A 144,179-nucleotide genomic window follows, 5' to 3' on the forward strand; every position below is an offset into this window, starting at 1 on the left:
GAGGAGCCAACCTTCTAAAAAGGTAATTAAATTAATTTTAAAATTCATGACTTTCTGCTTCAGACAGTTCCAGAATTATTATCCAGCTTTCAGCTGACAATTTGAACTATCAGTGAAAGTTAACATTCTCCCTCTTTTTCCTGCTTCTATTAAGAATGAAGGCCTCCTGCTGTTACACCATGTTGTTGCTGTTAAATCACTTTGTTACATGACCTGCTATAATGACCCCTGATGTCAGTCCTGTAACTACTCACTTCCCATCTATTCGTTCCCACCTTGGAGGAAAATGCAGGGAAATCATTTGTGTGAACCACTAAGAGGTCAACATTTTCTTTTATCTTGTAGTTCTAACTCTGGGTATAGGTTCTTGGAAATCAAAATAGCATTTGGTTGAAGTAAATCTGGTGTGAAGGGAGGTATGTTTACTGTGCTTATAAGAGACATAACATGCCATAAATCTTCTATTTCCCTCTATGAATGGAAAAGAAAGCTTCATGCCATTTGATATAACACTGCCATTTTTAGGTGTGATAAATAGTAAGACAATCATTGTTGAAACACATTCCTGGTACAATGCCATTTGGGTTTAGTTTGTCATGAAGTTTTTGAAGAAAAAGATTAGATAGATACGATAGATAGATAGATAGATAGATAGATAGATAGATAGATAGATAGATAGATTGTCATGAGTAAGGATGGCGAGCAGGGGGCTCCCATCCAGACTGTCAAGCGCATGCGTAGCACTGAGGAATTGGTCAGCCATTCAAAGAAACACAGATCGGGACCGCCTTAACCTTTGGGGGTTATATGTCTGGGTTTTTCCCACGCTTCTTCAGTTTGTTAGGATTCCTGTTAAGTACTAGCAATAAATATTAGAGACCAGTTCATTGTCTCAGTGTGTTTCCTGGTTGTTAGGACATAGATAGATAGATAATTAGATATTAGATTAACTAGTGGAGTGAGTATGAATTAAGCTGTTCAAAACCTTTGGAAGCAATTGCAAATCCAGTACAGAGCAGTTATTAAAACTCATCTGTTTTGGAAAGCATGTCCAGAGGAAGAGAAGAAGGGGAAGGAACAGGAGGAGGAGGAGGAAAAGCTTTAGAAATAAGGTTTTCAAGGAGCTTGCTGAATTGTTACTTGAGCCCTATTCAGGGATTAAAATATAGTATTGAATTTGCCATGTGAGTATTATTATTACCAGTAGTAGTAGCAGTATCCTACCTTTTCTCTAGGAACTCAATGTGGTTTTTGTTTTATCCCCACAATGACAAGTCTGTGAGGTAGGCTCAGTTAAGCGAGAATAACTGGCCCCAAATCACCTGCTAAGTTCCATGTTTGAGGTTGCACATGAACCCAGGCTTTCCTAGATCTAGTCTAATACCTTGAGCACCGTAGTGCTTTGCTTTCTAGATATTGGTATGTGTCACCATTTTTGAAAGTTGCAGTTGTACTGTCACATCAGAAGATGCTTCTGTTTGTATGGAGAGAATGTGCAAACTAAAAATTCTGTCTCTGTGTGTGTGTATAGGTGGGGCGGGGGAAGAGATGGGCAGACAGACTTTCCCGGAAGCTTAAATACTTTGCAAGAAAAGCATCAGGCATATAGGAGTGCACATTAAAGTCTCCTCAGTACATTTGTCTTTGTTCAGATCTCATGGGATACCTTTTCCAGCAAGATCTCAGGAGAGAGATTCACTCTGAGAGGAATTCATTCTGGCAACAAGTTCTAAAACTTTTTTTAGAATCATCTTCAATATTGATATATCAGTGTTTCACTGGAAGCCTGTTCTGATGCCAAAGGTGTGACTTTAGGAGGGAAGTGGCTTGAATATTCTTTAGTGGGTCCAGTACTCTTTTGTTACTCTTGGTTATGGTTTTAGTTACTGCAATACGAGGTTTTCCTTCAAAATGTCTGATTATTAATTACAATATTGGACTGTCTTTGTTCAATGCATAATAGGATAGTCTGTGTGTGTATACGTACACACACAGATACACACACACACACACAGCTACATTAGTGTACACTGTTAGGAATTACTCATGCTGCCAGGAGACCTACCATAAACTTCAGTTAGTAATTTAATTCTGTGCTCTTAGCTTCTGGTTGTGTAGGCAGAAACTCCAAAATCCAGTGACAGTATAATGAGGATGAAGCAAGGAAACAGCAACGTATACACTAATACATGGAAAAGTGAGACAATGAAAGGCAGGACGAGGTGTAATAGTGGAGGTAGAGCACCTCACTGAATATGGGTGAGACGGTCCTAACACAGCAGTTGCTATGTCAGCTGTTTAAGCATGATTCATGCCTGATTTCATTAGTGGTAGGCTATTGCAATAGGCTGTCAGTTTATGGAGACATCAAGATCTTCCCAAGCCCACCACATTAGCTCTAAGATTGGATGACATTTTGAATGCAAAACTCCCTAAATCTAATCATCTGTATATGTTTGTGGATTAAAATAGTGTTTGAATGTGCTCCTTCTCTAGTTTTACTTCTATTTACTTTCAGGTTTTATTTAAGAGAGACTTGGGAAAGGAGCAACCCTGAATATGGAACTCCATCAAAGCTCCTCTCCTTTGATTCCAGTATTGAGTAAACAAATAAACCCCCTCCCAAATCTCCATAATTTCTACCCAGTTATAAACCAATGGCCTGTAACACCCTCTGAATAGCTGCTGGTCAGCCAGCTGTTTCTCATTGTCTCTCTGGGGTTTTCTAAGTGTCGCTTCCTGGCTGACTGCCTTTCCTCTGTCAGATATAACTGGAAGATAGCTGGCTTCTCTGAAGTACAAATTACAATCCAGAACATTTCTTCTGAGATAAATGCTCACCTGACTTTCCATCAGTGTAGCAGCTGGTTGCCAAACTACTAGCTTCCACCTTGGTCACTGAGCAGTGTGCAAAGATGAAATATAGACTTTTGGTTCCTTATTTCGTTTTATCCCTTCCAGCTTCTGTTTTTCCATTTTATTTTACAATGGCTATAAAAATAATGGTGTCTTTGTATCATCCTTAAATTACTGATGCTTGATTTGAGACACCCGTGACAAACAACAATATTATCTGTAAATGTGCCTTAGTACCAAAGCATATTTTCTATCAAGAGCTGTTTAATTGTTAGTGAAATTTGAAGATGTGCATCCTAGGATGTTGGGCGAGGGAGGCACTGTAAAATATATAATTATAACCTATATTAAAAATTAAAATTTCATGCTAAATATATATATTTTTAAACTGTTTTCAATCTATGTTCTATTTTAAAAAATAAAAAGAATAGAAGCTACTATAAGTGTGCCAAATATGTTAGGCGTGTTCTTTTTTTTTTTTTTCCTTGTACACAAGCAGGAAAGTAAATTAGATTTGTTTGGGGTAATTGATTTTGTTTTTCCCCGCCCTTTCTGAACATGAGAACAGAAGGATAAAAGAATAAATTGCAATCTGTACATTGCTATGATTTATGCTTCATCTTATAAATCTTGCCTATTTCTTCATTTTCTTAACGTAATTAATGCTGGACCTTAAGTTTATTTCTGTGACTTTCTCTGCACCATTTCCAGATTTTACTCTCTGGGACTGTATTCAGTCTGCAAAAGAAGAAGATTGTAAGGCATCTTTCAATCTGTTTGGACTTCGTGTTTACAGAAGAAAGATGGAGATGCCATTAGGAACAAAAAGGATCTCTGTGTGCCTGCTTTTCTTTGTATTAAATTTGACAGCAGCTATTGAAATTCCGCTTACTGGTAAGTTATAGCTATTTACTGAATGTTCCTCCACTGGTGATCAGATAAAATCCTACCAATGTGTTGTTTCCATTTTGAGTTCTATTTTTTTTTCCCTAGTGTGGCCTCTTGAGAATTCGTATGTGATAGAACAGCAAGTTTGCTTTCCTTCCCTTACAATTCATGTACAGCTATAAAAACATACATATAGCACATAGACAGGTGGATTAAGATCCAAATTGCTCTCATTTCTCCTATATTATGAATCAGTCATTACTGCTGTGATTTAGACAGGAGGATCACTAGAATTTTGTTTGGTATCCAGTTCTGAGAAAGAAACTCACTGTGAATATTTAAAAATGGTGACAATAAAGAATAATATACTCCAATACTTCTTTGAATATTTATTCCATTAAAAAAAATCAGTCAAAAACATTTAATGAAACCATTGTTTTGCTACTTTGCATATTTATTTATTATATATTTTAGCTGCCATTTAAGACTTCAGTGCCTTGCAATATATAAAACTATACATTTCTATAAAGACAGCTTATACATCAGTTATCTGTGAAGAAAAAAAGAACTGCAAGACAATGAAAAACATGGGTATTGTTTTCAAAGATTGATATGGGACTGGCTTTTCCTAAAAAAAGTAGTGTTTTGTTCACATTTTGGATAAAATATTTCCTTTTCCTTTTCAATTATTCATCTTGCTTTATCAATTCTATCTTATTAATAAGAGATTGTGTAGAAGTTCTAGAGACCTGTTCCATTCCCGTCTAGTGTTAAGTGAAAACTTGCTGTTGCTTGTCATGTAAATTTCGTAAGTTTCCCTAATGAGAAGTTTTAAGATATTTTTTTCTGTAGACAGATGATAAAAATAAGACTTAATACTTCCTCAGCTTACCAGGACTGACTGCCTTCCTTCCTTCCTTGTATTGTTCTTGATTGCAGTGTCAACCAGAATACAATATACTTAGATCTGTTCTTATACACAGTCAATAGTTATTATGATTATGCTTATTATGAAATGGACCCAATTAAAGTATCCCAGGTTGAGCAATCAGCAATGAAGAATAGAAGATAAAAGTATTGCAGTTAAAAAAGGTGCCAGAATAATTCTTGTGGGATTCTCAAGGCTCCTATCAGTGAGCTGGCTGCACCTTTCTCAATTTCTGCTAAGGGAGAGGCACCCATGTTTTCACTAAACACATTAATATACCTTTATAAGTAGGATGCTGTTGTCATTTTCAACTTCATATCAACCAATTTTCTGACTTAGCAGTGAGGCATCCAATGGTGGCCGGAAACTATTTTGTCTAATTTGAATGTATACAGCCATCATTAGGTACAGAGGGCAAAAAATTGTACAAAGAACAATTATTTGATAGAGAACAGTATTATCAGAAAACTTGAATGTGACTATTATAGGTAGACAACTCTTTTGCTTTGCAATGTGGGGGAGCACGTATGAAACCCCTTTTCTTGAATAATTAAAGCAGCCATGTCTTTTCCAGGTTTGTGTGCCTCCTTCATCAGCTGCTCCCAGCTGATATGGCTACTTTAATCATTCACAGAGATGTAGTTTTTCAGGATTTGCCTTGCTCTGGCTGTGGAAAAATAATTAAATTTCTTGGTGTTGAGTTCAAAGTAAATGAATTACCTTTTCAGAATTGGTAGTTGAATTCTCTTCTAAATTGCAAATTTGGATTCTAGATTACCCATTAGTTAGAATCATCTCCTCAAATTATATGGCCTTGCTTTGACCCTATTTTTCCATCTGAATTCTTAATTTCTGTTAATGAAGGTTTTTAATGGCTTTAATAAACATGAATTATATTTGGCTATAAACAAGATAGGCAAAGCCTGCTTTCACTGAAGGTGTAGACGAAGAGGTACCATATGGTGCAGCAAGATACCACATTCTCTTTGAGCAGTGAGTTTTCCAGTTCACTAGGTTTAAGGACTTTCTAGCCAGTTCTCTAATATCCATTCTTGTAATTTATAACGAAGTGGTAATTCTATTATGGTCAATTACTCTTCAGGGTACAATTTCCATTTTTATAGTTTGGTTATTTGAAGATTCACAACACTTTAATTTCTTCAGCATAATAAAAGAATGTAAATCTATGAAATAGATGATTCGCATAGTTGTGAGTCCATCTATCCTGCTACTGAGGCTGTATGGTTTTGAATAAAGATGCCAATATTTGGCAACAGTAGATTCTACAGAGCAACACCAAGCCTTAGATCAGGTAACAACATCTCCTGTTTCAAAAGCCTACAACTGTATGATGTATATTTGTAATTTCTAAGCAGTTTAACTCCAGTGACAGGTTTATACTCAGTGTCTCTGAGTTATATTACAAATCCAGAGAAAAAACATATTGTGTGGCTCATAGGGAGGCTGGAAAAATTCTGAAACAAATTAGTCTGTTTTATATTCATTGTCCAGCAGCTTTCATATTTCTGGAAGTATGATCTTTCTCCCTATATCTTGATAAAATCCTTGGGGTTTTTTTTAAATGTATTAGTTTAGTTTAAAATGTATTTTGGGAGGTAGTCTGTTTTAAAATATGTACTTAAATAGCATTTAAATAAATTATTTGTTTCTGGATTTTAAAAAGAAATATTCACAAATTAAAGCAGAGACATGATGGAACAGTTGTTGTTGTTTTTTGGCTATACTCAAATACATTCAACATGGACTTGTCCTAACAGCGAGACACACACTGAGACGAGGAGTAGTTCTCTAGTGTTTATCACTGCTACATAAACAGAATCCTAACAAACTGAATAAGCGTGGGAAAAACCCAGACATATAAACCCCAAAAGCTAAGGTGGGCCTGATCTGTGTCTCTTTGAATGGCTGCTTAATTCCTCAGTACTATGCATGCGTTTTCCACCCTGGATGGGAGCCCCTTCCTGCTCGCCATCATTACTCATGACAGGACTTGTGTTAAAGGGAGTGCAAGTTTAATAATGAATCACAATGTTCTGTATTCAAAAATATACTTCCAGGATTGACCTGAGACACTAGAAGAGTGACTGTATTTTCTCCTCCGGAATTTCCATATTCATAAAGTTGATAAGACATAACAGTGGCATATTTAAAAATAGTGCTGCTAGAAATTTCTGTGCATGTGTGTGCAGGACTCTTCTTTTTTTTTCCTGGGGGGGGCACTGGGGGCGTTCAGGAAGCCATAAAAATTCCCTTCTCACCCCTGTGGGTGGTATGTATCTACTTCAACCTCGGGCCCTCTACCAGAGGCCTGGGACTTTGAGGGTTCTGTGCAGTATCTTGGCTGTTCCTAGCACTGCACTCTTCTGGACAGAGAGCTCTGATGTTGCTCCTGGGATCTGTTGGAGCCACAATCCCAGCTTGGGGGTCACAGCTCTGAATGCCCCTACCACCACTGGGACCACTTTGGCCTTCATTTCCATATTCTCTCTAGTTCCTCCTCCAGGCCCTGGTACTTCTCCAGCTTCTCATACTCCTTCTTCCTGATGTTTCTGTCACTTGGCACCGTGCCTTCTATCACCAGTGCTGTCTTCTGGTATGGTGGCATTTGAAACTATGATATGTATTATATGGCCATTGCCATATGGGTCCTATGAAATCATGCAATTGAAAACCAAACAGGTCACTGGGTTATTAAATCTCATGGTCCTCACTGTCTATACACTGTCTAATCACTAACAGTATAGATACTCAGAGTATGAGAAATGAACATGTTGAACTTGAACTCTGAGCACATCAAGACAAATGTTCCACAGCAACTGGATACAGCAACTAGGCGATATAATTTGCTTAAAAATTGACAGGAGTATTAGAAAGGGAGGGGGAATTGCATTATATGATAAGATTATCCTCTTAGAGATCATAGGGAATAAACTTGGCAAGGATTCAGAGAAGAGTGATGAGAATAATCAGGGGATTAGAAAGCTTGATGTTGACTTACTTATAGAACGTCAGATAAGATAAAAGAAATACTTCACTGATAGAAGGAGAGAAAAAGAAACATGAACAACGTATTTATCTAACAAAAAGTCCTGAACTTCCCAGAGCCACAGGAAACAATACTGTGTATTGTTTAAATTATTTAATTTAATAGCATGGACAGTCCGAAAAGGACTGAAATGGTAGACATATTTGACCAAAATAAGGACAAACTAAAAAGTTCAAGGTTGAAATCCCTCCCTCCCTTCCTCCCTCTCTCTTTTTAAATAATCAAGAATTGCAATAATACAAAACTGATAAGGTTATAGGGAGTGAATGTTAGTCAGTATGGAGCAAAAATGGACAAGCAGGTCTTTCTTAGGATCAAAGTGCTGGTGGTGAAAAAAAAAGTTTTAAAAGCATAGTACTAAACTCTGAAGTTGATAATTAATGTACTTTCAGCAGAGAAGGTAGTTGCAGTGGAGGTATGTAATAAGAATCTATAAATGAAAATGGAATGGCTAAATTTATTAACTTCACAATTAATGTTAAAATTAATTTCTCAAATTAATTTCTCTCTCTCTCTTTTTCTTTTTTCCTGTTACAAAAGATTAAGATGTAACTCTTTTGAGTTCATTCCCTTCAGTGAAATTCCTTTTGAACAACACTGCTGGGGAATCCTCCTGATCAAGCCAAACCAAAATGAATGGAAGTTATGCAAGATCTCTGCTTTAGGATTCTCTTGGGAAGCACAACATATGCATGACTGAAATGCTTGCCATGAATATCTGTTTTCCAACTCTGCTTCCCTCCCCAAAAGATAGTATGTTGTCTTACTGCATTACACCTTTTAGGAATAGCACTGCTGTTATAGCCCTCTAGCTATTTTGCACAGTCCCATTTATTTCAAATTATTTCTTAGATTCAGGTTTTATATTCTTGTCTCTAAACTAGAAAGTGTTAGATCATCATCATCATCATCATCATCATCATCATCATCATCATCATCATCATCATCATCATCATGCCACTGTTGACTCTTAATTATTATGGAAAAGAAAAAGTACAAATTCAAATCCTAGATAGCCAGTGGTAACCTCGCCATTAATTCCACATTCCACTTGTTTGCTTTATTGTAGGAACTACCATATGGCACATTAGAAATGTGCTGCAAGACGGCTGTTGCACTGTAGAATAGGGATACCACATGCAGGCTGTACAAACCTGGATGACTACTAGATGGCAATTTTAATATGTCTTTACTGCCATGTAGTGGTCACTTAGAGTTTTGCAACTTTGACCTGGAAGTCCTTTTATAAAGACATTTGAGAATGTGCTTGTATCTAATAATAGAGGGGTTATTGGAAAACAGTTTAGACTTTATTATAAGATATAGCCTATATTATGTTAGTGTTGTTCCTTACTTTCTCAACCTTCTGGTGTTCACCAAGAAAACTTTTCTCTAGAATTATTCTATCAGGCAATGGAAGTCTAGATAAGTGAATGATATAGATATTGGAGAGCTACCCATCTTTCCTTGGGAGCTCAAGGCAATACATATGATGGAGTCCTATCATTTTATTTGATAGCAAAAACCCTGTCAGTTCAGTTGGGCTGAGAGATACTGACTGGCCTAAGTCACCCAGTGACTGTGATTGAGCCTGAGTGTGTCCCTGATTGATTCATTGTCATCAAGTGTCTGACCACACAAATTAGATTTTCTCTGGGATACTCTGTCCCCAACCTGGTCTTTTAGGTCTTTAATGTGCACTCATTACTGCTGTAACTGAGTTCATTCATCTTGCTGCTATCTGTCCTCTTATTCTTTCTCCTTCCACCTTTCCCAGAATTAAGGACTTCTCAAGAAGTCTAGAGGTGACGGACTCGTCCCTGGGGGAGCTGGGGGTGTTGACGACCGACAGGAAGCTCTGGCGTGGGCTGGTCCATGAAGTCACGAAGAGTCGGAAGCGACTAAACGAATAAACAACAACAACAAGAGAGCTAGGTCTTCACATAATGTGCCCCAAATACACTGATTTGAGCCTGGTCATTTGTGCCTTGAGTGAGAACTCTGGATTAATTTGTTTCCTTGGTTATCTTAGTTAGTCTCAAGGATCTTCTCCAGTACCAAAGTTCAAAGTGTACCTAGTTCCAAACCAACATCTTAACCACTTCAGTACCCTCCCCTGTAAAATGATGGCTACTTATTTAATCTCACATTTGGATCATGTTTGTCAGTGGAGAATATTTTTAGTAGCTGATCTTATTTTTTGGAATTGCCTGCTAAAGTCAGGGTGGCTTTCTCTATGATAAAGAGTCAGGACATAAGCAAAAATGGTTGCTTTGTTTATTCAATCATTTTACTTCTGTGTATTTCAGTGCGACAGCTCCCAACAATAACAACACAACCAGCTGATCAGGTTGCTTTCCCTTTTGATGAAGAGTTTGCAGTCAAATGTGAAGCTAAAGGGAATCCCCAACCAATGTAAGTTTTACTAAATTTGTGACTCTCTGCATATTTATTCCTTTTTTACTTAGTGCTTTTTAAACCTTTGTGTTTCACTGTTTTCTTTCAATAAAAGTTTATCTCCCTTCCCTTTATCCTTATTTTATCACCTACCCTATATTGTTGGTAGATGGCCAAAGGCATCAGTCATAAACAAACATAACCAGGGTTTGGTCAGTGACTTAATTTCATAATCTAGGTTTAACAGCCAAATCAACCTCAGATTTGAAGTGTGTAACAGCATGGCATGCTAATGCACTATTCAAGTCGCTACCAACCACTTCCTGTTTGAAATTTCAAGTTGGAGAAGATCGGGTTATATTTCTAGTGTAGTTCCTGTAATCCACCCACATTTCAGTTTTGATCGTAAAATGTTCTTTCCACATAGATGTCAAAGTGCAGAAATGCCATAGATATGGGGAAGGGTAAAACAGTATAATCCAGACTTCCCATTCCTCCCCATTCAGACCATTCATATGTTCCCAATTCATTTAGGCCATTTTTGTCCAAAACAAGAACGAACTTGGTCTGTTGTGAAAAACATGACTTTTCAATCCTGGTGTCCACCAAAAGTCTATAAAATGTTGCCAGAACTTTATAAAAACATGTCTTATTTTAACCCTGATCAAATAAACCTTCCTATATTCCTTCCTTTTACTTCTGAAAAATCTTAATCTTTAATTCATTCAAATAATGTCACAGGATTTGATCTCTTTTCAAGTCTCCTTTGTCCCATCAGAAAGGCTTCTTCAAGGCTTTAACAAGCCTCTTTTGTAGATCCAGTAAGAAAACTTCTTCCAGGTCATTTTCTTCTTTTATCATTTGTATTTCCCCTTTACTTTTTAAAACTTCAGCCAGCTTCTTTGGTCTATCCAGTAAAGTGTCCTTACCTGGGTCACTCTTTTGGCCTGTCACTTGTATTTCCACTTTCTGGTAATTCAGACTTTTTTTTTAATCCAATATTTCTGATTCTACTATCAATGCATCAAGCAGGATTTGTTTCACATCAGTCATTCCTTCAGGGAACTCTGGAAACAAAAGGTTACGGTACACTGATTTCTCCCTCTCAGTCATTTACTTTTTCAGCATAATTTATTGCTTACAAAGTGGGGGAGATTTTTGAACATTTTGGGGAATTTGTGCAAAACAAAGGTGTGTAAGGTTTTACAAAGAATGTTCACAAATCTCAGATAACTTGCATCGAGGAGGTCCTTGTACAAATATATGTATAACACCTCAAAAGAAAATGGAAGAGCTGAGATAGTTGTTGCATAAACATTAAACAATAGCAGTTCTAGATTTCACATAGTCACCAAAGGACACCAAGGGAAAGATCATGAAGGCAACTATGCTAATTCCCAGTTTAGAATCATCCCACAGTGCAGTGTACAGATCAGCATTGGATCTGATCTTACATTCTAAGGAACTTTTCTAAATGCTATATTTTATGCCATATTTGTCTCTCAATACATACACTTTGAAAAAGTACTGAGATACTCATCCTTAACTTGAAGTTTTGAGTGGCATCCCTATATTTCAGTTGATTTTATCAGAATGTGAATTTGACATGAAAGTTATCTAATATGTACTGATTATAATTAATTCAGGTATAGGCATTGCTTAGTTGAGAAAAGGCAAGTCATAAATGATTAAGATTATCAGCTATTCATCTCTGGTATAATTTATTTTAGAATTTAATTTATACAATATTGATACATTACAACTGTTTCAACATTATTAACGTTAAACTCTTCTCATTTTAGCTTTAACTGGACAAAAGATGGGAAACCATTTGGTCTGTTGGGTGACTCACGGATAATTGCATCTAATAATTCAGGAACATTTGTGGTTAAAAATCGTGGGAACATATCCTTTTTCCAAGGAAAATATCGCTGCTATGCATCCAATGAGTTGGGAACTTCTGTGTCAGAGGAAATTGAGCTAATAGTTCCAGGTGAGTATTCACGATGATGATGATTGCTAAACAGCCAAAAAGTAAGATGGCAGAACATGGTTATTGCTGTGGTAGTTTATTGTACTAATTGCCTCTAACTTGATTTAGGATTCACAAGAACCACTCAGGAGAGAGAGGGGCCTTGAAAATTACAGATGTTTTGTTTTGGAGAACTGTGCTAAGCATTTCCTGTACTCTAGTTGTGTCTTATGAATTCCTTCTGGGTTCCCCCTTTTTATCCGCTTTCTCCAAGGCACATTTATGAACACATCAAATGGAAATAGATGTACTGAGACATCTCACTAGAATAGCAATAAAAACAAAGATATGGGAAAGATAATTATGAATTATTTTTCTTTGAGCAAATCTATTGAGCATTTTTAATTGGAGATATTAGAATTGTACTAAGATGTGAACCGAAATGTGAAAAGCCTGTGATCTACATTAGTAAAGTCTCCTTCAAGTCCAGCTTGACTTCTGGTGATTTTACGGGTACATCCCTTTAGCATTCTTAGCAGCATTTTAGCATGATTTGCCATAGCCTTCTTTCAGAATGTTTTTCAATTCCAGAGTCTACAGTTCCAATATTTCCTGGTGGTCTCCCATCCAAACAGTAATCAGGATTGATCCTGGTTAGCTTATGACCCCAGTAAAGTTTGGCCAGGTACAGCCACCAGCTAAAACCGGTAGTCTACAGTAGCAGGCTTAATACCGTTCTCTATGCATTTAAGTATCTTCTTATCCATGGAATACTGGAAAACTTTTACTTAGAAATTATATGCTGGGGCAGCAGATCTGAATGTCTGATTGCAAAGTAACCAATAATCCACATGGAGAATAGTTTCCAGTGAAGACTTAACTTTTTCACCTGTCTTCAGGCTTCTCTCTAGGGCACTATCACCATGATAACTTCTCATTTTGGAGAACTGGCAATGATGTAACGTGGATGTACCAAGGTGTGCCCATAATTGCCTGTGCCATTGCATTCTAGACCAACTGCAGCTTCCAAATGGTCTTCAAGTATAGCCGCATATAGAGCACACTGCAGTAGTCCATCTGGACCAAGGCATAAGTTACTATGAATAATGCCCTCCTATCCAGAAATGGGAGCAATTGGCACACAAGAAAAATGGGGAAAATAATAATAAATTAAACTGAATAAATTAAATGACTTTTTTTTAAAAAATGACTTGTAATTAATTTAAGAGAAAGATAATACTTGGGGGATGGGCTAGGGACCATGATTTCAATGAGTTTTTAAAGTGGTCTTCCAGGGCTATAGGCATGATGGCAATGACACAGTGATGTCACTTGGAGGAGGCAAAATGCTAAATACAAGGCATGGATGGTGGTGATGTCCATAGAAGAATGTAGGCATCTGCAGTGCCTTGCATTATGGGCTGAGGGTTGAGCAGCAGGCCAAAGAGAGTTGCAGGCAAGCATAGCAGATGGCCTCATTGTGTACCAACCAGGGTGTTACCAAGATAGGGCAAAATTTCTTTGCTGGCACCTAGTAGCTGTAAAGATTGTTGCAGAACAGATCTAGTAGCCTCAGTAGTGTGGCAACCAGCTCTGCTAACATGGACTTTGAACATCTGAAGTGAGGAATTCTATGTGAATCTTATGCATATGTGTTTGTCAAATAATAATTTTGAAACATGAATATGATATTCGAAATCCAAAGTACTTTAGCATAGAGTTAAACCACGTACACTAAACATAAGAGAATAATGACATCTTTTTGATTTTTCCTTAGCAGAGCAAACTGGACAGAGATCCAGTTGTCCCTTTCCCCTCTACCCTTTTTTAAAAATCCAAAACAAGTACTGGAGGTGAATTTAAGTCTTCTCCACAAACAAAGACAGTAGTCTTGCTCTATCATAAATAAAACTCAGAAGGCAATTGCGCGTTACATCTTTAATGTATTGAATAGTTTAGCCCTAAGTTACATGGAACGTGGCTGAATTTATGCATACATATATTATCATGGCTGTGTAAGATTTGTTATTTGCTGACTCCCACCATGCTTTTTTTTTTCCCCAGGAAGGAGCCAGCAGGCATATTAATATACAACCAATTTAAAGTATACTCAGGAGAATTGTGTTATCAGTGTCAGGCAGTGATTTGATTTGGGTAGACAATGTTTAATATTGAATCCCTTCTTTTTCTCTGGAGATTTATTTTAATGCTCTTCAGACTTTTATATGAAATTATAATTGATCCTTTAAAATATTTTCCACAAATTTTAATAGATGCATTTAAAAACTAGAACAAGAAACTTTCCGGCATTAATAAAACTAGAAATCTTAGCAATGAAGGGGGAAAATACTTACATACTTCCCCTCCCCCCTTTCTCTCTTTTTCATTGCTTTATTATCATAATATTATTAAATGTCTGCATATCCTATTTTGCAGAGGTTCAAGGCAGTGTGCATAACACTCTGTCCTCCAAATTGTCCATACGACAGCTCTGCTTGGGCTGAGAGATAGCAACTTTTCTTTTTCTCTTTTGGCTGATATGCTATTTGGTTCCACCAGGCAACAAAAACCCATTAAATTAGAATCATGATAAACAAACAATATTCTCCGGTAGAGTAGATCAGTCCTTATTGTCCCCAAATGGTTTCCTGAAACATTTCCTGTACCTTCAAGGCCTTTCAAAGCAAAAGTTATAGACAGAGAGTTGGAAATAGAACTAGATAATCTGGCATTATTGGAATTGAAAGAGAAGGAATTTTGTTTGAGATTTAGAGCAATCCCAGAGGATTCTGGTGAAGTTAAGGTTATTAAAGTTTTAGCATTTTTTTTTTGGATTGGGATGAGGGGGATACAGAGGCAGAAATTATATATAGAATATATATAGAATAAATACAAGACTTACAATATGCAGCAAATGCTTATAGTCCAGGACCTCCACCCCATTTTATGAGCAGCCAGGTTTGGAGTTTGTAACTAGGTAACTTCTGTTTATAGTATGCCAGCTAATTTCATAAGACTTGACTAGCTGGTGTCCATTTCCAAATAAATGAGAGTGGTTTAATCTTCCAGATGTGGTATGAGCACTTTACAGTAGTCAAGCAGATGATCTTCCACCCTAGATTTCCCCATTGGGGACTGGGTAATTTTCATCAATATTGATTTAATCCAGGTATGGAAAAATTGATTGTGCCTAATCCATTTCCCTTCCCTAGTCCCTGAGTGTTCTTTCTTTCACCAGGGCTTTGCTCTTCTATTATGTGATTGAAAATAATTAAATATAAAAGATAATTAGAGCTGCTGCTTCAAGATGCACTCACTGCTCTAGAACAACTGCTTTAAGTAGGCTTTAGTGTGCATATGTAAAGGAATAGCCATGTATGTGTGTGTAAATGTGTGTAAGTGGCTTTATGTGTAAAAGTAAAGGAAAATTCCCCTTCAAGTCAAAGGTGACTCCTGGCACTTCATGGCCAAATATAGGATTTTGAGCAACCATACAGAAGTGGTATGATATTCATTCCTGATTTTCTTTTCTTCCCTGTATAGCCTTAGTTCCTATATTCATTGGTGGTGTCCCATTCAAGTAATCATCATGAGCTTAGCTGTTCGAGGTCAGCTTGCTGGCTTATATGTGAAATAGCGAGTAACCTGATGTGTCTGGGTAGAAAGAATATCTATTTATTTATTTATTTATTTCCAAAATCTGTATGCTCCCTGATCCACCAGGCTCTAGCTGGCTTCCACAGATAAAACAACAAAAGCATTAAAAACAAGGAAAATAAAATAAAAAAATCCTAGCATTATTAAGGGGATATATGAGAGAGAGTGAAGGAAGTGTTGAGAGAAGGACTAAGCTTAGATTAGATTAGGTAAAGGACCAGTGTTGTATGTGCTTGTTTATAGCTCACAACCATTCATGTACAAATACATGGACTTTTGATTACGAGAGGGAAACTTAACACCTTTCAAGGGTCCCTCTTTTTTCCCCTACCTCCCCTTTGGCCGAGTTGGTACTTAAAACAATGGTATCCTACGTGGTCAACTTTGATAAGTGGGGCTGTAGAAGAGCTTAAAAGAAATCAATTCCATGTGTGTACAAACAATTCCATTTGTCAAAGCACAGCCTGATAAGTATGACATCATGATAATAGCATGGTTCTTGGCAGCCCTCCCTCCACAGTTTTAAAGGAAGATACAAGGTGCTTGGCAACTCACCATCCATATAAAAAGTGAACAGAGAAAGAAATCACACTAAGTCATGCTCGTCAACATCAATTATGCCAAGGAAACCATTGAGTGGTTTACACTTTGCTCAGTGACAGCGGGATTTCAAAGTAAAACAAGGATCCTGCTGAAAGAGAAAATAAAAGTCCTGTTTACACAGTCCAGTTATTCCAACATCACAGTGACAATGCAAATGTTTAAAAAGTGCTATTACACAAATCTTAAGTCAGAATAGCCCTACAATATTATAAGGATGAAAATAGAGAACCTGGAATAAAATAAGAGTTTATGCACTTTCAACTGAGTGAATGTTCAATATTTATTTTACATAAATACAGAGAGACATGTTGGAGTAAAACTCCACAGTACTGCATAACTGAAGACTATTAGGAAGCTGAAGGCACTAACTACTAAGCTATGTAATTGAGACAACCTGTTCCTTTTAATTTTCAAACTATTCCTGTAGCCAAAAGGAAGAGAATCTGTTTGGAGTTTAATATTGAACATTTGAGGAATCCAGAAATGGCAGTTGGTGCAAAATGTGGCAGCCAGGCTGCTAGCCAGCGGAAAAAGTCCAACTTGTACTGAGAGATCTGTACTGGCTGGCAATTGCTTCCCACAGTTGAAGGTGTTGGTCTTGGTCTTTAAATCTATGCCACACTTAGAAGTCCTTTTTTCCCCATTAATCTTGGACCTCATTCCTCCAATCCAGTATTATAGTACTGAGTTCTACGGTTGTGGGCCAAGAGCTAAATATACCGCTTCTCCTTCTCCTTCTTTTTTTTTTTACTTCCCAGTCCAACTATCCTTGGGAATCTTTCCCCGTACTCAACATTGTTGATCTTTGAAGGAGATCAACAAGCAGCAGTCAAGTGATTTTGCTAGCCTCAATGGCAGGATGTGAAAGAGATAAATATATATGGACAAGAACATAGCTTGAGGTTGATGGAGAATTCCTCAGGGCTGGTTTTTCAAGCTATGGAACCAGACAGATACAGAGAAAAGGGTTCCTTTAAGAGGAGAATTATTCACATTCCAACCTTCATATAATCTATTACTAGATCTGGTTTAGTTTCAAAGTTCTTTTTTTTTTTTAACTCACTCATCTTTTTGGTAATATGACACATCACTTTTAGCCTATGTGGTTGAAAGATTTTGGGGCAAAGATATAAAACAAGGTTTAATTTGAGTCTTCATACAAGGAGTAGTATTCTTTTCTTTTCTTTTTTTTCTTTTCTTTTCATAGGGTAAATGCCTCTGTACTTTAAAGTAATATTTCTCTACTAGGCAGCTATATACGCGCACACACACGCACGCACACACACACAGACACACCATCCCTCATTCCCCCTCTTTAAGGGCTGACACTGGTGAAGTAAGAGCTAATGATTCACATGGAACCAACATCTACAACTTTCAAGGCTGGAAAGAGAAGAGCCAAAAATCTGTTGACTCAAAAGTCAAAGAGGGAAAGGCTTAGGATTTAAACCCTGTCTCCTACTGTATAACACAGGAATCAAGCTTTATACAGAAATATATTATTCCTTGTCTGCAATAAAGCAACAAATATAGAGTAATCATGTCAAGTCTGATTAGATTCTGCTGTTACTGAATGTGAGATTAGTTCTCTGAAGAACTAATCTCTATATTACTGTCTCTGGAATCAAGTATGACACCACTATATTGTTAAACACTATCACCAGCTTGGAGGGCAAAAGGAAGAGGGGCCGACCAAGGGCAAGGTGGATGGATGACATTCTAGAGGTGATGGACTCGTCCCTGGGGGAGCTCGGGGTGTTGACGACCGACAGGAAGCTCTGGCGTGGGCTGGTCCATGAAGACACGAAGAGTCAGAAACGACTGAATGAATAAACAACATCACCAGCTACCAAACAGATTCTGTATTCTGTATCCGTATTACAGCAGCTGCTGCATAGATGGCAGTAGTGAATATGAGAGCATCTTTTATCTACCAGATGATACGCCAGATTGCCTGCAAATTTTCCAGAGCAACCTTAATGTTTTATGGAGTTTCATTTTAGTACTTCAGAAATCAAATGTACATGCCTATATTCAATCTTAGTCCTCACTGTGGTGCTTAAGGATCTTCATGCATATTCACTTGATTTGTATCAGTTCATTGGGATTCTGACTTACTGCTGTGGGACATTCTGTCACTCTAGTATGCAGTCACAGTTCAGGAAAGATTGGAGCATCACGCCCATGGTCTTGTTTCCAATGTGTCATTAGGGAGACAGTTAACAGTATTCTTGGTGTTAAAAATGGCTAAAAACTACATACTGCCACTGTAAGCAAGTGTCAGACAGACTAGAGAAACTGCAATACAGAGAAAAACAAAGAAAACAGTAAGTACTGTGACACTTGACAGGATTCAATAACAATACACTGAAGGTTCCTGCTCAGGAGGCATGTACAATATGCATCAAATCTTGTGTGGTGTTACAAGCCCTTTTTTCCCTTTCACTTCACATAATCAGACTGCCAGAAGCTTCCTTCAGAGCATAAAGGATTTGAGATATGAAACCATAATTGCTGGCCATTCCCTTTTTCCTTCCTTAAGGGACCCTCTTTATTCAAAAGACTATAGATGGGAGAATACTGCCAATGTAAGCATAGCCTGGATTGACTACAGGAAATCCTACGACTCAATGCCACACACATGGATCTGTGAATGCCTGGCACTATACAAAGTCAACAGGGCATTCGGGACCTTCCTCAAGAACTCAGTGTGATTGTGGAAGACAACACTGGAAGTCAACTCAAGGCCACTTGCACAAGTGGCCATCAAGTGCAGCATATACCTCGGTGATGCACTGTCCCCACTGCTGTTCTGTGTGGGCTTGAACCCCCTCAGCCAGATTATCACAAGAACTGGATATGGATACAAGTTCAAGAGTGGAACTACCATCAGCCACCTGCTCTACATGTATGACATCAAGTTATATGCTAAGAGTGAACAAGACATCAACTCACTGAACCACCTGACACAGATCCCATTGTGAGGACAATGGGGTGTCATCTGGACAAGAAAAGTGTGGCCAGATGGTAGTAAAGAGAGCAAAGGTAGTTAAGACTGATAGGGTGGAACTACCAGCAGGTGACATAGCAGACATACAGACCAGCTACAAGTACCTTGGTATCCCACAGTCACATGGGAACCATGAGGAGGTGGCAAGGAAGACAGCAACATCCAATTACCACCAAAGGATAAGACTGGTCTTGAAGACCCAGTCCAATGGGAAGAACAAGATCCATGCCATCAACATGTACACCCTGCCAGTCATCAGATACCCTGCCAATATAGTGAGCTGGCCAAAGGAGGACATGGAGGCTGCCAATGTGAAGACCCGGAAGTTCTTCACAATGTATGGAGGCTTTCACCCCAAGACCAACACCCAGAGACTGTTTACCAGCTGGAAAGAGGGTGGGTCGGGTCTGGTGAGTGTCAAAGCCACTGTCCTGGATGACACCCAGAGCAACCAGGAGTACATCAGTAAGATGGCCCCTAAAGAAGAGCTGTTGAGAGAATGCCTGAGGCAGCAGCAGACAGGGAAGGAAGATCAAGCAGAGGAAGTGACATGGCAAGACAAGACCCTTCATGGTCATCAACAGGTAGCTGAGGCAGCTGACATTGTGAAATCCTACCAGTGGCTGGAAAGGGCTGGACTAAAAGACAGCACTGAGGCACTAATCATGGCAGCACAAGAACAGGCACTAAGCATCAGATCCATAGAAGCAGGGATCTACCACACTAGACAGGACCCAAGGTACAGACTGTGCAGGGAGGCCTCTGAGACAGTCCAACACATAGTGGCAGGGGGTAAGATGCAGGCAGGAACAGCATACACTAAACGGCACAACCAAGTAGCTGGCATTGTGTAAAGGAACATCTGCACAGCGTATGGACTAGACCCTCCCAGATGGGAGATTCCATGGAAGGTCATGGAGAATTACAGGGCTAAGATCCTGTGGGACTTCCAGATCCACATGGACAGGCAGGTACTGGCTAATCAACCAGACTTCGTGGTAGTAGACAAGGACCAGAGGACAGCGGTGGTGATAGATGTAGCGGTGCCAAGTGACAGCAACATCAGGAAGAAGGAGTCTGAGAAGCTGGAGAAGTACCAGGGCCTGAAGGAGGAACTAGAGAGGATGTGGAAAGTGAAGGCCAAAGTGGTCCCAGTCGTGGTAGGGGTGCTTGGGGCTGTGACTCCCAAGCTGGGAGAGTGGCTCCAACAGATCCCAGGAACAATGTTAGAGCTCTCTGTCCAGAAGAGTGCAGTGCTAGGAACAGCTAAGATACTGCTCAGAACCCTCAAACTCCCAGGCCTCTGGTAGAGGACCCATGGACCCAAGACACATACCACCCACAGGGGTGGGAAGGGATTTTTTTTTATATCTGTCTGTCTGTCTGTCTATCAATCTATCAAATGTTGGAGAGCTTCTCAAAAAAAGGGGTCATTCTTTCATTTGTGGTTGCCATGTGATAAATGCCTTTGGGCATACATTTTTGGGGAGATAAATACCACTACTAAACAAAGAATTGAATGCTCCCCAGAATTGGGCTTACTACATTTATTTTCAGGACCAGACCTGAAGCCTAAAAATAAGGAACTTATTATCTATTTAATTTTAAGCATCTAAAATAGTAATTGCCCAACATTTTAAACCTCTAGATAACATCACAATTGAGATCCGGATTAACATGTTGCTTCAATTCCCACATTAGAAAAATCACAGACTAAGTTAAAATAATGAGACAATCTTATTCAGCTTTTTGCTGTTTATTTCAGATTCTTTAAATTCTTAAGCTTATGATTAAAATGTTCTTTCATTCAGATTGAAGGCAACTCACCCAGCATTTTCAAACTTGTCATTCTGAAGGTCTCTAATAGATTAGGAGTAGTTAATGAGCAACTTCCAAAAGTGATTAAAAAGTGAGGTTTGTGAACTTAGTGTCCTTTAAAAGTCACCACCGTGGTTGCGAGCAAGATGGCTAATCCCATTGTCTCCTGACACTCAAACCCATGGAAAACTGCTGGTTTCCAGTCTTCTCGCAAGGAGCAGCCATCTGGAGCACATGTGGGCAATCTCCTTATCCGGAGAGGTTCCAAGGAACTGGTCTACTAACCAGTTCCTTGGTCTCTGCTGCAGTCATCAGCTCTTTCGCAGACCCATCTTCAGTTTCTGAGTTGTTGAGCACTTTTGTTTATACACATGTCCAAGTTGTTCCACAGCAACAACAGACATACAGATCATTAGACCTTTCTTCAGTACCTTAACCTAGATCTATTCTTGCTGTAAAGTACTTTGAAAAAGGAAAAGGGGCAGCGGACAAGGTCCTAACAGCTATCCGTAAAGTGGCTCCTTATGTTAGCATTTTTGTGACTGTCTTGCCCCCAAACAGTAATTGAAATGTATTTATCACACTCAGCCACAGTTAACAGTTAAGCAGCTCTACACTCCACTGATCTAACTGCTGTATAAAAACGATTAATCAAATAAATGAATTAATAACATTTTTTTTAAAAAAATGCATCCTATACATAAAGCCAATGTTTCTTTGAATGTTTAAATCAATTTAATACAATTTTTTTCAGTGCTGTTTTCTTAAATCTTGGAAGAATTAATCTCTCTTTTTCCTGAAAGACACACACACACACACAAGCATGAAAGAGAGGGAAGTAGGAGAAGGAAAACTAAAATTGCAACAATTTAATGTTTAAGCATAAAATCTGAAGTCAAAAATTGTATTCTCATCATTGGAGTTTACTACCCATAACTTGGAAGCTAAGGTAGCTCATTTTCTTTCTGCGTTGTTACTGATACTGTTTCTTTCAGCTATGGTTTCTTACACAAATGATTAAAGGGCAATCATTTTGTATCAAGTCCTAGCTTGCCTGAAATGTGAGAATGAAGAAGTGCCTTGATGCTATCTCAACTGCTGTTGGCTTAACAGAGGATTTCATCTTATTAAACCTGGGCTTACAGTGATCCCTAATGGGAGGCATAACAATCTGGACCTTTTCTTTTTTAAATTAGAATAATGTAATGTGACTCATTTTCAGTATTCTAATTCTAGTTTCAATGCTGCTATAACTCTTTATGTACATGTAGCAGGCTCTGTTGAAAATACAAGAAATTATAGAAAGGCATTAAAGTCATACTCTGTGAGCAATGGCTATTCTGAAAAAACATTAGAACTGCAACATTTCACTGCATTTCTACTTATTTATTTACCAGTCACATTTGCACATTACTCTAACTAGGTGGATTTCAACATCAGTGGGATTTTAAAATAGAGTATAAGCATCAAGCAAAAAACAGGAGATTGAAACATAAAAGATTTAAAAGATTTAGGAAAACGAAGTGTTTGGCACTGAAATAATCTCAGGAAATACAATTCATGAGGATATTGTAGAATTAAGATACCACCTCTGTCTACCTGCTATGGCACATTTGGTTGGGAAATTTAGAAGGGGGGCTCTGAAGATAATCTCAAGATGGTAAGTACATGAAAACAGGGATATATGAGAACAGGAGATATAGACAGATAATAAATTAATAAAATAAATTTATTATTTTCAGATAACTTCTTCCAAGTTCTTAGATGTAATTAGCAGACTTTAAAGATCAAACTGGTTTTGAATTGGAGACAGAATAGACTGGATGCCAGTGCCAATATTTTTGTTGTTTATTCGTTCAGTCACTTCCGACTCTTCGTGACTTCATGGACCAGCCCACGCCAGAGCTTTCTGTCTGTTGTCAACACCCCCAGCTCCCCCAGGGACGAGTCCGTCACCTCTAGAATATCATCCATCCACCTTGCCCTTGGTCGGCCCCTCTTCCTTTTACCCTCCACTCTCCCTAGCATCAGCATCTTCTCCAGGGTGTCCTGTCTTCTCATTATGTGGCCAAAGTATTTCAGTTTTGCCTTTAATATCATTCCCTCAAGTGAGCAGTCTAGCTTAATTTCCTGGAGGATGGACTGGTTTGATCTTCTTGCAGTCCAAGGGACTCTCAGAATTTTCCTCCAACACCACAGTTCAAAAGCATCTATCTTCCTTCGCTCAGCCTTCCTTATGGTCCAGCTCTCGCAGGCATATGTTACTACAGGGAACACCATTGCTTTAACTATGCGGGCCTTTGTTGTCAGTGTGATGTCTCTGCTCTTAACTATTTTATCGAGATTGGTCATTGCTCTTCTCCCAAGGATTAAGCGTCTTCTGATTTCCTGACTGCAGTCAGCATCTGCAGTAATCTTCGCACCTAGAAATACAAAGTCTTTCACTGCTTCTACATTTTCTCCCTCTATTTGCCAGTTATCAATCAAGCTGGTTGCCAAAATCTTGGTTTTTTTGAGGTTTCGCTGCAAGCCAGCTTTTGCACTTTCTTCTTTCACATTCATCAAAAGGCTCCTCAGTTCCTCTTCGCTTTCAGCCATCAAAGTGGTATCATCTGCATATCTGAGATTGTTCATGTTTCTTCCAGCGATTTTAACTCCAGCCTTGGATTCCTCAAGCCCAGCATGTTGCATGATGTGTTCTGCGTACAAGTTGAATAGGTAGGGTGAGAGTATACAGCCCTGCCGTACTCCTTTCCCAATCTTAAACCAGCCCGTTGTTCCGTGGTCTGTTCTTACTGTTGCTGCTTGGTCGTTATACAGATTCTTCAGGAGGCAGACAAGATGACTTGGTATCCCCATACCACTAAGAACTTGCCACAATTTGTTATGGTCCACACAGTCAAAGGCTTTAGAATAGTCAATAAAACAGAAATAGATGTTTTTCTGAAACTCCCTGGCTTTTTCCATTATCCATCGGATATTGGCAATTTGGTCCCTAGTTCCTCTGCCTTTTCTAAACCCAGCTTGTACATCTGGCAATTCTCGCTCCATGAATTGCTGAAGTCTACCTTGCAGGATCTTGAGCATTACCTTACTGGCATGTGAAATGAGTGCCACTGTTCAATAGTTTGAACATTCTTTGGTGTTTCCCTTTTTTGGTATGGGGATATAAGTTGATTTTTTCCAGTCTGATGGCCATTCTTGTGTTTTCCAAATTTGCTGACATATAGCATGCATTACCTTGACTGCATCATCTCACAAGATTTTGAACAGTTCAGCTGGGATGCCATCATCTCCTGCTGCCTTGTTATTAGCAATGCTTGTTAAGGCCCATTCAACCTCACTCTTCAGGATGTCTGGCTCTAGCTCACTGACCACACCGTCAAAGCTATCCCAATATTGTTATTCTTCCTATACAGGTCTGCTGTATATTCTTGCCACCTTTTCTTGATCTCTTCTTCTTCTGTTAGGTCCTTGCCATCTTTGTTTTTGATCATACCCATTTTGGCCTGGAATTTACCTCCGACGTTTCTAATTTTCTGGAAGAGGTCTCTTGTCCTTCCTGTTCTATTGTCTTCTTCCACTTCCATGCATTGCTTGTTTAAAAATAATTCCTTATCTCTTCTGGCTAACCTCTGGAATTTTGCATTTAATTGGGCATAGGGGGAGCCCTATCACTGTTGCCTTTTGCTTTCCTTCTTTCTTGGGCTACTTCTAGTGTCTCAGCAGACAGCCATTTTGCCTTCTTGGTTTTCTCTTTCTTTGGGATGTATTTTGTTGCTGCCTCCTGAACAATGTTGCGAACTTCTGTCCAGAGTTCTTCCGGGACCCTATCTACTAAGTCCAGTCCCTTAAATCTATTCTTCACCTCCACTGCATATTCCTTAGGAATATTAGTGAGCTCATATCTAGCTGATCTGTGGGTCTTCCCTAAGCTCTTTAGTCTGATCCTAAATTGTGCAATAAGAAGTTCGTGATCTGAACTACAGTCAGCTCCAGGTCTTGTTTTTACTGACTGTATAGATGTCCGCCACCTTTGGCTGCAAGGGATGTAGTCAATCTGATTTCGGTGTTCTCCATCTGCTTAAGTCCATGTATGAAGCCATCTCTTAGGTTGCTGGAAGAGGGTGTTTGTTATGCAGAGTGAGTTGTCTTGGCAAAATTCTATCAGCCTGTCCTGCTTCGTTTTGTTCTCCCAGGCCATGCTTACCTGTAATTCCAGGTATCATTTGACTGCCCACCTTAGCATTCCAGTCTCCCGTGATGAAAATAACATCTCTTTTAGTCGTGTTGTCCAGTAGGTGCTGCAGATCCTCATAGAACTGCTCTACTTCAGCTTCTTCAGCATCTGTGGTTGGGGCGTATATTTGGATCACTGTGATGTTCGATGGCTTGCCCTGAATTCGAATTGAGATCATTCTATTGTTTTTTGGATTGTATCCAAGTACTGCTTTAGCCACTTGACTATTAATTATGAAGGCTACTCCATTTCTTCTGTGGTCCTCTTGTCCACAGTAGTAGATCTGGTGGTCATTTGATGTCAAGTGGCCCATTCCAGTCCATTTCAGTTCACTGACACCCAAAATGTCTATCTTTAATCTTGACATCTCACCAATAACCACATCCAATTTGCCCTGGCTCATAGATCTTACATTCCAGGTTCCAATGGTGTGTTGATCCTTAGAACATCAGATTCGCCGTTCACCGCCAGCCGCTAGCCGTCCTTTCGGCTTTGAGCTAGCTGCTTCATCACGTCTGGGGCTAGTTGAAGTCATCCTCTGTTCCTCCCCAGTAGCATTTTGACCATCTTCCGACCTGGGGGTCTCATCTTCCAATGGTATACCGACATATCTCTGGTTGTACTGATCCATTTAGTTTTCACAGCAAGAATACTGGGGTGGGTTGCCATTACCTTCCCCAGGGATCGCGTTTAGTCTGACCTCTCTGTCATGACCTTCCCATCTTGGGTGTCCCTTCACGGTTTAGCTCATGGCATCATTGAGGTGCTCAAGCACCACGACAAGGTAACGATCCTTTGCTGAAGCCAATGTTTAAGCAGTGATAAAAAATTAAATTCTGTGAAGGCACTAAAGGACCTCATCACTCCACTTACTCCTTAACCCAGCCCATCATTTGAAAAGTAAAAACAAATGTACCATATATATCATGGAAAGAATGTAAACATGATAAACAAAATTCAAATTATATATCACTATTAGGGTCACTGCTATGCCTTAAATTGCCAATGGACAATCATTCAAATTCAGAACATATGTCAACCTGGTTTTCTTTCAAGAATTTCTGTTTTAGCTTCTGAATAAAAGGGACACCAAGAAAATACAACAACAACAAAAAAAAAAACCAAGGCAGGTAAAGAGAATGCCAGGAACAGGAAAATAACAACAAATGCTGTTTAGCTTCTTTTTGTGGTGTTTCTATTACAACAGGTATTCCTAAATTTCCCAAAGAGAAGATTGACCCCATTGATATAGAACATGGTGATGCAATGGTTTTGCGCTGCAATCCTCCCAAAGGCATTCCACCATTGCACATTTATTGGATGAATATTGGTGAGTATCAGTCCATCCCTCCTGACATCATTACAAATGGAATCTCTCTGCAAACATATTTCTATAACTTGAATTTAATTAAAATTGCAGATGATTGATAAATGGTATTTTCTGTGGTTAACAGAACACAGTAATGAACTGAAAATTACAGATAAGGAATTGCTAAAATTAAAAGGCAGTTGCAAAGATTAATGCTGTTTATTATAACACCTACTAAACTTATATCATGGAAAAGGAAAATATAAGGAATTATATTTGGATCTGATCCAGTGAGTCTCATTTCTGTATGTATCCAATCCTGTCTCAAAGCAAATGATGTTCTTGGTTTGGGTGATTTTCCCTGGGATTCCTAAGTGGACTCTTACTAGCTCTTTTGCACTTTATTTTAAAATGGATCCATTTCCTTCCCTCTCGCTAGGAAATCTAATAAATAAAAGCCTTGCTTGGGAACATGAAACAGATTTCCTATAAATAATAAACAACTTACAAGAATTGTGGCAAAAACAGAAAAGCCTCAGTACAGATCCCTTCCTTTCACAGAGGGATAAGAATAGTGTGAGAGGCTGGTCACTCTGGTAGGACTGTCTGTATTTTTCTCTCCCAGACACCGGTGTAGCTACTTCAGTAAATGTGGATGTTTTTGGTGAGGAAGGAGGAGGAATCAACATTGGGTGTTCTGTGATGGGGTAGAGGGGTCAGCACTGATAGATCCTCAGGCAGGAGGGGAAATGAAGTTGCCAAAGAGACCATGATAAGAAAGGAGGAGCGAAGCAAGGCCCCTACTGAATTCAATGGGGTAAATTCTTTTATCCTTTAGAGCAGGGGTCCGCAACTTCCGGGCTGTGGATTGGTACCGGTCCGTGGCCTGTTAGGAACCGGGACGCACAGCAGGAGGTGAGCAGGGAGGCGAGCGAGCGAAGCTTCATCCGCGCTGCTGCCGAAGCCTCCAACAGTTACCAGGCTGGAGCTCCTTGCCTGAACCTGCTGGTTTCCATGCCATTCCTAGTGCCTGATGTGTGCCTTGTGAATCCAAGGAAAACCATCCCCCTCCCCCTGGTCCATGGAAAAATTGCCTTCCACAAAACTGGTCCCTGGTGACAAAAAGGTTGGGGACCGCTGCTTTAGAGAATCTCGTGCTAAGAACTAGTGGCACACCATCTATCTCATATGGTCCAAGTTGCTCTCTTCCCAGAGTTGTCTTTGAAGTTCTTCATTTTCAAATTAAAACATAGAATTACATCATGGAATTAAGTATATGGCTACATTCAGCACATTGGCCTTGTTCACCCCAAAAACTGAATCATATAATGAGTTTATTTATTTATTTGTCAAAATTTATCACCACCCTTCTCCCTCCCAAGGAGGGACTCTGGGCAGTTTACAATAAAATAGCATTAAAAACCAAAACAGTTATAAATACAATAAAAGTAAGAATGTAATGGAATCAAGATGGGTGTGAGTTCTTTATCAGACTGTGAGTATAGTAGGTCCATCAGAAATCACACAGGGTGCTAGCCATCCCCAAGTACAGCTATTCCCCCTTCCATTCCAAGCCTGCTGGCAAAACCAGGTCTTTAATCTTTTTTGAAAGTCCAGGAGAGAGGTGTCCTGTTTCACCTCTGGGGGAAGGATGGTCCAAAGGGTGGGAGCTACTGCAGAGAAGGCAGTTAGTCTACACATTGTGTCAAACAAACAACAAAAAAGGGAAAGACATTATACTTTTATATTATGTGCCAGCCAAGCCTACTGTGACAGGATAAGTGGCTTCTTGACAGCCATGGCATGTAAAGTATAGGCCTGGCTTGAATAATCCTTTAACAAATGCATAAAAAACCCATGCATTATTTTACAAAATTGCATTCTGTCACAGAAAAAATGTATGCGGTTATCAAGTGCGCAGTACATACACATATATATTCTGTGGTTGTGCATAGGGTATCCAGGCAGTTTGTTCTACTTGTAATTTTTTTCCCCCCTGCATAGCATAGTGGAAAACTAGTAAATATGCTGTAGCTTCTTTCAAATCACATGCATTATTAATACTGAAATGCTATTTCCTAACTTGGGATCAAGGATCAGACACTGAATCATTATCATTTTTTTTTCCCTTTTTAGATTTGCAGCATATTCCACAAGATGAAAGGGTCTCCATGGGCCTTAATGGGGATCTTTACTTTGCAAATGTGGATGAAAATGACAGCCGTAGTGATTATTGCTGTTTTGCTGCATTTCCAAAATTAAGAACTATTGTACAGAAAATGCCAATGACATTGACAGTTACACGTTGTAAGTCTGGGAATTTGGTTCTCTTCTTTCCTTCATTTCTGCCTGTATCTTCCCCCTGCCCTAATGTCTGCCTCCAATCTTTAGTTCTTCTGGTAATTCTTAGATGTGACATTTTTTTTTTAAACCATTTTTGCTGAAGAAATATATGCAAATTTATTCAATCCTATGCTGCTATCCTAGTGATGACAGCTAGGCTCAGCTCATAAAAATGCTGCAGCTGCTAGCTCGCCAAAAGATTTGTTTTGTTCTATACTTTAAAACTATAAAAATCTAACCCTGATTTGGATGGAAATCAGCTTCTTTTCAGAGACTCCAAATGATAATTTTCCTTGAATATAAATGGGAACTGAGAGTAATGTGTGCTTTGTTGTTGAATTTGCTTGGGATATATAATTTGAGGCACTTGTCAGCAGTATATCTACACCTTTTATTTTCTCTTAAATGGAGAAAATCTCACCAAAATGAGAACAAAGAATGATTTGCAACGATGGAGCTACTATGGGCCACTAGGAAATTCTGAAGGTCTGAAGTTTCATTTGAAACTTCCTTTTCTCTTAATTGTAATGTATGGATGGATATAGTCTCCTCCTCCTTATACAAGTTATAGAATAAATACCCACTACAGTTCCTCCGTGAATTATTCATTTAGATAACTGCCTAAGCCAACTCTTGGTGACCACCTGAACCATTTATTTAGCCAATATGGAATTAGTTTGTCATTGCCTTCTTCTGGATTTTTTTTTTTTTTTTTGGTTTTCTTTTTAATTTCCCAGTATAGTCTACAACTTTGGGATTTCCTGATGATAGGTCATCTGAGTACTAACCAGGTTTCCCTGCTTAGCTTTTGTGAGCTTAGTGAAGTTTAGCTAGGGCTGCTACCTGTGACTGAAAAACTAGATTATGCTTTATGTTGCTGAAGCAGACTTTGATTATGTCCTGTGTCTTGCCAAACTGGTCTCTGTAGCAACATATGATTGCCTTCAGTAGCAGTTTTAATATCGCTACTATGATACTGGCTACTTTAAGTGGTTCATGACAGCTGCCCCATATAATCCCCAAACGTTATGATAGTGCCTCACTTATTTCTGAGCATGAACTTTGCTCACAACTGACATAACTATATTTGAACAATATGATAAGATTCTTACACAACCTCTTTTCAACATGAAACAACTTCTAACTAAACAGGGGGAACTTAAACCCATGATGTGATTTTTTTTTGCATTTACAATCCATCCCTTTCACCCATATTTGGATTCAGCCCAGTTGAACTAGGTGGAATTTTCATCTAAGTAATCATGTATAGATTGTAGTAAATGTTGGCACATACATATTATTAAAAGATAAAAATGTTGAAAAGATTAAGCCACTGTGTGAGAATAAACAGGTTCCCCACTTATCTCAAGAAAGATAAGATTACATTATTTCCCTAATTACTTTTTTCTGCAGAATAAAATTATCGCCCCCCAGAACAATCCCCCCCAAACAGTCCACTAACTTGCTTTACATCAGGAATAATCCATTTTCATTTTATTGCTATATAGTTCAGGATAGACTTTACATTATTTTACCATTGTCAGCCTTCTCCCACCCACTGTGATTGGGAAAATCTAAAATATAACAAGAGCCAATTTGTTTAACATATTTGTATGCCACTGCAATCAAAAATTACTCAGTGGTTCACATAGGAAAAAAATGTAATATAAAACAATCCCCATAGAAAAGAAAAACAGAACTCTACAATAATAGAAACTAAAAGATGGCATCAAACAAATCTGAGATTGGAACAGGTTATAATTATCAATCAATAAAATCTGCCGCCTGAAGGATTGGTGGAAAGGGCTTTAAATTAGTCCTGAGGAAGAGCCCTGCTTGAAGTAGTCCTAATTCTTTAAAATTTTATCTAAGTATGACATCTTTCTGGTATTTACATCATGTATACATCTGTTCATTATCATTATGCATGCTTGCATTACATCCTCAGTAATTATGGAATTTGTTTTAAGTGGGAATAATACGATCTCAGTCCAAGAAATAGGAATAATAATCTAGTTTTATGCAAATAGCATTCCTCCCCATCCCAGATGAGGATGCTTTTAACGATTTCAGTTTCATACAACAAACGAAGTGATTGTCCACTTTGCAAATGGGTCTATATTAGCACAATCTGAATTCTCAGTCTGATTATATCCATCATTTCTTTGATAAGTTTCATCACCATTCATACTTCCATTTGGTCTCCATTTCTGTCTGTTGCAGTAAAATATACTAACGATTCCAGTCCATCTAGTGCGGCTAAGGGTAAGTTGTTACTATTTCACTCAATTCAGTTTTAACTGAATAAAATATCCTACTTAGAATATATTGCCTTTTGCACAGAAACATCCAAATGACAGGATATGTTTTTGTATTTATCCTTCAGCTAATATGCATCACAACATAAAAATGACACTGCAGTCCAACATCATCCATTTTTATTGCGTTTATATATCAGTTTTCCTCCCAAAGAAGTCCAGTTAAGTGAAAACATAGTAATTTGCCTATTATTACCCAATAAAACACGATTAGAGAATTCCAATTTTTGGATCTAATCCAAGCTGCCAAGCTTCCCAATTCAGTCCTTCCTTCTCCAATAAGATTACTGATTGTGTGCCATCAAGGCATTTTCAACTCCTAACGACCACATAGATTTTCTCCATAATCTCCAAGAAGCAGCTCAACCCAAAAGACACAATTGAGTTGCCCCAGCCTCTTCCTGCTTATAACATCTATATTCCTTGCCTCCTGTCAAGAGATGAGAAAAACAATTTAATCTCTGTTTAGGAGTGCTGTGAAGAACCATAATTCCCAGTTTCCCTGTCAGAGGAAGAAGGGATTTTGGATAATTGCAGGTTCCAGAGATTCTGGGGAAGAGAAGGGCTTCCCCATCCTGAGGATCTACCCCTCAGGGTCATCTGGCCTACCAGAGATTAAGATAGAGCCTTTAAGGATAGTTATATTCTCCACCTCTCCAATTAGTTAATTAGGAATTTGAACTAGAATATCCCCAGTGTTATGCTGTGCAAATAGTAGAGTTCAACTCATCCATTATCTAGTGCTAAACTGAAAGCAACTTCTAAAATTTCCTAAAATATATCCCTATATATTTAACAGTGGTGCTTAAAGGCTTTCTTTTAAAAAATATCTTCTCAACTGATAAACATTGCCAACCTTTTTAAAAACAAGCTTGGTAGCTTTGGGTCATTTTCCTCTAAATTTAGCTATGCAGCTGAATACCACCACCACCCCCCCCAAAAAAAAAAAAAAAAAAAACATGGACTGCAAATAGAAAATCCTATAAAGCAGTGTTTCTCAACCTTGGCCACTTGAAGATGTGTGGACTTCAACTTCCAGAATCCCCCAGCCAGAAACACTGCTATAAAATGGACAGAGTTTTCCCATTTCCCACCTGGCTCCAAAGTTATGATACATTTGTTTGCCTGTTTTTAGCTGCTTCCTTGCCTGTTTATAGGTATGCATAGAGACAAGAGTGTAAGTAGAAAGATGTTGCCATGGCCTCCCATTTACAAAGCTAATACCAATTTGGGACCCAGAAATACTACAATGAATTTTTGTTTTACATGTCAGGAATATGCTGCATTCATAACATTTATCCACAATGTATAACTTACATTACATTCTATTGTATAGTGTTTTGTTTGCAAACTTCAGAAGTATATTTTAAAGCAGTTGAAAAAAAATAATGGCCTAGCAGAAAAGCATATATCATTCTGTTTCTAATACATAAAACATACGTTTTTATTGATCATGACTGATAGACTCAGGAATAGTTGAATTGATCTTATTTGAAGAGTTCTGAAAATATGTTTCTCCCTTTTAGCAAATTTAATCAAAGAAAGAAAACCCAAGCTACTTATCCCTGAATCTTCTGGTTCCAGTTCAGAAGTGACATTCATGAAAGGAATGGATCTTTTTCTGGAATGCATTGCTGAAGGACTGTGAGTACTCTTATTTTAGAACTGACCTGAAAAACAACAGCAGAAAAAAAAGAAAAGCAGAAGCAATTACAAAGAAGCAAAAGTAACTGCATTTTTTTTTAAAGAGGATATCTAAAGTTACAAAAGGATACTGTAAAAACATGGGCTTTGTAAACCCTATTATTTTTTAGGAACTTGGAACTGAAATTAACTTGGCCCTTGGCATGTTGCCATCCCAACAGATGGACAAAAGAATAAGCAGACAAGATTCTGCTCAGTTTATGCCATGTACAGAACTGGCAACAGGAAAGCCAGCTGGAAATGTTAAGTTAGCAGCCTGGTCTGAACTTCTTTCTTGCTATGATAATTCACATTAATTCTGCAAAACATAAAGTCCCTTTTATATTCAGTTGTCTAGAGAATTTGTGCTGGCTAGGAGGGCAAAGAATTTATTGTTGTCCTTGCAGCAAAATCTTTAACCCCATTCATGATTATAAAGCCATCGTGGACTGGATGAAAAGCTCTTCAAGTTCCCAGTGGCATTCTAACCTATTTTAAAATCTATAGTAGCTAATAGATAATATTTTGCATATTTGTACTTCCTTTGGAGAATAGGCAATATAAGTTGCAGACAATGCAAATTGCTTATCTTATGTTTTAGTAAGAAAATTGACACATGATTATATGGCTGGGGGTTTGTTTAGTGTGATAGCCAAACTGGGTCATTTTGCTTAGAACAGCAAACATGTTACAAGCACGATTCAAAATTGAAATCAGCTCTTAATACATATTCACCAAGAGATCATTAAACAGTGACCAAAAGTGCTTTTTGCTGAACTGAACCCAGTTACCACGTATACAACAGTTTCTTCCATTTTTTTCCTTTAATATACATGAAGCACACAGAATCAAAGTGTTTCAGCTATTCCTTCAGAGAAGAGCAAAGATAGCAGATTCTAATTATTTAGCTGGGCCAAATTAGTCATTCTATTCAAAATACAAAATAAAGAGCACAATGCAAATGAAATGAAGCCCCCAATCAACTGTAGCTGTGCATATTTGGCATCTCAGGCTTCTGATGACATTGCTGTTCTTGAGACCATTGAAAATAGGAACCACATTTTGCTGGAGGATCTGCTTTAGCTAAGTGGGAGGGGGATGAGAGAAGATTTGAACGTAAGTATAGAGCAATGAAAAGATTGCTAAAAGGCATATCTCAGATAAACTGTGGAGTTTGATTCCTGTTCTTAAGCAGTGTTTGCAAATAAAAAAAAGGTAGAAAGGGGGGGGGGAAGCAGCAAATACACCCTCTTATTTCAAAGGGATTTGTCCTGTTTCAGGTCTCCAACTCACACACAGTTGCTAGGTGAAGCAAGCAATTTACTCAAGGCTGAACAGATAAAAGCAGACAAGGGAAGAAATGCAAATCAACAGTCTCTTGGAAAGAAAGCTTGCCTGAGTGGTTTTGCTTTCAACAGGAGCACACAGAATAGTAAAATCTAGTCCCAAGTTCAAAGAGCCAAGTCAGGTTTGTCAACCACTCCAAGCTCAGTTTCACAAGCAGGATTCACAGGAATAACACACCAACACAACACTTCAGGTAGTTGCTTCCAACAAGGAACCATGGGTCAGAGTTGTCTCTTAAATAATGCTGCAGCCAGCTGTCACTAATCTGGAGATTTACTCCCTTGCTTGGAGTGGAGCCTAATAGACCTTTGCTGTTCTGCACTCTTCTCTACTCGTCAGGTGCAGGGCTGGAAGGTATTACATCATCCTCATCTGACTTCTCCAGCTGTTCAGGAGGTGCCTGTGTTTGATCAGCCTCATGTGGTCTCTGGCTTTGTCTCTCCTGAGGCTTACATTCCACAGGCTCAGCTGGAGCAGCTTCTTCAAGAGGCAGATTCAGAATCTGAAGCCTAAGCCATTCAAATGAAAATGTGAAGAAGCTTGGAGAAATAAATTTTCTGTAGAGATAAAATAAAGCCTTTCTTAATGGTCTTGCAGGATAGAGTTAGAGAATAACCAGTTGTGGAGGTGGCCTGGAGTAAAACAGAACCAGCCCAGTACTGCACGGCTCTGGACTCATTTTCCTGCTCTTTCTTGACTGGAACATAATTGGTATAACCTACCTTTTTACTGTTCTCAGGAGAACATTCCTCTCGGTTTTATCTTACTCCACTAGGGGGGGAAAAGATACAGAGGTTTCACCTTTTGGTGCTATTCTCTGACTGTCCTCTTCTTTCAGGCAGCCACTTCCTCTCAAGTACAGTGGGAATCTTTGTTGAAAGCATCACCACTGACCTTCTGCATTTCCAGTAAGCTTCAATTCTAGTAGTGGCCTCAGAGCATCCTTTAAAAACAAAAGGCTGTCACTATTCAACTAACACCAGAGAGGGTGCTCTTGACCAGTCAAGAATGCTGCAACCGGCCTTGTGCTGGCACTCTGGTTTGACTGTGCAGTAATGCTCACATTTTCTTTAACAAACTAGCAGAACCCAAATCTTTAGCATGTCTTTGTTGCTGCACATGAATTCAGTTTCACTTCTGACACCACATGCTCTTCATGGCACAAGAGGTGAACTGACTGTGTTTATTATGATTAACTCGTAATCAACAAAAAGGAACTTAGCATATTGCAAGGAACATTACTGCCTGCAACATGGGTCGATTCAACTTTTGGTAAATACCAACTTCCTCACAGATGACACTCTTTTCATAAAACCCATTTCTTGACTTCTAATATTCAGTGTTACCTTTTTCACCTATTGACTGTCCTTTTCCAGAGACAGATTGAGAAAAAAATTATTTTTAAAATCCCAGCCTCATACGTAAGTTCATTATTTTTATACAAAATCTTCAGGAAGGGGATACTCTGCAATACATATTTGAAATAATGGTTTGTTGTTGACTTACAGATGGCAAATGTGGACTAAGAGATGTGTATGGGGAAGCATGCTTTAGTTGTGTTTTCCTGGATTATTCCTAATCAGTGTTTGAGCTTCACTTCAGCTCCAGTCCTTTGATGTGCAAGGCAGGAACAACTAAAGCAAGACAGAAAACAAAGAATTTGTACACCAAACAGTTATTTTACTCCTTTCTAAAACCATTGCAGTTTTTACGGGAAATGTTCTACAAACTGTTTAAAAGAAATCACAGCTTATTGTGATATATTGAATATCATTAGTCTATATAGACATTGGCTGGGATCAAAATAAGATAGAACTGTTGATGGGGGGAGATAAAGACCCATGTGACTTTTTAACATAAATGTTTTGTTCTTTTTTTTTTTTATTCACCTTAGCCCAACACCCCATTTAACATGGAGAAGGGTTGACAGAAGCAGCATTTTCAGAGGAGTCACTGAGAATTTTGGAAAAGTTTTGAAGATAGAACAAGTCACTCGAGATGATGAAGGAACCTATGAATGTTTAGCCACAAATGATTTAGGAGAAACAAAACATGAGTTCAAAGTTGGTGTTGAAGGTAGGTTCAATGATTCCATAAATGACTATCTTAGGAATATAGATAATTTGATTTCATCTTTTCAGCTAGATACATTATTCTTATTCATATCTAAATCCCACTTGCTGCTGGCATTGTATCCTAGCAGTCCAACTTCTAGGTAGCTTTCTAACCTAATGATTGGTATTGCTCCTTCTCAAAAAATCAAGTAGAAGGTATTTATTAAGAAGCCTTATGGCCTAATCCGAAATGATTTTAATGTGAATGAAATGTACCTTATAGCATTTAAGACCATTTCGGGTAGAACACATACTGTATAAGAGAATTAAATGTCAGAAAACAAGCAAATTATCAATTTTACATGAACAAAACCTACTATTTTTCACTCCTTATACAGTTTCTAATAAAAATACAATTTAGTATAGGGCATACAATCTATTTGTTCATTCCAGTTTATCTAATGTTTAAGATGTTTTTGCAGAAACTGTTCTGAAAGCTAACAGATTAAAATCTGAAATGGTTCCCTGCATTGATCAGTACAATATAAATGATTCTCAGCTAAAATCAATCACTTTTTTCCACACCTGCATCATTTCTATGGAACAAATCATGCACATCTTATATGTTAAATTACTGCTGTCTCAACTGAAACAAATCATTGTGTTGGCTATACAAGTTTTCTCCTCACATCAGATGTTTTGCACACAGATATTTGGGTAGAAAAATAAGTGGTCTCTCCATATGTTCTGATATGTGAAATCAATGATTATGTCTATTCTCCACACATGGATGGGAATTGCAGCTTTGTGAGGATGCTGCACAATCTTTATTAAATATCTGTTGGCCTCCTCAATTGTAAGCATCAATAGAAAGAGGGAGCAGTTATAAAACTAGTTTAAATCCGTTGTGGATATCTAACCTTAGAATGCAAGACATTACTAAGGAATTCCACTAAAGTCACTACAGGGTGTTCTGAATGAACATGCATAGATTTGCATTGTTGGTATAAAGAACTGAAATAAATAATTCTAATGAGGAGCTCTTGTGCTAAAACTTTACAATTTTATTACTGTTGCATAACAGTCTCACAAGTGCATTGCATTTTTTTTAAAGAATTTTATTAAATTTCAGAAAAAAAGATAAAAGATACAGAAAAACAAAAACTACAAAAAACTAAGAAAGCGTCAAAACTCAAGAGAAAAAAAATAGATTACAGAAAGAAGTGACTTCCAACTTTAAACATAAAGGATATATAGCAATTTTCCATAATCAATCCCTTACTCTATATAAAACAAAAATCACATTATTTCTACAAGTCAACCCCTTAGCACATTATAAAAATCACAAAATATCATTGCTCCCTCCCCTTATATTAAAAGAAAAGAAAAAAAAAATATGAATCACCTAATCAACTCCCCCTGCAATAACAATTACTTAATTTTCCCTTCCTACTACTATTATTCTATTCTATTCTGCAGTGTATGAACCCAGTTAGAGTCAGCATGCTAAAAATACACTGATTGGAGGCGGGGAATAGGAAGAGAAAAGATAGCAGGCATAAAAATGGTTAAGCACATGCACTTTGTCATTACTTTCCTCCAGCTTTTGAAGTTTATGGCTGGCCACTGAGGATTTTTTACACACATTTGCAGCCATTACGCAGCTGGCACTTTGTGCAAATTTGCCATAATAATTAGAGATACATCTGAGTTTTTCTCAACATAATCAACTGTTTGACCTAAGAAAAATGAGTACAGCAAAACATTAAAATTCACACGTATGTTTCTTGCTTGGTTGTGATGTATATCCTTCTCTTATCCTCTCAGTACTGGAGAGAATTCAGAGACAACAACAATAAGCATTTCAAGTAATTATCCTTCATTTTCTTCTTACCTTAAAAAAGCCACTTTTTAAGCACACACACACTAAAATTACTTATGCTTGTCCATTGGACTTGATAGAGTATTGCTCACCTTGAAGGGTGTCTGTGTGTATTTGCGTGTGTGCAGGCATGTGTGTGACTAAGAAAATGAAAGATGTTGCATAAGGTATGAAAATGATTCCATAATGCAGATTGCTGACTTCTAGATGTAATTCCAGATGGCTTAAAATATCTCTACAACAGTTGACTATTTTAACAATCTGGAAGAAGAATGTTGACTGAAAAAGTAAAGGCTTCAAAGTAACTGCAAGAGCTGCAAAATTTACCAAATGGCTAAGGAAGTCAGAGTAATTAAGCTGCATAGAATTATGGTTCCAAATTCCAACATAAACCATTGCTCTATTAAATAGGCTACAACAGATGTATGTACATCTGCATTTTCTTAATGCCAACATAGGGCAATGCTATGAGTAATAAAATCTACTAAACCAGCTTGATGGCATTGACAAGATTTCTACTTATTCTCAGAAGTTTTTAATGTTTTGCTGGGCTGAGCAACCTCCTTCCTCCCAACCCCGCAATGTCCGACTCCTTTCCATCTTTTGCATTTGTGAACTGTAAAATGTCAGCACTATTAATCAGAGGTGACATCTCCATCCTGTTCCATCACAACCTAGGAGCTAGTGCTCATTTGGTGGAAGTATTTCACTTGTCAACTTTATAGGCTATAATTGACTCCACTGGACCTCAGTCAAGTTATAACCAAGTTTGGCTGTACCTGCTATTCTCCTCTAAGGATGTAGCTGTGGGTAAAATATGTCAGTCCAGAAGCAACTGGCTGTGTAGATGTTCACTGTTCTTTTTACTCTGTCCTCCTTTCTTTTGATAGGAAGGTGAAGATATATGTATTGGAAATTAGGAATTCATAGGAATGTAAACAGGAAATTTTAACTGGAAATGTATCTAATTTGTGCTTTTTTATATATACTGGAAACAGAAAGCAATTCTTTCAATACTTTCCTAGTTTTTGCAGTGCAAATAGACAGATATAGGTGTATTAGGAACAGCATGGAATAAACAAACATAAACTCGGGGGGGAAATGAAAATAAACTTGAAATTTGACAGATAATGGCTTTCCCTGGGATTTACTTCCTCTTGTACAGAAAGATTAGAAAATAATTTGAAGATAGCAGCTGCTTGACTGTGCTTTCAGGTAAGGACTGAGGACAGGGACATTTACTTTCTACCACCCTCAGTTTACCCACAGCTTTGGCCACTGATATTTTCACCTCTAGTCTTTGATAATAATTGTGGTCTTTTTATCTGAGGGTACATGGATTCTCTTGCATACTTAATTCCTCTGGCAGCTAAGTACATACGTATTTTAGAAAGTGAAAATGACTGGAAGGCTATAATCAGGAATGGAGGAAAGGTAAAAGGGGAATGGAGAAAGGATCTTTACCACTTGTCTTGCTTATTAATTTCTCCAAGGGTTACCTAAGCTCAAACATTATATGTGTCCTGAGTGGAGGAAAGCAGCCTAGGTAAAGGCATTTAAAATAAAAAAATGCTTTCTAGGGAAAATGTAAGTTTTTTCCCTACCTATCTATCATTTTTAGTCTGTAGCTGATCTCTCTCTCTCTCTCTCTCTCAGTGTGTGTGTGTGTGTGTGTGTGTGGTTTGTATGTGTATTTGTGTATGCAGGTTTCAAATAACCACTGCAGTTCTAAATTGGAATAGCCTACATATTAGAGAACAGAAAGGAGAAAATATTTTTTTGGCATTCATTAATATTTTTCATTCTAAATCACTCCAAAGTAATTGTGCATCTTCAAAGAATCAGGCTGAGAGCATCGCCAGATGGCTGCATTGAATTGCTACCTAGCAGTCCTTGAGCTAGCAGAAAAGTATGCCAGCATAAAATTTTCTGCCCTGATTGCTGAGCCTATTCTGCTGCAAATATCAGGCTGCTGACACACGGTGTCCTTAGTATTTTAACATGGGGAAAGTTAAAGAAAGCGACATTCCCCATCTTCATTTGTCTTCCTGCTAATCATCACCTGCCAGCAGGAAAGCAGCTGCCAACCACTCTGCCTAATGTAGGGTAGGATGGACAAAGTTAGTTGGATGCTTGGAATGGTGTTTTGCCACCTTCAAACTGTCTGACTAACCAGATATAATAACCTATTAGTTCAATTATTTCTTAACATATGCCTAATGCTTTTCTGAAACTCATTTACCAAAATAGACACAGAGTTTGCAGGCATGGAAGCAGGGCACAGGATAAAGCAGGTGGAACAATTGATAATGAGCTACTTCAGTCCATGATTCAGGAGAATGAAAGTTCCAGCAGCAAATCCAGTCACCTCCACATACCCAAAGACCCAAAATAGAGCAATAAAAATGCTGACAAGTACAATCATGTGAAATGGCTTGTTGGCAAAAGCAGTGGAAAAATTATAATGCAATCTAGTGTCTACCAGGATGCCCAGGTGCTTCTTACAAATAGTACTGCTGAGCCAGATACCACCTACCTTGTACTGGTGTGTCCAGTTTTTCCTAAGTGCAGAACCTTACATTGTATTGCATATTGTTGGGTAGGGTCCAATTTTCAGGTCTATCAAGGACCTTTTAAACCCTGAGGTTCTCTTCTGAAGTGTTAGCAATCCTCCCCAGTTTTGCATCATGTGCAGACTTGATCAGCATTCCTTCTATCCCCTCATCTAAGTCATTTATAAGCATGTTGAAGAGTAATGGGCCTAGGACAGGGTCCTAGGGGAACCCTCTGCATGCCTCCCTCTATCTAGACATAGATATATTAAGAACCAAGCTTGGTAAAGTTGTTCAACCAACTGCAAATCCATGTTTTAATGGGACCATCTATCCCACATTGTTCCATTTTATCAACTAGGAGGCTATGATCAATACAGTACATTCACAGCATTCCCTTGGTCTATTAATCTAGACCCTTTGCTGAAAAAGAAAAGATGTAAGGTTTGTTTGGTATGACCTATTTTTAACAATCCCATGCTGGCTTCCAACTTCATTCTTTTCTAAGTGCTTACAAATCCACTGCTTGATTATCTTTTGCAGGATTTTCCCAGGTGCTGATATCAAGCTGACTGATCTCTAGTTTCCTGGGTTCTCCCCCTCCCCCGGTTTTTAAAGACTGGAACAATGATAGTGTCTTTGGACATTTCCCCTGTCCTCCAGAAGTTCTCAAAGATTATAGTCAGTGGTTCTGAGATCACATCCACCCGTTTCTTTAGCACTTTGAGATCCATCCAGTCAAAGCAGTTAGATGTTCTCTCATCATCTTCTTACCTATTTTGACCTGCATTTCTCTTCTGCCCACCATGGTGTGGCTTCTGAAAGGTTGGGCCATTGCTTTTTTCATTTTGTGAAAAAGAACAGCTAAGTGATAAGATGTCAATCAACTGGTTCTGTGTTGTAGAGCTTTTCAAAGTCCTTTGTTGCTATGCTAATTTTACATCCAGAAAAAAATCTCACACTTTTAAATATAAGCAATCAAATTAAAAATGCATTTTAGTTTTCCAATGCTTTACAATATGAAGTCATGGAGTTAATAACATGAATTGAATATTTAAAAACAATGAGATGGGTAACAGGTGGGCACACTTATCTAACAGTCTTCATTCACAGTTCTTTTCTTTTTCTTCTTTTCTTTTCCCTTCTGACTTTATCTGAACATGTAATTATCAATATAGATCTGGAAAGGATAAACTCACACTCCTTTGATCACTGTCACTGCCTCCTTTGGGAAAATCCCTTTATATTAGATTTATCTTTGCACTAAGTCTATCTTGAGTTTCAGAAAACTGTGCTCGCCTATTGTTTTCAAACAACCATACCCCTTTCTTAATTCCGATCATTTATGGATATGGTAAACATTATACTGGAAGCGTAAATCTTCTAAAGCAGTTTTGTGTCTAAATTAGTAGCGCTTATCATCAGCTGTGATGTGCAGCTCCCTCTCTATGACTGTTCAGTACCCATATTTCTGTACAACCTTGAAATTTTCAAACATCTGTTAAGTTATATTGTACTTCACAAGGCTACTTTGTGCATTCATAAATACAGAATTACTATTCAGCTTACCAGAACAGGAGACTTCATCCATCCAATCATCCAATCATATAGTAAGACCCCCCCCTTTTTTTTTTTTTACTTTTCTTTTGGTTTATGCACTTAACTTGTCTGAAGTCTTCACCTTGAAAATGTAATGCATGAAATGGCCACTCCTTTATGCAGTAGTGATTTCCCGAGCAATCATTTCCAAACCTGTACTGTCAGTTCAGCCTCTCTCACTATCATCTGGAAAATTTGAAAAGCTGAGTAGGCCAGGGGACAGATCTCCATGCATATTATATTGGGTTACTGTTGTTCTAAAATATTTCTTCTATTAAAATAGAGAGCATTACATCTTGTGTCTTTTCTGAGCTTTGTGAATATGTACAAGACAAATTTAATGTGAATTGTTTAGTGCATATACAAAGAAGACCAGAGATCTAGAACAAGGTGGCCTTGTTCAGCTTCATGAAATATATTTTATTTAAGCCATTTTTTTCAATTGTTGTAAAGAAGCAACTAATATTAAACAATTAAATATGCTGGTGAGCTTCCTGGGATAATTAATAACTAACCTGATATAAAAAAGGGAATTCCTATACTATCTAGGAATTCTGAACATAGAAACACAGGATGCCAACTAACAATTTTCTAATTCTGTCACTGCCAGAGTGCCAAAGAGAGGAGATCCTTGATTTAAAACAGTGTTCCAACAAATATTTCTTTAAAAAATCATTTAAGGAAGAGATCTGAAACTCACCTTGAGGGCTTTTCAGAATCCCAGGAGAGAAGGCACTGTCCACATCTCAAGGGGGATGCTGTTCCAGAGGGGAAAGGCCATAACAGAGAAAGCAGCCTTCCTCAGTCCAGGAATGACAACATTTAATAGAGGGGATGTGGAGTGTACCCACTCTGCTGGAAAATATGGGCAGGCAGAAATGATTGGAGATAGGCAGTCCCTCAGGTATCCAGGCCCTGTGCCATGAAGGGCTTTATAGGTAATAACCAGCACCTTCAATTGCACTTGGAAGCCAACTGGCACCAATGCAGCTTGTGTAGCAACAGTGACACATGTGCATACAGAGAAGCACCCATTGCATTCTGTATCAGCTTATAGTTTCCCGATGGTCTTCAAGGGCAGCCCCATGTAGAGCACATTGCAATAATCCAATCCTGAGGTATCCAGGACATGGATAACTGTCTGTAAGGTCTTTCAGCTAAATATTTCAAGACTGTTAAGCCACTGGAATTCAGAAGTTTTGTCCAAAGATGCTCTGGGGTCACAAATACAGACTCAGGAGCTGCATGTATGCTGCCTTGCAGTAGACAAAGGTGAGAACATTATGTTAGACTGTTCTTTAATCAGCCTTTGCTAGATTTGATAAAAGAAGGCAGTAATTTTGTGCTGTGTTTCAGGAACTCATAGCACCATGAGGACCCATAGGAATCGGGTGGGGGGGTGAAGTTTACAGGAATGTTAATCCAAGAGTTCTCTTCTACTCTGGGTATACTGAAAATGGGCATCAGTCCCTGGAAAGCCATATAGTAATAAGTTCACCACAAGGGACTAATCAGAAGAGTAATCCAAATCTAGTCCAAGAGTTGGAGACAGCAGTACATAGGAATCAAACTAGAAGTATAGTCAGGATTTAGTCAGGAGTCAGATCAAACAGATCAAACAGGTCTCAATTCCTAATCATGGAGCAACAAAGCATAATGTTGCAATCATACTCAACAATTTGCCAAGTAAGCTATGTCTCTGTTTTCACTCTGGATGGCAAAACCCCAATCAAATTATGCCAGTGCATGATTAACTCACATCTGGCACACATGATTCTCAAGGATGCTCTCTTTAGTTGGCTAACTGGTCTTCTACACAATAGCACTATTACTCCTGTAAGGCTTGTAATATGGCTTCAGACTCCACTGAGATGGAAGAAGAAAAGTTTTAGTATATCAGGACTTGATGGCAGGTGTGTGTGTTCCCAGTGGGCTGTCAGGTGTGACTCAAAGTGCTGGGTGCCACATATAAAGCCCTGCATGGTCCAGGCTATTTGCAGGATCACCTGTCTCCCATCATTTCTGCTTGCCCAACCAGTTCTAGCAGGGAGGACATGCTCCAGGTCCCTTCCATTGAAAATGGTGTCTTGTTGGACTCTGGAGTCATGACTTCTCTGTGTCAGCACCTACCCTATGGAACCTCCCTCCCTCCCTCCCTCCCTTCCATTGTGTTTGTGACTTTGGGTATTATGGTTGTTCAATTGTTCTTTTTAACCCTTGTATGCTGTCCAGAGTCACTTTTGTATGATAGGCAACCATATAAATTGTATAAATAAATAAATCACAGACTAATAGAAAGAACAGGCCTCATGTCAGGCTCTTACAGAAAATCTTACCTTTTCTTACCAGAAAAGTGGAGATAGTAACAATCACAATAGTTGAGAGACTGGAAAGGTAGTGTCCCCTCCCACTTCTTTCTCAGTTCCTTTCTATAATCTTGACTCTGGGCTTGTAATCTTCCCAAAGAACTTTTCGAGGCTGACTTCCTCATTCCTGCTCCTCTCCTACCTTCACAGCCAGCACATAAACTCATTTTACAGTCACATTTAGAGCAAATCCCTGATATCAGTTGTCCTGATATGATTCTTAAAGCCATGATGTGAGGGCAGGATAAAGTACTGTAGGTATAAGAATTATCTGAAAATCAGATTTGAAGTTTGGATTGCAGCTTTCTAGGATAGTACCCTTCTTGGATAATGGAGATAGCTTGAGAGCATTTCTCCACATTTTAACCTCTGGTGAGCTTGAGTTTGAAGAGCCAATCACAGTTAGAAATCTTGCAGAGATCAGCAATGAATTATAGTCATGTTGTAATCAGTTAAGAGCTGGTTGTTTGAGGGTGTGAGGGTAGGGAGGGGGCGGACAGCCTGGTTAAACAAAAGCTGAAAAGGGAGAAATATACCTGGTGAACATGGCCTGTCCAACCTGCTTCCTTCAGCAACTGTTGTTCATGAATGCCATCTGCTGGTTAACTAACATAAACCCTCACACAGAGTAATGCTCCTTTTGTTTTTCCCTGCTTCTCTTTTCCTGTGGCGAATTGTGCTAATGCTGAAAATTTCTTCCGCAGCTTTTGAAACATTCTCATTCAGCTTGATAATGGAAGTTTTTTTTTTTTTTACCCCCCCACCCAAATAAAATTCTCATAATGATGGACTCTTCTATTTACTTTGGTTATGTTGTATTGGAGAGGTGCAACCATTTCCTGTCATTTGTAGTACATTCATTTCACCAGAGATCTGCATGGAACCTGCAATGAAACTTTTTCTGATCAGACCTCATGGAAAGCCGGGCCAGACAGGTTGCAAAGGGAGAATGAGGTTGGGGGAATTGGGAGATGTAACACCTCTTTCATGGGGGAAGAAAGCCATCAGGAAAACAGGATAGATTTTGATACAATATGGCCCATGCTTTAGAATTGAATAGAACAGAACAGAACAGCTTTATTATGGTCTGTGGCCTGCCATGCTTTATTTTAAGGTTCTTCATCTTGCTTTAGTTCCTTCTCAGCTCAATCTTCTCAGCCTAATCTTCTAACAAGGTTTCTAGTCTCTTTCACATCATCTCATTTGCTACACCTTTAGATATGCACAAAGTCTTTTTCACATTATGTTTTATTTGTTTTATCTATTTACTAAACATAACATTTATCATTTCACCCATTACGCATCTAGAGAGAATTTAAAACAAAACAAAACATGAAACTGGACACATAAAAGCAAACAGCATGTCAAACAATACAATGTTCGAGAGATTTGTTTTAATTAACATGAAAAATTAAGTGATACAACTTTCTAAAGCCATGAAATCCTGATGGCATGAAGCACTCTTTACAACTTCCCTAAAGTAAAAAGTAAGAAGCCAGTGCATTTCCCTTTAGAGTTGTTCAGTTGGTATTTTGCTATCAAATACAGGAACAAACAAATTATCTAGAGCTTCATAGGTCAAAAGAAACATTTTGAACTGTAGGAAAATGAACCCTGAAAGCAAAGACTAATGTAACATAATCTATAAACTTTTTGTTGTTTATTCGTTTAGTCACTTCCGACTCTTCGTGACTTCATGGATCAGCCCACGCCAGAGCTTCCTGTCGGTCGTCAACACCCCCAGCTCCCCCAGGGACGAGTCCGTCACCTCTAGAATATCATCCATCCATCTTGCCCTTGGTTGGCCCCTCTTCCTCTTGCCCTCCACTCTCCCTAGCATCAGCATCTTCTCCAGGCTGTCCTGTCTTCTCATTATGTGGCCAAAGTATTTCAGTTTTGCCTTTAATATCATTCCCTCAAGTGAGCAGTCTGGCTTTATTTCCTGGAGGATGGACTGGTTTGATCTTCTACAGTTGCACAAAAGTCTAGCCACTGCATTTTGCGTTATTTTTAGTTTCAGATAATCTTATTTATAGGGTATAAATATGAGGTGATTAAAGCATGATTTATATGACCAGATTATCCTTCAAGTAACGGCACAGCCAGCACACTAGAGAAACATTGTTGCATCAGGTTTGTGTGTGTGTGTGTGTTTGTTTGTGTGTGTGTGTTTATGTTAGTAGTAAAATGGTAATTACTTTTTTCAACAGAGCCACCCACGTGGGTAAGCAAACCAAAAAGTGGAGTTTTCAGTACTGGTGAAAGTTTTGTACTGTTTTGTGAAGCTATTGGCTTTCCTGAGCCAACTATAAAATGGAAAAAGAATGGCATTCCTCTCGAAGGTAAGCATAGGATGCAAACCTACAGTTCAATAGTAGTGAACAGCTATATAGACTGGTCTTTTCCAATATGATGCTTCCAGATACATAAGATTTCAGCTTCCACTATCCCTATTCAGCTTCCATTATCCCTAGCTATTGGTTATTTATTTATTTATCATATTTTTATCACCGCCCATCTCCCCCACCAGGGGGGACCCTGGGCGGTTCACAATAAAAACAATTTAAAATTCAGTAAAAATCATAAATAATGCCAGTAATCAATAAATATATACAATACAAATAAATATATAAAATACCATTAAGTCCAAGTAACGGCGGATCTAATTCAGCCCACAAGCCGGTAAGACCAATCCCGGGCAGGATTAGGAAACCAACCAGCCCCAAGAATGGCTCTTCGTCTTCCCACTCCAAGCATGGTAGCAAAACCAGGTCTTCATTTTTTTTCTGAAGTCCAGGAGAGAGGGGGCTAACCTCACTTTTGGGGAAGGATGTTCCAACATATCCAGTTAGGATTGGTTATCCTGACTGGATATGTTTCTTACAATCCAACACCACCAAATTAGGAATGCTAGTATGAAAGAAGCACAGTGAGAATGTTTAAATTTAATCTGCTTCATTGGACTGGCTTCCCAGTAATAGAGATACTATGACTGATTGACCATTTGATAACGTTGTCTGGATTCTTTTTGTTCTCAGAGATAATAAGCTATGTAATTCCAGTCATAATGCACATAATATGATGGGACCTGCAGTTTAGTAGCTATATTTGACTAATTTCATCTAAACATTGGATGAAGCTATGGATCCCTGAAAGTTTTGGCATGCTGAGCATATTTAGATGGATGCTCTTGCATAATAGCCTTTGAGGAGATGTCCAATTAAAAATAGCTTGCACATCCATTTACAAATATTTGTTTGTAAATATGCTTATCTCCCTAGAAAAAGGAAAAAAAAAAAAAGCCAAGGGAGAACAGTAACTGTCCTAGAGAGCAGAAAGGATGGCAGGGAACAATTTCACCACCACCAGTCCTGTAGCAGCCATTTTCTACGGCATCATCTCAAAATACCAGATGTGTCAACCACGATGATTGGGAATCTAAGCCCCCCCCCCACCAATTCATATCTTTGTACTCACATATAAACAAAGCAAAGAACAGTCATACAAAGAAAATAAAACTAAGAAAAGGCTGCCATATAAAATGGTGAAGTCTCCTTCAGTAGAGGTCTTCAAACACAGACTGCATGGTAATTGGTCAGAGATGTTCCACCAAATCCTGCCATAAGCAAGGGATGGACTAGATAACCTCAAAGGTAACTTCCAGTTCTCTAGTTGTATAATTGTAAGAATCTCACTTAGGAAGATTCTACAATATTTTATATTTAGCATAGGAATTAATCATGCCTAATGGAAGGTAATAGCCCAAGATGAAAAGTGAAATATAGTGATGCAGTTTTCATGGCAAAAGTACAGAAGTGGGCTGCTATTGCTTTCTTTTGGGATTTTTTAATTTCCAGTATAGTTTCTAATCCCTGTTATTCCTTGGTGGTCTTCTATCTAAGTATTAGCCAGGCCTGGCCATATTTAGCTTCCAAGTTCAGAAAGGCTGAGATAACTAGACTCTAGATAGAAGGTTAATGTTGAATAACCTACCTCTAGGACAAGAACAAGAGATAAGTTTAGACAGTTTGTGATTAGGAAAGCAGCCATCTGCAGTTTGTTTTAAGCTTTAAAGGTAACCATGTGTTACCAGCATGGTATTTGTGGGTGCAGCTAACCAGGGAGCATCCTCATAAACAAGTCTAAAGCAAACCATCTGTGAGTAGTTACATCTAGAAATGTTAACCTTAAAACAAAATAAGCCTTGTTTGCCATGTTGATGTTGTAACATTCCTTGTTAGTCATGTAATTAAATTTGTTTCAATGCAGCACATCAAATAAAAATTAATGAATGATCTCTGCACATTCTCGCCTTTTCTGTAAGATAAGTGTCTGCCATAGGAAAAAATAGGGCTAACAAAGAATTGGAAATCTCTTATTCAAACAATTTCTTATCATATTGGCAGATAATGAAATAAAATCCAGCAGAGCTGTTTTTTCAACAAGGGAGATCAGCATCACAGACTTGGAGCTGAGTGACACTGCAGTGTACCAGTGTGAGGCTACCAACAAGCATGGCACCATCCTTGCCACAGCAAATATTGATGTTCTTGGTAAGTTACTGGGAATAGCAGGTTAATAACATACCTGCCATGCACAAGGTTCAAAAAGGAGTTTTATTTGAAGAGAACTACTGCCTCTCACAGGAGAAAATGCTGATCTAATAAGCTAAGGGATAACAATAACTGTCCTAGAGAGCAAGAAAGGATGGCAGGGAACAATTTCACCACCACCAGTCCTGTAGTAGCCATTTTCTTTGAGTACCCATGGTATGATCTCATGTGATCTAATCACATCTGTCTTGGTATGCAAGAGATGTTGTTAATTATCATCAATTAACAAGGTAACTCAGTACTGGGGGAAGGGTGTGTAAGGGTGCATGGTATAGAGTAGGATGATCCACAGGTCATCATAGTGAGCAACCCAAACTTTTTAATATCCTTATTCATGCTCAGCATCAGCACCTTCTCCAGGGTGTTGTGTCATCTCATTATGTGGCCAAAGTATTTCAGTTTTGCCTTTAATATCATTCCCTCAAGTGAGCAGTCTGGCTTTATCTCCTGGAGGATGGACTGGTTTGATCTTCTTGCAGTCCAAGGCACTCTCAGAATTTTCCTCCAACACCACCATTCCAATAGGGAGAGTGGAGGGCAAAAGGAAGAGGGGCCAACCAAGGGCAAGATGGATGGATGAGTTTCTAGACGTGACAGACTTGTCCCTGGGGGAGCTGGGGGTGTTGATGACTGACAGGAAGCTCTGGTGTGGGTTGGTCCATGAAGTCATGAAGAGTCGGAAGTGACTGAACAAATAAACAACAAATTTATGCTCAGAATGACATTTGTACAAATGATGGTAATCTAGTAGGAAAAAAAAACTGTTCATACCACTGATAGCAATGAAGGGTGATATCCTTCAGTGTAGGGTTTTAAAAGCTAATTATTGCTGAACCAATTTTTCAACCAAATACATTTTCTACACTTTTAAATCCCGATTATCCACTAAAAGATGTATTTAATTTTCTAGCGTTTTACAGTAAGAAACCTGGCAGCTAACAATAGGAATGATATTGTCTTCTGTGCTTTAGGAAAAATGGAAAATATGCCAGCAGTAGGAAAGACTGGTGGTTTTTCCAATTTCTAAAAAAAAAACCTTTGAGCCAAAAGGGCATTCGTTGCCACCAAAGGTGAATTATTTGCAGAATTCCTTATACTGCCAAGGGGCTACAGTTAATACAGCGTAATTTCGGTGGAGTGTAAAACCATTTCTGAATTCATGGTTTGTTTGTGTTCTAATCTCTGTAGGGTAAACCAGGGTTGAATATTCTACAAGGTGCAGGTGCCTTCCAAACTTCTGCTTTGTGGCTCTCAGAGCTTCCCTTCATGATCATATCCCTGAAATTTGTTGAAAACATTGCTAAATACAGATGGAAATTCGGAAAGTCAAAAAAGAGCATTAAATCCTCAGAAAAGCTTTAGCATATCTAAAATGTTGTTGTGGGGAAAATAGGAGGAGGAAGGAGTATTAGGTATGTTCCCCACCTTGAATTATTTGTAAAAATAATAAAGGTGGGATAAAAAATAAATCTTAAAAAAATGGCCAAAAGCTCCTACTTATATCCATTCCCTGAAAGATTAGTAATGTCCATAATTTCTCCAATGTCTTTCTTCTAAAAATCCACTTGTATTGTTTGTGATAATGAAAAAGTAGATTAAGAGATTTCTAAGAAAGGAAGTAAGTATAGATCAAAGCCACAAAATATTTTCTGCCTAAAAGCTTCCCCTCCCCTATTGGTAGACCTAACTTGACTCTTTCTTTGTTAATCCACATGTGCTTTTTTAGATATTCCCCCCGAAATATTAACTCCAGATGGCGAAGAATATGTTGCAGTAGTGGGTTATACAAGTCACTTGTACTGTCAGTTTTTTGCAGTACCTACACCAGATATTTCTTGGTAAGCTTTTTTTCAGTTCCATGGTATGCTCTTTTTTCATAAATTGCTGTTGATATTTTTTAATCCATTTATATTTGATTGCCAGGATTCAGTTGTACCACAAAAAATACATGTTTTTTTTTAAAAGAAAAAGTTGTACAGTAACAATTGCTGATTATAGAATAAACATAAGGTACCTTTATTTTAAATATTTCAAAGTGTTAACATGACAATGTTAATGAAGCTGTACATTGTTAGTCACAGAAATGAAAAGCCCTCATTTTGCTCAGAGAGTTTCCTTTCTCAGTAGTAAATTATTTATTATTTATTTCTCAAATTTATCACCACCCATCTCCTCCGCAAGGAGGGACTCTGGGCGGTTCACAATAAATTAGACAAATTAATGAAAAACCAATATAATTTTGAAAAGATACCAATGTACTCCAACCCTCCTCAAAATTTCCTACGAATTCCCTCAGATGGCAAAGAAACTTATCTCAAATTTAGCTTCATCTGTTTGACAGTTTGACAGAACTTAAACTAGTCTGCCCCCTTCGTACTGTCTCTCTGTTCTTTATCCATTGCTGTGATCAAAGAATTCTAAAAGCTCATGTCTAATTCTGCATCCTTTCTTTGCCTTGTAACACTAGCAGCATTTCCATCTGAGCAGTACAGAGAGAGAGCTTTCCAGAAGCTCCAAGAAAACTACTGTCAGTCACCAAACCTCTAATAATCCCCAAGGCCTTTCCATATTTTTCACTTATACACATGCAAATACACTGATGCACAAGGATCTCAGTGCAGATCCTGAAATGCAGAGATACATAAGCAATTAAATATTTATCAGTTGATAATTGATTTGATCCATACTTCCTGGAGTACAGATCAGAAAGTAATGTTCCTGTTTGTTAGATCTAACATACCTGTCTACCAAATTGTTTCTTTAATGGTGCAGAATTAAAGTGGAATCATTTTCCATCTCTGTTCTGCTGCTGTTATGTACATAACAGGGTTAAAGCAGTAATAATCAAAGGTCACTCTCTTTGGGACTGTCCATCCCTAGTACTGTTTCTAGTAGCTTTGGAAAATTCTGTACCTTTTGATGGATACAGATAGAGATAGAGATAGAGATAGAGATATCTATATTTTATAGAGAAATAAAATATATCTCTACCTCTATCTCCATTCTATATTTACAATATATCTATATCTATACTATCACTATATACTATACACACATACACATACACAGACTACCACAACACACACACACACACACACACACATCATACATACACAGTATATCTATATGTATATATACACACATATATATACATACACAGTATGTATGTGTGTGTGTGTATGTATGTATGTGTGTGTGTGTATGTATGTGTGTTTGTGTGTGTGTGTGTGTGTGTATGTGTATGTATGTATGTATATATATATATATAAAATATAAAATATGAAAAATATTAGAAGGAGAGAGAGAGAGAGAAATGTGGAAAGAAAGAGAAGAGGATGACCAGCAGCAAGGTGGATGGACTCACAGTGGTGATGGGTGGAAAACCTGAAAGACCAGGTTAGGGACAGATCATCATGGAGAAAATCTAGCTATGTGGTCACTAAGAGTCGACACCAACTTGATGGCACATGATCAATCAATAGAGAAGTGTATACATTTAGATAGAATGCAATTATAAATATTTATTTAAAAAATGTCTGTTCCAAAATCAGTAGTTTTTGAATGAGCACACACTAATGTAGAAATAATTAAACAGATGTCAAGTCTAGACAGGCTGAACATAGACATCTGTTAACTCCATTAAAGTAACTCCTGTAAGTGTTTGTTGCTACTAGGCATTCAGATGCTTAGAAGACAACCTTTTGCCCTTCCTCTTTCACATCTATGTGAGAATGCTGGGAGAGGTCATATGGTGGCACAGGGTGCAGTAACATCAGTATGTTGATGATACCCAGTTGTACATATCCACATCTGGCTGACCAAGCAATGCTGCCCCAGTGCTGGCCCAGTGCCTGGAGGCTTTAAGGGTTTGTATGGGGAGGAATTGGCTTTGACTCAACCCTAGCAAGATGGAGTGGCTCTGGGATTTGGTCCCCCTGGTTTGGATGAGAGACCATCTTTAACTCTTGATGAAGTTGTACTCCCCCAGATAGAACTGGTGCACAATTTGGGAGTCCTCCTGAACTCACGGCTCCCACCAAAACAGCAGGTGGCAGCCATGATTGGGGAGCCTTCAAAAATATCCATCTTGTGCACCAATTGCACCCATTCTTATACTGGGAGATCTTGCTCTGGTCCCTCACGCCCTGGTCATTTCTTGGTTGCATTACTGCAGTGTGCAGTAGATGGGGCTGCCCTTGAAGACTATCTCAAAATCACAACTGGCCCATGCAATTTCCTTGATTTGCTTTTTTTTTTACTAACACTGGCTTGCTATTATGCCCCTCCAACAACATATTCGAAAATAATTTTTCCATAAAACAGTTTTAAAAACATACCATAGATAATTTTTGATCTTTGAAATCAGTCTTGCTACTTCTGAGTTGGTGCTGTTAAATTAGTTCTTAACACTATGCCTGTTTTTATAGGTTGTCTTTCCAACATGGCTTCTTCCAGGATTATTTTCCCCTTTCAGAGGAATTACTGTTCAGGGAAAATAAAAAAGTGCTGTTTATAAATAAATAATAAATGCATACATCTGATTGCAAATTCTTTGCTAGGACTAAGGATGATAGCATGCAACTTCTTGAGGTGGATCAAAATGGAACCCTGGAGATCAGAGAAACGAGGAAGGAAGATGCTGGGTTTTATACTTGCTTGGTGAAAAATTCTGCTGGGAAGCGTGCAATCACTGCTACTCTTGCTGTCAGAGGTGATATTAACATGAACGTGAACAATTGTCAAAGATTTGGTTAATTTTATTGCACAGAGGAGAGAGATCCTGTTTAATTTTAAGAATATTTTCACCTTCTCAGACGGTGGCATCATGCCCTGGAGAACAAAGACAACTATATAACTGTTTCCTGCACTGATGCAATTGCTGCATGTAATTCTTCATTCAAAATCAGAAAGCCTGTTTATATCCTTAAAGAAAGAGAGTTGCATAAGTACCTTAGATGTCCGAGCAGGTTCCATTAGGGCATCCCCGACAGATGACCATCTAGCCTCCAGTTGAAAATTTTGATCAAAGGAGAACTCAATACTTCATGTGGCAGCCTATTCCACTGGCTGACCACCTGAACAGTCAAGAAGTTGCTTCTGAACTCTAGCCTAAACCTCCTTCCTTATAGTTTTAACATAGTTGCTTTGGTCCTACCTTCTGGGGCAACCGAGAATAAGTCTCCTCCTCCTGTGTAACAATATGTCATATTGTTTGAAAACTGAGATTGTCTTTTCAGTAGGCTAAACATATCAGATCCTTCACTATCTTAATAGCCGTCCTCTGAACACGTGCCAATTTGTCGTTGACTTTTTTGATCTGTGGTGTCCAGAATGGAACTCAATATTACAGATGAGGTCTGACCTGGACAGAATAGGGTGAATAACTGTGTCACATGCTCTGGACTCTGTGCTCCTATTCACATTTCCCAGAATAACATTTGCCTTTTTGGCAGCTGCATTACACTGTTGGCTCATGTTTAACTTTGATTGACAAAGTCTGATCTAAATCTTTGAGTAAGTGTTGATTCCTGGCAACTGCCTGGACAAGTCCCTGAAGTTTCTTGGCAAGATTTCAGAAGTGGTTGCATCCTTCCTAGGGCTGTGAGAGAGGTACTGGCCCAAGGGCATCCAGTTGGCTTTGTGCCTAAGGCAGGACTAGAACTCCTGGTCTTCCAGTTTCTAGCCTGGTGCCTTAACCAAACTGACTCTCAGGTCTAAGTTGGTACACCCCATTGTTCTTTCTTTTACCTTACCCTTTAGTAAGAGAGGACAAGAATTTATTGGACATCTGACTCTTGGTATTATTGTAAATCATTTCCAATTTCAATGTACAGACCTGTGTGCATCATTGTGGATTTCCTATTCAAAAGGACAGACCTAATACTAATAGAATAAATTTCTGTGCATTTTCCTTAATTATGTCTCATTTTGTGCATCCAATCAGCATGTTTAACTAATCAGCAAAAAATATTTGCAAATGTATTAGTTACTTGGTTGTCAGGAGAGAAATAAGAATTGTTTTTGCCATTTTCACATCAGTCTCAAATGATTAAAATGGTCAGGAATTCCATAACTGTAACAAGCCCCTTAGCTACTATTGTAAAAAAAGTAGAGGGGGAACATAGTTTTGCAAAAGTTGAATGGGGGGATAACTTTTTATTTATTTATAACATATTTATCTCCCATTTTCATTTCTTTTAATCAGCTGTGCCCTTCTCACATCAATGATGATAGTGTTTTGTGCATACCTTATCATGTGGAAGTATCGGTGTATGGTAAAAACACTTTGGGATGTTTATAGTGTTCACCACATATAGTTCGACAATAAATATGTCAAAGTATTTTGTGAAATGGTTCTATCACTTTATTGCCTCTGCCATTTGTATTTTGGTAAAGCAAAATACATTTTGGAGTGAAATACCTAACAGAATCCAAAAGCGATTTAACAACACAAGTCACATTTTTAAGAAGGCTATATACATTTCTCTCACATGAAAAATAGGATTAATAAATATTAATTAATAACAATTTATTCCCCACTGTCATAGGAATCAAGAAGACAAAACTTGTAATCCATTTTGCAAAACAAAACAAAACCCTGCAACACATTTTGCCATTGAAATGCTATTTTACAACCAAATGTCTAAACTCTTCATGCATTTTTTTCTCCATCTATTAGATGCTACCAAAATTTCTATTATACCTAAGAATCCACAAGTTTTGAAATCACATTCAATTTTATTGAAATGTCATTCTGAATGTGACTCACATTTGAAACACCAGTTTAAAAATTCATGGAAAAAGGATGGAGAGGATCTTGAAAAGAATGACACTGAGGATGGGAGGTAACAAGAGAAAACTTTGTCCTTATTCTTTTCTTTTAACATAATCAACTTGCATTTCACAGGAATAACCCTGTATTTTTTCTGTATGACAGTCTGACTTTTACCATGCTGTGTTTCGGGATTGCTTCTGCATGAGGACCAATTGAGACTTGATGCCATCCAACCGACCCAAAGGAATAAAATAAAGAACACAACAGATATAGGAAAAAACCTCATATTGCACAGTGAGCACAGGGCTGGAAACTCTGCACGTCAGCATGTGGCAATGTCCTCATTCCTAGTCTACACCACTTCATACACCACAAAATGGGTCACAAGAAAGAAGCCAAAACACTCCTTCTATAAGAGACAGTCAATTCAAGTAGCAGAAGACAGTGGTAACTGTGTTTAATGCTCCAGTAGTGCCGTCTCAGCCCCTAACAGGTTACAGGCAAATTGGCAGGAGCAAATATACATAAAAGAATTATTCCCATTTCAGTTATATACCCATCCATCTCCAGAAGTCACTGGGCTAGACCAGCAGAAATCATATCAAAGCAATTGCGTTATCATTTCCATTCTGCACTGAGTTGTCATGAAATCCATTTTGAAGGGATCAGATTGCAGAAGGCCAATAGCTAGAAAAATATGTGTTGAGAAATTAAGACATCAAAACGAATGAGTAAAATAAATCATAAAACATTTTAAGCAATATGATTCCTTTATATTTAATTAATTAATATTGTATCTTCTGGGCAGTGCCCAATAGCTAGTCACTTTCCTTTTTAAAAAGATAAATAATTGAAAGCAAAAGTGTATATGAGTTATCTGCTGATGGTATCACTAAGGGAAGGATGATATTCACTGAATGTATCAAATATATATTAAAGTATATAGATAAACGGTGTAAAAGAGGCACAAAATAATACCTTAAATATTATAAGGCATTAAACAAACAATAAAATACATATTTTAAAATGAACACGAGTTTTAATACATTTCAAGGACTAACAAAGAATAATAACAAGAAACACTCTATTGTTTTTATCAGGAAAAATAAAATATTTTGTTTTCAGCATGAGGATTAGATACAGTGATAAGAATAGAATGCCTGGTCTTTATCAGCAATGCACTGCATTACTAAGTTCCTCTATGTATATCTTGCTGGTTTTAAAATATGTAAAATTGCTTTCCCTTTTGGTAATACAAAAGGGAAATACATATAGTTCTGGAATACAATAGGAAGTTCCATTGTAATCCTAGAAGGACCTCTAGTGGGGAAATGTTACATTTTATGTATATAACAGTGGAAATACAGCATGATTAGAAAGTTTACTTGTCGTGATTATCAGCTAATTAGATTGTATGGCACATGATTTTTTTTTTAAAGATTAGGTTTGAAACATGTAAAATTATTTAAAGATTTTAAAGAAGAGATTCTCAATAGACAGCCAGATATGTTCCCTGAAATAAATATGTATCTATGCAAGTTCTCCATCAAAACTGTTAAAAAAAGCAAATTCTACTCCAATTTTATACCAGTTTTGTGTAATACAATATAAATAAATGTATATATTTCTGTGCAAGTCATGTATGAGCTCATACATCTTGTATATGTGAAACCACCACAGGATCATTCCAGTATAGACATGTATTTCTAACATTTTGATATTTAAAGATGTTGGTATTTACAACATTCAGATGTCATTATGACGACTTGTATTCAAAAAACTGAATACACTTGTATGGAGACTAAAACATCCTGTTTCCATTTATTTTTTGCTGGTACAAGAGTTCCAGTGCATTCCTGCCTGCATGTACAGGTTTTCTTCAATTTAATAACAGGTTTTTGTTTTAATCTGTTCAATTGTGTCCATTATTTAATATTCAAGTTATTCAAGTTATTCATTCATGTCCATTCAGATATTTGAGTTTTTGCTTAACAAACTAATTCTTGAAAGTGTGGTTGTTAAGCAAAAACTTGAATATCTGATGTTTCAAGAAAGGACAAAATAGGTAGTTCTGGTATATAGTTGTTTCATTAGGTGCATAATTTGTATTTTCCCTTACAGAATAATTATTAAAAAGGATACATTGGTTATACAAAACGTGGGCTTAGAAGATGAGGGAGTGTACACCTGTGAAGGAACTACGTTGCTTGATAGTGGCACAGATGATTCCCGCATAATTGTCTTGGGTAAGTGAATGTTGTTCTTGTGTTACAAACTAATTAATATTGCCGATATAAATCCCTTTGGGGAAACCTATTCTTAGTGCATCTCTGCAAACTAATGGATTTTACTCCCAATTCTGGACCCAATAACAATATTAGTTTAATTCATTATAGTGACATTCCCTAAGCTCACACATAAAATTCAGATTTTTTCCCAACCTCCTTTTCTGACTGGATGTAAAAATTATAAGGATGGCAAACCTATCATAGTTACATGCATTACATAAATAGAGATATTAGAACACTTTCATTTTTGGAATTACTGTTTTTCTTTAACCACTTCCTAAATGTAATTATGTTGTTTTTTTAAAAATTTATTTAGTCATGTAATTCAAAGCAGTGGACATAAAGTTCCATCCAAGGCATTTACCAGACTCAGATTGGCTTAACTTCAGCAAATTGAATCTTCACAGTAGAGGTGTGATATAACACTACCAATGGAACTGAGATTTTAAGGAGGTGATTGGACATTAAGAAGACATTGCAAATAATTATAATAATTAATAATTACAAATCCAGTGTTGAAACAAATCAAACACCCCTTGCAAATATTGACAGAAAATAAACATTGTATAAATTGATTAAATAGAACATGTTAAAGGAAATGTAGGTTACTAAGTTCAAACATGACCTCCAGGGGAAAGCAAGATAGACAAATAATAGCTTAATTAAATATATTAAACAAAGCTGTTGGGCTATAATTCCATTCTAGCAGTAGCTTCACTTAATATTACAATGGCTCAGCTTGGTTTATTAATCAGTTTGCTGTATTTAAATTATTTTACCTTGAAAATGGAGACCCTGGCTTTTCCAGCTTTTAAAGCAGCATTTCTTATTAAATTTGAACACATTTTTAGATATATTGATGAAAGAGCACTATGTAATTTTGATTCATTTGCAGCTGGGTAAAGTTAGTCTTTTCCTCCCACCTTTCTTTAATTGCATTAAAATTATATTTGGTTGCCAATTTTATCACAGGACTGAAAATGTTACATCTAACCACATTACCCTTAGCAGAGAACAATATCTTGCTGTCTTTTTAAGGATCCTGCATGTCTATTTTTAACTATCTATCATAATCAGGTATTTATGTAGAATTCTCCTCTACTTCTTCATTTCTTTCCAGTTACTAGAGCAGTTGCTTAATAAGAATCCTACTGTGGCTGAGACAAGGAATAAAATTTGACCTTTGTTAGGGAACATTTCTAGCTACTATAGAAGGCATACATTTTTTTTTCTCCATTGAAGCAGAAAGAAGTATCATATGTCATACATAGAAAAAGTGAATTACATTCAGATTACCACTAGATTAGAAATAGAATAGTGTCAAAGCAGCAAAAAGAAACTCTCTTGCTCCCTCTCCTTAACACTTGAGGTCTATTGGAAATTATTTCATTCTTTGCTTCCCCAGTGCTCCAAATAGTCTGACATCCTCAGAACTGAATTTTCAGACCTGATTCCTACTGTGTGCTGCTTTTGTGGCTGTTTTCTTATACAGTTCACATTTGCAGCTTTCCAGATAAACTCATATGCTTCTACAATAACTGTCAATCTTTAAACTATTGCAAGGGTAGATACAATTACATTTCCCTCGATGTAAAGATAAAGAACATCAGACCGTCATTTCAGGGCTTGCTCACTGAGGGTGAGCCTACTTCTCCCTACTCTATTAGGGAACATGAAAAGCTGTGTGTACAGCCATAATATCAGAAACGGCTCCATGATTTCTACTGCACTTTCTTGTGAAAGACACAAGCTGGCCACTGTTGAAAGAGGAAGGAAGACAGATAGTCAGCCAGGCTGACCAATGGTTCTGCTGTCTGCAAACATTGGGAATTGTGTTGCTTAGCCACTGAAGGACACCAAATTGAAGATGGGCTGTCTAGTGCTTTTTATTCTGACAGTTTGTGTGGGTTTTTTTGGAAAGATATGTAGCCAGTTTTTTTCTGGATTTGAGAAGCTAGTTTCTCACAGATTTTTAAGAGGAACTTTTCTAGCTCCTTTGAAGATTACTCTAAATCAGCCTTTCTCAACCTTTTGACCCTGGAGGAAGCCTTGAAATATTTTTCAGGCCTTGGGGAACCCCTGCACATTCAGACTCTAATATAGGCCAGAAATTACAAACTTATTGTATTTGTTTCATTTGCAGGCCTGAATATATGCATGAACAGTGTTCTTAAACTAAAAATAAAGAATGAAACTTACCTCTTTAATGTGAAGTTGCCCAAATTTGAAATAATTTTTAAAATAAATCATGATCTCCCAGGGAATCCCTAGTGATGTCTCATGGAACCCTGGGGTTTCACGGAACCCTGGTTGAGAAAGCCTGCTCTAAGTCAAGCCTAGTGCCAGGGCTTCAGCTAGCAGCAAAGAGGGACCTAGTGGGTCATTTTCCCTCCCAGCTTTTTGGAATCTAGTTATGAAAGACCAAGAACAGCTTTACTGCTTGAAACAAAGAAATAGCATCCATAAAGACTGACAGATAGCATCATACAAGCCTAAGTTACTCAGCTCTGTGGCATGAATCCCCTCTTCTCCTGCAGAGACTCTTGCTGAGAGCCAGCAGTTCATTTCTTTCAAACACAGAAGACTGACTGATCAATTTTAAAGGCATAGTGCATATTTAAACAACCCAGATACCGCCCCCCCCCCGAAGGCAACAGCTGGGGGATGTAGCGGTTTTCTCACTCTTGTCCACTTGCTCCTCAGTTGAATCTCTTCTACCCATCTGATGTGTTCTGTGTCCTCTGCTGTTGCTCTTGAGTTTTGCAAGTCTTGATCCAACTCCGATTTATTTACCTGGTGAATTCTTGACTGAATTCTGCGTTTCATTGGTTAACTCTTGCCAGTCAAGTCTCCTGACACCTTGGTACCCCCAAGTTGATCCTACTTCCTGTTAGCTTCAGTTAACGGAAGCCCAGCTGGGCAAAGTGCTGCAGAAAAAAGAGTCTGGCATTTACTCCCTTTTACTTTTCCTTGCATTGCTAATAACAAGGCAGCAGGAGACGACGGCATCCCAGCTGAACTGTTCAAAATCTTGCAAGATGATGCTGTCAAGGTAATGCATGCTATATGCCAGCAAATTTGGAAAACACAAGAATGGCCATCAGACTGGAAAAAATCAACTTATATCCCCATACCAAAAAAGGGGAACACTAAAGAATGTTCAAACTATCGAACAGTGGCACTCATTTCACATGCCAGTAAGGTAATGCTCAAGATCCTGCAAGGTAGACTTCAGCAGTTCATGGAGCGAGAATTGCCAGATGTACAAGCTGGGTTTAGAAAAGGCAGAGGAACTAGAGACCAAATTGCCAATATCCGCTGGATAATGGAAAAAGCCAGGGAGTTTCAGAAAAACATCTATTTCTGTTTTATTGACTATTCTAAAGCCTTTGACTGTGTGGACCATAACAAATTGTGGCAAGTTCTTAGTGGTATGGGGATACCAAGTCATCTTGTATGCCTCCTGAAGAATCTGTATAACGACCAGGTAGCGACAATAAGAACAGACCACAGAACAACGGACTGGTTTAAGATTGGGAAAGGAATACGGCAGGACTGTATACTCTCACCCTACCTATTCAACTTGTATGCAGAACACATCATGCGACATGCTGGGCTTGAGGAATCCAAGGCTGGAGTTAAAATCTCTGGAAGAAACATGAACAATCTCAGATATGCAGATGATACCACTTTGATGGCTGAAAGCGAAGAGGAACTGAGGAGCCTTATGATGAAGGTGAAAGAAGAAAGTGCAAAAGCTGGCTTGCAGCTAAACCTCAAAAAAACCAAGATTATGGCAACCAGCTTGATTGATAACTGGCAAATAGAGGGAGAAAATGTAGAAGCAGTGAAAGACTTTGTATTCCTAGGTGCAAAGATTACTGCAGATGCTGACTGCAGTCAGGAAATCAGAAGACGCTTAATCCTTGGAAGAAGAGCAATGGCAAATCTTGATAAAATAGTTAAGAGCAGAGACATCACACTGACAACAAAGGCCCGCATAGTTAAAGCAATGGTGTTCCCCGTAGTAACATATGGCTGCGAGAGCTGGACCATAAGGAAGGCTGAGAGAAGGAAAATCAATGCTTTTGAACTGTGGTGTTGGAGGAAAATTCTGAGAGTACCTTGGACTGCCAGAAGATCAAACCAGTCCATCCTCCAGGAAATTAAGCCAGACTGCTCACTTGAGGGAACAATATTAAAGGCCAAACTGAAATACTTTGGCCACATAATGAGAAGACAGGACAGCCTGGAGAAGATGTTGATGCTAGGGAGAGTGGAAGGCAAAAGGAAGAGGGGCCGACCAAGGGCAAGATGGATGGATGATATTCTAGAGGTGACGGACTTGTCCCTGGGGGAGCTGGGGGTGTTGACAACCAACAGGAAGCTCTGGCATGGGCTGGTCCATGAAGTCACAAAGAGTCAGAAGCGACTAAACGAATAAACAACAACAACTTTTCCTTACTCAGAAATAGTCCTTCTCTTTTCTTTTAAAGAGAGAGAAAAAAAAGGCTACCAAGCTTTATCTCTTATTCCCTTATGTCTTTAGGTAACTGTTTTTCTTTTTCCATTTTTTCCTATGGGTGATACAGGTGCCAGCTTGCTTTATCTCAGCAGCTAGGATGAACTTCATGCCTTGGGTGACCCTGCTGGGAGTATGTACTCTTGCAGTATACTCCCAGTATTCTTTGCTCATTCTTTCCAGGAACACTCCCCACTCATCCCCATGATGAGTCAGCAAAACAGGACTTTTAGGCTGCTTCAATCAAGTAAATCTAACTATTTTAGATTTTTACCTCTTTACTTTCATTTCTTCCTTGGGAATATAGCCCCTCCTACTTCTGAAGCTTCTGTTTCAATGTCTCTATCAAGTCTAAAAGCAGATACCCTAAACCTAACTCTGAGGATACTATTTCCTCTGGTTCTTAAAGATAAGCTAGTTATAGGCCTGTGAAAACAGGAGTTAACATCCTTATTCTGATCAGTTTGTATCAGATTTTAATTCCTTGAATTGTTTCTCAACTTTAATGCAATCTTCTGGATTGCACAGAATGTTGTTGATGAATATTACTATGGTTTGCTGAGCTCAAAACTGCATAGTTAAAAGCCATTCTTCTTGCATTTCTTCCCCATTTTTTAGATGTCCCTGACCCACCACGAGACCTCCACCTCTCCGAGAAACAGGCGAGAAATATTAGGTTATCTTGGAATCCTGGAAGTATTAACAATAGCCCAATTAATGGTAAGAAGGATTCTTCTGCCATCATCTGGCTTTTATAAGGCACAAGTAAATGATTAGCCTTGAATAAACCATATATCCTAAATGAAAGCACTGCATAATTAATTTATTGTTGATGGTCTTTGTTGTTAATCATCTTTTTCTGTTCTCACCAGCCTGGTTCCAAGGTTGTTTGCTTCCTTAATTCACTTGCTTTGCTTATTGTGTCTTTTCTTCATGTCCTTTCTAGAATCTATTGTGGAATTTGAAGAAAACCAATGGGAACCTAGAAAGTGGCAGGAATTAATTAGGCTTCCAGGGAATGATACTACAGTTGTTTTATCACTGGTCCCTTATGTAAATTACCAGTTCCGTGTTATATCTGTCAATGCAGTTGGGAGAAGTAAGCCCAGCGAACCATCAGAACGATATGAGACACCTCCAGCTGGTATATATTGTTAATTGCTTTTTGTACATAATTATAATGCAGACAAGGAACAGGGTATACTGATATGTAATACACCTAATATATAATCAGAATGTTTCTTTACTTTCGTTACTTTGCATTTGAAAATTAGATTTTTGGGGGGCGAGGGTGGGGTAAACTTCTTTGGCTTTTTTGTTAGTTAGCCTTTTTTACCTTCTTGAGAATTCTGTTAATTATGAATCTAGGTTTGAGTGTGTTTTAATGCTTTTTACATTTCTGGTTGTCACTCTCAGAAAAGGGTATCACTGAGCTGGAAAGGAACATTAAAAAGGGGCAGTCAAGTAAGTGCAGTGGAAGACTGGTGTTGTCATGAGCACTGACGGTGAGCAGGAGGGGGGCCCTATCCAGGGGGGAAAACACATGAGTAGTAGAGAGAATTTGAGCTGTCATTCAAAGAGGCACAGAACAGACCTGCCTTGACTTTTGGGGTTTATCTGTATGGGTTTTCTCAAGCTTCTTCAGTTTGGTAGGATTTCTGTCTACTGTAGCAGTAATAAAACACTAGAGACCTATTCCTCATCTCGATGCTTATCAGGACATCAATCCTAACAAACTGAAGAAGCGTGAGAAAACCCATACAGAGAAACCCCAAAAGTCAAGGCGGGTCTGTTCTGTGTCTCTTTGAATGACAGCTCAAATATTCGCTACTACGCATGTGTTTCCCCCCCTGGATAGGGCCCCCCTCCTGCTCACCATCAGTGCTCATGACAGGTGTTTTCCAAATGATCCATTTAACCAGGAGCATCTCATATAATAAATGAGTGTACCAGAAAGCAGTAGGAAAGACTTTATAGGCTACAGATCCTTCCACAGCAAATTTGTTAGAATTTTTAAAGCTTAAAGAAAGACATACAATTTAGAAAGTAAGTGAGTCTCCTACCTAACTTTTTTTTTTTTCTGGGAAAAGATAAATCCTAGGTAGACTTTATTGCTGCTAGCATTCATCCTACTATTAATCTGAAGAAGCAAACCATATTAAATTCATTTCCAGTAGGATTGTAACACAATTTACTTTAATCTCAGCTTGATACTCTGGTTTTATATACACAAAGAGTCCTAATTAAATGAAAAAAGACATTGTTCTTCTTTTCTTTCTGTTCTACATGCATTTCCATGAACTGATTTGCTTTGAAGAGGTCCTAGGATGTTCTGAATAGAATACCCAATTAAGTTAAACTTCCTACAAAAGCTAATGTAATATGTTTCAAATTTAGTCTCACCTTTCTTTACATAGGCATGATTTTTGAATATGACTTGTAAAAACATTAATAATAAGTTTTATTAGATCATTATTTCTGTTCACAACCATTTTTTCTTCGTATAACATGAAATATCTGGTTGCTGAAAACAGATGTCTTGAAAGACGTACCGATTTATACTCCCCTGACAATTGTTAGTGTTGGTTTTGTATTTTCCCCAGCTTTCCAGTTTTATGCCTTATATTAATGATATACCTCCTGTTTCCCCAGTCCCACTGGGACATCTCTTTAGAATAATCCCAGTAACATCTGCTGCTTTGTGAAATTGCCATTTTGTTCTAAACCTATCATTTTCATAAAAATGCCTAAACCCATATCCTTTGCATGTTTTTTTTTTTCTCTTTTCACTGCACTCTTCAGAGTTTTGTGACATGATTTTCAAGTATAAATGATGCACAAAAAGATATAGTGGGTGTAGGTAGGCAAGCAAACACGCTGTTGGAAAAATCACTTGCAGAAGTACGCATTCTAGGGGAAAAAAAAGTTCAAAATATACCTATTAGAAGAAATGCAAATTAGCACAGATGCTGATATTGAGGTTTGGTGAATTGCAATTTGCAAACTGATTTCTTGAAGAATGAATATCTCTATCATCTATCTATCATCTGAATTTTAAAGATAATTAATTTTAATCAATAATTATATATTTTTTTTCCTGGCTAGCCCTGTCCAAATCTGAACATGGTATGCTTGCTTGCCACAAACATATTTATTGGGGGAGGGAGAGGAATCTTCAAGATTAGTTTTAGTTGGAGTTGTCAAATTGATTGTGATGGGATATAAACACAATAAATAAAAGAACACATATTTGGGCATTGTGTAGGATTTTTGTCTTTTTTTAAAAAAAAATCTTCATTTTGAGTTTGCCACCTTAAATGTTGTATTCTTCTTGGATATATTTTTAACGGGGGGAGTTGAATAAAGATTGCTTAACTGAATTATTCTTACGTTGCATTTTATTCCTATATAGCTCCAGACAAGAACCCAGAAAACATCAGAATTGAAACTTCCAAACCACACGAGATGAACATGACATGGGAGGTAACACCTTTATATAAAAGGTTATGCACCCAATTGTTATGATATCTCACACAGCTTTTGAATAAGCCCCAGTATACACAATGGGACATAACATACATAGCGCTTGACTGAATATATATAAATCAGGGTTAAAGGAAATGCTTTAAAACAGCAATGGCAGGGTACCATAAAAGATGAAATTGTCACTTTTTAAAATTCATGCTAAAATTCTACCTTGCATTTCTTTTCTATTATTTTCTTGCCAACAATTCTAAGTTTTAAATTTGTCTTGAAAATTATTTGGAGGTCACTAAGAAGGGGTGAAATTCATATTTATTTGAAGGAAAGAATGCTGCTTTGGATTTTCTCTTCCCTCAATAATAATTTTAGAGGAGCATGCCTCATTAAATACAAAAATTCCTGGATGAAAATTAGAAAGAAAACTCGTAATATTGTGCTGTGCCTTTTAGTCATATTAGTGTGCATCATTACTATGGCTCCTGAACTAACATGTCCCGCCAGCGCGGTACATGCCTTCTAGCCTATGAATTGTAAAATTGGTTAACTATTTTGCATTTATTCTCTCAGTGTACTGTTATGTTTTCCTGAATTTTCTGAATGAACTAATGTTGCTGGTTATTCATACAAAGTTCCAAAAAGCCCTTAAAACCTGCATTTGGCCCCAGGCCTAGGGGTAATGTGTTGGGGAAGGGCAGGCTGCTATACTTTGTTTTAATGATTGTTTCTAGTCTGGGCAGTCTTGTCTCATTTTGTTTATGCTTTTAATTGTTTTAATTTAGTAATTGATTTTATTTATTTATTTTTTTAAAGCATTATCAATTGTTCAAGACTTACATTTAGGGGTGTCCATGAACAATGTCAAAATGTTGGGAGCCACCAGGTGATTTAAGCCCTGCTCCTTTTTGCACATGTGCAATAAGTGCAACACACATTTAAAAATATGGGGTTTCATTTACTTAATCATCCACCCATTTCAACATAATTAATTCCCCTGCAGATAAATAACTTAACATTCATTTTTGTGATATAAGCTAAGGTTTCTTCCCTGAAGAATTGTACTTTTTTAGCATTTGCCTTGAAGTTTCAGATGATGATGATGATGACGACAACAACATCTGATTAATTTTGACTTTCTTTGCAGCCATTAAAGGCCATGGAGCATAATGGACCTGGTCTGGAATACAAAGTGAACTGGAAACAGCAGGATACTACTGAATGGGAAGAAGAAACAGTGCAAAAACATTTCCTAGTATTGCAGAACACCCCTACTTTTGTACCTTATGATATAAAAGTCCAGGCAATGAATAAGTATGGATCTGGCCCTGAACCTAATATAATAACTGGATATTCAAGTGAGGACAGTAAGTAATGGCTGGAGGGGGGGTGGATATACAAAGAATCTTATATAAATGGTTTTTCAAACCCAGTGCTGAAAGGAGAACTGATGAAAATTATATTCTGGATAAATATACCTCTATGCTATGTTTTCATAGGATTAATGTTCTGCCATGCAGGGGATAATATTAGTAACCTTGGGGAGTTGTTTGAAATCTTGTCCTTTCTGTGGGTTTATCATCAGAAGTGGCAGACATTGTCCCTTCGAACATAAAACATAACAAGAGACCTGATGGATCAGGACACAGACCCATCTAATAAAGTATTCTGTGTCACACGGTGACCAACTATATGCATTTGGGAGCTCACAAGCCTGAACTGGAAGGGGAAAGCCCTTCCACTATTGTTTCTAGCAACCATTACTTGACACATATTGCCCATGATTCAAGAGGTAGTGAATAGCCATCAATAGTAGTCTCTTGATTGTCCGTGAACCTGTATAGCCTCTTCTAAAGCTATCTATTGTCATAATTGCAGGCAACAATTTCAACCTTTCCCTTTCCCTTTCCCTTTCCCTTTCCCTTTCCCTTTCCCTTTCCCTTTCCCTTTCCTTACACACACACACACACACACGCACACACACAAATTCCCACTCCTGCAAGAGGTGGAAGAACAGCAGACAAAGAGCCTGAAGATAGTATTGTATTATCATATCCCGTGGAATGTCATAGAATGACTCCGTGAAATAACATTAGATTTAATAACATAGCTTAACTAACAAGGATTTCTGGGAAAGAAAAGATGCTTTCCTTCTTTCTCTTCCATCCTGAGGAGAAAAAGAAGAACGAAAAAGAAGGTAGCCTAATGGAAGTCAAACTAATAAATGTCCAATGGCCTGGAAGATAAGCGTTTAGCATTTCAACATATTCTGACAAAAGGGAGAACATATAAAAACACAGTATTAATGACCTCAGTGTTTGCAAGAGTATGGACAATAGTTAGGAAAAAGAAATAGACAGGGTCTCGAGAAGATTCACACCCGCTTAGAAGGCATAAAACTCTGGTTAGTAATTGGTGGGGGAATGCAAATGGGACGTTGTAGGGGAGGCAGAGTTGGTTGGCTTGAAGCTGAACTCCAGACCTGAACATTTTGTTGCAGGTCCTACTTGTAGTTCATAAAGCCCAGTTCTGTTTAGATTTGTTCCAAGGTATGTCCCACTAAGTTCAGTTGGAGTAAATCCCAGCTCAATGTGCCTAGCCCTGTAGCTCTAACATATGACATAGATTAAGGCTTAGACTGGATACTGTAACATCTAAATTTTATGGACATATGATTATATGTGTGGCTTTTCATTGTACTGGCCCATCATTTTAAATCCAGGTTATCAAGTGGATGCCACAGGCCTAAATCTAAACCCAAAGAGTCCCACCTCCATTTATTAATGAACTAATGAAGTGTGGGGGAAATGGCATATCTATCATCACAGAATGGCCTGGAGTACGGTGTGAAATTCTAGTCCATTAACCCTCATTCACTTCTAAAAGAGATCCTCTGAGATTGGGGATGATTGAACATTATATTAAACTTATAATTCATGTAAGCACAAAGTAAAAACCTACTACATGTGTATGCTGAATATAGTGTATCAGAGACATGTCATCTTCCTTTGTTTTCAGTTCCAGAAGCAGCTCCTTCAAATGTAATTGTGCATGTCATCAACAGTACTCTGGTGAAAGTCATCTGGTCTACAATTCCTAAAGATCGGGTTCGGGGGCACCTTAGAGGATATAAGGTGGGTATGGTTCTCCCACCTCCCCCCTAGCTTCTTTCCTTACCTTGACTCTTAAATTATCAATATGTTTTTTGTAAAATGTTTGAACATCAGTTTAACCAGATCAGTAAAAGAACTAGAGGCTGCATTTCTACAATATGCAAGCCTATTTATTTAATGTTAACCTTTGGCTAGGGTGTTTGTGTGTATGTGTGTGTGTGTGCATGTGTTGGTGATTTAGTGATGTGAATGCAGTCAAAGAGTCTGCTCCCTGCTTCAAAAATTCAAACAAGCATCCCTTCTACAGGTCAACTGGTGGAAAATTCGAAACCGCCTGGATGAAAAAAACCATCACCCCGAGAAACACTCCTTGACGTTTAAAGCTGACCGAAATGATGGAATGATTCCTGGCCTAGAGCCTTTTAGTGTATACCACTTAACCGTCTTGGCTTTTAATTCCAAAGGAAATGGACCTGAAAGCATTGCATATGAATTCCAAACCCCAGAGGGAGGTAAAGGGGGAGAAAGGGGGAAATAGGAAAAAGTAGCCAGCCTTCTCCCTTTGTAGATGACTTGGTTGTGCTGTCGTTTTCCCTGTGTCTGGGCATTCTCACAATCAGATATATCAAATTAATACCTGATTATTAGCAGGAATGATTATCAACTTAATCCCTACAATAATATATTCATTAGACCTACTAGAGATGTTATTATTGTGCTTAAGTGCATTGTTTTTATCCTTCCTTGGAATGTTTTAACAACATAATGGATACATATCAGTCAGAAATTAGATAAAATCTCTGATGAATTACAAAAGCTGTCAGTGCAGTCAGACATTCACTGTTAGAAGCTGTGAGATACTAGCTAAGGCATATGCCCTACTTTCACATAGTTTCCCTGTTATCTTAGAAGCAACTCATTCCTTCTTGGGTGCAGATTCAAGAGCCCATAAAGCCATGCTGAGGGATGGCAGAAGGAGGTAGAAAGATTGTCTAGCTTCAGTTCAAACAAGAGAAGAATTGGAGAACGAGGAAGTACAAATCTCTCATGTTTTCTCCACTTCTTAGAAGTCCCCAAAACTGATTCTGTAAAACCCATTCTGTAATTTGGTGAATGAAATCCTCTGATAAAATAGGATTTATCTTTCAAAAGCTGAATACTTAGGTTGGCTCTCAAACAGAGGTTGGAATATTAAAATGTTCCAAACTAGTCCAAATTGAATCTTAGAAACCTGAAAAAAAGCCATGTGCCTTTTACAGAATTGGTTTACAGAACGTAATCAATAAAGTATATGTTGGAGAGTTGTCTGCGTTTTCAATTATATGTGGAGATGAGCTGAGTGACTAGGATTTACTTGCTTCATTTTATTTTATATTTTATTTATTTTTTTTTTTTTAAAAAAAGATTTATATGGCTGCCCATCTTAAAACACAGCTCTGGGCAGCTCACAACAACAATTTTTAGATAAATGTATATAGAGATATACTTGCCATACTGCCCAGCTGGACAGATTTTATATGAATAAATGAATAAAGGTGTATTCATGATTGATCCTTACATATGTATTTTACAGTCCCGGAAAAACCACACTTTCTAAAGATACTAAACTCTGATAAAGACTCAGTAACATTGTCATGGGGGCCACCGAAGAAACCAAATGGCCTTATTACCGGATACGTGTTGCAGTACCAGATGAGTAAGTAAATGAATAGTCTACTTTGGGTTAAGGGTTTAAAAACATAAGGCAGATCCCTTTTAGCTGATGTCAGAATATGATGGAAAGGGTTTCCTCACTTACTTTTGGACAGGACAGCCCTTTCCTAACTACTGTTTTTTTTTTTTTTTTTTGATAATAATACAGAACTCATGATTCAATTCTAATTGGGCAGAATCACAGCAGAGCCATTAAAGGCTCCTAACTTTTCCCCTATAAATCAAGCATTGTTTTTATTGTCTTTAAGGATTAGCAGGCTGAACGTATGAAGTGATGACTTGACAATAGACACTTCAGCCTGATTTAGCTTGGTATTTGTTTGCCTTTGCTTTTTTACTGCATCTCAGGGCAAAATTATCTTACTGAAGCCCTGCACCATCTTTATAGAGTTGATTTCACTGGCCACAAAGAGTTTCTCTTTCTTTCCAATCCATAGTTTCACAACTAGCAAAGGGAAATAGATATGTTAGCTCGTAGTGGGAGAAGAATTGTAGAATATGGAGTTAATTGTACATTTTCTTAAAAAACAACAACAACATGAAAAGGTGAAAAATCCCCCCCAAATTAATTCTTTTTCTACATTTTTAAAATAGTAATATGTATATGTATACAGTATGTATATGCACACACACTCACAAACACACCGCTACGTACAAGAATATATATATGAATTTCATTATATATATATTTTCTCTTTAAAAACAGTATGCTTAGTATAAACTATATCCAAAAGCAGGTGTTATGGTAACCTTCCAAGATTTTCCAATCTACATGATCCCACTCTTATTGATAGAACATTGAGAGATCAAGTTAATCTGATTTTTTTTAGTGGATTGTAGTTGTACCTCCATGACGGAAAAAAAAAAAAAAAGCATAGACATGGACAATAGGCATTTGTGGTTTTCCTTTTGTATTTAGTGGTGCAATTTATTGAATTTAAATTAAAATGAAAACATACTGGGGAAGAGCTAAGTAGATAATGGCCTTGGATTCTGATTTTAGGCAAACATCCTAGGCTCGGTAGGCAAGTTTCCAGAACTGTATTATGATTTTTTTTTAAAATATATACACACACACACACACTGTATATTTATTCAGGTTCATGTTCTTTTCACAGCAAAAGCTTCACTAGATTTTTTGTTGTTGTTGTTTCATAGTTATTAAGCCTATGTATGACACAAAGTGTTTTATGTTAAACATTGGTGAAGCACAGAAATGGTATATGAGATACGCTTTTAACAAATGAACTTATTTCTAATGTTGATGTCTGACTAAATGGTATCTGCTTCTTTTGTTTTTCAGTTAATGAAACTGATAACATTGGGCCCTTGCATGAAATCAGTATTACCAACTCATCATCATTAAGCTTCAGATTGTCCAATCTAAGCCTCAGCACAAAGTATAAATTCTATGCAAGGGCTTGTACAGTTGAAGGATGTGGGAAACCTATTACAGAGGAAGGAATAACAACAAACCAAGGCAGTAAGTTAAAAGCAGGGCTGCATTTCTACAAATTTAATCTTAATCTTAACATTTGAATATTTGAATCAAAGGAAAATTAATCAGAAGGAGAGGGAATAATGCTTATCCTTAAAAGGCTGATACTTAAGGCTTCAGAAGGTTGCATATCATTATCTGCTAAAAATATTTCTCATCAACTATTCTGTCTTTTTCTTTTCTCTGAATATTTGCAAAATAGCTTCCTGTGATAGTTTTGTATTATCACACTATTACTTGTAAACTTGTTAAGAATATAAGCAGTTCAATACCATGAGTTAAATAGGGCAGTGCAAAGCTAGAAAGCACTGTTTCAATTCAACAAAGCAAGAAACGAAACACTCCTCAAAGATCCTTCATGCAAGAATGATCTTGTCACTTACATAAGATCCAAAAGAAGCATCATGTTGCTTCACTATAAGTGGGGTCCCCTTCCTTCTAAGATCCAAGGAAGCACCCATATTGCTTCACTGCCTTCCGTTTCAGAGCTACTCTCGTTTTTCCTCCAGAGATCACATGTTATAGGAGAAGGCTGAGAAAAGCCTTCTTCAGCACATGCTGCAGGAGAAGTCTTAAAACAGCTTTCCCTTGAAGTGTTGGCCATGGAGCCTCCAAGGTTGGAAAGTTCTGGTTGAAACTCCATAAAATTGCATACCAAGGATTGCCCAGGATGGGTGACTCCAGTGCAAACTGCAGGAATGTACAAACAGTACATGCTGGGGCTGGCCCACTCAAACCTTACCTTTCAGGAGGTTTGATTCAGCAAAGTGGATTAGGTCATCTCCACAATCCAGATCACATCCTTAAGCAAATCTGTGTAACTTCACACAATCATATAAGAGTCTTGGTAATAAAGGGGTAAAAGATACCACACAAGTCTATTATTATAATCATCAAAAATATAATTACATTTAATTTGACAATATTTGCTGCAACAGAGCACTGCTTTTAATACAGATGTGGTTAAATTTGAAGCCTATTTTCAGTTGCAACTATTTCCACTGTAACATTCAGGGGTTCACTAGATGAACCATTTAATTTCCAATCAAAGCCCCATTAGTACAATTACATCAATCATTTGGCTAAAATATGATCAGATGAATAGCTTGGGTAGCTTACAACTCCATCCATAAATCTGAAGAACCAACTAGATATTAATTGGTAAAATTAAGTGAGATTGGCACGCCAATTTGCCAGAGGGAATGAGCTAAGTAGAAAATGCTCAAGCTCATCAGTGTGAATAACATGTAATAGCAGTGTTGACAGGGAAAAATCAAATATTTTCTTGCACTTAATAGGTTATCTAATTAGAATGGGGTACATTCCATTTAAATCAGAAACTGGGACTGTGGGATACCTACCCATGCTGCTTTAGACAAGAGATAATGCCTTTGAAGTTTTGTTATAAAACACTATAATTCTTTTTCTCTGTGGAAGATTTAGTTGAATTTTTCAAGCAGGATCAGCACATCAATATTAGCACATAAGAACAGTGGTTGCTTTTGGGTTTGACTGATTGATTGAACTATGATTTATTTGTTCTATAGACCAGATAGGCATGCCATATTCTGGACTGGGTAGATTAACTTGTGGGAATGATAGTAGGATAATCCAACATTTTGGCAACAGTGTGATGGAGCTGCTGGTAAGGCAAATGCTATTTTAAGATGTTTTAACAGGGGCATAGAGTCCAAATCACAACAGTAATTGTCCCACTCTGCTTTAACTTGGTAAGGCCCCACTTGAAATACTGTGTCCAGTTCTCAGCACCACAGCTTAAAAAGGCTATTGACAACCAGAACAAGTTCAGAGTAGGGCTACCAGGAGACTGAAGGGACTGAAAACCAAGTCCTCTGAGGAATGGTTAAAGGTACTGAATACATTTAATCTGCAAAGGAGAAGTTCAAGTAGAGGTATGATAGCTGACTTCAGATATTTGGGCCAGGCATTTGGGCCAGGCAGTTGGTAAGCTCTGTTGGTGATGTGGCTTTTTGTTTTGAGGGTTACTGTTTAACTGGGCATGGTGTGTTTATATTGTTATGGTAGTTTTAATCTTTTTACACGACCCAGAGTCACTGTTGTGAGATGAGTGGCTCTATATATCAGACAGACAGACAGACAAGGATTGTGATGTAGAGGAGGGAGTGGACATCTCTCTTGCCCCAGAGGGCAGGACCAGAACCAGTAGGTTAAAACTATAGGGAAGTAAGTTCAGGTTAGATATTAGAAGAAAATTCCTGAAAATAACAGCTATCAACTGGGGAATAGGTTGCCTTGTGAAGTAGTATGTTCCTCTTCACTGGATGTCTTCAGACAGAGGCTGGATAGCTAAGTCTCCAAAATGCTTTAGCAGATCATCCACTGAGCAGGCCACCAGATTAGATGACCACTCTGGAACAGTCTAACATTCTGTGATCTTTCAACAAAGAAACAAAAAAGGAAATGTAGCACGTATAGAACTTATAGTCGGGAAAGTAAGCTATTCGTGCCACTGCTGTGAAATTAAGAAATAAGGCATAGGTAACCAGATAACAAAACTGTCACTTGATTCTATTTAACTTATCTCTATTTGGACATTAATCCTTTGATATGAAATTATGGAGTTCTTTCTTTTATATTCCAAATCTCTGCAGAGCATGTTAGAACCTTTTCCCTTCAGCTAACCATCCTATGCTACAGTGTATCACTACTATTTCCACTACAGTTTTGACTACCATATTTCAGTCTCACAGATTCTTGGCTGGCAAGTCAAGTCTGAAATTGTCTTAGTGATTTGAGGAGAAATGAATTTGGGTTCTGCATTCTGAGTCCCCAGAATCATTATCTTTTACTCTTCTGAACTATTACAGTTACTTTAGAAGGCAAGAATTATGCTAGAACAGAATCTGAATTATTTTTGAACCTCCTACACATTCTGCAAATTCTCTGTAAATGGAGAACATGAGACAAGGCCTGACAGTGTCTTCTTGTCCAAGAATACTGTCTCCATTATGTATACACAAAGTAATAAACTGAACATCTTGGTGCTGAAATTAAAATGAGAAGGTCTGCAACTCACTTTCTCCTCAAAAATGTAAAGAGACTGGGCAGGGATGTCTTTATAAGCAGAAAGGATTTTGTCATTGCCCATCAAGGGCCTCATCTGGGTTCAAATGAGTAGCTCCTTACCTTCTAAAATGTAATAGGTGGGGCATCTTGGGGCATCTCTGTATTAGATGTCATGTTCAAGTAAGTTTTTCACAAAATCACCAAGAATATATATGATCTCCTTTAAACAAATATTAAAGATGTACAGTATCTGAAAGGTTGCAATTCGGAAAAGACTATTATGTCTTAAAATCTGCAAAAAAAATTGTTTCCGTTATGAACAATGGGAAAAAAAGTATCAGAAACAGGCAAGATTATATCTCTAAATTGAGTCCAAGTATGGATTCATTCTGGGTCTCCAAGCTTAGGAGGTTCCCTATCAAATGCAATGAAAGACGTTGAGCTGAATATTTTTTTCCCCTTACTCATAGCCCTAATAAGTACCAGAAAAGTCTGTATTAACTTTTCATTTGTTGCATTAAGTTGTTAATCAAAACATTTTGTGATAAATATGCATCTTAACACATACCTGGGAGAAATAGTAAAATTGTCCATTATTGAGTTAAGTTTATTCTATTGTCTCCAAAGTATCATTTATTTTTGTAGTCTCCAACTCAAAAGAAATCTGGAACTTCAATTCAGCATTTAATGTTTATATGGGTCCCTTGATATAACACAAAAATGAGGAAAGCTGGTGGCCTGTTGATTTTATTATTAGTTCTCGCTTGCTGGATATTAAAAACAAAAATTAACCTAACTGCTTTTGGTTTTCTTAAACTAATAGCTATAGCTCAGAGATCTTTAATATATCCTCTATAAATATTTTGTTACTGTATGTATTTCCTTTTACTTTTTAAAGTTCATTTTTCTTTCCAAACTACGATTGCATACTACAGTGCATACACACACACACTATTCATCTTCTTCAGGCACCAAGTATACAGTGGCTCTAAAATGAAGTCCCAGTGGATTTATACATTAATCAAATCTTTGCACAGATCTTATAGGGGGAAAAATGTCTGAATATTAATGTGATTTTTTTATAAAAACCAAAAGCCTGTACCAAAATCTCCTTATCCAGCAGTTACTATTAATTGGATATCTGTTGCACAGCAGACTTGTTTCTGTTTTATTAAGTCTTTAAACAGCCTTGTATCCTTTTCTTTTCTTTTTGTTTGGCTTCATTAGGACTTCAGTAAGAGTGAGGCAGGGAAAGCTCAAACCATTGTAGCTTTTTTCTGGGCATTTCAAACCAAGCACTTCACTGCTGCTCCAAAATCTTTCTATATATTTTAATGAGGGAAGGGGTCCTCCTCCAATTCAGGAGCTAGTACTTCCAAACTTGGAGGACATGATGGAAGGAGGGAGAATGCTGGCAGAGGGACATTATTAGATACAACCTTCTACAAACATCATACTGATTGGAAGTTTTACTGCTACAATTGGCAGTCAGACCCTGTGTCCGTAGGGTTGCCATGTTAAGGAAATTTCCGAACCAGTTTTAGGAGACTGGGGTGAAGGAAAATAAGATGAAGTTCCACTGTGTGAACAGAAGTTGACTCACAAAGTATGCCATGGAGAATAGAGTGCAGTGCAGAAATCTCAAACGAACAAAAATTTACTCCTTGGATCTTTGACTATAAACAGAAAGATGAATGGCAAAATTTGAACCCCACAGGATAGACTGAACAAGGGAAGTACTCAAATACGGAGACTCTTATCCTGTAGCTCCTAAAATACCGTATTGCCTTTAGATGTATTTTGGTCATCCCAGAATGTGCAAATCATGTAGCCCAGATGCCACATGCATCTTGCCATTATCCCTTTTCTGGCCCTGAAAGCCTCTAACTCTTAACCTAGAATGTATAGATGAGAAGCGTTGGTCCCTTTTTACATTATTTTGGAATTCTGTGCAGGATTAGGTGGTAAATGGGTGCTTTAAAACTCTGCAAGGCTTAAGGAATCAATTTTATCCCTTAAAATATCTGAATTTCCACTAAAATGAATCCTAGCCCAGCGCACTTCTAATATATAACTTTTGACATGAATAAAGCCTGGTGTAGCCCTTGAGTGATGGAAGAGATCTCTTCTTGTTCACTTTTGTACATGAACTAGTTGTGTCATCTTGTTCTTTGCGTTAACAACACATTTCTTTTCACAATTTTTCTCCACTTCTGGTTACCTGTATTACCTGGTGTGATTCTTTTTATAGTGTACTTTCTTGAATATATTTACGAAGAATTATATAAGCACTGAACACCCCCTCCCCCAGTCTTTGATTATGACAAAGTAATAATGGCTAGGGATCTGTACAGAATGGAAAATGTATTTTGTCTCAAAATCAGAACAAAACAATCATATTCAAAATATTTCAATAGGCTGTGTTTAAATGGAAAAGAATCTGAAACTGCCCAGGTATTTCATATTATGATTTTTGTTTTAAAAAAGTATTTTGGCCATAAGAGTCCAGGGAAATTCACAACAGGCCACTTGTTTTTCACCCACTGGTCAAAGGAGTAAATGGAATGGCAATCCATGTTCACTGCTACTGGCCACTTGATGTGCAGAAAATTTGGTTAAAAAGATTATTTTTTAAATCATTTAGAGAAATCCACATAGGAAAACAATGGAAATTCAACCTTTTTTTCTCAATCCTGAAAGTTCAGTTTGCTTAGATTAAGAATTTGTTAGAAGAAATTAAGAATATTGCCAAAGTTCTTATTTCAAGAATAAATTGTTTTAGTTCTTTAAATAAAGTCTAAGTACATTTTAAGATTGAAAGAGTTAATGGCTTTAAGATTCCTTCAAAATTTTCTTAATATTTTCATTTTTTAAAAAACCATTCTTGTATCTGATTTTCTGTAGAGACTGCCACCCTGCCCACTTAACAAAACCAAGCATGTCTGGTCATTTTTCAGCCTTCGTTGTTCTTTGCTGATGTTTTTGCTTGTTGTTGGGGGGCTGTTAGCTGCAAAAAAGGTTTGCTGGAGTGTAGCTGCATAAACATTAAGATTAGAACAACAAGCGCATGAATGTGCACAGAACAGCACCCACAAACACATCCCAAAGGCCAACAGACAAGGCCAAGGCATTGCAGTATTTGCTTCTTGAAAATCCAACATCAGCAGGACAAAAAATAAAAATGTACAGAATGTACATGCCTCACTAAAGCTCAGCAAACCATCCCTAACCAAAATACTTTTTGCAAACCAATTATAAGAACAGTTAATGTGATATATACATACATACATACATCAAATATAATAGCTTGCAACATCATGCTAATACTCTTTAGATTTTCATACATTAGGCTAACAGTTTTTAGATTTGCGTATCTGTAGCAAAGTTTTTTTTTTTTTTTTTAAAGAAATAGAGATAACCGGCTGGTATGCAGGTGTGAGATATCTTCTACAGGTAGTCCTCACCCTATGACTATTCGTTCAGGAACTGTTTGAAGTTACAATGGCGCTGAATGAACGGTGGTTACGATCGGTCCTTGGAGTCCCAGCCATCCCAGTACCCCCAAGGTCACATGATCATGATCTGGGCACTTGGCAACCGTTTCCCGGTTATGACCAGTTGGAGCACTCCATGGTCATCTGATTTGCAACCTTCCCTGCTGGCTTCCTCAGAAAAATCAATGGGAAAGCTGGTAAGGTAGGTCGCAAATTGCTGGGGTAAGTATCCCCCACTTGCGCACCTTCCCCCAGACCTTCTCTGCTCATGCCGCACTGGCCACTTGGGCATCCCTGTGCACCCGACCCTCAACATGCTTCCCTCAACTCTTGCACACTGGCTTTCACCCCCACACATCCTCCCTGATCTGCACCGCATCCTCGTGCATCCTCTCCAATCGTCTGTGCACCCTACGTGGCCCATGCTGCACCTCTTGCGCACCCCTTCACACCCACATGCACCCTCTATGACCCATGCCATGCCTCTCACATACCCGCTCCCTCCTTCCCCCACCCAGCAGCAGCCACTATCTGCCTGCCAGCCTGGGACTTACAACTTCCTGCAGGCTTCCCCATTGACTTTGGTTGTGGGAAGCGGAAAGGAAGTTGCATTGCCTAATGACCATGAGATTTGGTTAACAATGGCAACCAGGACTGCAGGGATTGCCATGGCTAAGCAATGCAGTTCTGCTTTACCACTGCATTGTTTAGTGACAGAAATCCCAATACTAATTGCTGTTGTAAGTCAAGGACTACCTGTATCTCACTGCTGTTCCCAGTTTCCTTCATCTCCACATCAAAATCAGTAGGGTCATAACTGATCACTGCTATAATGGCTAAGCTAGAAAACATCTGAAAAAAATTAAAAAGTAACTCAATCATAAAAAGAGCAATAAAATTGCTCAATCTTAGTGCTCGGGCAGTAAGAAAAATTGAAATAGCAATGCTCTAAATAGATGGCTTTTGTTTTGAGATTGAAACAAAATAATATGTTTTGTCTTGACCTTGAAACAGTCTGGAAACACAAAAGGGTCAAAATGCTTTGAACATCTATAAGGATTGTTACCACAGGAACATTATTACTAGAAATGCCTATGGAAACTTGATGTCTAAAGTAATTGATGGAACAGACTTAATTTCCAGTTACTTCAGCAGCTGCAATGTGCTTGACAAAATGGATATAAAATTGGCTGGAGCCTCCTGTTACTTTCAGTGTGTAATCCTCTATATTTGACAGCTTTAAATAGTTTGGATTATTTGAAATGACAGAAATTGACATAATATATTTTCCCCTTGTTACCTTTCAGAAAACATTTCTGTTAAGTGTACTACTTTATACATTTAGGGAAAAAATAACTTGTAATGACCTGCTGCTTAATTTGTGGTTTGATTAGAAAATGTGATTTCAGCTTCATGGAATTAATTTAGCGACATCAACTCTGCCAGATAGTTTTAATTATGTTAAATCCTTCTCATCAAATGTTGGTTTAATGTACCAATCAACATATTCCCTTTAACTCTCTCTGGCACTATAATAATTAAAGTACTGATTGTAATTGATGAATAGTTGTTTTGGAAAAATCTTGTCATATTCTGCTGTTTTTGTCTATATCCAACCATTTTTAATCTTTTCTCTTTTTTTCCTTTCAGTTATCTTCTGAGTGTTAATCTCTCGAAGCTGCTATTTGCTTGCTTTCTTATTCCAGAACTAATAATCATTGCTTCTGCATCAGACATGCAAATTATCTTAAGAGTTTGCAAGCTCCACTGTATCTCTGAACTGACAACTATTCAGAATGTTATATTAGATACACTGCACTCTAGGTTGTAATACTAGCAAATAAAGCAAAACAAATGATTATTTTAAAAGAATACTTAGAACGTATTTAGAAAAATATTATTTAAGAGAAGTTTAAAGAGTTATAAAATGAAGTACAGGTTTCCTCTCTAGGATTTAAATATTCTTGGGCAACTCAGCTTTTTTTGTTTCCTCTTAAAGAATTATGATGTCTCAATATAGTACTAAATAAATTAAAAGCATCAACATCTCAAGAATAAAATTATATATTCACTTTTTTTATTTTATTCATGAAACAGAAATAAAGTAATTATTCAGTGAGGTAACCACTACACTGTTAGAGCAGAAACCAGAAAGTGCCTTATAACACTTCAAAAATTAAATCTGAAATTCCCAATGCTCCTTGGACTGGCGACTGTGTTCCACCGCTGAATGGCGTATTGGGACCACACTGCAGGAGATGCAGCCAGGGCAGAGAAGTGGGCAAGGGCGAGCAAAAAGCTAAATTTGATTGAATTTACATTGCATTTGAATCTAATTTATATTAAACTAATTTCAATAAAATAACTTCTCATACATTTTCCTTTTCCTCTGCATTAAGAGGACAATTTGGTGGCAACTTGTAGAAGGGCTCTGGGCCATGCCTGAGCCTGAAGTACAGCCCTGAGACCTCAGTTATGTGCCTCTGCTATGAACGCTTATGTAAGTCTTAAGAGCCCCAGAAGACTCTCGCTTTTGCTCAGTGATAATTGCAGAGGGATTTCTGACTCATGATTTGGGTACTTGTTTTAATAGAGAATTTTAATTCAATTTACAAAGATGAACCAAACCTTATACTTTTTTTAATTCTCACATTTCATTTGTCATTTTTAAATTAATAAGTTAATCATATTAATTAATATTTCCCTAAAGCAATACCATATTAATGTAATTATGTTAAATTTGGTCTCTTTCATATAAAAATATTTATAATATTCAATTATATCTTTGATTTGGCAGTATTCTATATAAATCATTTGATTTGTTTCAGCAGTGAAGTTGGAACAATTTAGACAGTTGAGTTTTTAACAAAAAAAAAAGCATATTCTAGCATTTATAAGTATAGATTTAAATGTAACTGTTTTATCAAAATTATGTGTAATACTAAATTTCCATTTATTTATATAAACATACACTTTATATGGATATTTAAATATGTTCAATGAATCAATGAATTTGTTATTAAATTTAGGGTTCATTCCCTGAATTCTTAGAAACTAGGCTAAATTATCTAGTAATTTAAATGAATAGCTCTTATTAAAAATTGACTTAATAAAATAAGCTATGTACAGTATAAACCTGCTCGAGTATATAACATCCATTAAATATAATTTAGAACATAAACTATATGAACATTAATATATCATAGAATGAATAGCTAGATAGCTAGATAGATAATTTCCCTAAATGATCCCTGGTAATACTTGCAAAATTCTCTGAGGGTAAATGGTCAACATATTAATATTAACTGGTACTGATTCTGTAATTTTATATTCTGAGGCCCTAACCCAATTCATATATTTGACTTGACTCTGTGCATTCCATAGGTAAAGCTGTCGGGAAGATTTCTGAAGTAAATCCCACCCCAAAGATTCAGCCTGTTGAGGCACTTGATCCTGGAACTGCAAACACAATTCGACTAATGACTAAGAATTGGGTTGATAATAATAGCATTTCTGCAGATGTAATTGAGACCAGGGGTAGAGGTGAGAAATTCTTAAGGCCTCTAAGGTGACTGGGATTTTCACAAAAATAAAACTTTAGCAACTGCATATTAACATTATACACCATACAATTGTAACATTATACAATTACTGTATATATTCAGAACCTACTGCACCCAATTATAATTGGATTTTTATTATTGATTTCAATGGGGAAAAAATAGTTTCTCAGTTCATAGCCCTCAAAGACCACAATTTTGAGGAGTTCTGCTGGGGCCAAATCTGGCCCAGGGAATGTAGTCATCTCTTAATCCTTTTGAATGTTAAACTGAGAGTGACAAAATATCTTTGCAATAAATGCTAGTGTACAATAGATAAATAGATTTATTATTTATTATTATTATTTATTATTATTATTCATAGATTTATTTATTTGTAATAAATGCTAGTGTGATTAATAATAATAATAATAAATGCCAGTCCCATCCCACTATATTGCTTGTTTTTCTGGTTTACCTTTGGTAGCAAGCTTCCTGTTAATAACTCCAAATTTACCTATGCAAAGAAAATAAGAATAATTAGGGCTACTGTGTTTAGCAAAACTTAACAAAACCACTGGATGGCAGCAAAGAGTTATTTTTCTGTATAATTTTCTGCCATCTGATGTCTGTCTAGATTTTTTTGCAGTCCAGCTGTGGTAGCTGTTAGTTAAGCTGACATAAAGCCATTCCAGCATTTTACTGCTGCAAACAGAAAACCGTTGTGCAAATAATGTCTGCATAGCAGGAATATGTTGCAGAGACACATATGTTCTCAGTTCCTATTCTTATACCTTTTCTTTATGGAAAAGATGCGGGTCAGATATGCAAGTGGTATTGTCCAAAATAAAAAAAATTGTGGGAGGTTAAAATATCAGGAGAGAATTGACAGCAGACCAGAATTTGGTACAAGATGAGCGGCTATATAAATGTTTTAAATAAAAATAAAATTATGTCACACTAGATGAAGATATGTTCAGAATTCCCCACTTTCTCTCCATTGGTAGTTCCTCTTAGGGAACAGCCTGTAATACATAGTTTCCTGCAGAACATGAGCCACCAAACTCTCAGTTTCTGCTCTAGAGTGAATATAATCTAGATTTAAAATTCAGTTCAGAAAGGCCAGTTTGTATTGCCTGGATTTTAATTGCCTTGCCAGTCCCAGGAGAATAGATTTTATTATTTATTTATTTATTTCTATAGCCGCCCATCTCAGCAAGTGACTCTGGGCGGCTTACAACGATAAAAACCATAAAACAATTGAACACTTACAATTAAAATAGTTACAATACAAAATAAATATACATGGCTGCCAAGTAACAATGTAAGATGTTAATACAACCAAGAAACTGGACCATTATCACACTTGGGGCCCCAGGCCCAGTCACATAACCAGGTCTTCACAGCCTTACGGAAGGCCAACAGGGTTGGGGACATCCTGATCTCTGAGGGGAGAATATTCCAGAGGGCAGGCGCTATGGCTGAAAAGGCACGCCTTCTAGTCCCCACCAACTGACATTCATTGGCTGACGGGATCCGTAGCATGCCCAATCTACCAGATCGAATTGGACGGGTAGAGACAACTGGGAGAAGGCAGTCCCTTAGGTAACCCAGTCCCAAGCCATGAAAGGCTTTAAAGGTGAGAACCAGTACCTTGAATTGCACCCGGAAGCACACCGGCAACCAATACAGCTCCCGTAGCAGCGGTGTGACATGTGTTGAATATCTGACTCCACTTACTACCCATGCAGCTGCATTCTGTACCAGCTGAAGCTTCCAAATGCTCTTCAAGGGCAGCCCCATGTAGAGCACTTTGCAGAAATCCAGACGGGAGGTCACAAGGGCATGAGTGACAGTGAGTAGAGCCTCCTGGTCCAGGAATGGGCATAACTGGCGCACAACCCGAAGGTGTGCAAAGGCCCTCCTAGCCACAGCTGCCACCTGCTCTTCCAGCAGGAGCCGTGAGTCTACGAGGACCCCCAGATTGCGCACCGGGTCCGTCTGGGGCAGTGCAACCCCATCCAGGACCGATGATGGAAAAACCTTGTCACCAGAAGGCCCACAAACCTTTCTTCTTGCATTTTAAATGCAGTTAGCTGTGCATTTGCATCTAATCTATACACCTTTTAACTTTCTCTTTCCTACTTTTGCATGACAAGCTGACTTAAGTCCTGTATTCCTGTTTATTAAATCAAAATCTGTGATGAAATGTACAGTATGTCTCAAATATCAGTAATGTGTCTTGCAGACTTGCAGTTAATATAAATACTTATCCCTAGTTCTGCCCAATGCAGAGTCCTGGCTTATGTTCTGCAAAAGATTGCAATCTCAGTTGCTCAATCCATGATAATCAGTTCTAAAATGCATCTTTAAAATACTATGTTTTGATTTTTTTTCTTATACCTGTATATGTATTTTTTCCATTCAAAGCTTACACTGGAATTTATGAGAGAATCTCTACCCAAGGTTGGTTTATTGGACTGATGGGTGCCATCGCTTTGCTTACCTTACTGTTGCTTACTATCTGCTTTGTTAAAAGGAATAAAGGAGGAAAATATTCAGGTAAGAAAAAGTCTGTTCTCCAGTTTGAATATACTTTCATAATGATGGGCAAGCCTTTCCTGGCTCACCCCAAAGCTAGAGTTTTTAAGCCTACTTGCGGGTCAGAAAAATACATAATACCCAGGATCTCCAGCAAGGAATGGTGCTCCACATGTTACCAACAGCTAATAAGTGACCTTAGGGAAAATCACCTCTTGCTATCCCTTATGAAGATAAAGAGCTTCTTTGCATGGGGAAGATGCAGGGAGGTAGCATGGAAATGACAAGGCTGCAATTCTGTTTTAAGTTGGGATCAACAGAAAGAGAAGCAGACCCTATCTGAAATGGAGCCAAACTTGAAAAAAGTTGAAAAGTTTCCACAAACACATACACACCATTCAGAAGTTTCTATTTGATAATATCAGCTACACACCTACTTGCCTTAATAACCAGTGAAGTGGTGTCTCCACTATGGCATCTTTGAGCACAGCATTACCTAAAACAAACAAACAAAAAGCTATTCAGATAATGTACACTGCATAGTTAGAACGTCTGGCTTTGAAAATAAAGATCCTGTCAAGGAAGTTGTCATTTTCTCTATCATTTTAACTTTAGGTTACATGATTTATCTATCCCACATGATATTGATTCTTTTCCTGGGAAAACTGGTATAAAATGAGATGGTATATAACTCTGTCTATGATTACCAAGATAGATAAAGCATAGAACAACAAATGTTGGAAATGCCTTAACAAAGAAGGAACATTTTACCACACGTGATGATCATGCAAAAATCCCTCAAGCAAGAATGGCTCCCTTACATACGTATTATAGAGCAAAAACTAACAACTATTACTAATGTTTGATGTAAAGTTCAAATATCTAAACTATGGCCTGTGGTTATGTAAACCACTTTTTCTTTTTTTTCTTCCTCCTCCTCCTCGTCCATTGTATTTATTTATTTATTTATTTATTTATTTTATTATTTAAACATACTAGTCTCTTTTTTGGATCATCTTGCTTTTCCCCTTATTTATTTGCATTCCAATATTTGCTTTTTAAAATATGCTTGGTACTTCAATACTTTAACAATAAATATATTAAAAATATTCTTTTAAGATGGTTACTTTTTTTGCTTGGGGTCCTGTTAAAAATTAAAATCCATCAAAGCCTATCTTTATCTTAATTATAGGATCCTATTCCATGTAATACAATACAATACAATACAATACAATACAATACAATACAATACAATACAATACATATTCCCCAATTGTAATTGTATTTGATTTGCTATGATTGGTTATGGCATGCATTTGTAGCAGTTCCAGCCATCTTGTTTTACTGTCTGGTCTTTTCCAGTGTTACATCTCCTATATCATGGCTCAGGGTAATTACTCCTCCCCACAGGCCCACCAAGTGCATGGTTGATAGTTTCAAGGCCAAAAATATGACTCAGAGGTGGAGGTTAGATAGAGGGGAAGAGCCTTCAGGTCCAAAGAACCCTAAGCCATTCCATTTATTTATCATCTACTCAGCTGGGACAGATTTTAGACCAGCTACTCTCTGATCTAAAGATTATTCCACCAGGAGCAATAGAAAGGTTTTTTTTTAAAACAAACAAACAAACAACTTCATCCTGAATTTGGGGTCTCTATAGGGTTTAAGTTTTTATTTAAGATCACTGTGCCTAGTACTTAATTAGTTAATTAACACTTACAAGGAAAAATTGAAAGAGCTGAAAATAGTTTCAAGCAGGTATAATGTAGCTCAAGAGAGAGACAAAGTTTTTCAAAAATGAATTAATTGAAAGTTTTAAATTGCTCCTGTTTTTATTCTTATTTTAGAAAGCATGATCCATCCATCCATACACACTGTTTATATTTATTATACTGTATGTTTCTCTAACCATACACTGTATTATTCTGAGAAGATTGTATATAATGCCTTTAAACCTGGCCCATATATCTGAAGCAAAGAAAATCTGGAAGAGGAAAAGGCCTCCCCAAAAGAGAATCCTTGACATAATAGTGAAAGGCCGTGACATTGACAATAGAGTTTCACTGTTAGGCCAAAATTAAAAATGCTTCTCTTTCAAGAGAGGACTATGCATAAGAACTCATCCTATGGCTTTAACCACAAAGAAGGCACTTGTAACAAAGAACAGCAAATCACAATGACTAGTTTGCTCCCAAACTATATAGTAAATGGTCTTTAGGAGACTGGAATTACAAAGCCAGTGATTTAGCTCCATCTAAACTAAATTAATCAGTTGCAACTAAATTACAGGTATTAACAACAGCTGATTAAATGATATTATTGTGAATAATTCAGCACAGCCTTAGTAAAGCAGCTTTAAAGGATAGTCATACAATAAGATAATGATTTTATTGCCAGTGTTAAGTAGCATACTTTGATTCCCATTAAATGAAAGCAAATGCCTTAAAAATTACTGAATAACTGACTTTTTTATGTGTGTACAGTAAAAGAAAAAGAAGATTTGCATCCAGATCCTGAAGGCCAGTCCATAAAAGATGAGATCTTTGGTGAATATAGGTTAGTGAGACATATTCTTCTTTGAAATGTTGTGAGTTAATAATGAACTGCTACTTGTAAGAATGTTGCAAACAATAATACTTTCTCATTGCCGAATGAAATTTCATGGGAAAGATAAGAAGCGTATATGGAACACTTTAGTTGTAAATAAATATTTTTTTTGTGGAATGAATTCCATTTTTATTAGTTTCTTTTGGATGGTTTTCTAAATTATTTGTAGAGATTTTGGTCAAATATGAATAGATTCTTAGGGCGTTTGGGGCAGCGTTTCACTGAACAATCAGATTGCTGATCTGCTCTGGAGTGTAATGGAGCCCACACTCATGCAGGTATTATTTTTTTTCTGAAAATTAAGAAATAATCCACATAGAACTATACAACCACTGTATTCCAAATCTGAAATTTGTCGTGCTACTGTTTGACTGGAAATACGTTATAAACAAAACAATTTCAAAGAGTTTCACCATATTTTGCAAACATTTTCTTGGCTCCTTGGTCAGTTTTAAGAGTAATGCTTTCTAAAAGGACAGATAGTTAGAAAAGTAAGCAAGCCACTTTTCATTCCCTGGGTAAAGTATCCATCCAATGTTAGCATTACCTTCTTTCTTTGGTTTTTATTCCATAGTGTAATATGGCTTGGCCCTTTGCCAAGTTTCAGTTTTCATTTTGCCAGCCTACTTTCATTCTCTTCTGTTTCCCTTACATACACACACACACACACACACACAGACAATGCATATGCATTAATTTGCCCTTTTCTCTTACAGTAGAGCTGGGCAGTGTTTGAGGAATTTTGTCTCAAAAAAATTGCCTCCTGACATTCCAGTGGCCAAAATATTGCTAATGAGTGCCATGGTGACATTGCTGAATAGGGAGGAACTGACTTGGGGAGGGGTATTTTGGGGGGAGTGCATGTGAGAGATCTCTGGGGGGGTAGATATTTCCCATTTCACCCAAAAACATGAATAAACCCCTAAAGTGGGTTTCAGGGAGAGATGGGCGGTGATAGAAATTTGAATAATAAAAATAAACAAACAAACACATAAATAAATAAAGTGGCCTGAAATTGCCTGTTTCAAGTTAACTTGGGGCCATTTTTCAATGTTTAGGGATTGCTTCCTAGAAAACTTTCATTCCCATTCCCACCTGTAGAAATCCTCCAAAGTGGGGGGGGGGGGTCCAAACTATCTTTAAAAATAAGTTTCTCTTTGAAGATTAGAAGTTTCATATCATTCCTATTCTCATTCCTGTTCGTTTGTACAATAATTTCATCCATGTGCATATTTTTGTGCACCCTTTCCCTTATATATTCCACACACAGAGAAGTGTGAATTAATTTATATCAGTGATTGAATTTGTAAGTGTACCCTGAAATCCAAAGTGAATTAATTTCTCTCTCACTCCAGATCCCTACTAATCTGTTTGTAGAAGTTCCTCCAATAAATGAAATTAGCATAATGCAAGCTTTTACTATAATGTTTGGCAGTACACTATAATATACTTGCTTGCAATTGATATTTTTAGGTATGGAAAAGAATCACCAGCTCTCTGTCATTTGCACCGTGTAATTCATTTCAGAACTGAAGCAAGGAAATGGAAATGTATATTTTATACAAGAAAGATATAAAGACTCCTCTTTCCCACAGCTGTTTCCACCCCAACCCAAAAGGGACATTAAGCTGTTTATAGATCTGTCCTCCATGAATTTATTCAATCCCCTTAAGACTCATCCGAGTTAGTGGCTATTACCATATCTGAATGAATTCTACACTTTAATTATGTGCTATATGAAGAAGTACTATCTTTTGTCTGATCTAAATCTTTTTTTCATTAGGTGATTCCAGTCTCAGTGCATTGAAACAGAGAGAAAAAAATGTCTCTGTCACTTTCTCCTTATGATATGTGATTGTATAGGCCTTGGTTGTGTGCCCCCTCAGCCAACAAATACAAAGACACCATTCACCAGCAGTGTGGGCTCGATTACTCTCCTGGTCCCCATACCTGAGAAAACAGCCAGGTATTCCAGGCGTTCTGAAAACAGAGCAGAGTTGAGCCAGCCAAACCAAGTTATAGACCCCTGAAACCCTGTCATTCTATATGTGAAATTAGGGATTTTGTCCCAGTAAGTATCACTTTATATATATTTAAATTGAACTGCATTTGCCATTTGGTAAATGTGAATATGAGAGCCAGTTTGATGTAGTGGTTAAGGCATCAGGCTAGAAATCAGGAGACTTTGAATTCTAGCCCTGCCTTAGGCACAAAGCCAGCTGGGTGACCTTGGGCCAGTCACTTTCTCTCAGCCCTAGGAAGAAGGCAATGGAAAACCACTTTTGCAAAACCTTGCCAGGAAAACTGCAGGGACTCCAGGCAGTCTCCAAGAATCGGACATGGTCAAATGGATTAAAAAAAACAAAACAAAACACATTTACCCTACTTAAAAATATTTTTTCTGGAGTATTTTACTGCGACTTTTGGTTTTCGACTTTCAACCCTACTGGCAACCCTACTGATCCTACTAGGAAGTTTGGCTCCTGTTGGCATTGCCCTCAGTCACTGAAGCTTCTGAGCCTCCTACTCCAAGGTGGTAATTGGCTTTGAATCAAATGTTTTGGAATATTATACATTATCCACTATAGAGGTACTTCCCCCTCCCTAAATAGAATTTCCAGTGGCTCTTTTCCTAATTTTCTCTGTGTGATAAAATGTGAATTTCTGCTTCTCACAAGGATTTTTTTCCGTTTTTGCAGTGACAGTGATGAAAAGCCACTCAAAGGAAGCTTACGGTCTCTCAACATGGACATTAAAGGTGCAGAAAGTGCTGATAGCTTAGTGGATTATGGAGAAGGGGATCACAGGATGTTCAATGAAGATGGTTCGTTTATTGGTGCTTATGCTGGATGTAAAGAAAAAGCCTCGGTTGAAAGCATTGGGAGTTCTACAGCAACCTTTCCTCTCCATGCATAAAATATTAGCATGAATTATTCATTTCAAATCACCATATTTATCTTTACTGCTCATCAAATATCATACAAGGCAGAAATCGGCTGCAGAAAAGTGAAAGACCTGGACATGCAGCATGTACAGAAACAGGCAGATGACTTAAAAAGCTGATTTTTGAAACTTACTCCCTTTTCAAGACACCAACCTTTTCAACTCATTAAAAAACGACTCTGGACTAAAGTTTGATAAAGCACCTGTCATTTAGTCTGACCAAAACCACACCTTCTTCAGTGTTATATATGTATATCAGGATCTAATATCCTCTGGGTCTTGTACAGCCCAGTTTTATAAACATCTCTACTGGAACAGCAGTCAGGCAGTTGACATTAAGTGGGTAACTGCTATATTTGTATCTTTGGTTTGGGTCTGGCAGGCTGTAGAAAGTTACAACTGAATATTATAGAGAGAAGGTTATTCTGGCAGGACTAACACTGTGCCGGCCAATGGTGCTGGAACGCTTCAGAAGCCAAGTGGTTCCATGTGTCTCCACTGTATCCTTTTTCTTGGTCAGTTCTGTGTTGTACGAGGATACAGTGCTAAGCCAATACATCATGTCTGCCAAGGGTCATTTTTGCTGGTGCACTTAGTACCAATAATAGTACATCATCTTTCTGTTGGGAATAACAGATGGTATGATATATTCTACTGCATGTACTACATTCTATTCACATACTTGCTATGTTGTAACTAATAGTAATGGGCCTTAGGTTAGAATTTCCACTTTCTTACACGTTTCTGCTTCTCTGTGTATGTTTCAAACCTCATTTCTTAGTAATGTCCTATTCTCGGTGTTACAGGGATCTCCAGACAGTATAGCAGCAACAAAAAATATTACCTAGTGATATTAGTGTAAAGAATGCATTCCATGGTATGTCTTATTTAATATTCTAAATAATATGTGCCACTGATAAGAGGATTTGTATTCTGTACGGATGGCAAGGCCTTCAAATATAGTATGGTTAGCTGATCTTTTATGTTTCGCCCACTAGCTGGCACCCTTTCTTTATGCAAGCAGATTCAGTACTTTCTTCTGGTTATAGAAATAATATGGTTGTTTCAAAATCAAATTCTGTTTGCACCGCTCAGTGCAAACAGAAAAAACAATCAGGAAAGAACTGGCTTTAAAGGAAGTAGGATTTTTCACCACTTCATATCTGAAGGCCCACATATCTTTTCTGAACGTTTGTATATATTAAGGCTATATTGATACATTCAGGGGAAACCATACTAATTTTTTTATTTTGCCACCAAGAAACTATGGTAGCAGATAATTATGGAACAATTATCCATAGTTTCTTGGTGGCAAAATAAATGGCAATTTAATTCTTCCCAGGAAGCCACATGTATATGAATACAATTCATTTTTCCAGGCAAAATGTATTGAGAAACATTTCTGTTGACATAGAGTATCTTTCTATTCCATAAAACAAATTCTTCTAAATCCCAACTATGAATATTACAAAACACATTTTATTCTCACTTGTTAAATCAAAGCAAGTGTGATTATTGAAAGGTTTTCTATATATGCTTTTTCAGTCCCTGTAGCTTAAACTTGTCTGGTGAATGTTACAGAAAGGAAGACATATTAATTAAAACAATATAGATACTATTGTATGCAAAACTATCTTGGGATAATATAGTTCCCCATTTTGTTATATTGTTAGCTTGCTATTCAGCCCTCTTTCATACAGTATATTGGTAGACTTTTACATGCCCATTTTGTTAAATCTGGTACATGCAGTTAATTTACTATTTACATTATTCAATGTTCTTCTCCCTGCAACCTCCCCGACCCCAATAACTAGGATGCAGTTAACTAAGCACTGATCCTGAGCTCAGGTCCATTCATTTTGGCTAGGACTTAATATTTTGGTAATTTCAAAGGACATGTTATTAGAAAATAACTATTGTTTGTACATCATAGTCCTAATTACTTATTACAGCATTTGGACCTAGCACTGTTTAAAAAGATAATTTAAGACTTAGTCCATACCAATAGCTGCTAGGGAAGGGAACACTACTAAGTGGACATGTGGTGTTACAGTTTTTCAACTGAAAACTTGACATGTATCAAAGGAACTTGTTTTATTCCATTTGGGGTATTGGGTTATAAAGTACTTCTGGGAGACAAGGCAGTCCTATTCTCACCTTCAATCCCCCCAAGCCCCACTAAAATCATCAGCCCTTTTGCCTCTAAATTTTGATGGCACGGTCTCAGGTCTTCTGGGGAAGTGCAAGGGGCCATACGCAGGACATATTTTCCCCTTGATATTCAGCTCCAACTATCATTAAAATATAATTTGTTTGAAATATAATTTGTTTGAAATATAATTTGCCAGTTTGGTCTAGTGGTTAAGGCAACAGGCTAGAAACCAGGAGACCGTGAGTTCTAGTCCTGTCTGAGGCGTGAAAGCCCTCAGTGACCTTGGGCCAGTCCCTCTCTCTCAGCCCAACCCACCTCACAGGGTTGCTGTTGTGGGGAAAACAGGAGGAGGGGGGAGTATTAGGTATGTTCACCGCTTTGAGTTATTTATAAAAAATAATAAAGCTGGGATAGAAGAATGAATGAATAAATAAATAAATAAATATTTCCCCTACCTATATTAAAAAAGAGCTAATAAAAGGAAGACCAGCTTTCCTTTGATTCAGAGCTGGCGCTGGAGACTGACAAACTTGGGCATCACCCTCCAACGTTCTTGCACTGCTGGTTTTCCCCCCTTTGTGGCATTTCCATACAAAAGGTTTAAAACAGCAAGGGGTAGAAACAGGGATGTCCACTTTTCTTGCCTTTTCAGTGACAACAGTAGTGCAGATTGGGCTAAGAGAATGAGGGCAATTTAATGAGTAGCAGTGACATGGCTGAAGAGGTATAGATGTACTCTGAGAAGAAGGGCAACCAAGAACATCTTTGAAGAGCCCTTCTGAAGATTGCTTCCTTTACACATTTTGTGCATATAATTGAACCAGAAGATGCAGTGCCACAATTTGCTAGTAGGACAATCTCTTTTAAAAGTAATTCCTTGCTTTATGTGGAGATTTGTTTGATAAAGTTAGCCAGATACTTTTTCCTCAGAAACACAACATCTCTCCATTCCTTTCATAAAGTCCAGCCTCAGAAATCCAAATCATCACACAATGAAACTGTTCAGGGATGAACTGAAAAGGAAGGAAGGAGGATGAACAATTCTCCATTTGTAGTAAACTAGTCATCAGGGACAGATTTCTGTTCCTACTATCTCCGCAGGCAACCAATTTTCTATATATAGAATTTCTTCTAAATTGTGAGGAAGAATAAACATGACATTTTGTACCACAACAGAAGTGTTGCGGCAGCCTTGGATTTCTTTGATCATGTGGTAATGGGCTGTTTGTCTAACTCAGATGTACGTGAATAATAGGAGTTTAAGTTTCATAGTCTGAGGAGACATTATTCCAGTGGACTGTGAAAACCTGCTAGTTTAACCTTTAGCTTCAGAAGCAGCATGAAGGAGTTCTGGGGGAAAAAAAAAAAAAAAACTGCTTTTCTTAAGAAAGCATGCTGATACACACACACACACACACACACATCTCTCTGTGTGTGTGTGTGTGTGTGTGCCTGAGATATTAATGGTTTTATCCCAAAAGAAACATCATCCTCAAACTGATAGTTTCCAACATGGAATATCTGCACATTCCTCCAGAAGTAATTAGTTACATTGTTCTTTGGAGAGAGGGGTGAAAAAAAAAAAGTTTATACTATAAACTTAATTGCTCACTCCAGGATATGTGCTTTGATTTTAGCAGAGATGCTCTGTTTTTCCATTAATATGAATTTTAGATGACAGCAATATTATCATAAAAATGAAGATGATGCCAAAACTTTCTGTCAACGTGGAGCAGTAAAAATCTAATAATGTTTGCCACTTTATAAACTGAGGTGATAAATTCTCTATCAGAAATTTGAATATATATTCTAGTTTCTTCTGTTCAAATGATTTCTTACAATAGCTCCCAATGTGGATCTGTTAAAAATATATATGTCAAGGTAAATCCAGTTATATCCAGTTTACAGCCAAAATCAGCAAGCAGTGATTGTTGGTACTGTACACAATCAAGCTGCACCAATTCCTAGCATGAAAGAAATTATGGCTAGCTGCTGCTGTCTCTGTCCATCAACCATTTTGTTTGCCCTGATCTCTGGTCCTGCAAACTGTTAAATAGAACCATTGGAAAGACCATAGGAAGCATGTGTAAGGTGCCACCCAAAGGTCTAATGAGTCTGTTCTATGGCTACAACTCTGTATACTTACCTGGGGGAAAATCCTATTGCATATAATTTTGATTACTTCTCAGGAGACAGATGGCAGATAGAGAAATTTATTTAAAAGTTGCAATGACAGATCTGGGAACTGGTTGAAAGACAGGGAGAAAAAGGGGGAGTGATTTGTCAAAATGTTTCAATAAGCCAAGGGTATGTTGCCAAGAATAATGACTCATCTAGTGGTGAACTGAAAGCTTTGGCTTAATATGGCTGCATAATGAAGGAGAATATAATGGTAAGGCAGTAGCCAAAACAGTAGGGCAAAATAGGGGTGGGGGAGAGCCTTCTACTTTATCCCAAAAGGACAAAGGAGGCCATGGCCCACCCTGGTCTACATGGTGATGAAGTAGTAGCAACAGTAATAGCCCCTCAGCACCTCCTATCAGTCCCTTGTGGTATTTCTCACTCATGCCATTGAATCCTCTGCTCCTCATTCAATGATCTGTTCAGTATCTGAAGGAGAGAGCAACTGGCTGCATATTCTATTTTTACTATTTGCACTGAAATTGATTTGTTAGTCTAACCTAATATACTGTAGATGTGTGGGTGAAGTTGCCAAATTTACATATAACACCAGATTAATCAGGGTCTCATTTAAGGGGAAAAAAACCCTCTGAATTTTGCTGCAAACCATTTCAGCCCATTCAGTTTTCTCTGCAAGGAATAGCAGGTGCTCAGAGCCTGGCTATCTCCTCCTCCCTTCCCCATCCTTTTTCAGTTTGGGGCACAATATACTTGACCACAGCCATGGTTTTAGGTAGGAGTAATGTTTAACTTCCACATAGTGAGACCTGATATTTCAACCACAATTTCTTCTGTTGTATTACCGATAACACATTTGAATAATATGTTTCAGATGTTGTATACTTTATGTGGAAAGTAACATACACACTTAACTGAGTTTAAATAATTGGGAATTAGATTCTTAATCCCTTCCACTAAACTACTGGGTGGATGTGGGTGAAATGATATAGAATAGCCTTCCTGAACCGGAGCCATCCAAGTATATCAAGACTACAAATTCCAGAACTCCTAACCAACTTACCTCTCCACGCTGGCAAAGAATTCTGGAAGATATAGTCCTAACTCATCCAAAGAAAACCAGAATATAGAAACTGAGATAAAATATGACATTTTGAGGCTGTTTTAGAACTCATTTCCATGGGACATTTTTCCCTTATCAGACTAAAATAAGATACATAATACAGGGGAAATCATTATTCTTGTGCTAATAAAGTTTCTGTTGATTCAGCAGAAGAGCCAATGTTTGCCAGTCAGAATATTTAACCCTCCCTTCCCCCAAAATTAAATATTTAATCTTAAAATTGTCAGTTCTGCTAAATTATACTGAATAACTTGGATTTACTCCTTATTAAGCATGTATACCACTGTCCTGTTAATCTGCCTTTCCAAGTCTTAAATAGCTTGTTTACATGTTAGCACCATTCATAAACTATCAAGTATTCATCTTTGTAATCTTACATAAACTTCAGCTTTTGCACAGAATTGGTCAGAGCCAAAGCATTTTTTTTTTTTAACTTCATGGGGAAAAAAAATGAGACATGAACTAGGTTCTGGCTATTCCTTTTTGAAATGAATGTCCATGAAAATTTCTTAAGGCTTAGAAAAATGTGTTTGTACTGTAGTTGCTGTTTGTATCATGCCTATGTATATGTATGGTTTTTTAAAAAAATATTTTCATTCTACATGAATTTCAACTTTGCTAATAAAAGTTTGACTTGATGTAATCTTCAAAAGCCTAAATTGAAATGAAAGAACATTCTTGTTTCCTTTTACCATACAAATCTTGAGAGAGAGAGGAAAAGAGAAAGACATGCTTACTAAGTCTCAACTGCATCTCATAATTCTATTCATGATAAAGAATGACTATGTAGATTTTTTAGGATGCTGTATCTCCTTAGTTAAACACTGGCCTCACAACAGTCAACCACTATGTCTAGAATTTACAGTACTTTAAAAAAAAAATGTACTCGTAAAGCTGCCAAGGTATATGGCAAATTAAAATGGGAAAAAAATTACAGGGAATTGGTATTTATAAATTCAGCAATTGGATGGATAAAAAGTAAATCAGGTGGAATGTTTACACTGGTGTAAATGGATAAAAAAGTAAAACAGGTGGAATGTTTACACTGGATAGAAAAATGAGACATCATCTATATTTAGTTTAAAAGAAATGGTTGGCACTTTCCATCAGTCATCTTTTTCTCCACAGAATTCTTTTTCTTCATATTAAGAGCCTATTCATCTAAGTTATTCAATCCTTTATATTAGATGTTGGCAACTTTAAGATGTATGGACTTCAGCTCCCAGAATTCCCCAGCCAGCAAGCTTGGAGTTGAAGTCCACACATCTTAACATTGCTAAGGTTGAGAAACACTGTGTTAGACCAATCTCCCAATAATGTTCTTACCTTTCTAAGTAAGCATGTCTCCAACTGTTTGGTGGAAATACGAACACACCTTGGAAAGGTACTAAACATTCAGGGAGGACTCAAGGATATCTGAAATGGTACCAATATTATTCATGTTGCATATATAATGAGGATAAGAAGGAGCAGGGTAACTCTCACATCATGTGCTCCACTGGTCTGAAAATCAAGATGTTTCTGCCACTTTTAGATACAGAGGGTAGAGACATTCCTTTGAATTATACAAGCCAAGAGTTGGGTCAGTGAAGGCCAAAATGCAAGGTGAAACCCATAACTTAGATGTACCATCAGGAAAGGGAAGAGCTAATAGAAGGGAATTAGAAAAAAATGCAGAAGGTTGCTTTTTCAGCAAAGGAATCCAGTATTATAGTAAACTACTGGGAAGGCCAAGCATGGCTTTAATGAGAAACAACATGAAGTACAGGGACAAAACTGTATCCCTACCCTTTTGAATGGGCATAATAAAGCAGTAAGCTTTCTCTACCCACTGCTCCATTTTTTAAGTAGTCCTAGTATAGTATTTCCTTTCCCAACAATCAGTTGATTTGCTTGTTTGGCTTTTGTGGGTGTGTATTGACTCCTGGCAACTGCCTGGACAAGTCCCTGCAGTTTTCTTGGCAAGATTTCAGAAGTGGTTTGCCCTTGCTTCCTTCCTAGGGCTGAGAGGGAGTGACTAGCCAAAGGTCACCCATTGGCTTTGTGCCTAAGGTGGGACTAGAACTCATGGTCTCCTAGTACCTTTACCACTACACTGAACTGGCTCTAGAAATTTAGTAAGTTAAACATTCTTTATTACTTTATGTCATTCCCATAAAATGTGTCATTGTCATGTTCTGCCAACTGACATAGATGGAGAGAGAGAGAGAGAGAGAGAGATTCTGATTGTGACCAATATGATCCTCTTACCACTGATGTAACTGTAGATTATCCTCTCTTTTTTTTTTTTTTTGGCCACTATATTCCCTGGAGTGAGCCTTGTGTGGCGCAGAGTGGTAGGTGGCAGTATTGCAACTGAAACTGTTCCCACGACCCAAGTTTGATCCCAGTGGAAGCTGGATTCTCTCCTGGGTAGCCAGCTCAGGTCGACTCAGCCTTCCATCCTTCCGAGGTCGATAAAATGAGAACCCAGCTTGCTGGGGAAGGCGACGACTGGGGAAGGCAATGGCAAACCACTCTACTATGGCCTGCCAAGAAAACGTTGTGAAATCAGCATCCCCCCAAAGGGTCAGACATGACTTGGTGCTTGCACAGGGGACCTTTCACCTTTTACCAGACTCCCTGGGCCTTAATGTTCTTTACATTTTTGAAAAGGGGGAATTTGGCACACTCTGGCTTACTCATTATTTCCAAAAATGCCACTGGCCATAAACAGTCCCTAAACATTTGAAGAAAATAAAAATAATGCTCTGCGTGTATGTGTGCATCTCTGTGTGTGCTTCAAACTACATAAGTGCCCTTTGTTTGACAATGTGTCCAGTGATCCAGAATAAGGAGAACAGTAAGCAGGTGTGGGAGGGAGCATTCTTTGGCAGATGGGAGTTGAAAGGATTAAACAGTTAACAAAGTACAGTGCATTTTTTTTCTTAAAATACATTTGTCTATTTCTACCATGTGGCAGCCATGCCATGAAGCATTCATAATAAAGTTCTCAAGTTTCAATATACCCATCAGACCCAAGTCTCTTTCTCTACACTCCTACTATCTCAACTACTATATGTAATACTAGACAACCCATGATACTTTGGGTCATCATTTCAGAGATATTTCCTTACCGAAACAGAAAACAGAATGACCACAGGTGGCAAAAATGCAGTGGGAGCAGGAGTGGCTTCCGACTTCCTGCTGGCTTCCCCATTGATCTTCCTTGTCAAGCTCTCTCTTCCTTCTTTGCTTCCTTCCTCCTCCATCCCTCCCTCCCTTGCTTCCTCTCTGTTCCTTCCTCCCTCTCTCTCTGTTCCTCCCTCCCTCCCTGTTCCTCCCTCCTTCCCGTTCCTTCCTTCCTCCCCTCCATCCCTCATGCACCCGTGCACACCCTCCCCAACCTGCATCGCACCCTCGTGCACTCTCTCTGACCCTTGCCACACCTCTCATGCACCCCCTTGCTCCCTCCCCCACCTGGCAGCAGTCACTTACCTGCTTGCTGGCTTTGGACTTGCAACTTCCTGCTGGCTTCTCCACTGACTTTGCTTGTTGTTGACAATCACAATCGAGTTTAGACTTCCTGCCAGCTTCCCCATTGACTTGTGGGAAGCTGTCAGGGAGTGTTGGAAATGACCATCATGTGACCTCAGTTGACTGCAGCAGTGCAGTGGTCCTGAAGTGGTGGCAGTGCAGTGGCACTGAAATGGCCACAACTTTGCCAAATTTCAATCCCATGGGTCCCAAATTTTGGATACATTCTGTAAGTTGGCCCGTTTGAGGTACCTTGGTTCAAAAATTGGTGCCCTATGATATACCATTTCACCCAACTGAAGTTTACAAACAGACAAACAGACATATGAGTTTTAGTAGTATATAGATGTACATGTAATATCTGCATAACTAGGTAATATGTACCTATCAGAATGGCACATCTGCCTTCCCTTAATTTTTCAGAGAGAAGATACAGATGTTGCATGATGCCGTGTCCTCATTTATGAGGTTTTACAAGACTTCTGCACCTCACCCTGCTCTTGGAGGATGGGGAAATTCTCTATCTTTACACAGTATATATCCTGTGGGGTGTTTTTACTGATACTGACCACAAGGAAAAGCTACATGACCCTAACCCTGCATTGGGACTCATCAGATAATGTGTTAGATGTGAGGATCACACTTTCATACATGCAAACTACTCTGCAGTATGTAGGCAGATAATAGACATGAAATCAGGAGTACAATATCTTTTCTAAGACACGCTAAAAATAATTTTTAAAAAAGTTTTGAAGTTATGTGTGATAACATTCATGGGAATTCTTCATTTCCTACAATATCCTATGTTCAGCTAAGTAACTCCCAAATTTTATTTTGCCATTATTATTTTTGTATTTCATCATGCAGATGGACTAATTACAGTGTGCTTAGTATTTTGGTAATGGTGCTATCCATTGATCAACCAACTTAAATAAATGTACCATCCTTTTAGATTGCTACAACCTTGCACCATTACCATTCGCTTAGTTCTGCAGATCAAACAGTTGTAGTTGGGCCAGCTGGTTGGCAATCAAAGATTAGAAAATAGTCCACCCTGTTAAAATCCATATCCTAGAATAAATTACAGTGTCTGTGTGAAACTGGAGCTTATGTAGGTCTAATTCCTTTCAATAAAAGAAGCAAAACTATGCGCACATTGCATGTCGATTCAGATCTATTTCACTGATTCAGATCTATTTATTTATTTATCAAATTTATATGGCCTCCCATCTCACACAAGGTGAGTCTGGGCAGCATACAATAAAACCAACAATTTGCATATATTATAAAACCAACTGAAACAATTAAATTAATTATTAAGACTTAAAGATAGATAATGTGAGTGGGAAAATTATTATTGTTGTTGTGGTGGTGGTTGTTGTTAGTACTATCATCGTCTTTATATTATTAAATTCCAGTAACCAACAGATGCAGGAGTAACATACAGACACTGGCTTTTATTTGTTTTACTTTATTTTTATTAACATACTAAACATGTTATCTTTTGAACTCTTTAGCCCATGGGTCAAGTTCACATGCACAAATGGGATCAGACTTTCATAGGCCTGACTGCAGATACATTCAGTTTCAGGCATGAGGTCCAAATTGTTAATTCTTGTCACTATTACCTGGAAGCAAAGAACTCTGTTCTTCCTGGGCTTTCCACAAATATTGCTCATAAATACAACTATGACCTTTTTACTTGGAGGATCTTTAACATGCCACTGTTACAGGCCTCCTGGAAAGAGACTGTTGTTAAAGAAACCAAACACAGGGCTTTAAGAGAAGAGTCCCATTCTGACATTTTCATTAGAAAGCATTGCATTTATTTTAGAACTGCATAGAATGAATGGATCAACAAAATAGTGACATCCATATGGTAGAGATTTGCTGACCCTTGGCTCCTCCATGTACCATAAAAGTAAGAAGTGAAGGACTCCAAATTGGCCTGAGACACATAAACACAATTGCCATATTTAGGGAGAGACAGAGACTTAGGAAATACCCTACAGTTTTTTTGTGCCTGAATATCAGCAAACACTCTTTTAAGATCATGGGCAAAATTTTGAGAGGTTTTAGGGTAAGTGATAAAAATGAAGAAAGAGAATAGACAGAGAATGCAGATACGGAAAAACAGATCTTAGTCAGCAGACAAATTAACTTGAGGATTTGGTGGGTGGGAGGGGTGATGAAGTTTTGGGAATTAGTTTGAGCCCCCATGTGTGCAAATAAATTGTTTACAGATTACACAAACTAAATGCACTTAAGGGTTGATAATGAAAAGATATGGGAAAAAAGCCACCTTTTCCTCCCAATAGAAATAGGGAAAAATGTATCACTTGTGAAATTTTACAATTCTGAAAATGTGTAGAGTCATCTACAACATACAGTACAAGGACTGTAACAGCCACTATGTAGGACAGACAGGCAGAAGACTAGCAGAGTGCATCCATGAACACCAACTGGCAGTCAGAAGACACAATGAGAACCCCTCAATCTCACAACACGTGGACAGACTCAACCATAGTTTCAATTGGGAAATGGTGAGCATTCTAGGCCAAGCCAAATCCAAAAATGCTAGGGAATTCCTGTAAGCTTGGCTTTCAGACAAATCAGCCATCCATAGACACATAGAGATAAACCACATTTACACACCATTCAAAAGAGACAATAAAAAAAGCTAAGAAGGAAACAAAAAGACCAGAACACATCCTCTCCAGCAACCAACACCCAGATAAGCAGGGATTAACACTAGACAAACAGTCAAGCAAGCAGAAAACAATCCCCAAATAGGGAACAACCAAGGAGAAAACCACACCCCAAACAACACAGGCAGGGCAAGCTACCATATGTAAACAGGGAGCAAGCCCCACACCTTACTCTCACTGATGATGTTACCTAGTCGGGTAGTGAAACATCTGCAAGCAAATAACCAAGATCAGAAAGCACCAAGGACTCCACAGTTGTGAAAAATTATATTATTATTTCTTTCTGTTAAAGGTGGTTTCAAAGAGCTAGGAGGGTTCTAAACTTTTTTCTGACCAAGTAAAAGAGTGGGTTCTTTTCCTCCTTCCAAACAAAGAGAGAGAATGTGAGAGAGGCAGGCAAGCAAGAATGATGCCTGTTCTAAAGCAACCTGAAAGGTGTCATGTTCACATCTCTGCGGAGCTGTGGACCAGTGATCACATGATGGATTATGTGCCAGTTTCACAACAGTGCAGAAAATGTTAGCCTGTTCAATCTGTGGTCTCTGGAGCTAAAGAAAGAGTTTTATTCTCTCTGTATTGTTACCATTATGCATCCAGACTGTTTGGTTTTCTGTAGAAGCAGGTTTATTGTCAACCATACATACATATACTTACAACATATCCAAATAATATTTGAGTTTTTTGTATATAAGGTAGACTTCTTTCTAAAATAATTACAGGTGCTAGAGATAAGTACCCTCTCTTGAATATTGTTTATCAATGAGAAGACAGCCATCTTCACTTTTTCACTCATCAGTCATTAAAAACTACAATTATAACTCCCTCTTTCCCTGTCCCCCACACCATAAAGCTTGGAGTTTTGGTGGAAACATTTCCATGGCTCCAGTGACATTTGTTCCTTCTGTAGCTCGATGAATCCTCATAGTAGTGGAGAATGAAGGACGATGTAAGAATTATGTTTCACACGTTAAGACATACAGAAATGAACATATGTATTACACTACAATGTAGCTTGGGACGCGGTGGCGCTGCGGGTTAAACTGCTGAGCTGCTGAGCTTGCCAATCGGAAGGTCGGCGGTTCGAATCCGCATGACGGGGTGAGCTCCCGTTGCTAGTCCCAGCTCCTGCCAACCTAGCAGTTCGAAAACATGCAAATGTGAGTAGATTAATAGGTACCACTTCGGCGGGCAGGTAACGGTGTTCTGTGTAGTCATGCCAGCCACATGACCATGGAAGTGTCTACGGACAAATGCCGGCTCTTCGGCTTTGAAACGGAGATGAGCGCCGCCCCCTAGAGTTGGACACGACTGGACTTAATGTCAAGGGAAACCTTTACCTACAATGTCGCTTATAGCCTGATAGCACTCTTCAAGTCACAGAAGAAGGCTAGATCTATTTTCTATTGTCCCACAGGGCAGAAAATGGAATAATGGTCTTCAGTTACTAGAAAACAGATTCTGACTGAACATTAGCAAGAGCTTCCAATCAGAGCTCCCATTCATTGTATGTATTCAAACAGAGGGCTATTTTGGAGGATAATTTAATTCAGATTCCTGCTCTGAACTGAACATGATGGTCTAAACAGTCCCTTCTTATTCACTGATCCTTTATAATATAGTCATCAAGTATTATTTGCAGTGATGTTGAGACTTCACCAAGCAGTATTTCATTTTACAGTGGTAGAAATTAATAGCTTCATATAAGTAATGTAATTCTAATGTAGGTGGCTTATGAGAATGTGGGATATAAAAAGCATTGCAGAATGCATTTCTAGTCTTTTTCTAAAGCCAGGAAAATAGACCTTACAAAAACTCTTTGTAAGTCATAAATGTAAAGAAAATAAATTCTTTATTTTTAGTAGTATTTATTTATTTATTGTTCACATTTATATGGCTGCCCATATCACACAAGGCAACTCTGGGCAGCATACAACAATGAGATAAAAACAATGAATCCATAAGAACAATCATTATAAAGAAATAAAATGATTATTAAAAATCACAAAATTATAAAATATACCAACCCTGCAGAGACAGCAAGAATGTCAATCACAGTGGAGCCATCTAAGAATGTATCCCATTCCCAAAGACCCCCAGGCTTGACAACACAACCAGGTCTATAGATTTTTTCCCCTTGAAATAGCTTTTAAAAAATTCTTCAGTCATCCTTAGAGTATGCCGACAATTGAGCAGTGGCCTCAGTAAGTTTGCCAGCTGCCTAGGTAGCTAAGCATCTCTTGAAGTAAAGATGAGATGCTTTAAGGTTAATAATGAAGGTTTGTGTCTGTATTTCCAAGGCAATGCAGTGAATAACTAAAATAAATCTGACAGCAGGGAGATTATAATTGTGTGCAATTACTCTGTTAAAGACTCAATTATGTCAACAATTAAAGGATATTTTCCACTGTGGTGAAATCTATCAATTTTTAAGAGTTCTTATCTTGATTATAACAAGAAATGATTTATCTTTCATGTGTCAAGCTGTCTGATATCCAGAAATATGCTTGAAAAAGAAGTTGAATCAGTCAAAGAGGAAAGTTCATTTACCTACCAAGGAAGGAGTTATATGAGAACTATGAGAATGTCTAAATATGCAGACTGCAATACAGGAGTCTGCATATTTCTGTTGAACTACATGCGGATCATTTCTGAGTAAGTATATACCAACTTCTATCAATGTAGGGGAGGTAATCTTTTTTGCCTTTCCTTTTTCTCCTTTTTCTCCTTTTTTTTTTTTTTTTCAATTTTGGAGAGTTGGCAAGGAAGTGATATAGACAGCAAGAGAAGCATCACTGTGACCTACCAAGCATGGACAGTATTTATCCTCTTGCCTGAAGAGGACTCAAAAGAAACCTACCATAGTGCAAGCTTGTTTCCTTATTAAAGGAAAAAGTTAAAGGGCTTGAAGAGGAAGTTGCTACACTGAAGTGCATCAGGGAAGATAAGACACTCTAGGAGAAGACAGCTGAAACTCAGAGCAGAGAAGTGGAGAGAACCAGAGAACAAGGCAAAAACATCATCTGACAGAGGCAGATACATGGAAGAATGTGGCCAAAAGAAGCCAGAAGTTTAGGAGGCACTCAGTGACTTCTACTAGAACTCAGGAACTGCTACCAGGTTCTCCCTCTGGAGGACAATTGACTGCCACCTGAAAAAAAACATGCTACAAACTGTAGAAGATACTTGAGCCCCTTTAGATTGAACAAATCCAAGTGCTCTCCTAAGTAAGAAATACCTTATAGTGATGGGTGATTCCTTGTTAAGGGAAACTAAGGCAGCTACTTGCAGATTCAACATGATGCTACAGGAGGTATGCTGTCTTCCAAGTATCCCTATAGAGAATGTGATGCACTTTCTATGAAGACAATGCTATTGTGGGGCATTAGCAAGAACATAGTGTCCAGATCACAGGAAATAATAGCTCTACTCTATTCTTCCTTGATCAGGCCCTATTTGGAATACTGTGTCCAGTTCTGGATACCACACCATCAAAAAGGTTGGTGACAAAATGGAACAAGTATAGAGGAGGGTTACCAAAATGGCAAAATGCCTAGAAACCGATCCCTATGAGAAGTGATTAAAGGATTGGGGTATGTGATGTGAAGGTTCCTGATGCCTCATTTCCATCCTCCAAGGGGTATAAAAAACTGCTACTACAACTCATTCATTTGAATCTTTAGATTTTGAAAGAAATGCCTGCCTGCCTGCCTGCCTGCCTGCCTGCCTGCCTGCCTGCCTGCCTGCCTGCCTGCCTGCCTGCCTGCCTGCCTGCCTATCTATCTATCTATCTATCTATCTATCTATCTATCTATCTATCTATCTATCTATCTATCTCTATCTGTATCTCTAACTTCATCTCTATCTATATCATATATTCCTGTTGCCTCAGTATAAATGAACAAAAGCAACTTTATATTTTGGGGTTGTGTCACAATACTTAAACAGTTTCAGCAATTATTTATAAAGCCACACACTATCCTTTAAGTCAGGAAAGAGCTCAGAGATTACCACTGAGAATGCAGGAAAAATTCAGCAGTGATATAATAATGTGATAAATCCTCATCAGCATTCCTTTCTACTTTTATGTATTAAAACTTCCCTGTTTCTTTGTCACATCTTCATATACTGTAAGCTCTGTGATCAAGTGAGAACTTGAACCAGAGTGTTCTCAGTGCCAGTCTAGCTCCTCAACCACTGCATAATGGACAAATGGGGGAAAATGGACATGCCTATCCTTGTACAATTAATTTTCATACCATGTCTATTGAATTCACTAGTTTATTTTCCAAGGAGTGGTAGGTATATACAGCACTTCCTACAAGCCAATTGATTATATCATAAAACCACGATCATAGTAGTACTCCCATGAGAATAATAAGAATTACCTGTATCTCCATCTTCGATGGCTTTCTGAAGACCTTCCCATGTTCTCCTCATGCACATTAACAATAATTTTCCCACATACTTTCTAATGAAAGAACATCACAAGCAATGACTCCCAGAGACCCTCTTTTGGGGGAGATGGGTGGCAACAAAATTTGAAAAATAAATAAATAAATAAAATGACTCAGTAGCCGACATCTGCCAAATTACAGATGAAAAGAAAGACACTTTAAAAAAGTAAATGCCCAGAGAAGGCAAAAAGAGATGCAAGTTTACTTAGAATTAACATGGTGACTTATCCATTCTGAAACCATTAGGCCAGAGCTCAGATTTGCATAGCATGCCTACCTAAATGGATTATTTAACTTGCACATGGTCTTTGTTTTTACTCTTCATCTGAAGTGGTTGAAGTGTTGGCGCAGGAGCAGGGACACCCAGGTTCAAGTCCAGTTGTAGCCACAGAAGCTCCACCTAACTCACAGGGCTGTCATTGTTGTTGTGGAGGAAAGCTGGAAGGGTGCTGTAGATGCTGCCTTGCGCTCCAAGAGGAAAGAGGGAATAACTTTACAGAACAACAATAATAGAAAAGCTCTCTTGTGCTTATGCGATGCTTGTGTATTTTCCAGGAGTGTCTTCTGAGTCACTATGGGAAATAAGGATGCCGGAAAATTTAGTTTAGTCCACATTTTAAGTTATCTAATTTCATAATAATACACAAACTGAAACAATGGAAAACTAAATTTAACACTTCTCTGAATTTGCATAGAGAGATAGATGGTGTAGAACAGTCTGCAAAACAATGCATTACATTGGAATTTTATTGGGGAAAGGGAGCAGATCAAACTTAAGACTGGAATAATGAAAAATAGAAAAAAAACTGAATTTGACAGATTCATCCAAATGAGAAATTAAAGGAAATGAAAATCTGAAAAACTCACCCATCTCTATAATGAAGCATGACCCTGGATTCTGGTCTGATCTATATAAGTGTTACTTACATAAAAACTTAAAAACCAAAATCCAGGGTCATGCTTCATAGAAGAGATTCCCCCCTATTCAGAATATATTTGAGATGCACTCCGAATTGAGAAACAAGTACATTAAAAGGTCCTCACTATGGTTTAAGAATTGTTCTGTTTTACTTATCAACATCTTGTTTGTTTATTGTTTTAATGTGTGTGGGGGGTAACTATCTTTAGCCACATGTGTGTGTGTGTGAACACACACACATAATTAAAGTGCCATCCTATCTTATTTCACTGTACTGTCAGATGAGTCATTTGCTTAATGTTATCTTTATTTCATGCTGGGCTTACATTAACTTAACATGTTTCTTAGCAATAATTAGCTAGGGTACAGATTTTATTGTAACTGGCTTATGTACTGTGATAGTTTGAATAGCTTAGCACATTTTAATTTAAAAAAAAATAAATTGCTACTTATAGGAAAATAAATGCACAGAGAGATAAGCACCTGAGCTTAATTTTTACACATAAAGCAATCGTTTTATGAATATGACTTTTAACCAATACAGTGTAGGCACTTTTAATTGTTTAATGAATGGTTGTTTAATATGGTAGTCTCTGATGAATCAAGCTACTAGTTAGTCACTATGTGCCTAACCATTTTCAGAGGGAGTAGTACAATTCTGCAGTTTCTGTCTATCTACTTAGTTTTATATTGAAAATGTATTCATTTTATAACCTGTCTTTCTGTCCAGCAATTGCTGCAAGGGGAAAAAGTGGAAAAGAATCACTTTCAACCAGGGTTTTTAGAAATTCTGCTGTTGCTCTCTGAGGTGCCACAATGCAAAGATAAAATATAGCAGCTAAGGAGCTCAAAACAGCCCATAACTTTCCTTCTTTTTCACTCCCCTGCTTCAGTGCAAAGCTATATGGTTCTTACCTGATTTTTTTTTTAATCATATGGCATAGCAGTTTGGTGTCCATGCTGCTTTTTCTTGCTGGGAAATCCTTGTGAGGTCCAGCAGGCAGATGTGTAGACTATTTAGCCATGACAAGTCACATTGCCCGGGGTGCACCATGAGGAGGCTAGTCTACATTGCACTGAGTTGGGCTGAGAGAGAGTGATTGGCCCAAGGTCACCCAGCTGGCTTTCATGCCTAAGGCAGGACTAGAACTCACAGACTCCTGGTTTCGAGCCCAGAACCTTAACCACTGGACCAAACTGGCTCTCATTTAGCTGATGTTTTTAGGCAATATCTGTGCCTATGCAATTGGCCAAAATGGTGTGACCACACATACAACTCCCTGTACAATCTGTCTCTGTGATACATGCAAATACAACACCAGATTTTTTGGTAGAAAATATGCATATAACATTTTTTATCCAATTGAGGACAGTAAGGCTGACCAACAAGCTTGGGAAGAAATGATGCCCAATTGATGAGTCGCCAGTGTGGTGTGATGGTTACATGTGGCTCTGATTCAAAGTTCACTCAGCTCTTAAACAGCTGGAGTTATTTTGGCCCAGTCGCTCTTTTTCAGCCTAATCAATCTAACTGTTTCACTTATTGGTGGAAAAGTGGGATAAGAACACAATAAGTTTTGTTTTTGTTTGTTTTTGTTTTATTGGCTTCCAGCCATCTTTTTTCAACATGAGGTTTCCAGTCCAGCACTAGTATTCTTGACAGTATAAATATCTTTTTTCTCTCCTATTTCCTGTGTAATACATCTGACTTTGACATTTCCAATGAGAATCATACAAATGGGATATGAGGCAGCGCAGTGCTCAAAGTCTGAAAGTTTTGGCCAGTGCTGGGCTTCAGGGTTTAGTGACCATGATCTAGAGAACAGATTTCCTAACAGTTTGCCAGCAACTGTGCTGGCATCTTCAGAGGCAAGGTGGTCTTCTATGCAGCTCAGTTAAAGGCCAATCAGGACACCTGGCTATAAAGACAGGAGCCTAGTCAGTCCTTGCTCAGTTGCCTGTGGCCTGCAGCGCAGACTACCTTGCCTCTGAAGATAGGATTGCTTGAGGTTTTGGGTGTAGCCCAAGTGCCTTCCTCATTAGCTGCTGAAAATCAGTGGTGAGGTGGCTAGCTCCTGAGCTGTTATGGCAAACAGCTTAAGGAACTTGAAGCGGTGGCCATTTCTTCCTTGTAAACTGAGAAGGATTCTTAAGAGAACTATACATACAGTAGCAACCCTCAGTGAGGTTGTACAGGCAGGGCCCCCACCAAAAGGCAGCCAAGCCAAGCACTCTGTTAGTGTTGCAGTGCAGATCTGAATCTTTAAGGAAGCTGCTTACGTTATTTGGACATTAAGCCACAGCTGGCTGCATAGTTCAATTGCAGTTAGTGATGGGTGTACTCTCCTTGGCTCAGCAAGCTGCATTATATTATTGTTTCCCTAAATGAGTAATGTTAATGTTAGAATTTATTTCTATGCTGCCTGTCAGCCAAAAAGCCTACCAGGACAGTTCACAAAGGTTTAACAAATACAAATGTGAACATAATATTAAATGCAATTTACACTTAAAAAAAAAACTTTCAGGGTATTTTTTTTCCCCCTTTAAAATTCTTGCTACTGTGTGTTCTCAGTGACCTTGCTTCACTAGGAGGAAAACAATTTGCAGACTACCAGTCCTATGTCAGCCATGGTCCAATTCTACTTTCTCATCTCCCAAACTTTATTTGTTACAGTCAGCCTGAAACAAATATAATACCTCTGTCCAAGGCACTTACTCATTATAGTTCCTTGGGATGTGGATATGAAAGTTACAAGCAATGTTGGGATTTTGAATTAGTTTTGAAAACTTCTGTCCAGGGCTTTTGATTCCCCTTCCTTTAACAAGATAAATGTCCCGTGGACTTCCAGTGGTGCTGAGTTTTCTGAAGAAGGATGCTCCTTTGCAGGACTATCTGGAATGACTGCAAGAATTTGCAGAGAAACACCTAGAAATCCACAGGTTTCCCATTCTTCAACTAAAACTTTAGTTTATTAATCTAGGCTTCAGTTATGAGTAAAATTAATATTTCTTTGTATCCTTATGAATACCACATTGTGTAATGGTTGCCTATTCTAAAACACCATCAGACTCATGAGTATGAATTCAAAGATATCTGATTTATTAAAGAATAGTATGCAGGATCACAGAGAAAGCTGAGAAGGATGAAAGCGCGCCAAATTCAAACTAAAAACCCTCGGTGCAAATGAAATCCCTCCCCCCGTAGAATCTTCTCAAGTTCACAATCCCAGGTGCTCCTAATGGTTTCTGATGGTCTGCAATGGCCTTGAGCAGAGAAAATAACCCAAACACATTCCATTGTACTGATTTCACATACAGAGCTTGGTACAAGGTCTCACAGCAGCTCTCTCCCAAACAGAAACACGAGTCAGCGCCATGGCATGTAAAACATTACGATGTATAAACTACATAGAATCAGTGAACATGACACATTGCTTCTATGCCTCGGGGGACTGTACGTACACTCAACAATCGTGTTACTGGTTTAGACTGCTAAAAAAAGAAAAAGAAAAAGAAAAAGTGATATCTTGACAAAGGATGAGGGCATTCCAACATACTTGATGTCATATTAGCTGTCAGTTGCTGCCCCATTACATCTCTCTCTGCAGTGGCTGATTTATGAAGCAGTGACCCTCAATATCCTGAAAGATTACGTTGGCAGCTGCAGCAGTAAGGGTACATCCCCACTGGTTAAACAGAAAACAGACAATCTTTCTGTGTCTGGTGGAACTGAAAGTGAAATAAATAAATAAACAAACAAATAAATAAACAAATGAATAAATAATAAAGGGACCCTGATGGGGAGTCAATAGGAGAGCAAAAATTAATTAGTCATACTGAAGAGGCTTGAAGAGGAAACTTGAGGCTAGAGAAAGAACAGGGAGAGCAATGAAATAAGAATTGGTTGGAGCACATTGTTTTAAAGAAGCAAAATAGCAGACTCATTTTTACTCAATAAGGCAATTGTCATGGTCTTTCTTAGCTGAATGGTGGATTTTGGAGGCAGCAGTAATGGAAGGGATTTGTGTAACAGCTTGCAGTGTTAATCCATCTGTCATGTTATAGAGACTCCAAAAATAATTCTTAAAAAGTTGCATATTATTATTGTGTAGGAGTTTAGGAGTAAATGTATTTGCATTTCTTTATGCAGGTAACTTCCATGGTGCAAAACACTCAGACTTCACATGGCTCTGCTATATGACTGCAAATATTTTTGAACTTGGTGTTAAATAATTTCTAAAAACTCTGTCTTTAGCTGGGGATAAAATCAGTACCTTAAAAACATAAAGGAAACCCTTTGTGCATCCCTCATATATAATAGCAATTCTCAGCCTTATCCTTGGTGAGTTCATTTAGTCCCCTTCCCCCCTTTAAACAAAAGAGTCCTGGCTTAGTTTAAAATTCATAACATTATAAAAGTATGACTTGGAAAGGATCCTATAAACCATCAAGTCCATCCATTGTGCACAGCCACTGAACCATCCCACCCAGGCCTAACCAAGCTTCTTTGAATACCCCCAGCAATGAAGAATCCACCACTATTCTAGGCAGGTGATTTTTCTACTTAACAGCTTTTACCATCAAAACATTTTCTCTACTATTTAGCTTAAATCTCCTTTAAAAAATCAGTCCTTTGGTCTTCGTTTTATCTCAAACTTGTACTTGTATATTTGATTTTTTTCCTACTCAGATGCAGGACCTTATTCTTTTCATAGTTGAACAACACCTTATTGACTTGGCCCAAACTTCAAGCCTGTTGGTCATTTTCATCTGCAATTTTGTTCTCTATAGTATTACCAATTCCCCTAGCTTGGTGTCATCTGCACATTCAGTAAGTACTCCTTCCATTCCATCCTTTAAGTCATTTATAAATGTTAAATGGCATGGGGTCAAAGATGAATCCCTGGAGGATTCCATTCAATATCTCCATCCAAGATGATGCAGAAGCATTTAAAAGCACCCTCAACCCCTCATTATATTTTGCATTCCTCAGCAGTTTTGTTGCATTCTGACATTAACCTTCCTGATACTACCCATACAGGGTCAAACTACTAGTCTGTGCTTCTCCTTATCAGTCCCTTAGTTATTCTCTACATTTCCGCTTGCCTATCAGCTTGTCAATGAGCTTGTTATTTATCCATACATACCCCTGAAAACGTTCCCCATTTTTCTTTCTCATGAACATAATTTGTGTCCTATCTTTTAGGATCTCCCACCCCTTTTGGATTTATTTCTTCTTGGGACTTCAAAGAACAGCATGCTGCCCACATTTCAACTGAGATTAGAATTAGAAAATAACATTTTCCTTCCTGTAGTCTGGGTTAGACTGAATTCTCTCAGCTTGCTACATTATCTTGAATTCCTACATGGTGTGGCCACTTTCCATCATGGTGTCTGATTTCAGTCCATCGACATATACTGTATTGGTGAGGATTCAGTCCAGAACAGCTGATCCCCCCTTTTTTTTAATCTTCTTAAACACGAAATTATCAGCAAGAGAGCTCAGAAATTTGTTATCTCTTTCACTCCTAGCTGAATTAGTTTTTGAGAAAGTATTAGGGCAGGTGAAAGCTGCTGCTGTAGCCTGGCCCCTTGAGAACCAGTGAGTTATTTTAGAGAAGTATTTTCCTTATCCCTTGCCTGGGTAGACAGTCTGTAGTAAATTCTCATGATGATATCAGTTGCATTTCTTACTCCTTTTAGTCTCATCTAGATTTTTGAATGATTTCCATATTTTAGGTCATTAATTTCTTTATAGCACATGGTTTATTTACACATGAAGCCATTCCACCTCTCATTTTGTTATATCTATTCCTTCCAAAAGCAATATTCTTAAGTTTCAGTCATGACTTTTATTCCACCAGATTTCTGTTCTACTAATAACTATAAGGACATGTTTGCTTTCCATATCTGATACCTAGTTCCTCCTATTTATTATCCTCACTGTGCATTGGGGTATAGACACTGGAGACTAGATACACCACTAGTTACTGTTCTAGCATTAGACCTTGGATGCCACTGAAGGTTTTTTAAAGGTTATCTATCCTCTTAGTAGGTTTTGTACAGAAAATTTGTTTAGAGTACCTTAACATTTTTGTGGCCAAAACACATTCTTATTGCTAAATTACATTTTTATTAAGAAGCTCTCTGGTTTCATTTTCCATTTCAAGATCATCCTAATCAGGACCAGGGAATGATAATACATCTCCTGTACTAACTGTCATCTGGTTTAGATGTTACAGTAAGTTTTTGATATAACTTTTTTTTTTTAATTTCTAGTTTGACTCTATGTTCTTTGATGTATAGAGGAACAACACCACCTTCCTGATTTTCCCATGGAATTTGTATTCAAAGTTGAGATTAACACACCAGGTCTTCAGGTGCTACCAGGTTTTTGTTCTGATCAACATTCTTCTCCTATAACTCAGTTCCTTCATCTTCTGCAGAAATTTTTAACATATGCAAAGAAACAGCTATATATGTTGTATGGTACATTTTGCCTATACATTTCCAACTATCTTCCTTCGGCTTTTTTAATAAACTACGTTTACTGTTGGTTGTCCAAATGTGAATATACAAAAACAAAAATGCAAAACCTGATTAGAACTGAGCCAAATGTTCTCTAGGTCCTGCCCTGAAGTTAAGTGCCAGCAGCACAGCTTCATGTTTTATACTGGTGTAGCTTGTCCCAAGCTCTTCCCCAATTTACAAATTAAAACCCTTATTTCTTACACTTACTATCTCACTTTATTCATCTGGTTAATTCTACTTGTGGAAACTCAAAGAACTTCCTTGGAGAGCAGGTTTTCAACTATTTGTCTACTTTACTTCCACAGCTTCACACCCACATTTCCCCATGTCTTGTGTACTTCATGTCCATATTTAAAATGATAGAGGCTGACTGTTTTCTCCAAACTTTTCATTCTCCAAACTTGTCATTTTCTTCAAACTTGTCATTCTTATGTGTTGAATTTTTAAATATAGTTTTAAAATGTGAGGTGCTGTGTGAAAATGCAATGGGCAGCCAGTTTTTTTGAAATTCAGCATTGTCTCTCCATTTCTGCATCATTTTAAGAACAAGATAGGACAGTGTTCTTTTCTGTAACATGTAAAGAAGAGTTATAAAATATGTGACATGAGACTGTCAAGACAAATTTAGAGGAACTATTTTTGATGCCACACATGCAATCCCTTCCTCAGCAAAAATAAAGAAAAAAGAAGAAATCCTAAATCAAAACACATCCTTGTTCCTTGAAAGAAAAAGAGGTCAGCTGTAAAAATCTTATTTTGCTATTAGGTCATCATTTGGTAATCAGACTACCAAATATGTTTTTTTAATTCTCAGTGTATTCAACCTTACAGTGACTTAGTTTTTGATTGACTTTTGTAAAATTGTATGGCTTTTTTTTTGTTCCTGAATATTAGTTCATTCATTTTTGTCTCAGTCTACAGCTCCTTCACACACATGGAATAATGTGCTATCCTCCTGTCCCTGAGTCAGGAATAACAGTATGTTGGTATTAAATGCCCTGCACCCACAGCTTACCTCTACCATCTTTGGACAGTGGAACCATTCAGTGTTGCAGCCTGTATATATTGTAATGTGGGGTAGTTTCTGGGCAGCACTTAGCAGAAACCCCAGTGTTCTTCCTTCCACCCAGTGACATCTCCTGTGGGAAAATAAACCAACAGTTGTTCTTCTGTAGAAGTAGGATTGAAGGAGCAAGCAAGTACTGTTCTCAAAACAAGGATGTTCATTATTAGAGGGAATTGTTCTTTCAGTTAATGGGCAACAATCATCATTTTAGTTTACCAAAACAAGGTAGCACTCAATCAAGGGCAAAAACATTTATAGCTATTTTAATCCAGCATGGAATCCTACAAGAGTAGCCATTTCTCTTCTTACAGAGACTGAAAATCATTGTTAATACTTCTAGGGATAGAACTTCTTAAAACAACTATTATGTGATTTCCAATCCCGCAAAGAAAAGTGCCACAGTGAAAATAAGCAAAAACAAAAGGGGGAAAAGGAGGCTAAGGTAGCCTGCAAAAGCTTGTCCAATACATTCATCATCACTTTATGTATTATAATTGACTTCTTTCTGGGGCATGAACATTATTTTTACCCTAAAAATAGGTATATGAATGGAAGGTTCCTGTGTATGTGTCTTCACAGTGGACTGTTTGAAATCTCCAGAGTCTTTAATTCTGTGTAACAATGGAAAATTGACCTCTTAGAAGACCTGCATTTAGACTTCCATGAGATTGATATTCTTGTCTCTGAATTCTACCCATCCAAGATAAAAATAGATATACAAGACAGGTGTCCAGCCTTTCATAGCCACAGCACAATTGACCATGGAAGCACAGAAACCAGGATGGACAGATGAACTCTTAGTTTGTATATTTTCTTTTCGTTTGTTTTCGCGGCAAAGTAATAATAAGGTTGTTACTTAGTGAAAAAACAAAGATATGTAAGAGCTGTCCTACACAACTTATGACTACCAACCTCCACTTTATAAAGTATACAGCTGGCCATTTCTTTCTAGCAGGCTAGGAAGGTCACACCAGAAGGTCTACTGAAACCCTGCTGGATTATCATGAGTGGCTATCAAATTACCTTTACTGTGTGGTCATATGTTTTATAAAAATGGTATCCAAGTCCATTACATTTGATGAAACAAAATAACCAATAATTAACAAAATGCATAAAATATGTTATAGATTGCCTTCAACCAAATCAAATCAGACAACCTATTTTTTTTTTAATAGACTTTACATAGGTGAAGTAAATAAGTAGTGATTCTTCATCACTTTATTCTATAGAAATACTGAATCAATCATGGGTGCTTTTGCATGACATTTAACAATAAATGTAAAAGTGAATGAAGCTAAGCAAAAAAAAATATACAAGATATTGCCAAAGAAACAAGGCAAAATTCATCATTCTAGAACGAAGGTGTTATAAGTGTACTAAGATAAGAAAAACTATCATTTGTTGTCCTAATCGTCCTTCAGAAATTCTTGATTAATAATTACACAAACTCTTTTCTTGTCATCTAACTGCCCCACCCCCAGTTGTAATATGGTGAAAAGCCATAAAGCCATAGTGGAGGGAGGGAGAGGGTTTGTAAACCATGTCAATTAGGGTTTGTTTGTGTTTGTTTCCATTCCATGGGTAAATTTTCCCAACCTTGTTTCTTCAAAGTATGTTGTCTTTCAAATCCTATAATTACCAGTCATTGGAACCATGCCAGGAAATAAGATTTGTAGTCCAATCAATCTGAAGGGTGCCGGAATGGGAAAGATTTATTAGGTTAATGAAATAATAGCAAGAACACAAAGGAGTATTTACTTAAGTTTTGGATGAATGAGATGCATTATACAGTGTATTCCACTATATTCTGGTGTCAAGAATTCATCAATTATACCAGAAAGAGAGGCTTTACCCTATACCTAACTCAGGCAATTTAGTATTATTTAGATTGCTTTGATTTGTTAAACTGTTGGTTTCTCTCAATTACCTTAACCGTTTTCTTATGTAATGGAGACCGAATCTTAGATCCTGGGAATCATTTGGATGACTTTTCTCTGAGAAAAGAAATTAAGTTCTACCTTATAATATGGCTTCTCTCTACTGCTTAAAATATCTAAGGACTTGTCCTGGCTACAACAAGCACACAGTAGCCACAGAGAGAGGATGAATAAATAAAATTCATGGGCCTTGAACTAACCAATATTAAGAGAGTTGCTGTGAACATTTATTTATAGAGTAGTAAAGGTATCTTACATATATCACTTAATTTTACCCAGTACACTACTGGTTAAAAAGCAAACATTTTCACCACTTTCTATTTACTCCAGTGTATTTCTGCATTTCCAAAACTTCAAACATTTTTCAGCTACAGTTCTATCTGACTACTAAACATTATTTGGCAGACCACAATTTTTCTATTGTGTCACAATAGCATTTCTTGGAGACATCCCAATTCTTTTCTTCAGTTTTAAGTACAAATAGTGATGACAGACTGATGTGTTTTGGGAATCAAATGGCTCATGTGTATGCTACTACCAGCAAGAAAATGGATTTGATAGGCAATGACATTTCAAAACCTTCATACAGAAACTGAATGTGTGACATGTCAATCATTTGCTCTTCAGCGATTCTAAATGTGCTAACATTGAACAGTTACATCTGTCTATTCCTACACAGAAATTATAGCATCAGTATTGGGTCCCCTAGATAAAGGTGGCATATACAGTATGTCACAAACAAGTACACTGAAGGGAGGAAGGAAAAAATGGAGCACATAGCCAATGATACTTATTCATATCTGAATATCGCAGGGGAGCTACTGTATATAATGAGGACCCACATTATTAACTCCTTGGAGATGAAGTTAACAACAAGGTTATGCTACAAGATAAGAGCCCATGAGGAAGGAGAAAAAGAACCTGCCATTTTTTTTATGTACAATGAAATAAAATTAGAGTTTTCCAGGAATTATATTCAAGATTTTGTACTTCCTTTTTGTCTCACTGTTGAGAGTAATGTCACAAGTACTCCCATGGCTTGGATTATGGGATAGAGTCAAACCAATCATGAAACACAAACCATTCAGAGAGATCCAGTATATATCTTGATCAGTGTTTCTCAACCTTGGCAACTTTCAGATATGTGGACTTCAACTCCCAAAATTTCCGAGAGAGCATGCTCGCTCAGGAATTCTGGGAGCTGAAGTCCACTTATCTGAAAGTTGCCAAGGTTGAGCAACACTGCTCTAGATCAAAGGAACGATTTCTCAAGAACAGATTGAATCCAAATCTGAGGCTTCCTAAAGCTTTATTAACTTCTTGGAATATCAAGCTTTCCACAGAAGGAAAAGCCCGATTTCAAGAGAGCAGGAAGTGTCATTTTATGGCTGATAGATCTTTCTTCTAATCACAGTGGGTTTTCTAAAGGTTCTCCAGATGTTCTGTGGAGGAGATGTTGAAGGAATCTATTGCAGGGTTATTCTAGAGTGAGGCACCTTTGTCAGTTCTTTCTCCCAATCAGAGAAGGTTACAAAACAATTTTGGTGGTATGGGAAAGCTGGGGCACGTAGCACTGGATTCCTTCTTGGTTATTAGTGCACTGCCATTATTTATTGCATAACACTATCCACTACTGCATTTTCAGGAACTTTAGTATCAACTGAAAAAACAAAACAAAACCCAAATATAAACCCCATAGACATCCCCCAGACCTACCTGAAAATTTTATTTTATTTTATTTTATTTATTATTCAAATTTCTATTACCACCCATCTCCCCCCAGAGAGGGGAACTCTGGGCGGTTTACAATAAAATTATCCTTTAAAAACCTCCACACATAAAATTACAAAGTCAACATCCACAATACTAAAATAATAAATTCAAATATGAAATCCAAGTGCACAAATGCACATTCGGTAGGGAGAACTCTACACCCCCAGCCACCCCCAGGAAGAGTATTGCCCTTTCCATCCCTTATTTATATTGGGTTTCATTCAGTGGAGTTGAAACAAGGACTCTGAGATTAAGTGGCTGAAAGAGCAGCGGTGGATAGCAGTTAGGCAACAAATAATATCAAACCTGTTAATTACCGAGAAAGAACTCAGTTGTTGTTTTTTTTGAATTACAGAATTAGGGTAAAAGAATGAATCTTCCCAATTATGCAGATTGGTCCAATTTGGACCAATTTTGAATACGTTAGCTGCTTAAGTATAGTGGCACGGAAAATTCACTCTCCAATGCAGCATTTGGGGGGGGGGGGGAGTGGACAAAGTACGTTTTACAGAATTATTTTCTTGTATTAGTTACATGTTTCTACAATATTTTGACTTCAGGAAATACATAATATGTGCCGGAATTGCTCTATGAATAATGACATTGAAATATATAGGCTTGGATTCAGTGATTCCTCAGGAATTTCATGTCTAATATAGCAGAAAAAAAATTGCACAGTTGTTTGCACTGTGTATTGTTGTTGCATCTATGTCTATATTTTCTACATGTACCCTTCTGTAGCATCTCTCTTTTTTAATGTGTATTTTGAACTTCGAAGTTCTGCAAAGCAGAATTCTGAAAAGCGAAGAATTCAGGATGTTTATACATTCCTGGTTCTATATATTTGCAAATCAGTTTCTCTTAAACTCCTGAGGGACCATCTTAAGCTTTGCTACAAATACTAGACATTACTTTTAATTGAGTATTTTAATTTTGTTAAAAATGTGATCTCTCGGCATTTAACGGAGACTCCCAATGTCTGAGGATAGAAGCAGGTAATACCTACTTTACTAGTTGGCCATCTTTATAGGGCAAATTGATCTAAACGGGTAGAATGTTATAGATTAATTTTCACTATAAATAATAGGGTGTTTTTGAAGCAGACTTGTTCAGCATCATTGTATATCGACAAAATGTTCCAGTGATAGATAACATAAAAATATGTTAGGTATGTATCCTTATCTGAAGTAGTACAGTTTATTAGTTTTTTTACTGTATAGGGGGAAATTAATATTCTGGTCACAGGGAACTGCTGTACACCCAAAAGATTATTAATGTTTGAATCCTTGGCTGATAGCCAATGGGAGCCTGCCATAGGCATTATCTTTCTACAACACATTTAATACTTCCCTGGAAGAAGTTCATTCAGCTGAGCATTGTACATACAAGGAAGTCCTAAATAACAAGAATATAAAATTGCTGGCCTGAGAATTTTTTGCCTTTGTAAGAGCTTTCCAATTAATCAACCTCCACCATTGTGGCATGGTTCTAGCCTGCCTGCATTTTGCATTACTGTAGAAGTCCAACACACAGGGAGTTTAACAAGCTGAAAGATTTCCCAGACACCATTCCCAAATCTCTACTTCATCTACTTTCATGATAAACATGGTAATCAACAATCAGAACAGGGATCTTTACAATGATTAGCCCTCTCCCTGTAAGAGTAGCCAATCTCTGAGAACACAAGAAATGGCTGTGCTAATTTCATGTTCAGATTTATTCTAGTCATCCCCCAATGTAGCGGGAGCATTGTTGAAGGCACAAGGCAGACAGTACGGAAATAGAGGAAAGAATCCTCCCACCCCCATACTTCCATTATTTCTGCAGCCTTTGTGATAACAGCTCCTCCCATGGTCTCCTACAGTCAAATCCATTGTTAATAAGCACAATGAGAAACAGAGAGGAAGATGAGAGGGGAAAAAAGCATTCTATTTTTTTTTTCTTCTCCACTCCTATCATGGATGGAGTGGAATTCAAGATGGGTGTCAGTGCTGAAACTGGCCTTTTGTATTTTCTCAAAAGTTTTCTACCTCTGCAAAGCAAGATTTTACTCTTCTACTTTAGTCACAGAGAGTTTGCAGAACTTGCAAAGAATTCCATTATCATAACTGGTTGTGGAGGCTGCTAGTTCCAGGACTCTGAAAAAGTCCATTCAGGGGAGCTTTTGCATGACTCTTCTTGGGGCTGAACTGAAGCCAGGGCAGCTGCAGCCTCCCTAAAGGAGGGCGGGTACTGTAATGACTGCCTATTTGAATCAACAACCAGATTCACATAGAGTTCTATGGAAATCCAATTTAATGATGAATAGTATGCAGAATCACAGGCAAAGCTGAGAATACCAAAAGTGTGGGATTTCTCCCAATTAAACCACAAGCGATCCCAGACCCCTCCCCGCACTGTCAGTATAACTCCATTCCTCTGCAGGTGTTCAAAACGGTTGCTGGCAATCTTCGGGTAATGACCTTGGCCAGGCAACTGTAGTCCAAACATGAATTCCTTCGCACTCACATCATCAGCCTTCCCGCCTGGTACGAACTAACAGCAGCAGCCCCCTCCTGCCCAGCAACTCGTGTCAGCACCAGCATGGCATGGGAACTCATTACGATGTTTTAGGAACATTGGAACAGGAACCATGACAGGTACCTTATAACAGGATGAGGGCAAGAATGCTTCACCAAGGGAATGTAAACGGAATTAATTTATCCCTTGAAATAAATTCCAAAGGTAACATAACGTTCATCAGAAGAAATGGGATCTGCTAGAGAGAAAGCAGGAGGATTTTTCTGAAAGATAATAGGTGGCAAGATCACTTAGAGGGATGTAGAAGGGAGAGGTACCCATGCATGAGCTTGTAGAGATCCTTTCAGTTCTTAATGCCCCCCGCCATTCCAAAATTAATGTCTTGGCTTGGCTTAGAAGAATTTCACCAGTTTTCTATTGTTTAAAGGGGGGAGGGAGCGGGACAGAGAGTGAAAGAAAAATATTCCTGGCTGAGATCAGGCTGAAAGGCCAGCCTACTAAATGTTGTAGTCATAAAATGGTAATTCAGAATGGTTTTCGTGGATTGATTAGAGTACTACCTGACCTTTAAACTGACCTTACTTGAAGAAAATTGCAAGGAGCATAGGGCATACTGGGATAAAGAAACAACCACCACACTATTTTTTTTTGAAAGATGTAAATGTCCCTAGATGTCTAAATATGCTATTTTTTAATGCACAATTCATTGTATCTCCATATAATGCCACTTCACTTGTAAAGTTCTTTAGTATTTGATTATTTCTTTCCTGGGTAGGTAGCCTGTTAAAGCTCCCTCCTGTGTTATGCTTCCATTTTCATCCAAACTGCATATCATTCTAGTAAAAATATTTCAATAACCAAAAAATGCTTTTATGTGGATTTATCAAAACGTATGACAATATAAAGAAGGAGAGTATTGGGACTCTCCCAGTGTAACTAATTGATTAACTTACTCATCTCAGATCTAAAATGTAAAACCCATGAGCTTGTCCTATGGCCAGATTTAGGTGTTTTCCTCCCATTCTTGGTTCAGCAGGAAATTATCTTGGGATCAGTTGTTTTGCTCCTTTAGCCTAGCCTTACTATGCTTCAGAAATGAGGCTCAACACTGGGTTTATCCTCATACTAACTAATGAGGAGTAATTCTTTATAGCAATTGCTGGACTCCCTGTCATACTTTTTGCTCCCATTTAGTTTCACCTGTTGGTGTGAAAACCAATCAGCCAATGTACTCCATGTATGACTGGGGGGATTGGGGAACTCCAAGAACGCCCCCCTCCAGAGTTGCCAATCAATGTTTTTCATTGGTTGGTTGGTTACATAGATTGATAGAACTATGTAGAGAAGGGATCCTGAAGCATGGGCTGAACTAGGACGGAGCTCTATAGATCTCTTATGTTCCAGCCATGAGATCACTAGGGCATAAGTGACTTTCTGAAGGGCCACTTGATCCAGGAAGAGGCACCACTGGCACACCAGATGAATCTGTGCAAAGCCCCCCTTGGCCACAGCTGCCATCTGCTCTTTGAGCAGGAGCTGTGAGTGTAATGATTGCCTATTCTTACATACTCAGCCTCACAAGCATGTTCTTAATGAAAACTGATTTATTGAAAGAATAGTATGCAAATACAAAGAAAGCTGAGAATGAGCAAAAGCGCACCAAATACAAACTAAAAACCCTCGCTTCAAAACCAGCCCCGCCCTTCCTCCCTCCTAGCAACCACCCCCTCCCAGGTGTTAGCAACCATTACCCACATCGGCCTGAGAAAGTAACCTTGAACAGAGTCACTAACCCAAACATACATTCCACAGTTGCAGTAAAAAGATTACAGCCTGGCACGGCTGGAAATTTCCAACCCGCAAACACGGGTTAGAAAAGTGACATGCGAAATGTTACGATGTATACAGAACATTGAAATGATGAACATGACATATTGCCCCCCCCCCAGAAAAAATGCAAACCTAAGGAGCAGGCTTATCAGGATAGGCAGTATGAAAACGAGTAACTAAAACAGGTGAATGAACATGGTGAGCAGCAACCCACTCAGGATGTGGGAAATGCTTCCATTGGACCAGGTATTGTAGAACGAAGGCGCCGAGAATCTAAAATTTCTTGCACCTCGAAATGTTGCTGGCCATCAATCATGATAGGAGCAGGCGGGGAGGGGTGTGGATGCCAGCGATCCGACTGGTGGCAGGGTTTGAGCAAGCTGCAATGAAAAACAGGGTGCAAACGTTTCAGATTATGAGGCAAGTTTAACTTAAAAGTAACAGGATTGATCTGGGCAACAATAGGAAAAGGGCCCATGAACTTTGGTGCCAGTTTCTTAGAAGGTTGTGATGATTTAATAAATTTCGTGGAGAGGTAGACTTTATCTCCAACTTGGAAAGGTGGTTGAGGTGCCCGTTTGGTGTCAGCATAGCGTTTATAAGTGGCTTGGGCATCAGCAAGAGCTTGCTTGATTTTTGGCCAGGAGTCTCCCAGATGTGCTGCCCAGTCTGCAGGGGACGAAGGAGGAGAAGGTGGTTGGGGCAGCTCAGGAATGGGTACGAAGTCACGGCCAAAGACAGTGCAAAATGGCACTTGACCAGTACTCTGATGCACTGCATTGTTATAGGCGACTTCAGCAAAGGGGAGAAGATCGACCCAATTATCCTGCTGATAATTAACAAAAGCACGTAAATATTGCTCCAAAGTAGAATTAAGAGCCTCCGTGGCTCCGTCAGTCTCAGGATGCGACGCAGTGGATAGGGCTTGTTTAGTGCCCACCAATTTCATAAAAGCCCGCCAAAATTGCAAAGTAAATTGTGTGCCTCTGAAAGTCACCAAACGGGAGGGGCATCCGTGGAGCCTGTACACATGTACAAAGAAAAGCCAGGCAAGCTGCTGTGCCGAGGGAATGGAAGCACATGGAATGAAATGGGCTTGCTTTGAGAAAAAGTCTTTTACGACCCATATCACAGTTTTTCTCTGACTTGGAGGCAGCTCCACGATAAAATCCATAGAAATTTCCTCCCAGGGGTGAGAGGGACTGGCCACTGGTTGGAGCAAACCTTGAGGCTTACTCACCTTCCGTTTGGAAGCAGCGCAACTGGGGCAGGAGGCAACATAGTCCTTAACATCCCACCTTATTGTGGGCCACCAAAATTGGCGTCTAACCAAATGAAGTGTCTTAACAAACCCAAAATGCCCCGCTAGTTTGTCATCATGGCAACGGAGCAAAATGTCTTTGTGTAAAACTTCAGGCACATAGAGGCGATCATTTTTCCAAGCAAAATCCTTGTCAAAAGTAACATTGTGTAAATTTGCTTGTAACCAAGTGTCAGATTTCAGCTGGGAAAGAAACTGTTGTTGCAAATCTGAGGGAACTGGCAACCATCCCAGACGGGGTGAACCTGAAGCATCTGGGTGTTGTGCACGAGTCTGGCTGTGAGTGACCGCTGCCAGACTCAATTGCGGCTCCGTCCAGACAGTCCCTATTACATCCGGCACAGTGCTGGAATCCTGGGATCTGTGGGACAGTGCATCAGCCAGAAAGTTTTTCTTCCCTGGAATAAATTTCAACTTGAAATTAAAACGGCTGAAGAATTGCGCCCATCTGATTTGCTTTGGGTTAAGCTTACGAGGTGCACTGAGTGCTTCGAGGTTTTTGTGATCAGTCCAAACCTCGAACGGATGGATAGCTCCCTGCAACAGATGGCGCCAAGTGTCTAAAGCAGCTTTAACAGCAAAAGCCTCTTTTTCCCAAACGTGCCATCGCCTTTCAGTCTCAGTGAATTTACGAGAGAGATAAGCACAAGGCTTTAGGCACCCGGATTCATCTGCCTGCAGCAGGAGAGCTCCAATGGAAAAATCAGAGGCATCCACTTGTACCACAAATGGTTTGTTCGGATCTGGATGCTGCAAAATGGGTTCTGCTGTGAACAGTTTCTTAAGCTTGTCAAAAGCCAGCTGGCATGCAGGCATCCATTTCAATAATGCCCCCGGATTCTTTGATCTCCGGGTGTCCCCCTGCCCCTTAGTTTTAAGCAACTCAGTGAGGGGGAGGGCGGTGTCCGCAAACCCCTCGATGAAGGACCTATAGAAATTCACGAAACCCAGAAAACTTTGGAGTTGTCTCCGTGTACGTGGTGCCTCCCATGCCAAAATGGCCTCAATCTTAGCTGGATCCATTTCAATACCTTTGTCTGAAATTCTATAACCCAAATAGTCAATTTGAGATTTATGAAAAGCACATTTAGGCAATTTAGCGTACAATTCAGCTTTTCTCAGTTTGCTGAGCACTTGCCTGACCAGCTTTACATGGTCTTCCATTGTTTCAGTATAGATTAATACATCATCCAAATATACTAACACACCTTTGAATAAATGGTCATGCAAGTCCTCATTAATCAATTGCATAAAAACCCCAGGCACTCCCGCCAACCCAAAAGGTAACACTTTATATTGAAAAGAGCCTAGGGGACAATTGAAAGCAGTTTTCCATTCATCCCCCTCCCTAATGCGAATGCGGAAATATGCCTCCCTCAGATCCAACTTAGAGAATATTTTCCCCTTTGACAGGTGTGATAACATATCCTTGATTAATGGGACTGGATATTTATTTAATATTGATACTGCATTCAGCCCACGGAAATCTGTACATAGTCTCAAAGTTCCATCTTTCTTTGGTCTGAATAGGACAGGCACACCCACTGGGGAATTTGCTGGTTCTATAAAACCCCTAGCCAGATTTTTATCCACAAATTCCCTTAGCATTTCCAGCTCTTTCTGGGTCATAGCATAAATTTTTGGCTTAGGCAACTTTGCATTAGGGATAAAGTCTATGGTACAGTCAGTCTTTCAGTGTGGCAGTAGCTGATCTGCTTCCTTTTCACCAAATACATCTGCAAAGTCCTGGTATTGCTCCGGCAACCCTTCTAACAGATCGGTAGGGCGGTGCGGAGCGGCCGCTGCCGCCCTCCCTATGTCCCCGCTGTTCAATTCATCCCCCTCCGGTGCTTTATAAAATCCATCTGCAAAAGTTACAGTCCTGCGCACCCAGTTTATATGCGGGTTCTGTTGAATAAACCAAGGCATCCCCAAAATGACAAACGGACCCCCCACAGGCGCCACCACAAAAGGCAGCTTTTCCCAGTGACTTCCCATTTGCAATGCCACCATCCCTGTGGAGTGAGTTGCCGGCTCTCCCCCTGCCGTAGACCCATCCAATTGGGTAAAGATCATGGGGCATTTCAACGGAAATGTGGGAAGCTCCAAGGCAGCCACCACGTCCGGGTGCATTAAACACCACAAACACCCTGAATCCATCATCGCCCACAGTTCCACAGTTCGTGTGTGGGACCCCAATTTCACCTTCACTGTCAGCGTAGGGAAATTTCTACTCACCGAAGCGTGATCGCGCCCCTCCTCTACCACCTGCCCCATGGCACCTCTTAGGGCAGGTGGCTGGCGTTTCCCGCCGGCTGAGATGGCTCGAGGTCCCCTTCGTCCTCATAGAAAGGAATGCTCTCCAGCTCCGTTTCAGCCATCGCTGCCTTCATCTTCCTGTGCACAGAGGGGGATTTTCCTGACGGCTTTGCTGGGCGCTCTTCGGTCTTCTTCTGTGGGCACGTCGCTGCTTGGTGTCCCTCTTTCCCACATTGCAGGCATTGCCCTTTTGCAAACCGGCTCTCTCTTTCCTCCTGCCCGGCCGTCCGTCCCATCCTGCCAGTGGTCCCGGGTGCCTTGCCCATCTTTGTCATGGCCATCTGCTTTGGGCCCCTCCTGTTCTGTGCGAACTTAGCCTGGGCTTGCTCGACATTCGCCGCCAGCTGTATCCAGTTGTATAGCGTGCCTGGGTCTGCCCTTCCTAACGCCCATCTCAGTAACTCAGGTCTCAGTCCATCTTTGAACATTTCTATTAGAGTAGTGTGCGACCAATCGTCCACTTTCGCCGCTAGGGCTTGGAATTCGAGGGCATAATCAGCCACGGACTTAGACCCCTGGAATAGCTCCCGCAGGGCCACCTTTGCTTTCTCCTTTGCTAACGGATCAGCAAAGTGCATTTTTAGCGCCCATAGAAAGTCTCTGAAATCATCCAACTCCAGGGCATCCATCTCGGCTAATTGGACAAACCAGTCAGCTGCCCTCCCCTCTAGTTGGGTAGCTACAGTATTTATCTTTGCCCTTTCCAAAGGAAACAGCATCCCAAACTCCTCCATATAGCTTTTTGCATTAGTCAGGAAGAATGACAGTTTTGTAGGATTCCCATCAAATTTGACAGTGAAATCCCTATACCTGGCTCTTTGTGGGCTGCTCTTCCTCTCTTTCCGCCCGGCTCTCCGCCTGGGCTCTGGAGACCTCCTCTCTCAAGGGGGAGGGAGACTCACAACTCCGACTTTGGGACTTTTCTTCCGATCCCTGCTTCGTCCCCTCCCTGCATTTTCCGCCCGCCGCGGGGGCAATGGGGACGCCCACCTGGGACTGCGCGGTGGTGATCCCCCCCAGTACCTCCTCTGGTCTTTCCTCCTCACGCTCGGGGGGGGAGGAGGGAGAAACAGATGGGGATGACCGTCTGTAGCGATATTCCCTTCTTCCTCTGTCCTGGTTGCCCCTCGCAAATGACATTCTTTCCATCATGTCTTCCAAAGACTTTACTCTGGCTTCTAGCCTCTGCGATTTCCCACTGGCCTCGGAGCCGTCCGAATCACTCCTCTCCATTATGGCCACATCTGGGGACAGCGGATACCTTGCCTTCACAGGTGCCTGGGGCGCTCCGGACAGGGCTCCCTCATCCTTTCTGACCACCTTGGATTTTACCGCTTTTGCCGTGGCTGAGCTGGCGTCCGAGGCTTCCGACAGTTCCTCCGATTCAGGGGTGAGGGTCCTTTCCCTTCTTTGCCTCATGGAATCCATCTCCCCCACGCTGGAATCCTCACTCTCTCCCGAGCGGGAAGTAGGTTCAGTCATCACTAACTTTATTTCCTCACAGTAGCACTGGAAGGAGGTTAGTAGTAAGGGTTTTATGATTCTCAGCTTTATGTAATGATTGCCTACTCTGACATACTCAGCCTCACAAGCATGTTCTTAATGAAAACTGATTTATTGAAAGAATAGTATGCAAATACGAAGAAAGCTGAGAATGAGCAAAAGCGCACCAAATACAAATTAAAACACCTAGCTTCAAAACCAGCCCCGCCCTTCCTCCCTCCTAGCAACCACCCCCTCCCAGGTGTTAGCAACCGTTACCCACATCGGCCTGAGAAAGTAACCTTGAACAGAGTCACTAACCCAAACATACATCCCACAGTTGCAGTAAAAAGATTACAGCCTGGCACGGCTGGAAATTTCCAACCCGCAAACACGGGTTAGAAAAGTGACATGCGAAACGTTACGATGTATACAGAACATTGAAACGATGAACATGACAGTGAGTCCAAGAGGACCCCCAGATTGCACACCACTATTGTGTTTCCCCATCCAAGTGCTTTCTCATCCAACAGTATCCCTAATGTCCACAGAAACTCAGACTTGGTAGAGTTGAGTCAGAGTTGGTTCCTCCTCACCCAGGCTTGCACAGCCTCACTTGGCTGCTCTGGGGTCAAAAGGTTTAATTGGATGAGACCAAACTCTAAACTGATGGGTGACCTCACCCAGCTGCTTCATGTAGATATTAAGCAGGAGAGGAGAGAGTGTTGAAACCTGTGGCACCCCACATAAGAGGGCCTAGGGGACAATCCATCCCCCACTTCCAACACCAATTGGAAATGGAGGAAGAGAACCGTCATAAAACAGTTCAATTCCCAACCTCCAGAGCAGGTGGGGAAAGATACTGTGGTTGACAGTATTGAAGGCTGCTGGTAAATCAAGGAGCATGTGGATGGATTCACCACCTCCACCCTGGTTGCATCATTGATCATCAGTAAGTGCAACCAAAGCTGTCTCAGTATTGAATCCTGATTGAAATGGGTCTAGATTATTTATTTATTTATTTGTTTATCTAATTTGTCCCTGCCCATCTCCTCCCATCGGGGGACTCTGGGCGGTTTACAGTGATCAATTAAAACAACAATCATAAAAAATCCACAATATAAAATTACAATAATAAATAATATAAATAAGAGTAAAAAATAAAAAAAAAGCTCCACGTGGCAAAAGAATCTAAAGCAGTCCAAGTGTGGGAGGAGTGGTCTATAGCAGCCATCCCCATGTAGATCTATTTCCCTCTCCGCCTCAAGTGAGGCAGCAGAACCAGGTCTTCAGACTCCTCTGAAAGGCCAGGAACGATGGGGTGTCATGTTCATCGTTTCAATGTTCAATGGGTAGGCAATCATTACATGGGGCCAATCTCACCACTGGGGGAAGCATGTTCCATAGGGCGGGCGCCACTGCAGAGAAGGCCCACTTCCTGGACCCCCCCAAATGAAGTTGTCCGCAGCATGCCCTCTCTGCATGATTGGGTGGGAAGGGCTGATATAATGGGGAAGAGGTGGTCCCTCAGGTAACCTGGCCCCATGCCATGTAGGGCTTTAAAGGTGATAACCAACACCTTGAATTGTACCCAGAAGCAAACTGGTACCCAATGCAGCTTGCACAGCAGTGGTGTTACATGTGCCCTTCTGGGAGCACCAAAAACAGCTGGACCAGCTGAAGCTTCCGGATACTTTTCAAGGGTAGCCCCATGTAGAGTGCATTGCAATAGTCTATATGAGAGATAACAAGGGTGTGAGTGATTGTTCAAAGGGCCTCCCGATCCAGGAAAGGGTGTAACTGGTGCACAGCATGTAGCTGCGCAAAGGCTCTCCTGGCCACGGCTGCCACCTGCTCTTTGAGGACCCCCAGATTACTCACCAGGTCTGTCTGGGGCAGTGCAACCCCATCCAGAACCAGAGATGATAAAGTCCTAGATACGGAAGAACCATTAACCCACAGCCACTCCATCTTACCAGGGTTCAGCTGAAGCCTGTTGTTCCCCATCCAGACCCCTACAGCCCCCAGACACCGTGAGAGGGCAGTCACAACATCACTTACTTCACCTGGGATGGAGATGTACAATTGAGTATCATCAGCATATTGATGATACCTCACCCCGTGGTGACCCAGCGGTTTCATGTAGATGTTGAAAAGGGTCAGAGAGAGTACCGAACCCTGTGGCACCCCACAAAGAAGGGGCCGAGGGTTGGACCTCTTGCTCCCTATCACCACCAACTGGGACTGGCCCTGAAGGAAGGAGGTGAACCAGCTCAAGACCACACCACCCACCCCAAAAGGATACCATGGTTGATGGTATCGAAAGCCACTGAGAGATCAAGGAGAGCAAGGATGGATGCACTGCCACCATCCCGCTCCCGACAGAGATCATCCATAAGTGCGACCAATGCCATTTCTGTCCCATATCCCATAATTATGTGCTTCCTCAAGGATTCTATGAAACCGCAGGCTATCTTCCTAACAACTTTCAAAGGAAGACAGATGTCAGGAACCAGGCCAAGAACCATGCTGAGCTGATATCTCCAACTCTAGTTCTTTATTGTTCTCACCATATAGACAGAATCTTGCCAGACTAAAGCTACTCAACTAACCTAAGGGGAAACAACCTAGAAGGGCTCTTGGGCAGAGCTACCTTGAACCTCTTAACCTTCCCAGCAGCAGTATCCAGGCTGTGAAGCCTCTTATCTGTCTGGAACGTGTTGCCCCATGGGAACCAGTGGCAGTGCCAGAATCTACTACAACAGTATGGTAATTATTGGTCCAAGGCCAGCCTCTTGAGGAGGGTGGACATCACCTCCTTGAACTTTTTTAAGCCTCCCAGAGTCACCATGAATGAGTTGGGTGGCCATATAAATCTCAAAAATAAATAAATAAATAAAGTTTTAAAGTTTTAGCCATGGGAATATCAATCTCTTGATCTCGAAAATATGGAAGACTGGGATGTCAATATTCCATGTCAAAGGAGGTTTGAAATGCTCAAGGTTTAAGAGGGCTCATATCTTAACAGTGTACTTCTTTCCTAGACAGATTTCAGATGGAAAGTGTCTTTGAAGAAAAAATGCCATGAAGATACAGACTAACCCATTTTCTTCCTGCCGTCCCCTGCCCCATGCCAACCTGGAAGGAATTTCTATTTAAATCCATTTAAATATGAGACTTAATATTTAAGTTTATTTAATTTGAGATATGATGATTTATCAAGATTTATTAAAATTAATATCCTTTTAGATTGCTGTACCTTCCCCCCACCCCCAGAGATAATTTAGCCAGGTGTTTGGATTCTCTCACAGCAGCCCAGATAAAAAGGTAACAGCGTAGCAGTTCTCAACAACTGGACAGGGAGGAGACATTCCCACAGCAGACCTGATGGAACAGTTGGAGTGGAACAGATACCTAACCCTGCCAATGACATTTACAGGTTCCTCCCAAAGATACCTTGAATTGTCTGCATGAAAAGTCTTGGGTCTTGCAAAACATCACTTTCATACTAGGACACCTAATCACAATTCAGGCTGCTTCAACAGCAGACTGGGGATGAGATGAAAGTGACATTATGAGGAGATGACCCTCAAAATCAATGAAGTCTTCAAGGCACAGCAAGCAGTATGTCAGGAAGTGGAGTAATGATAACTCAGTTGATAATAATGTAATTGCTTCATTCAGTTGTATTTAGAATGACTCTTCAAACCATGAATGATTTGTCTGTGATCTGAGTTCAGAGAAACCATTCTCATCATTAAATAGCCTCAAATACCTCCTGCCCAATCATACTGGCATGTTCATTTTAATTGGTTAATTAATCATATAGGAAATGAGAAAATGAATCAATCTGAACTGTTAAACTAAACAAGAAACATTTCCGTGGGCATACTTTTCTAATGGTTTGTAAGATTAATATTTACTGATATCTAATTCAGTTTCTGAAACATGAACCGCACATATAAAACAATCTCCTATTTCTGGTTGACAAGCTGCCTGGTCAATACCAGGATGGCCTTGACAAATCTCTCAAATGTTTGATCTTGTGCAGTCAAGGAAGAATTTTATATATTACATCTTTTCAAAGTAGCAAGCTTTCTCTCAAAATGAGGTTTTTATCTCTTACAACATATTAAGTGAATGTTCAAATATATAGTTCCCATATTTCTTTTTTCTTATATTTTTCAGAGAAGCTACAGTTTTATATTGTTTATTAAGAGAAGGAACTTTTGGACAGCAATCTCACAACTGTTAGTGAGTCCAAAGATCAGCAGAAGGGTACATTAAACTTGTGTTATACATGTATTTCTTAGGTTGGGTCATGTTATAGCAGCAGCTTTAAAAATAGTATATACTTTTTAGCAAAGTCAGGTTTAAATACATTAGAAATAGGAAAGACTTTATCATAACAAAGAATCTGGCTAGAAATTCTCCTGATGGCATAGATATTAGGAGTGTACCAACTGCCTGCAATCTGGCTCAAGGAGGTGTCCTCTTAAAAGCACATCATTCTGTTTCAATGAAGAATTAGAGGATTGGGAGGGGGGGCAATCCACCTCTATTGGCATTCTACCTTGCTAACAGGGATTTTTGTGCACAAAGCAAAGTGTAGCAAAGTGGTGTGGCTGTTTCTTGGCTTTATTTTTAAGAGGCACTCTGATCTAAGTCTTGACAAAGCAAACCACTCCACCAGATCTACACAGCCCAAATAGACATGCTGTTTAGCAGGAAGGAAAGAAAGAAAGAAAACAATAATGTGCTTTTATCCCCACCCCACAATAATTTTGCTTTTAGCATCTGGTCGGGATCAATGATTTTCTTAGTTATTAAAATCCTTTCAAGGGTTTTAAAATACATTTTTTCACATAAGTTTGTCAGGGCATGGTTGTGTTGTTGGGAAAACAATAAATGTTACAAGGAGATGCTAAATGAAATTCCATTTTGCTTCTGCTAAATGCATAGCACAGAGAAACAAATGCTTGCATTCCTATTGATATGTCACACTTTACCCTATGGAATACCGAACAAAGGAAAAATGTGTTTTAAAAAAGTGACTTCGGAATGTGATTTTATAAAGAGCAGATCAAGGTACATGCAAAATTAAAGCAGCATACTATATTTTTGTAGAACAGGATATACATGCTAGTATCTTTTTTGTGTATTTGTATGCATGTATAAGATGTCCAACACATATTTTTTTTAGCTTCACCAATTTGCTAGGCTATGTGAAAGCAGAGCTTCTTATTCCATTGTGTGTGACCTCTACTACTAAATTTTAAGACACAAGGGAGAAATTAACACTTTTATCGCTGGTGTGCTCCCCTCCTGTCACCACTCTGAGCTTTGATTTGAAAGGTATTTAATCAAATCACCCCTTCAAATTGAATTTTCAAATTGGATCATGAAATTGATTGGTTGTGTTGGATGCCTCTGCATCATTTCAGCCCTACACAAATATCTGCTATGGATTTGACAGTATGAACATTTATCTTAAATGATTTGCATAGCCTTACCAGGTGTTTCAGCTTGTGACTCTCTTTTACTCTTCTTTTTCCAACACAACCATGACAAGAACAGAAGCATCCACCACCTCTTTTAAATTAACTCAAGCTCCTGTGATATCCTATCTGGGGAACCTTAGTTAGTCAAAGTATTTATTTATTTATTATTTATTTATTATTCAAAATTTGCTAACGCCCATTTCCCCCAAAAGAGGGACTCTGGGCAGTTTACGATAAAATTAAAACTATAATAATAAACAACTAAAATCCTATAAAATAAAACAATTTACAAATATAAAATACAATATAAATAAATGTAAAATCCAAGAGGCAGTATGTATGGTTTATTAAATAAAGTATGGTTTATTATTTGTTTGTTTCTTAGGTTTCAAGGCTTCCTGAAACCCAAAAGACTCTTCATGGCTTACAATTTTAAAAGAATACGTAATATAAAAAAGTGAAATATGAATACCCAGTCACATGAATAACAGCTAAAAAATCACCAGGGGCTCCGCAAACACCATAACCGCAGAGCCGGGAATAGAGCGAGATCTTCAGAGATTTGCAGAATATTTGAAGGGTAGGATGCCGTCTTAGCATGCCAATTTGATTAGGACCAGTTCTAGAGATGATTAAACAGCTTATGTATCCAGGAAGTTAAAAATATGAAGGTATATTTAATAATCAACAAATGCAATTTGTCAAATAATATCTGAGACTTATGACATGCAAGGCAACCTAATAAACTCTTATTATTCAATCACTCCCATCAACATTCTGCAGGCTAATACAGAGACCTTCATCAACTAGTAGTCTATGGGGAAATGCACTAATTCAATAAGTCAAAGACAAAAAACAAAATTCAAAGCAACCATGCAAGGCTAAGGGGGTGGGAGATGGAGGCAGAGCTTCTTGGTGATAGTCGCAAGACTATGGAATAGTTGGCCCCTAAACTATAGAGAACCCTCATCTTTCTTACACTTTGCAAAACCATGGAACCCATCCTATTTTTGTCATTGGATCTGGGCTGCCCTTGTAGTTTTTATAGACTGTCCTATGTTGTTTTATTTGGTTACTTTTTCTCACATCTACATCTCCCAAATGTTCTTTTGCAGTAGAGGTCCAAAAATGGCAGTGAAGAAGATCCAGTAATAGTGAGGCTTTAGGATGCCTTTCCAGCAAGCAACAGCTTACAAAGCTGGGAGACCTGCCTGCGCAGCAAAGATAAACCTTCCAGTGCAGCTGTAGTAGGAGATGATTCGTTGTTCATCTGGAAAACAAATGTCAAGGACAAAAGGCCTTGTTGAAATAGAAAAGGAAATTCAGTCATGTTTTATTCTGGAAATTAGGAAGCATCATAAAAACACTTGGACACCTATGCTTTGATAAATGCAGGGACATTAGAAAGCAATCAGAAAAGCCTCTACAAAAAGTTTAATGTACCAAATTGTACATAAACAGCCATTCATGCTAACTATTGCCTTGCTACAAAATACCCTTGCCTGAATCTTAGCAGATGGTAAGTAGAGGTCATTTTCTACACTACCAATTGTTCTTCACAACAGCCCGTTGCTTTCTTCTTCCAGCCAGTTCCTTACAGCCCTGGGTGCAGCAGTGTTTTAGAGAGGAATGGCAAAATGGCTATTAAAGAACTATTTCCTTTATTCCAAATGCTAACATTAAGCCTTCAACCGTCTTCATTTCAAAGAAATATCAAGCACAAAAAGTGGCAGTCCGCAAAGTAGTTGTTGAAACTAGGACAAAAAACGAAGTTCATTTCCTTTCTACTTAACTTTAACTAAGATTAAAAATGGTTCGTGTGGCTGCTGTAAGCTCGTCTGTTCAATAATTTGATAAGAACTCGCAAAAGCCTTTGGGATTCACAGGTTGTGCACCTCTGCCCTTGATGGCTTATGAAATATTTTGGTTAGGAAGACTCTTCTTTCTAGCAACAATTAAGTTTCCAAAGTTAGAACATAATGGGAATAATAGTTCTGTTTTCCAAAACAAATCATTCATTTTTCATGGGGTTGATAGGATGAGATATCCTCATTCTGGTAAAGGAAATCATGATGTAAAAGCCATGGTACCAACAAGAAGTGTCATTATATCCTGCTTGGTAGATCTGCAAAAAATCTAGAAGACTGTGGATTCAAATGCATACACCGATTCAGAGGATTTTAAAGATTACTATACAACTGAAACCAGAGCTTTTCTTCTTGGGACCGATGGGTAAACAGTGGGGAAAAAGTCATGGAACTTCGTTTTTATATCTGACTAGACAACTTGTGACCCGCTGGGTCATCCTTCCAGAGATATTTCCTTACTGGCTAGCAGAGAAGTGGAGTGGCCACAGGCAGGCAAAACAGCAGTGGGAGCAGGAGCAACTTCCAACTTCCTCCCAGCTTCTCCATTGACTTTGCTTGTGGGAAGCTGGAGGGAGCATCAGAAACCCCCCCTCCTCCTCTCTGGTAGACCCGTGGAACTGCCTGCCACTTTGCTGGGGGGAGGGGGAATAAAGGGTGTTGCTGACTGTAAGGAAAACTGCACTCCCACTCCCCATCCTGACATGTCCTCAAGGGCCCCCTCCCTCCAGGGAGGAAGAGGGCTCACTTGTTGACTGCCAGTGCCACCCAGCCCTACCTCGCTAACAAGCATTGGAGTCACTCCCTCATCCTTCCCTCACCACTCACCATAATTAAGAGATATAAAATTTTGGCCTCAGCTCCAAACCAGCCAACTGCTGCTCACTCATCGGGCCTTGCCGCCAGATGAATGGGTGCAAGCGCCAGAGGGAGGCAGGAAAGAGGGAGGGTTATGCCCTTCCCATCTTCCCTTGTGTCACATAACCTATGGGTTTCTGGGAATTGTTGTTGGAAAGCATGGTGACACCGAAGCAGCCACAACTTTGTCAAATTTCAATCCCACGGGAGTAATGGGTCCCAGATTTTGGACTTATTCTCTAAGTTAGCCCATTTGAGGTGCCTTGGTTCAAAAATTGCCCTACAATGCACCGTTTTGCTCAATTGAAAGTTACAAACAGACAAATAGACATGAGAATTGTAGCAGTATATAGATAACTGCAGCAAGTTTATTGTACACACAAAGATGGAAAGATTTGGCACTACCCACATTGGAGGAGTGGTTGGTGAAGATGATGGAACTTGCTGAGATGGCCGAATTGACCGGTTTGATTAGAGAAAAGACAGTATCTATGTTTATTGCTGACTAAAAACCCCTCATGGACTTTTTGCATAAAACAGAAAAAAATGAACTTATGATCTATGGTTTTAACGAATAGATAGGATAGATTATAGAAAGAAGAGAGTCACAACGTAATGTTAGAGAAAGAGGTGAATCTACAATTGTACTTATAACTACTTTAAAGAAGATCAGAAACCACTTCTTTATATTTTTTCTTTCTTTTCTATTTTTTCTACCTTTCTTTTCTTTTTTCTTTTCTTTTTGCACTTTAACTTTCTCTTTTATTCCTTCCTTTTTCTTTTTTCCTTCTTACTCTATTTTAGTTTGTATTAATTTTTACTCTTGTTTTTAAAACTTACAGTAGAATTATATTTTTAAGAAAGCCATGGTTATACGGTAGAGGTTTCTTTCTCTCTCTTTCAGCATCATGGCTATAGAGCTAAATAATCTCAGTGTGTTCTCTTTCAGCATTACAGAAATAAAACCAGTGTGGTGGGATTTCTTTCTTTATACATCTTTTTCTCTGAATCTCCCTTAATATCTCTTAGAAATGGCCACCTACCCCAGATCTGCTCAGAGCTATTCATGACTTCAGGTCATAACTGTTCTAACCCAGCAGGAAGCTACAAAATTTAATGTAGACAACATAACAGAGCCAGTGGGATTATTGCTGCAGATGATCATTTACATGAGTTACTTGGAAAACCTAGAATATTTCAGCAATATATTTATGTGGCTTTCCTGCTGTTTCAAAAACGTAAGTGCACTCAAAACAAATCACCACACATGTACATGTGCGCACACACACTTCAGAAAAGAGATAGTGTATAGGAATGACAGTTTGGGATAAAAACTCTTAGTAGTTGAATCCCTAATTAATTGGAAAGAATCCTTAACCATCCTGATCAAAACTCAAGGTAGCAGTATTAATGATCACTGCCCTCTTTACGGCTTTTTCATTTTTATATGTCCAGAGCACAGAGCTCTTCCTTCCAACCTCAACATCAGGAAACTGGTAACTGAGGAATGGAGAACTGCAGTCTATGACAAGATAAGAATAAATAAATATTAATCAGATATACAGCTGGGTCCTTGCTACAAAAAAAAAAAAAAAAAAAAGGATTTCTCTAGGTTTAGCCTCCATGCTCAGTGGGGTGGACTATCAGAGACATACATTTCCCCCATTGATGGCACACTGTTTCAGAGCTTCAAATCCCCACAAATATGGATCAAATTCAAAGGCTTTTAATCCATAAAACAGTCAATTTTCATTGTATTTCTTCTAACAGTGACAGAACCCGACTTGGCATATACAGTAAATACCACACAAGCATTGTGCTTTCTTTGTATGTTGCTCTTCCAGTTCATATTTGAAAGGAAGTCTTTTGAGCATTCTGTTTTTTCTCAATAGTAATTGTATTAAAGATTATAATTACAACAATAAAAACTCATACAAATAGAAAAGAATAAGAAGAAAAAAACTAAGAGGTGTAGAAAAGAGAAATAGAAAAGAAAAAATGAGAATACAGTAAAGAAAAAGAAAAGAAATATATAAAGAAGTGACTTCCCACCCTCATCACAAGTATAAACAATTTTAGTAACTTATCACCTTCTCTTAAAATACAACAAATGATCTCTTCCGCCCAAATCCCATCTCTTATCTGTAAACAGATGCATAAAGCCTCATTCTTTCATTTCTGATATCAACAAAAGTCCATTAAGTGTTATCAGAGATAACAACACATCTATTTTAACCTTGATCAAGTAAACCAAGTTTATATTCCTTCCTTTTACTTCTAACAATCTTGATCTTCAAATAATGTCCTAGAACTTGATTTATTTTAATTTATTCTTTGTTCCTTTTCACAAAATTCTTCAAAGCTTCAATAAGTTGCTTTTGTAAATCCAATATAGGAAAATTATCCAGGTCACTCTCTTGGTTTCTTACTTGTATATCTGTTTTAATTATTAAGACATCAGCTGGTTTCTTTTGTATGTCCAGTGTAACATCTTTTTCCATGTCATTGGAAACAACTGTCAGTGTAAAATCTGTTTCCATGTCATCTTTTAACCACAGATACTGTCATGAGTACTGATGATGAGCAGGAGGGGGCCCCTATCCAAGGGGGAAAACGCATGTGTCATACTGAGGAGTTAAGCAGCCATTCAAAGAGACACAGATCAGACCCGCCTTGACTTTTGGGGTTTACCTGTCTGGGTTTTTCCCACGCTTCTTCAGTTTGTTAGGATTTTCTGTCTAATGTAGCAGTAATAAACACTAGAGACCTATTCCTTGTCTCAGCGTGGTTCCTGGCTGTTAGGACATCAATCCTAACAAACTCACTACTCCCATTGAAAGAGGGAGGAACAAAAAAAAAAAAAAAGGAAGAGACATTTGGGAAAATGTCTTCGGAAAACCAGGAAATTCGGCAGGCCATCCAACAACTGGCAGCAGCATTGCAACAACATCAACAACAAGTAGATCTCCAGATCAACACATTACAAGCAGCCATGCTACAGCAGTTAAAACAACCAGCTCCGATTAACCCACAACTGGTGCCAGCAGCAGCAGCAGCAGCTCCGCCAGTATTCTTGAGATCCCAGGGCAGTCTACCAGAGAAGTTTGGAGGAGAAGCAGGACAGTTGAGAACCTTTCTTACCCAGTGCACAATGTTTTTTGACAGCAATCCAGCAGAGTTTCCCACAGACAGAACCAGAGTCACCTTCATTTTAAGTCTGCTAAAGGGCCCAGCAGCCAAATGGGCTATTCCCATGGTGGAGAACAATGACCCAATTCTCAATGACTACCAGAATTTTCTGGCAGGGTTCCAAGCACACTTTGACGACCTGATCAGAGAGGTCACTGCCAGCCAGGAAATTCGAAAGCTCAAGCAAGGCAACAAGAGAGTGGGGATCTACATTGCTGATTTCAAGCTGTTAGCAGGAGATCTGGACTGGAATGAGAGTGCCTTGAAAGACCAATTCAAACAGGGGCTGGATGAAGAAATTAAAAATGAATTAGTGCACAAGAGAACACCAGCTACTCTAGAAGGTTTATATCAACTGTCTGTGGTTGTAGACGCCAGGCTAGAAGAGCTCAGACAGATGCAGCCAGGGAGAAACAGGGGTCTCAGAGCACTTCCAGGATTTCCAGCTCTCTCTGCAGCATCTCCTTACTCAGGACCAGAGGAGCCGATGCAGATCGGGGTGAGCAGGAGGCTTATTTCCAAGGCTGAGAGACAGAGAAGGAGAGAGCAAGCCTTCTGTTTCTACTGCAGAGTGCAGGGGCACATGGTGAGAGCTTGCCCAGTGAGAAGCCAAGCAAATTCTGTAAGAGCCCCAGGGCAAGCAGCAGAACCAAGAGCCACCTCCACCTCGACTTCCAACCAGGGAAACTCCATCGGTCTCCCTCCACAGAGCTCAGCAGGGAGACCATCAATCAATTAGGAAGGGCTCATTCTGAGGATTCCAGGCAATCCTTTTACTACTTACCACTCATAATGCACATAAACCCAAAGTACCAGGTCAAGCTAGAGGCCCTCATGGATTCTGGAGCTTCCACCAATTTTACTGATGTACAGACCATACAAGACCTCAACAACCTGACCATAGAATTGCCACGTCCCATAGAAGTTGAGACCATTGATGGCCAGCCCCTCAAGGCAGGGCTGATTAGAAGTTTCACAGAACCTTTGCAACTAACAACAGGAGACCACACTGAGTGGATCCAACTTTATGTTACTGCATCACTTAATGTGCCTATAGTCCTGGGCACACCTTGGCTGAAGATCCACAACCCATTGTTGAACTGGACTATGGGAGCAATCTCCTTCCCAGCTAAGGAATGCCAGCACCACATGATTCAAGCCTCTCTCCTCTCTCCAGCAACCAATGCTGCCACAGAAGCATGGGGGGTCCAGTTGCCAGCCAAGTATGCAGTTTTTGCAGACATTTTCAGCGAACAAGAGGTCACAGCGCTACCCCCCCCCAATACAGACTGTGATTGCACCATTGAGTTGATACCAGGAGCCAAGATTCCAGCAAGGAAACAATATCCCATGTCCCCCAAGGAACTAGCCACCTTAAAGGATTACTTGGTTTCTAATCTCCAAAAGGGTTTTGTCCAACCATCTACTTCCCCAGCGTCTTCTCCTACCTTCTTTGTACCAAAGAAGCCTGACCCGTTGGCACCAGCAAACCAGGAGGCATCCATGAGAGTGGTACACAATTTCAGTTCCCTCAATAAACTCACGGTCAAAGAAAACTACCCACTCCCCCTAATATCTGATCTGCTGGATTGCTTACAGAAAGCACTCATTTTTACTAGGTTGGATCTCAGGAATGCATACAATCTGATCTGGATGAAAGAGGGGCATGAATATCTGACTGCCTTCGATACCAGGTTTGGTAAATTTGAGTACCTTGTTTTGCCCTTTGGCTTGTCTAATGCAGGAGCTATATTTTCCCAATTTATGAATCAAATTTTCTCTGATTTACTAGATAAGTATCTGGTCATTTATCTAGATGACATATTAATATTCTCTGAGGATGCTACAACTCATGTAACCCATGTACGTAATGTCTTACAAAGACTGAGAGAGAACAAGCTGTTCACCAAGCTAGAGAAGTGTGCCTTCGATTTAACTGAATTACATTTCCTGGGCTATAAAATATCAACAGAAGGCATATCCATGGATCCTTCTAAGGTCCAGGCAATTCTCTCTTGGCAACCCCCCCGAAATGTGAAAGCGGTACAAAGAGTTCTAGGGTTTTGCAATTTTTACAGGAGATTCATAAATCAGTTTAGTGACAGGGCTAAACCCCTCACACAGCTTTTGAAGAAAGGATCAAAATTAATTTGGGGGGAGAGAGAGCAAGCAGCCTTCCAAGAATTTAAGCAACTCTTTGCATCCCAGCCACTTTTAAAGCACCCTGATCCCACGAAGCAATTCATAATGCATTCAGATGCTTCGGATTTTGCTATTGCTGCAGATTTATTGCAATATACAGACAAAACAGAGAATACATTTCTACCTTGTGCATTTTTCTCCTGCACTCTCTCACGAGCAGAAAGAAACTATGATGTTTTTAACAAGGAGTTGCTGGCAATTAAAGCAGAATTTCAAGAGTGGAGTCACTGGCTAGAAGGGGCGACGTTTCCTGTGAAAGTTTGCACCAATCACAAGAATTTACAGCTTCTACAAAACACTAGATCCCTCACCCCACACCAAATCAGATGGAGCCAGTTTTTCTCCCGTTTCAATTTTGTTATTTCTTATGTTCCCAGGGCGCAGAACTGTTTGGCAGATGCTCTGTCTCGATCCATTCAGGCAACCCCCGCTACTCACCAGGAGGTACAGGCTACTATATTACAACCTCACAACTTTCAGCAGTCTATGAGGGGGAACCAGACAGAGATTTTAGCAGCAGGCAGACAAGCAGAGGACCTATTTACAAGAGTCAGAGCTCAGCAGCAACAGGACCCGTATGCCAGGGCCAGGATGGATGACCTCCAGAGGGGTCCACAAGATACTGCCTCCCCATTTAATGTGGAGGCAGGAGCAGGCAAGTATACATTCCCCCCTCATTGAGGGAAGAAGTACTGAGACTTTGCCATGACCATCAAACAGCAGGCCACGGAGGTGTTTTCAAAACTCTCCATAGAGCTCTGAGAGACTACTGGTGGCCTAAGATGAGTGCAGACATAAAGGGCTACATGGCTTCTTGTCATACCTGTAGATGAGCCAAGCCTCTCCCAGGGAAGCCCACAGGACTCTTGCAACCCCTACCCACCCCTAGTAGGCCTTGGGATACAATCTCCATGGATGTTATCACTGATTTACCCCCGGTCCAGGGGCTGACTTCCATATTAGTGGTGGTGGACCTTTTCACTAAAATGGTGCATTTTATTCCTTGCAAGGGCCTCCCATCTGTGCAAGCCACAGCACAGTTGTTTATGGACCATGTTTTTAGGTATAGAGGCATGATAAATCACTTGGTGAGTGACAGAGGCCCTCAGTTCACTTCCAGGTTCTGGAGGGCCCTTTTCCAGTCATTAGGAGTCCAGATCCACCTATCATCATCACATCATCTGGCTAGTAATGGGCAAGCTGAGAAAATTATCCAATGGTTACAGCAGTATCTCAGGTGTTACACCATTTATCAGCAAGACAATTGGCCAGCCCTTCTCCCCATGGCAGAATTTACTTATAACAACTCTTTGCAATCCTCTACCAAGATGTCTCCTTTCCAAGCACTCTACAGGGTTAACCCTCAGGTGTTGCCCACCTCCTCCCAGCAGGGAACTGTTCCAGCCACCGCTGATTTTCTTAAAGAGCAACAAGCCGCACAGGAGTTGTTAAAGGAGCAGCTGAACAGGGCAAAGAGTGCTTACAAGAGAGCTGCAGATGCTCACAGACAAGAGGGGCCAGCAATTGCGGTAGGAGACAAAGTGTGGCTCTCTACCAAGTTTTTGACTTCTACCAGGCCTTCCAAGAAGTTGGACTCTAAGTTTGTGGGCCCTTTCACTGTGGTACAGCAGATAAATCCAGTGGCTTATTGCTTAAAGCTGCCAGCATACATGAAATTTCATCCAGTCTTTCACAGAGCCTTGCTAGCCAAAGA

At 38.7% G+C, this 144,179-nt stretch overlaps 1 protein-coding gene across 1 annotated transcript; it reads left to right on the plus strand.

Annotated features, from left to right (window-relative positions):
- The first annotated feature begins 3,591 nt into the window (after positions 1 to 3,591).
- Positions 3,592 to 91,874, plus strand: CHL1 (cell adhesion molecule L1 like). Its single transcript, XM_063291600.1, has 26 exons — positions 3,592 to 3,750; positions 10,049 to 10,154; positions 11,939 to 12,129; positions 26,644 to 26,766; positions 28,882 to 29,052; positions 31,312 to 31,353; positions 32,933 to 33,050; positions 36,331 to 36,512; positions 47,100 to 47,231; positions 49,296 to 49,442; positions 51,229 to 51,340; positions 54,062 to 54,213; positions 56,182 to 56,347; positions 58,399 to 58,523; positions 63,706 to 63,807; positions 64,034 to 64,231; positions 66,500 to 66,570; positions 67,712 to 67,931; positions 69,583 to 69,698; positions 69,985 to 70,189; positions 71,251 to 71,373; positions 72,694 to 72,873; positions 82,815 to 82,973; positions 85,400 to 85,531; positions 87,994 to 88,066; positions 90,817 to 91,874. Exons 1-26 carry the CDS (start codon positions 3,660 to 3,662, stop codon positions 91,031 to 91,033), a joined length of 3,654 nt encoding a protein of 1,217 aa, XP_063147670.1. The 5' UTR covers positions 3,592 to 3,659; the 3' UTR covers positions 91,034 to 91,874.
- The last annotated feature ends 52,305 nt before the right edge of the window (positions 91,875 to 144,179 follow it).

This window comes from Candoia aspera, chromosome 2, assembly GCF_035149785.1.
Source record: "Candoia aspera isolate rCanAsp1 chromosome 2, rCanAsp1.hap2, whole genome shotgun sequence".
NCBI classification, from domain to species: Eukaryota; Metazoa; Chordata; class Lepidosauria; order Squamata; family Boidae; genus Candoia; species Candoia aspera.

Excerpts from the sequence above, each read along its gene's own strand:
- CHL1 (XM_063291600.1), top strand. The coding sequence starts at position 3,660 with ATGGAGATGCCATTAGGAACAAAAAGGATCTCTGTGTGCCTGCTTTTC. Across the intron at positions 33,051-36,330 it reads GAATGCATTGCTGAAGGACT|CCCAACACCCCATTTAACAT; the intron begins GTGAGTACTCTT and ends TATTCACCTTAG. Across the intron at positions 88,067-90,816 it reads GAGATCTTTGGTGAATATAG|TGACAGTGATGAAAAGCCAC; the intron begins GTTAGTGAGACA and ends CCGTTTTTGCAG.